Source organism: Conger conger, chromosome 3 (genome assembly GCF_963514075.1).
Source record: "Conger conger chromosome 3, fConCon1.1, whole genome shotgun sequence".
Lineage (NCBI taxonomy): Eukaryota > Metazoa > Chordata > Actinopteri > Anguilliformes > Congridae > Conger > Conger conger.
Window position 1 is genome coordinate 57,488,529 of NC_083762.1, and position 144,179 is coordinate 57,632,707.

At 39.8% G+C, this 144,179-nt stretch overlaps 1 protein-coding gene across 5 annotated transcripts; it reads left to right on the forward strand.

Moving 5' to 3' along the window:
• The first annotated feature begins 28,090 nt into the window (after window positions 1-28,090).
• Window positions 28,091-114,817, forward strand: LOC133123279 (ephrin type-A receptor 3-like). 5 transcript variants are annotated; one of them, XM_061233624.1, is made up of 18 exons: window positions 28,091-28,254; window positions 38,001-38,065; window positions 42,770-43,430; window positions 72,570-72,725; window positions 74,362-74,697; window positions 79,185-79,309; window positions 86,440-86,602; window positions 87,470-87,572; window positions 88,291-88,358; window positions 88,620-88,745; window positions 89,955-90,140; window positions 95,645-95,706; window positions 96,723-96,932; window positions 99,942-100,091; window positions 100,396-100,586; window positions 103,420-103,578; window positions 109,671-109,755; window positions 111,356-111,489. In XM_061233624.1, the coding sequence occupies exons 1-17, from the start codon at window positions 28,170-28,172 to the stop codon at window positions 109,744-109,746; spliced, it is 2,922 nt and encodes a 973-aa protein (XP_061089608.1). In that variant the 5' UTR covers window positions 28,091-28,169; the 3' UTR covers window positions 109,747-109,755; window positions 111,356-111,489. The 5 variants fall into 5 exon arrangements, with proteins under 5 accessions (XP_061089608.1, XP_061089603.1, XP_061089606.1 ...); XM_061233619.1 differs by lacking the exon at window positions 109,671-109,755 and having other exon boundaries at window positions 111,356-114,817; XM_061233622.1 differs by lacking the exon at window positions 109,671-109,755 and having other exon boundaries at window positions 88,291-88,346; window positions 111,356-114,817.
• Window positions 114,818-144,179: the final 29,362 nt, after the last annotated feature.

Sequence of the window (144,179 nt, forward strand, 5' to 3'; positions counted from 1 at the left end):
TAGGAATTGACAATAATACAAAACAATTTCCTAGACCTTTTCGTACAGGTAACTGTGCTCTGTTCAATTGTGCGGCCATCACACACACATCTTTCTGTCCAGTGTGTTTCCCAAGACAGCTTTTAACAATGGAGTTATTTTGTGGAGGTATACACTTGGTGGCATCACTGTGGAGATCTTCCTTTTCTATGAAGAGTAATGTCAGTGTACTTTTAAGTCTAAAACAGTACATTTGATCCCTAGTAGACTACTACAGTTGATTTAACATTGAGAAGTTAGTTCTGTACTGTGTTCCTATATATCTAGTGCTTGTGTATTTTCAGCTTTTATTTGTGTTCCTTATCAGTTATTTTAAATATTGTGAATAAGGCACTGTATTTGATTCTTACCAGTTTATGAAGCACATGCTGATTTCAATATTATCACAATATATTTATGATTAAAAAACTCCTTGGAACTGTGATCATTGAAAATGCTTTGTCTTAGATAGGTTTGAAAATGTTCACATGTAAATTTCCCTGTCATGTTTGTACACTGTAGTATGGATACCTGCATCCAAAGCAAGGTGCAATCCAAATACTTTGATTCTCTTTTGAGAACATCACTGCCTGTCAGAGACCTTGGTTGAGACCTGTGCATTCTAGAAATCAGAATATATTCAACAAAACAAACTGTGAGCCCAAAACTCTAAATCTACCATAGTGTTGTACAAAGAACAATTTTAACTGCAGGGCCATTTTGAAAGATGCTGAAGCTAATAAGATAGAGATGCCTGTTCAAATAAATGTTATGCAGCTGTCTGACTCCAACAATGTTTTTTGGGGGGATATTGCTGCCATGTTAATTCACAAAGGAACATTACCATATTACAAATTTCTGATAGAAATGACTCCTATTCATCTATGAATAATGACCTTTTGAAGAATAACAAATACATGAAATGAAATTACAGAAACCCTCTGATGCATGCTCCCTTCACACGGAGAGAGTTGTATATTCGTAAGGACTACAAGGGGGATAGACACGCTTGGGAAGTCGTATGCTCACACTATCTCTATCTAATATATCTCCCTTTCTCTTTGACTGCACTTTTAATGTTAATACAGTTCAGTCTTCAAGCAAATTGTTATCAGTGTAAGTGCTCCTGTTGAATTCTGAATTTGTTCTCTATGCACAATGTTGTTTTTTCCTCAGTATGTCAGATATTCCAGGCTAATGAGGATCAAAAAGTGTAATGGAAGGCTTTTATTACTCTCAAAGGACAATTAATTTTGTCAGGGTTCGGGACAGAAGAACCAAACGCAGACCCAGGGATAACGTAATCAGGCAGGCTTAATGACAAAGGGGCAGATCCAAAACATAGTCCAAAAACAGGCAATGGTCAAAATCCAAGCAGACAGTACATGAAGAGCAGGCAGAGCGAAGTCAGAAAACAGGCAGAGTTCTAAAACCAGGGAGTCCAAACAACGAAAGTACAAGAACAAAAACCAGGCAGAGATCAGAACCAGAAAATCCAAAAGCGGAACAGACAGATGATCATAGGGCACAGGTACGGGGAAGCTAGAACCAGGGTAGGGAACAGAATAACGGAAAGATGAACTAGCAACAAGAAACTGAAAAGGACAGGTTTAAATACACTACTAACAAGCACACAACAAGAAACAGGTGAATGACAAGAGGTACATATAAGGAGTGAGGAGGTGGAGACACAAAATGAGACATAGGTAGACTCAATGAATGAGGGAATGAAACTGAAAGCAGACTATGGTAACCACACATCATATGACGGGTGGTTATCTACTGCCATCCCACCGCTCTCGGACGGTCTGGGTGTCTCCCAGAATTTGTCACCTGCTCCAAGTAGAAGCCTTGGGTGCACGTTGTGACGACTAGAGTTAAGACTTAAATGGGCACATGGTGCAACATGTACTCAATGAAGAGATTTACCTGCAACAGATGAATAGTGAAGATGAATAGTGTTTATAGTTTTTATTTTCTTTGGGAACTGATATAATGGCTTGGGATGTTTTGCTTATAGAACCAGTTTTAGTGTGTAAGTGTTATACGACAGTGCATTCAGTCATGATATAATTATGGTCTGGGCGCACTGTACTGTATATACATTCTGCATGCAGCTATGCATCCATATATAAATGTGCAATGTGCATACATGGTTTGTATGAACTGTTCATTGTTAAAATTCTATGTCAAGAAAATTCACTTCTAATTTCGAGATGGACAATAACGTAATTCCATGCAAATCCATTCAGTTCATTATTTTCAATCCTACAAACAATCCAGGTCCTCGTTAGGAAAAACTGGTCTTTGGACCCCAGCTTGGACGGTATTCCCACAAATCTGCTTGGTTATGCAGGGACTATGTCACCCACTGGAATAATTGTCTGTCATTTTTCATTACCTAACACCATTATAGCCCCCCTTCCCCACTCATTGCAGGAAGCAGAAACAAAATCATTGTGACAGCGTTTATTAACCCACAGCATCTCTCTCTCTCCAGGGGACCCTAGATTAAGACATGGGAGGCCGGCCTAATCAATGTTATGCAACCTTTACTAATATTGCGAAGCCCCACAGAAACCAACAGGTAAATGGAATGTTGTGCTTACTTCTCTCCTATTAGAATGAATCAAAATCAAATTTTCTCTTGTCCTAACTTTAATCCATGCTTCATACCTCCATTTTGTAAAGAAAGACCAAGTAATTTCATCGTTGAAAGAGACTTGAAAACGTTCTCTTACAGTGCCCAACATTTTCTGTGAATCTTTTCAGGGTTGACAATGAATTTTAAGGTTAATTACACTAAATTCAACGACAGAACGACTTCTCTTAGAGTCACTTTACTTGTTTGCAGGTGGCCTCCATTTTCCCTGAAGAGGCGACATTTTGAGCCCTTTCAGTTCCTGTGGAAATGAATAAACTCGGCCTGGTCAGGAACTTTAGTGTTCTTCCGTTTAATTCGTTAAAGTGTTTTTTATTCAACAACATGCTATTTTGAAAATGTAGTGCCTTCTGACCATGTACCCATAAAAAGAAAGAATAAGAATGAAATGTGGAAGAAGAAGGTGAACACAGAACTAGTGTCTGTCCGATAGATTAGATTCGATATATTTATTTCATATGGACATTACAATAACATTGGAACTGTAACATACAATTATGCACATTCACCAGTTGCACTGTGTTTAATGTTTATTGCGAAACGCTCATTTACAACACCTGTCCACAGCAGGCTTTCAAAACAAACAAGCAAAAATACAAACAAACAAAAAACGTCAGAATAGAAACAAGAAAAGAAAGGAGGAATACTTATTTTAAATACTTATTTTTCCTTTTGAAGTATTAGGAGAATAATGCCTTTCTTTATTGTTTTGAGAAATCAGGTTGCTCTTTTGGAAATGTAGTAACTTATGGTCAAGGACAGTAGCTATTCATTTCACTATTAATTTAGTTCAATTAATTTAATTGCCCTGGTCCGCTACTGCAACACCCTACCAACTATCTTTTAACGGTGAGGTCCCTTATTTGTCTCACGAAAGCTGTCGATTGTTTGTTGCCATTTCAGCAGGAAAGTTACATGTTAAACTCAACTTGAAGTTGAAGGCAGTTGAAGTGTTTACTACAAGGTCATTTTTTTTCTTGAAAAAAATAACATTTAAAGCCAGCTGTTTTGATTTCCTTTGTGAAATTTTATTTTGGACTTGGCTGTTCAGGTAACTTGCTCCTGGGACCATCGTCTTGTGATGTTTTTCCCCCCCATGCACATCACTTAATTGGTTGAGCTTGCTCAGGCTCATTTAATTCTCGAAGAGTTGAAGGTTTTCGCACATTAATCTGATCTTGGATTAGCGGTGAAATTGGTGTTGAAAAACAAATATGAGTAAAGGGGTGACAATTGCCATTCCCATTGGAAACCCAAATTATGCCCCTGCACACACGCATGCAAGCAGGCAGGCACACACATGCACACACACACATTGAATTTATATAATAAGTATAGATAAATAGAAATTAGGAGATTCCCAGTAATAAAGAGCTGATTTATTTTGGTGTCTCTTCAACAAAATCAGCCTCCATTATTCAGGGAAAGTGTTGGATATGTGCAACCCTGCATAGCATGGCATAAACAGACAGTTTTTATCTTAAATTTGCATAATGCTTTGCATTGCACTCTGGGAATGCATAATGTATTATTTTGTTGCCAGCCATGAATAAGATGCTGGGTTAGGTTGATGACTCACCTCAACATCCAGTACTATTATTGTGAGTAAAGGTTTATTCTACAGAGCTTGTGTGGGTGTACTAGCAGTGCAAGATGTATATTACACAGAAGGTTTCTGTGTCTTTGTTCATTCTAATATTTGTAAAGTTCAAACCGCAATAGTCTGTTGCCTAATTAGGGCCCTATTTTTACTGCTGAAAAACCTATATCTGATTCGTGAAAGTCTCAACACCTGACATTAAAGCATCTGGAAAGGAATATTCTCATTTCTGAAAAAAAGTCAGATTGGTTTTGCCAAATTTTAAACTGCATTCGATTGGTTGGCATGTGGTTGGTATGTCGCCCCTGGAGTATGAGCAGACTTAAAGGATTTTAGGGTTACAGGCTTCAAAAGTGACATCATTCATGACACAAGATATAGGGAGACTTCTTTGGGAAGTTTGCAGTGTGGGTGTACCATAGTGTTTTGCACTCATCTTACTGATATCATTCACAGTAACTCCCTTACGACCATTCTGTGTGAAGATAATACTTTGATTAGTTTTTGGCACTTGTGTAATCAAGATTACGCATGTCTTCACATCTCTCAAAGATATCCCACATGCAGTTTAGAACATCCTCCCTGGAAATAGTCATACTTACTAAAAAGCCTTCTGAAGATCTTCTTTTCACAGTCTTTTCTCTGTGAATTCTGGTCAATAGTATTGCATATGCATTCAGAATTGCCCTACTGGCCTAGTGGATAAGGTACATGACTGGGGCCCAGAAGGTTGGTGGTTCAAGCCCCAGTGTAGCCATAAGATCCGCACAGCTGTTGGGTCCTTGAGCAAGGCCCTTCACCCCTGCATTGTTACTGGGGGAATTGTCCCCGGATTAGTCTAATCAACTCTAAGTGGCTTTGGATAAAAGCACTTTGTCCCTCCCACCCTTTCTCTCATGGGCAGACTTCCTTTCCCTGGCTCTTAACGGGTCGATAGAGGCATCACCTGCATTACAGGTGGAAGAGTCCCTTCCCTGCAGCAGACTGTGGATTCTTCAGGTCAGGGCTGCGGATCTGACACTCTCTCTTCTGTGACCTCTTCTATCATTAAGGCGACTGGAAGGGCTGACATTTTGTGAAGTAAAGGGGAAGGTTATGTACAGGGCATATGTCAAGACTCTGAGTAATGCAGTGCTGGCCAGTCAAGGTAGATACACCCTGGAGGAACAGACTGGACCTCAAGGATGAGGACAAGCCTGTGTGGACAGCATTCAAACCACCATTGGGTAAAATGGCGAGATATCAGTCCTGGATGGTCTGTCATGGGATCTTTGAAGTCAGTGTATAACCATTCAGCATATGTACCAGATCAATAAAATAACACTGTGAATGTAATTGAAATACATTGCTGTGATGTCAGTCCGAACAAAAAATGTCTATCCAAAGCTATCCAGTAATTCATACTAAAAGCAAGCCAAACTGTGCATACGTTGGTAATTTCGCGCAGTGATTGTGTGCAAGCCCTAACAGGTGTGAAACATACCTCCAACTGACTGAGGTCACAGAATAGTTCACCATAACACCCCCATATGAGCACATGAGCCGTGTTCCTGTTTTTGTTCCTGCTGCCTCCTCTGGATGGCCTTTTTGTAACACAGAGGTATTGAGGAGCTAAGAAAAGATGGGAGCAAAATGAGATGTAAATCCTTACAATTATCTGGCAGTGTGTGCTCCGCAGGTCTAATTCCTCCAGCTCGGTGCAGTCTGTGGCAGCGCCACTCTGATATAGGGCACAATGGCGGTAACAAAGTTGTTCATATGAAGGCATTGTGAAGTGTTGGCAGGGAGAGAAATCAACAAGGGCACCGGGACAATGGCGGCAATTTAAACAGGCAGCAGAAATTTGCACAAAGGGAACCTGTGAGCTAAGAAGGGAGGTGGGGGTGGCATTGGAGTTTGGTGATTTAGGACGGAGGGAGAGGAGAAACTGAGGAGGCGGGGGGGTGGGCAGGGTTGTAGGACTACACAGGTTTCCTTGGCTCCATTATGCTCTTGAAACAATCCTCACTTAGAGCTTGGATTTGCATCCGTAATGGAGTTCAGAGTCTTGTTTGTGAAAGGTTTTCGCGAGGTCTGACCTCTTGTCTGAGCCCGCCTGGGTCCCGTCCCACCAGCGACCGCAGCGGTATCATGGGAAAATTCATCGACTTAAAGGAGCTTTTGGGAGGCGAGCGGTGGAAACGAAAACCCCCCTGGCAGCCTCAGAGGTATTTAGTGGGGGGAAATTACTTGGGCAAACAATGGAGCCCGACGGCGTTAATTACAGCTAACAAGACTCTGAAAAAGCCCAGTGTTACTGGGGTGGGCTGGTGTGAAGGAAGAAAAGTTTGCGAGAATGCAGAGCTCGAAACTTATCCTCCGTGCTCTTCACGAGCTCAGCTATGCCGTGTCACGCTCATGGGTGTTCTAGTTCATCGTCCTGTTTTCAGATTTCCTTTCTTTTTTTTTTTAAACTGCGACCATTATACATAGAAACTGACTTGCCCGCAGGGTGTACTATGTTCTATTCTAAAAATAATGGGGTACTTGAAAGACAAAGTGAAACATTTTTTCTTCATAATCACCATTTTCTGTAAATGTACCATCTGTGAAAATATGAAAGCAGTTGGATAACAGTTGGGCTGTAAAATTGATTTATCAAGTTTATTTATAAAGTTGATTTATCCATTTGGAATTATAATCAAAATATCAAAACTTTCATTTAATTAATTAGGATTCTCCTTTTGTTGACAGTTTGAGGAATCTCGCACAATACTGTCATTTTAAGGTACCTACATTTGTAGCGCTGTTGCCTCACAGCAAGAAGGTTCTGGGTTCGAATCCCAGCCTAAGCCTTTTTGTGTGGAGTTCTCCCCATGTCTGTGTGGGGTTCCTCCGGGTACTCTGGTTTCCTCCCACAGAACAAAGAAATGCATGTTAGGCTACTTGGGGGGGCATTAACTGGGCGTTGCTGCAAAAGAGTATGTGTGCTCAGTCAACTTACCCTGTATAAATAAAGGTTAATAATAATAAGACTTAATATTCAACAAGCTGTAAAACAGTGGTATTGAGCTCCAGCCTCATAGTGTTTTTAATCAGCAGCCATTTTAGGCCCGACAACCTAGCTGTGTAGACTCTTTAGCCAATCATTACAATTGAGTACCAATGCTAAAACAGGTCTCCAGCACTGAAGTTTGAGATCTTTGGTGTAAAGGGGTTTTAACTCTTGCATTAATGACAAAATGAAACTGAGCCCGTTATCAGTAGCAATTTAGAAATTTAGTTGACGCTGTGAATATGAGGGGAATATCCCCTCCGAAGCTATGGAGATCAAAGGAGGGGGACTCTGGATACGCGCAGCAGGTGGTCGGAGATGGGAGAGACGGGCAGCAGCTGGCCACAGCAGACGGCAGAGGGCAGAGGCACTGTCCAGACGGGGAGAGAACATCAGCTCTGACAACAAAGTGCCCCAGATACGTGGAGCTCGTTCCCAAACTCCGGCAAGCTGGATTCAGGGCCGGGCTTGTAACTGAGAGGTTGCAATAATGTATTTTGAATACTTATGTTATGCTGAATTGCTTCAGAAAATACCTATAAGAAGTGTATAGTACGTTCCCAAACAGACACTGACTATGTCTGTTATGCTATGAATAAATCAGAGACAATATATTAAATGATGCAACATTCATCACTTAAAGAGAATGCAGATCCTATGACTTGTCAATCATACTGTACTTGCACACTATTTAATTGCAGGTTATACCAAAGAGGGTTCTTCCTATTCTCTCATTATGACAGATTGGCAATCTGACTGGTGTTTGCGAAACTGTTTCAGTTTCCTCCATTTAAATTAAATGATCCTTTACCTACGCACAATTTTCCCACTTTGTGTTTGTGGCTTTCGGCTCTACTATTTTGAAGTTACATACAGTATCTGTGGTCCACTATGTGCCCTTTTGCCATACCATGAGCATATCGTCTGGTCTAATTGGGATTGCAAAGGAGCTACTAGCTCTCAGAGGAAAACATTACTGACCACCAGCTTCGTTGTTATAAAAAGAAACAGTCAATGAGAGAGCTTGTACCAGTCTAAAACACTCATTCACATTACTTACATGGTCACAGGTCAAACATGACTGGAATACTAAAGAGCATCAGGCACAACTGCTGAAACGGGGCCAAAGTACCCTGCATATTGAACTTTAAAGTCAGAACACTGTGTCATTTTATACATGATTTATTTATTTACTGGCCAGTCTCACTCATGGATTTACAACGTGCTGGAGCATAGAAATTAATGTAGCTTTGGTGAAGGAAACTCGTGGTAGCCTTCTTTTATACGTAATATCTGCATTATGCTTACATTGATTGTTACATTATATGTGCTTTAATGTATCAATTTGGTTAGTGTGAAATCAGCCATTCCTTCATTTGTTGTTATTAACTTTACTACTAGTTGGTGTATTAGTAACTGGGAGTAGCTAAAGTGTGTGGCTTTCACTTAAGCTTTGAAATAAGGGCTACAACTTGTTTTGTTAAATGGAAGCAAAATAATACCACATTGCACTGAAATGTTGAATCACGTTGATATCAATTTCTGAATTTATGAAGCAATACCCTGTTAAAGAACATGACTAAACACATTTCTAACACTAGGCTAGTACAGTTCACCAATTAAAATTTGACACCATTAGGTAAGATAGACATTCCTGCTTATTTCATTGCTGTAAAATGAGACTCACCAACTCCCTCTACAATGCCACCCTCCTCCCAGTGAAAGTCCAGGGAAGACAGATGATTTTTGACATGATTTTTGATGCATGACACACACATCTGCTTGATGTACTGTATTCATAGCTCGCCTCGATATAGACACCTGCTCAAAGAAATGCTTTCAGCACACTTATGTCCCCGCAAACCCACCTAAGCTGGAAGATGTGAATTATTCCACGGCATTTCCAGCCAGCATGGAATGAGCAAATAGGTCCAAGGTGGAAGAGGTTCCCACTTAAGTACAAAAGAGCAGGAAAGACCCTCAAACTATTATTCCAGAGACTGACTCAAGCTGACATTTCTCAGTGGGCCCGATTCCCTCCGAATGAAAGACTGATTTGTGCTGTCCGCTCTCAGTCGGACATGTGTTTCCCATTCACCGACTTGTTTAGCCAGCCAGGGTCCAGCTTGACATAAAAGAGTGTGGAAGGCCCAGTTTTACATTCAGTCCAGGGTCCTAAGGTTGAGGAGAAAAAAGGTTCTGCTCTTGGATTACCTAATTTATTATTATTTAAATGCTGTTTGCTTTCCTAAGTGTGCATCACAATGAGGTGTTTTTGTAGGAGCTCTGGGGTCCCCCTTAATCGCACGTAGGGTTGTGTAAACCTCGGGTCAGGGGGAATAGAGCAGGGCTTTACCCTCAGTGGGACTTCTGCCTGGAGACAGGCTTGACTCACTATATTTTACCCAGAAAACTTTGGTTCCCACCCCGCTTCAACCGAACAATAATTCTTGAAAATATCATGGAAATCCTTGAAAATATCTGCATCCTGGGAGTGGGATGTCATGGTAAAGCCATGGGAATGGATCAAATATCGAGTGTCTTTGTAAAGTTAGGCAAAATAAACAAAATAACACCTCTGTTTTTCTTGTTTGCCCACTAGCTCACTATCAAGTCTTGTAATAGTAAGTGCACTCACTTGATAAAGTAGATACATATTTTGAATGTAATGTGCTTAAAGTAGCTTTCATAATATCAGCACAAATAAATCCTACAATTTATGTATATTTCACCTGCTACTGAAATGTAATGTAAAATATGAATTTGGTATGAATGTAGCGGGAATCTTAGCGTTCAAGCTGTTTTGGCTTGTTAACCACCATGGCCCTAAATGGTTGCTGTTGTAAAGAGGGGTGACTTTGTTGTCCTCACAGCAGGCTAGATATTTGCATGTGTCTGGAAACTGTTGAAGCTTGTAAACATGAGAAGACAGCGTACTTTGGAAGTCCTGTCACACTTTATTTACTGTTTATTAAGAAGACCTTGTAAGAATTGACCTTTGTTATGAACAATTGCAGCTAAATTGAACCTGTTTTCCTCATTTTGTAATCATCACTAGCACTAGCAAGGCCCAAGAATCCAAGTTTCAAGAGTGGTGAAACCATAGAAGTCATACAGTGGATGGCATTAATGGTCTGTATCAGACCATGGTCAAATGGTGTATTTTCAATTCTGTGACTCTTTAGATACTGATAAAATGTGAAAATATTTAAATGATGATTCTGTAAGGAAGATATCTTTCAGGAGATATCTAAAACTGAAGAGGAATTTCGTTCTGAATATTGGTCAGAAGGTATCTAAAGTTAAACAATGTCTTATTACTTACTTATTTGACCCAGGTTATTAATATTGTATTAGAGTAAAATCATACTCTCGCATACAAATATACATTTTTATTTTCATTTTCTTGCAATTGCCCAAGTACTCTTTCTGTTTTCTTATTGTCCTGCGTCAACCAAGCTTGTTATGTCATCAGTGCTGTCCACAGAAAACTCTGATCATACAGGGTGACTACAGAACTGAAAGGCACAGCTGAATGACGTCATTCGGGCAAAGATTTGTTTTTTGTAAATTTGCCCAGGTGGCAAGACCTGAATGTTTGCTTCGAACTTATGGGGCATGGAGCGGGCTCCACTTTCTGCCAACCAGTGCCCCCTCCTGGACTGCCCATCCGGTACGCGCCTTGAGCGATTTGATCCCGCCATGGGTGTCCAGATACCCAGCTGCTTCAGTATAAACATTGCTAACTCTGTTTGAAAGCTGCAAGTTAAGAAGTCTTTTCCCCTGAGAATTCACCCAGATCCATTTAATCGGAACAAAAATTTCGAATGGCATACTGTATTTTGACTATCAGAAATTAACGGATTTATTTGGTTGTGCAGCTGGAGCACCTTTCTCAGTCCGATTGTAGTGAATTATCGCTTGTTATACTGTTTAGGAAAAATGGTTAGATACTATGTACTAAAGACACATAATGTACTTCTCATGTCAGTGGATTTTCCATTTTGCACAATGAATCATTGTTTTGTTCAAGCTACCTTTATTATTGTTTGAAGAGGGTGATACATTTGTTTATATTGAAATATAGTCAGTCGAATACAAAAAACTGTTACATTTAATAATAAATCTACTACTAATACTATTACTACTACTAATATAAAATAATAATAATAATAACTATGTCTTTTACTTATGTACCTTTCTGAATACACAAGGTCTCCTTCACGGTATTAAAGCCGGGTACAGAAAAGACAAAACAAAAATAGGTATGCATACAGTACAATCAGAGAGACATAGCATCGCTCGTTAGTTACAAATAAAACATACTGTAGTTAGAAAAATCTGGTAAAATCTGGTAAATCTCCTATTTATTAAAATTGTAGTCTAAAGAGATGATTTTTTAGATGTTTCTTTAAACTGGAGAGAGCGTAATCAGCAAAATTCAAATGGAGTGCGTTGTACAGTACATTGGCAGGAGGCTTTCGGATTGTATCTGGTATTTTACTGGCAGCCAATGTAGTATTGTACAGAATTCAACAGATTAATACAACTGAAAAATTTGAATCGCTCAAATTTCCACACAGCTGTTTTTGTAATGAATGTATTACTTTTAATTTATAGCAAAGCCAGCCACATGTTTCATCATAATGTGTGTAAGAATTGGCTCTTGAAAAATGTTCTGTACATTACAGTGCATTAAAATAAATATACCAGCATGTTGCTAGACTTATGTCTGATTTTACAAAAACCATTCAGATAACAGAGTCAGATTTGAACGCAAGCTCTATCAAATTCATTTTATTATTTTATTTATTGTCTCTCCCATCCTCCCTTCATATTTTAATTGTTATGATATATGTACAAATGCATTAAACATGTGAGCTGGATACTTAGCATTTGACCATTATTATTTGAGAGCTATTATTTCAAAATTCATAAGAATCTTTGAGCACCTATTAGGTCAAAAGGAGTTGTTTGGACGCTATCCCAGCACCAGAACAGAGAAAGAGTCTGAAACAAATTAGCTTTTTGTCAGAGAGTAATGTAACTTGGCTTGATAATTAATTATAGCCTCCAGATACCATTGTTTTTCTTTGCTAATTGCTGATTTTTTTTTTTTATTAGAATTTTTATTTTGTTTCTTTTACTTTCCAGATGGGACAGGCATGACAGTTTTTCTGGTACAGAATGATGTAATGTGTAGCAATATAATATAATTTATAGTTTTGTGAAGAGGTAATGCATATAATAGTATGATAATGAAACCAATGCATAAATTATTCATAATAATGGATAATTAATATTATATTTACATCAATGTATTTAGAAACTATGGGTCAGGTGCTTCAGTTAATGTTCACTTCAACCATCAGAATGGGGGAAAAATGTGATCTAAGTGGGATCTCCTGGGATTTTCACACACACTAGTCTCTAGAGTTTGCACAGAATGGTGCAAAAAACTCAACAAAAAATCCAGTGAGCAGTAGTTCTGCAGACAGAAACACCTTGTTAGTGAGAGAGGTCAGAGGAGAATGGCCAGAAAAGCTGACAGGAAGGTGACAGTAACGCAAATAACCACACATTACAAAAGTGGTATGCAGAAGAGCATCAAGATACACAACACATCATAAGTGTATATGCTACAGCAGTGGAAGTAAAATAAATTAGTCTAATAAATACCTCAGTGCTCACTGTGTGTAGTGTATATCTCTCTTTTGATACATAACTTACAACCAGTTTAAGAACATTTTCTAAGCATCACAAAATGGTCTCGTGGATGTAGATCTTAGTTCTTAGTCAGGTTCCAGTTTCAGTTTTAGGAATTTGAACTCCTCTAAACATGTAGACAGATAGTTCTTTTTGTTTCAGTTTCAGTTGGGAACTCTGGAGTTATGGCCATCTGAGTCTCTGTCCTTTAGCACTGGAGCAGAGAAACACCTAGCAACCGGGCTGTTGATGCGTTTGCAGTTCACTCACGTCCAGCACTTCCACATCGCAGGGTGGTCTCCAGAGATGCCTCTCTCTCTTTCTCTCTCTCTTTCTCTCTCTCACATACACACACGTGAAAGCACAGACACACTCGCACACACGTGAATGCGCACAAGCACAGGCACACACACACACACACACCACCTGCTGTTTCTTTGGCAACAGAGCAGGTGCTCCCTAGCAGTGGCCAGGTCCATTCCCCAGACAGAAGGCCTTCTCCCTCCAAACCAGGAACAAAAACAACAACAAACCAACACCAGCTGCAGTAACAACACCAGCCAACAATACCTGCAAAAAATGGATGAGACACAAACACCCACCCTAGTTATATAATAGTTATAAAGAAGTACTGTACTGTCGTTTGGTCAAAGTTATTTCAGATCTATTTTTGAGAAAAATAATGATTTAATTATGTGTAATTTTTATGTGTTGGAAGTGGATATTATTTAAGTGCATAGGTTCTTGGACCAGGATTCACCTTTTTATCAGCAATATTCTATATATAGCTATAAGTTAGCTAAGCAGTAATGTTTTATTGTTGTTTTATGTAGTGCCTATGAGATACTTTGACATATGCCTTGTCCTTTGCGATTCAAAGTACAAGGCAACAACCCACAAATCAATTGACAACAAATTTCAAACTGGTGTGAGAGCAGCTGCTTTCTTTGTTCACTACCTCTACTTTTTTTGTCTTTTCCACCATTGGACAAGGGCCCAGATATTACTTCCACTTCAACTAGTGTAGTAACAAGAGTTTGATGGAAGGATATACCATCTTTATGAGACTTCTTCTGCTGCTATAGTCTATCCTTAGAGGTTTGAAACGTGTGTTCAGACATGCTCTTCTGCATACCACTGTTGTAATGCGTGGTTATCTGTGCTCTTGTAACCTTCCTGTCAGCTTCTGGCCCTTCTCCTCTGACCTGTCTCATTAACAATGTATTTTTACCCACAGAACGTTTTGTTTTTTAGCACCATTCCATGAAAACTGTAGAGACTGTTGAGCGTGAAAATACCAGGAGATCAGCAGTTTCTGAGATACTCAAACCACCCAGTGATCTTTCACGGTCAAAGATCCCATTTCTTCCCCATTCTGACCTTTGGTCTGAAAAACAGCTGAACCTCCTTGACCAGGTCTGCATGTTTTTATGCATCTAGTTGCTGCCACATGATTAAATAATATACAGGTTTCCCTAATAAAATGATCACTGAGTGTATGTTTGCAGTTTTCCTTTCTCTCCTCAACTTTACTGCTATTTTTCATCACTTGCTCCAGCCAGAACATTACAGTACATACAAATCTAGTGTGCAATATAATATGCCACTTTTTATTTCCTGAAAAAAATAGTGTAGTTAATAGGGACAATAACTTCATATAATGCCAACCCCTTTATCCTTAAATGCTAATAATTTAAAAAATGCATTGGGAAGTAATACAGATTTAAGGTTTTTTTCTGTATGAAGGTGCATGGTACTGCATTATGATAATTTGCCAGTGTGCTCCTGCAATGTTGCAGACCTATTTATGGACATTTATAGATAATTTATGTCCCTCTTTTGTAAAGTAAATGTATAAACAGGTGTAAGGTGGGCTTTTTCAAAGCATGCAGACAGAGCAGGCAGCACATTCCTTCTGTCTAGAGCTTAATTAGGACCCTGCTGAAAATTCCATCTTAAACCAGCCAAAACTGGTCAAGCTGTTTTTGACTCTTTTAGCTGGTCGACCAGCTGACCAACCTATTAGTCAGTTAGTCCACTAGCTTGACCACCAGCTTAACCAGCTTTGATCAGCTTTGTCCAGCTAGAAACCACCTTTGACCAGCCATAAACCAGCTATAACCAGCTTGAAGTGTTGAAAATAACAGCTAACTGTCCTTTTGGTCTCCTAAAATGTGGGGACTATGTATAAAAAGGGATGCAATTTGGTTTGGTGTCCATACATCAGCATTGCTGAATTATGAGCTCACTTCATGTTTAGGGACTTAGCTGCCAATTTCAATTGGTTGTGACGGAAGAACACTTTCAAAAAACAAAAATCCATCGGACTTTTGTGAGGCTTGGTCTGAAAATCATCTTTCCCATATTCGGTGAAGATTGGACACTGGGGGGCCGCGGTGGCGCAACAGGCAAGGCGCAGCAGACTTGCAGTTGCAGTTCACTGCAGTTCACTGCAGTTGCACACTGGGGACTGGGGTTCGATTCCCGGTCCTGCCAAAAACCAAGTTTGGCTGGCTCACGTGGAGCAGCATAATTTGCTTGCTGCTCCAGAGGGAGGGACTGGGCAGGGTTAGTAGATCGCCGTACAACAAAAAGCACCACGGGCACCTCCTTCGGGCCGCCGAGGGACAGGGTGTGGGCGGTGTATCTGATATTAGCTCTAATTGAATCAGACGGGGTACAATTGGCTACCAAATTGAAAAAAAAAAAAAAGAATGGACACAAATTGTGGCTTGTGAAGCTGTGAAACTTTATCAGAAAATAGAAATAAAAATTTGTTTTTTAGAAATGTGGATTGTACATCTGGGCCACCGTTGGTGAGTTCACACCTGAACTTCTGTCACAGTTTTGCAATACAGAAATAGATTTATGCTAAATCACTACTCAGTGGTGGACAAAGTACCAAATCCTGTACTTGAGTGGAAGTAGAGATACCCTTGGTAAAATGTATCTATTTAAATTTCCCCTTTAAAGTACAAAATTACTTGCTATTAAATGTACTTATTTTGTTGTAATTATTTTGATAAAACATGTTCTGTTAGGGAGACCCGAGAAGCTGCAGATATGAAAAATGACGCAAGTACTTTGGTACTTGGTACAGCTTCAGCTACTCTTGCATGCTGGCGGAGACCAGTTTTCCTGTTAAAGACAAGCTGAAATGGAAGTTGGAGCAGCATTAGCTTTCGCAATACGACGTATACACCAGCGAAACCAATCTTTTGTCGGAATTTCTGAAGAGCGGGGAGTCGATTTGACTGACGTCAAATGAGGCGGTGGGTGTAAAATGAGGATGTCTGCCATGGTGTGAAAAGGATATTGATTGAAGGGGAATGGAAAATACAGACACTTGATCGGCATTCTGTTACACGATGATGTAAAACGTTGTTTTCCAGGAAGTGGTTGGGTGGGGGGTGAGGCTGCATCTGCTCCGTTTCCTCCAATTTCCATATTATTGTACAGCTATACAATCTTTTGGTACGGTATCAGTACGTCAACTGCGTATTTTGAAACCCGAATTTAAGGACTATAAACACAGGCAGAGGGTCAACATGTCAGTGAGTCCTTTTCAGTGATAGGAAGGGGTTTACAATGGTCTTGTAAAAATCTTACCTATTGTACCTTTAATGTACTTGTTGTGCACCTCTGTCACTATCTTACACATCCATGTTACACATGTAAACACAGAGGAATAATCAGTGTCTCTTGTTCACTTTGATTTTCTCTCACTGATCACTGTTGCTCATCCCAGTCAATGCAGCTGGAAAGAGCCAGAATGATTTGCTCCCTGGTATAGACGATTCCACAGCTGTATACTGTACAGGTATGTAGTGATTGCATTGGGTAGACAAGAGTATGATAAGGAATTTCAATGGGGCTGTATCTGCTATGTGACTTGTGCCACAGTCAGAAATGGGAAACATTTAAGGCTTGTCCTGCCAACTGCTCTGCTCCCCTCATGCCTTCCTGTTTCCTCTGCTACGCTTCCCCCTTGAGACGTCATCCTGTAGTCTGACTCTTTCTCCTGGTCTGTTTCTGCTCTTCTTCCTACTGCCCATACTCCCTCTCATATTCATATACAGATTGAAATACAGAACTGTGTGTGTGTGTGTGTGTGTGTGTGTGAGAGAGACAGAGAGATACTTGTATGTTTTATGTTTGCTTTGGCAATATGTACAGCTGTATTTCCTGCTAATAAAGCACATTGAATTTAATTTAAGTGAGAGGGAGAGTGAGAGAGATATTTGTCTCGTAGTTTTTGGTTGCACAATGACAATGAGAATCACTTTTCTCATATGTATACCCATATAAAGCAAAGTCCATAAATTACCGTCCTGGATAAGCAAGGAGAACAAAACAGTGCATGCGTTACCATACATGCACATTATTCATTCTGCTTCTTATGCTTACATATCCTGAAAATAATCAATAGTTCTATATCCAATTATGTGCAAAACACTACATTGTCTGAGAGTACAAATGTTATGAAAAATATATTTTCTGTCCTCTACTAGAATCAATATAAACAATTGAAACAAACACAGCCCCAGAAAATGAAAATGATGTATAGTTTGAGAAGTGTCAGGGATATGTGCATGCAGTCTCAGAGTGAAAAATGTCAGCTTTAGAATTGGGAAATTAATTATTTCCAACCTAGATACATAAAATGACAGACCAGACATTTTTGAGCAATAGTATTGTTGCCCTGCCAAATGGCAGTATAAACAAATGAAATGTTGCATCAAAGACAAAGAGACTTTTATAGATAACTCTGGTATTGCTTGTTATGATGATAGACCAAACACCTTTGAATCAGAAAAGGCCCTGCCAGAAGGAAGAGCTCATAGTTTGGTCTTCATTTTACAGCAGTCGCTGGAAATGAGAATTTCCGATTTCTGATCAGGAAAACAATGGAATTTCACCAGTGTATGCTCACAGACACAAAGAACAAAACCACTTACACAAAAAGAGACATAATTTAAATATAAACAGAGCTATAAGTATTACCATAAGGTTTACTTCATGGCACCCAAAAGGCTTTTCCCTCAAGGTACCTGATTCTTTCTTTCCACTTGCCGTATCATGTTTATTTTGGTTGTCACAATATGTATCTGAGCACGGATCAAATAAGTCAATGTGGACTTGCCACAGTTCTGTAAGTTCAATATTTCCTGCCGTTGTTCAGTAAATATTTTTGTATGACCATGTCTTTGGATATTACATCTTTCATCCTCCCCAACTCTCCCTGCTTCCTGTAGTTCTATGTGAAATCGCTCAGAGAAAACAGCTGCTTCTAGTTGTCACATTATATTACTTTGTTGTTTTTTCTTTTTTTTCTTTGGCTGTTGGCAGTTCCTTAAAGCTCATGAGGTCCAACATGGAATGCTGTAATTTTCACTGCAGTTACAAATTTACTCAGAGCATTTAGGTGCAAAAAAAAGCAATTATCAATGCTTATAATCACCTTTGGCTATATGACATAAGCTGTAAAATTGATGTCCTGTGGTAGTTCAACATGCACAAGGGGCGTTTTTAACAAGACTTTAACAACACTTGCGGCTGACTGCTCACAAAGTAATGATGGCTTTAAGTATGGCTCTAAGCTAAACTGGTGATAAAATCACACTTTTACACATCGCATATGAACATTCACAGTAATGCACAAACATTGTTCTCATATCGTATCTCTGAGCATTCTTTTGCATGGGGGTAACAGAAAATGGCTAAAATTGTTGCCTATTCCATTCTCGAGACTTGAACGATTTAAGTTTAGGTTTTTTTCCTTTTTTCCGTTTACCACACACACTGTTCCCCTAATTCTGATAATTGCAGTTGTATAAGTTAATTGCTTGTGTTGAAACACTGAGCGGACTATGTGTTCAATGTTTTCTCAACATTCATTGGTAATTTAGTAGCAAGTGGCCCCCCATAGTCCAATGGCTAATGAAAATGTAGGCCAGCACGTTAACGACTCTGGCTAATGACCCTGACTTCACGCTTCAGTAGATTCACTCTTAGTTGCTTCAAGTTCAATTTACCACTCAGCTAGTTCAAATATGCCTGCCACATTCATTTCAATTAGCTTTGTTTGCAACATTATTGATTGTGTTGTTAAAAAGAAAAAGGTTTCTTTTTAAGACAAAATGTTTACATGCATATCGGGGAAAAAGTCATGCTTTTTTGTGTCCCATAAACAATGTGGGGTGATCCTAGACATGTATGATAAAGTTTTAGCATTTTAGTAATAAAAAATAATAATGAATTATTCTTTTTTTTAAAGTATATAATTGTAATATACTAATAATTTAGTAAGTATTTTTTTATGTTCATATTGATTGTAAATAAAATGCGGATCTGTCAGCCTGCATCAACCAAGCAGTAGTTAAGCCTTTGTCTCCCAGTGAGGGGGCTTGGAAGAAATCCAATCCTATTTCTTTGGGTTTTTTTGTGTGGCTGCAGAATATGTTGTTTTGAAATACGCCAAGTCACCGTTCTATTTCACAGAAAAACTAAACAGACCAAACAGGTGTCAGGCATTGGTGCGATTTATAGCACATTATTTATCATTTCTGTACCAAGAGGCCCTCTGAACCCAACATTTTGAGATATGTTAGCACCATCAACCTCTCGCCAACAAACATAATGACTTATGGCGGGATGCTGTTAGGCGGTTTGTAGCGGCAGTGAGTAGAGTCCATTTCCAGAGGACTGTTTGATATGTAAACAGCTGCGTTCGGACAAATAGTAGCCTGCATGAATAACAAGACCGCAGAGATGTTATGCAACACCTCTTTATAAAGGACAGCTATGGGCCGTGGCATCTGTTGAAAATGTGTTTACAACTCAGCTACGACAGCCTGGTTTGAGCTATTTTTGATATTTGTGGAAGAGGACATCAAAGACATCGGCTGGGAAGTAGGCGACAGGGAAACCCTTGTGTCTCATTCTGCCTCTGGCCCACCCAGTTCTCTTTGAACAACAGGCTTAACTCTAACCCGTCGACTTTCCCCCCATTCCGCCGGTAATCACATACTGTATGGAGCTTACTGTACAACCAAAGGGTTTCATTATCCGTCAGGTAAAACAATAGGTCTCATTTAGAAATGTAAATGTCAAAAAGCATACTGTAAGTTGCTGTCGTTTTATAATATACTATTATTTAAGATATATCCACATATGCATCAATTCCATTGATGCTATGTATTATACGATTGATTTTGTAGTTCATACATTACACAACTATGTAATTATTTAAAATATAATTCCAAATATAGGAGATAAATGACATGGGATGCAATGGTGAAATAATCTATCCTGATTTGTCCTCTTCAAACTGCATGAATAAAAATGACTTCCTGTGCAATGTTTTACTATCTTTGTCAATTCCCAAATACAGGCAGCAGATGCATTCACACATGAGGTGTCAGTCTTGGCACAGGCATGGTGTGAGCTTCATTAACAGATTTTAGAGGAGGTGGAGGAATGCCATATTAATTTGCTGCGAACAGAAACTGCCTTGTTGTACTGGTAATAGTGTTGTGCACTACAAATACAACATGACTGTGACTGCGTCCGATATTATTCACTGTAATGCTTCCATTTGGTCCCTCTCACATAAAATGCCACAACAAGACACAACAGCATGGCATATACTGTACAATGTACCCTAACAGTTTATTAAGTTAAAAAAATATGGAAAATAATCTTTAGAGAAATAAATAATTATAAAATATTATAATCATAAAAATATCATAAATATCTCCCATAATATCGCAGAGAAAATACTTTCGGTATTGGTCGTGCCTGGATGTGATGGTGAAATCAGAGTTTGCATTCATGGAAGCATATTCCAAATGCTGTACACCTCTCTCCGCCTGCGCTAGGGCAAATGCATCAGGCGTGAGGTAACCCACACTGGCACATCCACATCTCCAGGGGTGGTGGGGAATGTCCCGGAAGATAGGGCTGGCTCCACTGCCTGGGCCGGCGCTCATAGGGACGGGTAGCTGTGCGAGGAGAGGAGTGTGTTCGCACGGATCGCCCAGCCACATTTTTCGTTTCATCCAGTGAGGTTCAACTGCCTGGCCTGCGGACGTCAGCCGAGCCTCATTTCCTCACCCCGCATTCGCCCCGAGGACGACGCCAAAGTCACGCAGGCCGAGAGGTTTCCAAATCCCCCTCGACCGACAGGCGAGCACTTAACGCGGCACTTTCGTTTTGTTTTTTGTAGTGCCACTCCGCTTTCGTTTGGCACTTATTGTATTTACACTTTTTCCTCTTGTTTTGCTTCTGTGGGAAACAGGGCTCGGCTGCCAATCACTGGCCTACCTCCAATAGCCTTCGTCGACTATCAGCCTGTAGCTTTATGATGTTCTTGTGGATTCATTTTATTTCTAGATAGCAAATGAAAATAGTATATTTTTGCTACATTCATGCAATAATAATTTATTTTTCTGAGCTTTAAAATAATAAGATCCTAAATCAAAGATGTGAATAGATCAAGAAAATGGAAATGGAAATGGAAAATGATAAAATAGCTTCATACAGAACTATGCTGAAGTCAAAATTTGATGCAGATATACATGACCTCTATATCACCTAACTTTGTCCTATTTTCCTCCAAAATGTTACCTAATTAAATGGGCTACATGTTGTGCTGCCTAATCCCCAGGTTGCCACTTTAATTAGACTTCTCTTTTTAGAAGTGGAGTTACTGACCTAAATGAGAAACAGAAAACAACATTGCTGCTTAGTTTTTTTCTTTCTTATAAATTTAGAAGCATTATATTTTTGGGATCTGTATTTACATTTTTGTGTTTTCATACAGTCACAGTTTATGCAAGCAAGCACTAATAAGCCTCCTTTTATCACTTGTTTTTGAGCTAAGTCAAAGTCCATATGAAATAGCACAAATAAAGTAGGCTTTATAAACAACATATTATCAGCCAGACAAAAACAATGTTTAAGTGGCCAGAGTTGAGAAAGCTTAAAAGCATGGCAATTCAAGTATGAAAGCCACCATGCGGGTTAATTGTTGTATGATATTGTACATTTTGTACATTATATCAAAGGCGCATTTGTGTTATATGAAAGACGAAGACAGACCATATAAACTACACAGTAGCCAACCCATGTGTATTCATGTTAACCTGCTTTATTTACGTTCTCTGTCCATGTCAATGAAAGTAAAATAATAATACAAAATAATAAAGTACACTCATATAGGTACATTTGAGAACTTTCCTAATGCAATTGCAGCCTGAAATATGTGCACATTAAATCACTACATGAGGCTGGAACTGAAGGTAAATGCTAGTCATGGCACATGGAATATTATCTAGTCTCTGGAGCATGATTATGGTACCACATGCACTTAGACAACTTAGAAGCACAGAAGCCATTAACTAATTAACTGACTGACTAGCTAACTAAAGTGAGTGAGTCAGCCAGTCAATCAAGTAGTCTAAGTAAAGAAATAGATAAATGAGTAAATAAGATAAGTAAATAAGTAAGTAAATAAATAAATAGCATTATATATTTTATGCAGAGTATAATGTGATTTTCCTCAATTCAGGGTACAAAAGCTGTTGAAAAGATGACCTTTTCAACACAGTTTTAGCATGGCTTTGTACTGAATTGCTTTGTCCAGAACTGTATGTTCATCAAATTATGTTGATGATAAATCTGTAATTGAATTTAATTGCAATTATTATTATTATTCCGTTAAAGCTCAAACCGTTTGATTGGATGAGAATGGATGCGAGCCTTAGACAGTGCGTCTTGTCACCAGGGTTGGAACGAGCCGTAAAGACGGTCACAGCAGGACACCCCAGTCTAAGGAACAAAGGAAGACAGCTGCAATTATGCCGTGTTCCATTAATTACCCCCTCAAACTCACATTTTCAGCCGAGGCTCTGTTCAGCAATGCAGATACTTCTCTCCTCTAATCACTTTATTCTCAATTTGTTAGCATTAAATATTACTTCACACACTACTATCTGAATGCCGAGAGACCGAGGAACTACATTTTGTTCATTCCACGGGAGTGAAACTTGGTCATTAACAGGTTTTTTCATTTTCTACAAAGGGCAAGGTTTGCGGCCATTGTGGCTCTCTGAGCGTGTAAATTCCCCGCATAGCCACACTCCAGTCGGAGGCATTAAGATGGCAGCAACATCACCGCTTCGGCAGCCTGTAATCACATACCTGACAGCCCCTTATTATTCGCTCATAAGATCATTTCCAAATGAGCTCAAATGCTTCCCTTCCCAACATGTGTCACTGTGCGGCGGAGAGGCAAAGAGGTCAGTTCTAATGAAAGGTAAAAGTGTTTTTTATTTATTTATTACTATTTTGTGCCTACTCCCTTCCTCTACAGCTGAATTTGAAACAAATTCATATTCTGCCATGGTATCTGCAAATCACTCTTTTAAAAAAACAGTGCCTGAAAAATATAATATTTCCAATTAAAATGTAATTCAATTGTGTGATGTAATGTGATGGTAAATATGTAATTACAACTTTAGTAGTAGTCTTTTCTTTGCATTATAACTCAATACTCACCACTAAAAAACTTCCTGGAATGCTGGTGTACATGCTGATTTTTGTTCGCACCAATTATTTTGCTTAATTTCCGAGGCATATGTACTGTTACATACCACCAACCTGGTCCACTCCTATATTAAACCACAGTAAAACATTTTCATCAAGGATACATGTGCAGTCTGCAGCTGTAGCTCGTGACATTATCCATCATTCTGGGGTAATTAAATTATTAAGAGCAATGGTTAGTATTAAATCCCAAAATGGATGGTCCCTTGTTGTGCACTTCTGCTCTAGTTAAACGTTGAGCATTACAAAAGTTTATACAAAACAAATTAGGATTAATTGTGTGCTATCAGAGAAAAATATTTTATCAGAGTTGATTTAATATTGAGCATTTTTACATTTTGCTTTTCCAGTTGCAATATCCCACATTAATAACAGAAGCATTCCATGTAGCAACGTGGGAGGCCTGATAAACTGAAAAGCCACGCCTCATTCCTGAGGGATGGATGGAATTATTAATTGGTCCAGTGAGGTTCATGTATTCTTAAACATTTGCCTACTGACTCATGGTGCAATAACATGCTGTAGTCTATTTGAATCTAGTCCATTTGAAAGTGTTCCTGTGTGCTGTGTGCTCATTTACCATGCTCATTATCAATCATTTTAAAATGAGAATACGCGATAAGTAGCTTGGACATTCAGTGATATGTAGAATTCAATTTAATGATCGTAGAAATGTATTTGAATTACAACAATTACGTATTTGACCCAGGTAAGAGGGTGAAAGTGGGGAGGGGAAAAGGTGGAGCTGCAAAGAAGAAAAGCCTCGTGAAGATGTTCAAAAGTGGCTATTATACAGCTAACCAAGGTATGAGTACAATCACCTTATTCATGGCAGATACAGTGCCCTCCAAATTGTTTCGGGACAAACCTATCATTTATTTATTTGCCTCTGTCCTCCAGAGTTTCAAATTTGTAATAAAAAATCACATGTGGTACATTGTCAGATTTTAATAAAGGGTATTTTTATACATTTTTGGTTTCCCCATGTAGAAATTACAGTGGTGTTTATACATAGTCAATTCATTTCAGGGCACCATAATGTTTTGGACACAGCAATGTTATGTAAATGAAAGTAGTCATGTTTAGTATATTGCTGTATATCTTTGCATACCATGACTTCCTAATGTCTGTAACCTATCAACATCATCAGAGTATGGGTATCTTACTTTCTGGTTATCCTACAAGCGATTCTAAGACTCTTTGCATTTGAACGGATCTCTATGGGAATTGGAGGGTGGGTCTAGATTCAGCTGTAAATTATACTGATACAGTATAGAACACATTTGTTGGTGGTTTGAGGTGTATTTCATACCTTGGACACTTAATAACATAAAGCAGAGTTAAATAAATAAGTTACTGTCCCAAACATTATGAAGGGGACTGTATACACTCAGTGATCAGTTTATTAGGTATATCTGTACACCAGCTTGTTAATGGAAATAATCAGCCAATCATGTGACACTAACTCAATGCATAAAAGCATGCAGATATGGTCAAGTGGTTCAGTTATGTTCAGACCAAACATTAGAATGACCTAAGTGACTTTGACCGTCAAATGATTGTTGGTTGGATTGAGTATCTCAGAAACAGCTGACCTGCTGGGATTTTCATGCATAACAGTCTACAGAGTTTACAGAGAATGGTCAAAAAAACAACAAGTGAATGGTAGTTCTGTGGGCGAAAACTCCTTGTGAATGAGAGAGGTCAGAGGAGAATGGCCAGACTGGTTCAAACCGATAGTAACTCAAATAACCACGCGTTACAACAAAGGTATGTTGGCATCTCTGCACACATTACACGTTGAACCTTGAATGGGATGGGCTACAGCAGTGAAAGAGCATTCTAATAAATGCCTAATAAAGTGTATTAACATATATATCCTGTGTTGCCATGGAGCAAAAGCAAGACCAGTAGAATAGCAACTACAATGATCTTGGTGATACACTTCATCCAGTTTTTATAGAAGGTGTACGGTGAAATAATAGTCTAGTAAAGTAGAATCAGTGGTGTTGCCGAGGTGACAATGAACCAATGGGAATTTTCAAAAGCACCTTCTCCCCAAGAGGGAGTCAATGGAAACACATTCCCCTGTGAAGAGACACAAGCGCTACTGACCTAAATCGCCTAATTGTATCTATAAGTGTGACTTTCTTTCAAGAAACACATTTTCTCTATTGGATTCATTTTAACACAAATTTAACACGAGGAATTTTGCTGTGTACTTTCCTTTAGGATAAATGGTATGGCGAAACTTTAATATCTTTTAAGTCAGACTGAGCACCATGTGCATTGCAGTACTTTCCCTGGAAGTGGCAGTTTGTCCCTAAAATTTGCTTGTTGAGATCATAAATCTGATGTGAAATGGTATAGGCCGGGGCCACACCTGCAAAGAGAGCTTTCGCTTGCATTTCAACATCCCCCTGGGGCTTCTGGGATCATCCCCAGGTCTGGTGAAAAATATTTCATATCACAACAGGGAATGGAAACTAATTTCAGCATCGATCATATGCCAGCACTCCATTTCATCCAGGAAGCTCCTATCATAAGCAATCTCTCCCATCTCTGCATGGTACAAGGGAGCCGTTACATTGATTTAGCTGGAGATGCAATCGTTGGGTCACATTTATAAACATTTATTGCCGTAGGCAGTATAAAAATGTGGCGTTAGATCCTTTTTACATGGTGCCGTAATTTAAGGTTGAAAAGCATCCGAATGTGCAAACACAACCAATGTCTGAACTGAGAAAGTTTTGTGTGGCTAATCCCAAGAGGGAGATGCCAGTTAACATATGTTGCAAACTGCACACTGCATACACAAACCTTGAGGATTTGGATGAGAGCTAAAAACATATGTTTTGTCCATATGGAACAGAATGTGGTGCCACATAAGCCCTTTTTGCATGTTTATTTATTCATCAATATTCCCTTCCAAGGACACACAGAATGTGAACATTACATTATATTACTGGCAATTAGCAGACACTCATCCAGAAAGACCTACACATTACTTACTCATGTTTGACCTTAGAATTAGAAGGTTCTGACATTTGTGTCATACATATGTTGTTTAAAGGGCACTACATATTCATATATATTTATTTAAATATTTGTGTGAAGTTTTACACAGAAATAATGTTAGGAAGTATGAAAAAAATCTAAATGGGCGTATCTGCTTGGAGCCCATTCACTTTGAATCTTTGGAGTTCCATTCCCAGGTTGGAACATTTAGATTACAATGGTAGTCCCCCTGTTACACCATACTGCCATGACACCACACTGCCACATATTGCCAAATGCTGAATGTTGAATGGACCATTTCAAATGGGGAGTTACTGGACTTACATGACAATGAAAGTAATGCAGTTCAGTGCAAAATGTTGTCACAGTATTGGAATAGAATCAGCTAATGATATTATTTTTAAAAGAGGTCACAGTGTGAGAATGCTGGACTGGATTGTGCCTCATTCTTATTGTTACTGAATTGCAATTGTGCACAGTAACACTGAATATGTATTTAAATTAATACAAGGTAATAAAGCTTAACTACATATGTTTTTTCTGTTGCTGCCAGACATATAGCTAAAACTTCAAAAGTTTCATTCATTGTGCAGAATCACAGCTAAATTACATGTAAGGTTCACACGACATATATGTTTCATTTAATGAATGGTGCCCTGACATAACAATTTTTGTACATTCGGTAAATGTGTAGGCTATTTATTTACACTTGTATTTATACCCTGTCATTTGTAAATTAGACTGTATAAAACAAGTGTAAATAAATATTAAAAGAAATGTTAAAGTCAACTATAAATGAATAGAGGAAACACATAAGAAAGGATCATTCATTTGCCAGACTTAGTCATCTCCTTCGCAGCCTGTATTTATTTGATTTATTTTTATATTTTAAGATCAACCAATCATTTGAGGACCAGGAGCCAAACTATGATCGGTAGTTATATTTGTCAACTGTTCATATCAGGCGTGTACAGCTTTGTATGGAAGATTGATCTTGCCCAAACGCACGTCATGTGAATTGAGCCAAAGGGAGGATGCATTTTACTGAATTTGACGATAATGACATTAACCATTAAAAATGCAATTATCAACAAATAAATACTGCTTATCTGATGCATTTCGTATGTCCCCTACTCTAGCATACATAGCCTACAAGCATGGTGATGTAAGTATTAAAATGCTGACTTCGGTGCGTTTTTACATGTTCTTAAAATAATTTTAAAAATATTGTCACCGCACCATCCCAGGTGAAAATAAAGGTGACCTCTCGTGAACTTGAGAACGTCTGAAAATTAACAGTCTGGCCGGTAGGACCCAGCGGAAAATGGAATCCGTTCGCCGGAGCCAGTCTCTGTGAAGGAGAGAGGGAGAGGGAATGCGCGCAGACTCCTCCTCATCTCCGGTGTCAAACTTGACATCAGTCTCCGAGCCGAGAATGGTAACTTGTGTCGCAATCGGCGATCCCGCATCAGTGGCATGCTTTATGGAGTTATATACTTCTCTCTGTCCTCTGAACCACCGTCATGGATTGCAAACCCTCTGTCCTTTTACTCTTTCTCTTCTCGCCTGTTTGCCAAGGACATCTGACTAGCCATCACTCCAATGAAGGTATGATAACGTTTGGAATGAAACGAGCGAGAGTCCTGTGCTACTTTTTAGTCGCTGCTCAGTGTTGCTTAAGGTGGTCCACGGAGCGCTGATGCTGTGGTTGAGGTGTAGGCTACAGAGGGAATGTAAAGTGATGTTAGTTTGTCTCTCTTCAATACTTGTGTTAGCATGCAAAACCCATGTGTCTGTTTCGTGCTCTTAAAACAGCGTGGAACCAATTACGCTTTATGGGGCGCCTTTACTAAACTGTTCCATAGATTGATTAATTCGCAGACTCGCTTTAGTGTTTAGATCGCTCATACAGCGCGAGGGGTAGGATTGTTTAATCAGGTCAAACTGTAAGAGGAGTGCGTTTCAGCAAATAAAATAATCAATTTTATATAGGCTAATAAATAGTAAAGGGGAGCCACTGCCTTTTGTGAAATGTTTTATGATTATCGTCGAATTAAATTTATTAGGTAGGTTACTTACCTAGGTCACACTTATGAGCAATTGTTGTCGATGTAGCCATTCTTAAATTTATGGTTAAACTATTGGGGGATAATGCTATAGGCCTAACGAAGAGACAGTGTAGCCCATGGTTAGCGACGCAAACGATGATACCGAAGTATGCTCTAACCCTTTTCATCTTAATTTAGCCTAAATTGACACAATACGCGTTTCTATTTTATTTTGTGACGAATTTGAGTTCTATTTTTAGAGCATCTTTGTAATATATGTCACATTTATATCGCTGTGTTTCATTGTTTCTTTTATAAGTTTGGGGGCTATGTAACTTATCCGTCATTTTCAGCGGTGAGATGCGCTGGTTGTTCGCGGTATGCGAATACACAATGGACTGGATGTCAGCCGTTATCTTCTCTATTCATCTTTATTGTGGGTAGCCTACAAGTTATCATTCCGTTCAAACAGTTATGGGGTTGATAACCCGAATGCAGACAGACTATTCTCAATGCGCATTGTTTTCAACTTTGAATGACAAATGTAAACACTTTTTCAGCTTGTTTTATTTAATCCCAAAACTTACCTAACAGTTCCGACGAGTGTTAACGTCGTAGGCCAACTTGTCACTCAAGGATTGCGGTTGTATTGAACACAGGCTCTAGGTAGCCAACTGATGATTGGTACCATCCAAGGCATATCCCATGCTTTCTTGTGCAGATATATTCGCAGTTACTACCCTGATTGCTTTATGCATATCCTCCCCAACAGACTGAAGATTTTGTAGCCTCGTGGTAATACCATAGACGCAATTTAGTTTAGAACATTTTTTCTTCTTCTTCTTATTGTTATTGTTATTAAATCCACCGCTGTTGTTTATGAAATTGGCCTGTGGAATCGTATTGTTTAGCAGTTTCTCTGGATATTGCCACATTTAGGTATACATTTTTCATTTTTATGCAATTTGCGCAATGTCCAGTTGTTGAAAGTCCAATAAAATTCCATTCCATTTGTTAATTCAGAACAACGGTAGCCTATAGCATATTGTAATTTAGACTGACGTCACCAAAAAAAGAGCATTGGATAAAGTTAAAAACTAGCCTGATGCGCTAAGGGTGCTTTGTCATGGGCGTTGACAAAGGGGACAAAATACAGTATTACAATTATGGAAATTGTAAAATGCATACGTAGGCTACAGGACGTTAACTATTATAGTGCTCATTAAAAGTAGAATCGTGTACATAAGTTAATGTAGCGATTCCGCCCTCACAAGCATTGAATCTAAATTTAAGCTTTAATGCTTTGCAGGTGTAACTGGTCTTTTCACGTTTGTTGTCACATTCTTCATTCGTGGCTTTTGAAGCTTAGCCTAGTGTGTTTTGCAAGTTTAAATGTGTAAAGTCAGTAAAGTTCAGTCGATGTCAGGTAATAATATTAACGAATAAAACATTTGAAATAATTGTACTTCAATCTAGCTTTTTTTCAACCGAGTTTGCTTTGACGTTTAATGAAACATAGGCTACTGGAGGCCTAAATAAAATAAATCTCGTTATTCCTCAACTACTATATTGATTAGGTTATACGAAATGATTGTATACAGGCCTGGAGTTTATATAATTTTTTATAACAATGAAAAGCAAATAATATTTTTCACATTTGTTTCAAGATTTACGTAACTAGGCCTAATGGGCCTACATCTAAAGTAGACATGGTATCTGGATTTATGCGGGATTCATTATTTAGACGGATTCATTATATACACATACGCGCACATACCACACAGACTTATAATTTCATAGAGAAATTCTGAGCATGATTGCAAGGTCTAGGCCAATATGAAGGGCGTATTCTAAAGAGAATGCTTTATTATTTCCCATGTGGAAATTTAAATCCATTGAAAATAGGTATATATGATGCTCTGTCTATCTATCTGTCTGTTTATGTATTTATATATTTATTTAATGCCTTCTTATGAGTAATGAGGACAAGTCGATTCACCAGCAAGTGTCAGTGTGGAGCCACAGACATATAAATGAGAAATGAGAGCGATCCGGGCCTTGTTTTTGACATTCACAGCCAGCAAATACATTTGAGAAACCAAACCATGCAAAGTAGAATAACTTAATACATTTTATTAACATGGTAAATATAAAGTATGAAAAGTCACTGTCCATAATTTGTGATTTGGAGCTGCGATTCACTTGCTTTTTTAATGTAGACGATAAAATGACTCTGCATCATGATTCTTTGGCATCAGGGTAATTCTGTCCCTCTTTATTTTTGAAAGAAAGATTTACTGTATGGAAGACCTGGGTCTTATCAATTTGATGTTCTGTTAACAAAAAAAGCCATTGACTTTACCATTTTTATTGCGATTTTATACCTATTAAATAATTAACTCAACTGCAATATCCTGAGGTTATGCAAAACATTCAACATACCACCCTTAATGTTCCCAAATGATCGCACACATGGTTGCAGTTGCTGACACCTCAAGAAAAAATAGTTGTTTTAAGTAATGTACTTGTTTTTAAATTCAAGGGGGGTGGCTTCCCCTTTTGCAGTGCTTCATACAGTACAGATACACGCACACACAAACAGATATGCAGTAAAAAATGACACCCCTATTTACTCAATAAAATTAAGGTAAATTAATGGATTAAGTAATAATAAGTATTACGTTTTTGGGTAAATATGGTGTTTCATTTTTTTACAGTGCCCACAAAGCCCAATTCTCAGAATTGTACTTCCATATTTTATACATATTCAATAACCGTGACATTAATTAATATTTTCTGACATTACAGATTCAATCCTCCTCTACCAAAGAGTCCCAATGGCTGTTATCTGGCATTGAGAAAGTCACAGTGCTCTGCTCTGTGGAGTGCAGATGGGTAACTGCCTGCTGTTGATGGTAGAGGCCAGGCTGTGCATAGACTCTCTCAAGGGCCGGGGCAGCAGTATAAAAAGACCATTCTCAATGTCGTTCTGTGAATGGGCACAAGTCGGACTGAAGCGTCTGCCAAGCCCACAGGCAAGAGAGGCAGTTTAGAGTTACGCAGTGAAACACAACGCTTTTAAAAAGTAATAATATATATTTTATAATTTAATATAATTATATATTGATATAGTTATATAATTATACAACATATATAATTTGAGCCATTTACTAGTCTTGGGTTGAAACATAAAGGGTGGGATTGTGGGGGCACTTGGTTATTAAGGGGCAAAAGCAGCAAGATCTCAACTTCAATCCCCCCCTGCTCACATGCAAATACCGTGTGTTGAGATACACAGGCTGTCTGATGTCTGATGTATGCTGCAGTCTTCATTCCAGCTCTGAACCCACTGAATGTTCCTGCATTATGTTGATAAGTTGACAGTGTAGGAAACTGGGCTGTCGGATGCATGCCGTGGTCTCCATTCTGGCTCTCGCCCTAATTTTCTTGCTGCATTTTGATCTGAGGCATCGCGGCTTGTTCGAAGTCTCAAGGAGCACTGGGCCTGCACAAGGGAAGGGCAATATTTTGTGAGTGATGATCCCATTCAGCAGCCTAAGTGTATACTTACACATGCCTTGGCATTACAAATAGCCCTGTGTCAGCTAGCAGGCTCTCTGAGCCATCAGTCTTGCAGCACACAGCGCTTCTTGGTGGCAGTGCTGTAGCTGATGGACTGGGACTTCCTGTGTATTCAGGACAGCCGAGAAACTAGACGCATCAGACACTGTGGGACTGAGCTGAATAATGCATGCGATGTAGGCGCATACATCGTTGGCATCATAATGGGTCAAATACTGTAGTTAGGTGGTTTAGGATTTAGCCTTCTCTTTGTTTTTGTTCTTTAGTGCTGTAATGCTGGTTCATTTTATGCTTTCCTTTTGGAAATAACTTTTTATTTATAATTTGGAATGCTCAGTAGGCCTAATTGTCTGTCATTTTTAGGCCTGCCTCTTTGCTCTAATCATCACTGTGAAATCTACAGGGCACTTGCTCCAAAATGCTTCCAGCAGTTGTTGTTTCTATTCACTCTGCAGTCCACATTGGAGTAACACAATGTTGTGAACAGGGCTTGCATAACTAGCAAGCTAGCTTGTATTATATTTAATTTGTGATATGGGCAGGTCCCAAATTAATTATGTGTTATGTAGTCTGTGTATGATGAGAATGGAGAATATTGTAATTTTTATGATATTGATATTGTTAGGATATTGCAAATGCTTCTTGATTATGTATTATGCAATGTTTTTATGTAAAATGTGGAACCGTCTCAATGTCCTGTATGTGGCGTTTAACATTGAGGACACATAGAAATAATTATTTTTAATATTTTAATCTCAGGACAGACACTGTTTTACTGTAAAGTTATATTTTAACTTCTTTCCTCGATAAACTAATCTAAACCCAAGTAAACTGGAAGCATCATTCAGGTGTCAGTATTGCACCAAAAAGTGGAGAATATACTCCTTACTAAACCCTCTCGCCCTGGGTGATATGATGACTAATTATACCTGGATTTATTATGGGACTCAATGGTCACAGTTGGCACTGACTTTGCCAGGATTCGATCTGGACAACTGGATATGTCACTCCCCCTGATGTTCAGCACTACTGCTTTAGGATCCGAAAATATGCAATATGCAATTTTCTGCCCTTAACTTGGCAACATGGCAAGTTCGTTCTATGAAATAAATAGGAGTTCTAATAATATGAATAAAAGATGTAACAAGTGTGAAACAAATTGTTGTTTTTAATAAGTGATTTGTCCTAAATTTTAAAAACTATTTTGGAATTAATTACTCATATGTATTTGAAAACTTGTAAACATGAAACTGTATATTTTTATGATTCTTCATTTGATCTATTTAACCGGCTTTAATTTTCCAGATTTTACTGAGAAATATTTATTTTTGTCATACTTTAACATTTATTATCCATATATCAAGCCAGTCAGAAATAGAAAGTGAAGAAAAATGATAATTTCAAAGCAAATGTGTTAATATTAATCATATGTAATCAAGTTAAACTACTTAATTTCAAGCATTAATGAGAACTAATTGATTAGTATAGCAATTAATGACAGTTCTTAAGCTAAAATCTGGAATCATTTAAAAATATATATTTATAATCAGTTATGCCCGGTAAAGTGTTGCTTTAAATTACCTAAATAAATAAACAATGCACAAGATGTATTTGCATTAAATCTATTTCACATATATTTTGGAATTTTTCTAGTCCCATTTCATTATTTACTTACGTTAACAGAAATGCTTCTAAAATAACACAGTTTGTAATGTGGCAGTAGTGTACAGATACTCATTGTATAATGTTATCTCCCTTTGTAGTTACTGTACCATAGTAAAATAACATTAAATAATGGCATTTATTTATTAAAAATACAGCTCATTTGTATATACTTTTGATCAGATTCAGTTGTTTTCATAAATTCTTCCATTACAAATGGAATTGAATTTTGAATAGAATCAGAAATAGAATTTAATATTTGAAATAACAGTCACTTGGGACAGGTCCAGGTCTCAGTACCACCAGTAACACTTCTCTGACTAGAGACATCAGACGGGATGCTGTTTTTCTTTTTTTAAAGTCACTTTCTGTGGTTTTTATGAATTAAAAACTTCTCAGTATAAAGGAAGGGAAAGCTGGATGACCAAATCAGGCTTAATAATTTAAGTCCAATGGTATTCATGAAATGTTGTATAATACAGTAGGCCTATATTGTTGGGTCCACCATAGATATCATTATAGATTGAATCGGAGCCTTCGATTAAGGAGCCTCTCTGATTAAAAGAGAGGCTCCTTTGGCCTGGCTGTAATTTATCACAGAGACCGATGTCCGCAGGCTGCCCGTGGTAGCGGCTTTGCGCGATTGTTTCTCCTCAAATCGATTCACCTGCTCTTGCCTCACACTCCCTGGTCCCAGAGGCAGGCCGTCAGATTTCTATTAATAATTTTATTTGCCTTATAGTACAGCGTGTCGGGAGATCAACAAGATCTCCCAGATGCCATTCCCCTCTGCAGAGAAGTAAACACTCCACTGCTGTTGGGTAATTCACTTCCCTGATATAGCTGTCTTATTTTCTGCTCTCAAACTCTAGGTGGGCTGACTTGGTCTCTGCTCAGTCAGAAACTGAAATTGGAACCAATGGTGGAGGTGAATTGCTGTAATCTAAACGATAGCTTTAAAGTGAATGGAAATATTTCCACCGCACCCGGTTGACGTTTTTGACGAGTCTGAGAACCGCACTGGAATTATAGCCTTCTCATCTACCTCTAATGCATGCAGTATTTGTAGACAACGTGACATACAGTAGCGATTTGTTTCATTTTGACATGGTACCTGATTTTTAACTTGATATAACGTCTGCTTCCATGTATCAAAATCTTTATGTGCAATCATCTAAATTTAAAGCACCATTTTACGGTTCTGCTGCACTGACAGCAGTACCATTAAAAATTATTGGCTGTCACTAAATAATAACAATAGCCCCTTTACAACTGGCAGTTGATTTATCTGTGCATGTAGTATAGTTAAATAATTAAAATAGTGAAATTATGGCTGAAGGGGGTGCTGGGTGGCTCATGCATTCTGGCACAAAATGGCTGCCGTTGCAACACCCAGGTGGGTACTGCACATTGGTGGTGGTTGAGGCTAGTTACTCCCTCATCACTGTAAAGCGCTTTGGCGAATGGTAAATAGAAATGGAGTGCTTTGATCCAAAGTGCTTTACAATGAATGCCTCTCATTCACCCCTTCACACACACTCGGACTCGCATGCCAAAGGCGATAGGCTGCCATGCAAGGCAACGACCAGCTGGTCGACAGCAATTGGGGGCAAGGTGTCCTGCTCAGGGGGGGGATCGAACAAGCAACTTTCCGACTGTCTGACGAGCACTCTTACCTCCTTAGCTAATGTCGCTTTGAGTGTGAAAAACGCACTATTTAAATGTAACTAAGCACTTGTTTCAGTGTGTGGAAGGGCCCCGCAGACTGGTATCTAATCATGCCAGTGCTGACTGCGGCTGGCAGCCCCGCAATGATATTGGCTGTACAGTAGCACTGCCCAGCAACAAGAGGGTTTAAGTCTGCTGACATGACAGTGTTTCATCATGCACCAGTAACCCCCCCCCTGTTTGATTGGGCGCCCCCAAGTTTGTCTGACGAGCTGCACGTGAAGTGTCTTCCCCTGACACACGTCTGTGTGAGCCGGACTTGTGAACTGCGGTGTGATAAGCAGCAGCCGACATCACATGCTTCAAAGGAAGGCGCGTGCTCATCTCCGCTCTCCTGCGCCGATGATAGAGGCCGCGATGAGCTTTTGAGCCCGAGCGTGATGGGGAATTCCAAACTGGGGGGCGAAAAAGGGAAAAAGCTTAAAAGAAGTATGACTCTCATCTATTATTCATTTTATTCACATGTTTGGCTCTGTGTTGCTAGGAGGGGTTGGGAGTGTATAAACGGTTCCTCTCCCACTGTCCTTCCTTGTAACTTTACTTGTCAGGCTTATGGCCTCGCAGTACAAGCCTGACCAGACTGACACTTTGATGTGAGATAATTCTGCCCAGCTTTCAGGGCTGCGCTTTTCTGTTCCAGACCAATGGTCATGTACTTCTTCTGATGAATCATGATGTCATGTACACTCAGTGAACACTTTATTAGGTAGACCTGTACACTAGCTTGTCAATGCATATATTTAATCAGCCACTAATACTAATACAAGCATGCAGGCATGGTCAAGAGCTTCAGCAGTTTTTCAGACCAAATGTCAGAATGGGGAAAAAATGTGATCTAAGTGATTTTGCCTGTGGAATGATTGTTGAGTATCTCAGAAAATACTGATCTCCTGGGATTTTCACGCACAACAGTCCCTGGAGTTTGCAGAGAATGGTGCGAAAAACAAAAAAAACATTGAGTGAACAGCAGTTCTGTAGGCAAAAACCCCTTGTTAATAAGAGAGGTCAGAGGAGAAGGGCCAGACAGGTGACAGTAACGCAAATAACCACACATTACAACAGTGGTATACAGAAGAGCATCTCTGAACACGTCAAACCTCTAAGTGGATAGGCTACAGCAGCAGAAGACCAATAAGTCAAAAAAAGAAGTGTAATAAATACCTAATAAAGTGCTCAGTGAGTGTATGCGGTGCTCAAATTAGGAGCAGCTACTAAAAGCAGGCAAAAAATCTCAAGAACTTAGACTACTGACTTCAGAGCCAGTCACAGCGACTAAAACTTTCCTTTCCACATGCTCTGGAGATGGAGTGTCTGCAACTGAAACAACTGTTCCTGTTACCTCGCAAGGCCCAGGAGGCCTGTAGGACGGCGGACAGCGTCATCACCACGTACAGACATGCACACCTGAGGTTAATTAGCAGTCAGCTCAGCCGTCTCTGGTCTCATTCCTAAGGGCTACTATAAAAGTGCACCCAGCTACAGCCTTTTGGGAGGTAAAGGAACGGAGCTACTGCAAGTTAGGACGTAAGCACCAAGCCCTCAAGAGCCTGTCGGTTTATTTAAAAAGAAAATGGCTATGGAATAGTTTTTAAAGAATAGCAACAGTGGAATAATTATGATACAGAAATTACACAATCAACATAAAAGTTTATCTCTGAATGTTTTGGAGGATCAACACGGGACAATAAATTAATATCAATATACTCAATATCTCTCATGAAGATGTCTGGATAGTAAACAAACAGTGTAAATTCTGGATTTAGTCTGTCATTACAGAGAATTAATTTAGATTGGCTGTTTAAGATGTCACTTAAAAAAGGCAAGTGTACAGCAATTGTATATCAGAGAGGACAGTAATGGTTCAACCGTGCAACCTTGAGCTTGCTTTATTCATAATTTCATAATTCACATTACATACAGGCAAATATACATTTAAAAATGTCAACATTTGACATTTGAATCAGCCAAAATCTCGAATTCACACTGTATGTTTGTGTATGTCTGCCAGATTTGCACCTCTGGAAAGCCCATCTATACAGTAATAACTATCCCACTGATATCATTCAAGCCAGTAGAAAAAGGGTGAACCGCTAATAAAATAGCTTTGCTGTATATCCCTGTAGTCACTGCAATTTATTTTCTTTGATATTTTATTATTAATCTGTTGTAAAGAATCCGTCATTCCAGTTGAGAAAATAACCATCAACAGTTTGCTTGTTTGGAAGCAAATACAAATAAATAGGCAGCAGCTGGATAAACAAAAAGGTTTGGATGTGGAGCTGAGGCAACAGAGGCTAATGTGTCCAATTCTTTCTCTTCCCTCCTCCCGCACAGTTAACCTGCTTGACTCCAAAGCAAGTCAGGGGGAGCTGGGCTGGATCTCCTACCCGTCGCATGGGGTGAGTTTGGCAGGTGCAGTCAGACTGTTCCTGTCTGTCTGTCTTACACTCACACCGTTATGTACTCACAGCACACTAATCTCATTAACCTGACTGTTCCCTGAGCACGTTGGGCTGGGTACATATTTAAAACAAAAATCCGTAAGTGTTTTAATGCAAGTGTTAATGCAGCTACATTGAAATGAGCTTTAGTGTCACCTTTTTTCACCTTTTTAGGGACTGAAAAACAGGGTGTGTGTGTGTGAGAGAGAGAGGAGAGAGAGAGCGAGAGAGTGAGAGTTTTTTTTATCTATTATGATTCTGTTTGTAACAACGTAGTTATTACTACCTGCTTTGGCAATATTGTTATGAACACAGTCATGCCAATAACACATTCTTGAATTGAACTGAGAGAGCGAGAAAGCGAGCGATAGAGAGAGAAAGAGAGAGAGGGAGAGAGAAGGGGGTGCTGAGCGAGATTTTTTCCATTTCATGTGAGGTTTGAAATAATAAGAGGTAAAATGTAATATAATCTCCTGGAAGCGAAAGTGCCTGGAAATTCCCAAATCCCCTGTCTGGAATACCATAATGTAATGCTGTGACACAAAATAGGCAATTAGGTAGAGACCCACAACTCACATGCTATTTTTACAGGCTGTAATCAATAGGCACTATACACCAGTCTCATCAGAAAGGGAGAGCCACACATCTGAAAATGGTACTCAAAACCCCAACAGATGTGGCTCATAAATGGGGATTAGCACTATGCAAGACCAGAGTGGGGAATGTAAAATATCTTACAGTTTCTCTCTCATTAAAAAGGCTGTACAGTTGCTTGCTGTGAATGTGCTGGGCATTTGGTGCATGACCATTTTTGACATCAGTATTTTCATGTGTGTTTTACAAATTTTCCACAATTTTTTTGGGATTGTTTCTGGCACTACTGAGACAAAATATTAACATATTCTGTTAATTAGGCATAATTATAATTGGCTATTACAGGCTTGTTTTTTTGTTTATTAAATTTTTGTATTAGCCCTGGGAATGTAACGTAAACTCTCGATGTTCCGAGCACCAAGTTAGCTCACCATGTTCCGAACAGTGCATACTTCATGATGAATAAAATAAAAATTACTCCCAGATCAGCTGTGGTTTATGCCTGTGTGTAAATTATAAAGACTAGTCACATACATGTCACATACACAATCCATTTCAGCATATAGTGACATGGTAATAGTGCTCCACTGTGACATTGTGGTGAGGTGGCTGTTGCTAACAAGAGACTACGAACCGTGCAGGCTTATATGTTCGGACCATCGTGCGCTAATACGGACTTCTGAACACAGGGACGTTGTGCATTATTTGTTTTTGAATTATTGGTCCAATTCACATCTAATTTTTTTGGATAGTCAATAAGCAACCAAAATCATGAACCACATTCCTCAGGAGGAAAAACTACCATTGAACGGATGTTAACATCAGGTAGAAGTGGCCACTTCCCCGTGTTCTATTCTGGGATATGAACCATTTCATGTTTAAAGTAGCTGCCAAAAAAAAGAAAAAAAAGAAAAGAAAAAAGAAGCTGTGCACAGTCCAAGGCTGTTTCTTAGGCTTGCCAAATTATATGAAAGAAGAATATTGGTGAAAATAGAGCTTCCTTTTAATAATTTTAACATTTCAGTTATCAGTATATCAGTGATTTCAGAAATCTTTTGGGTTTTAGACACTTTCCCTGTGTGAAGTCTATGAATGAGAATAGGAAATGTACACATTCATGTTGAGTTCAAGAACTTATAATGGTAATGTGTGTGTACAGTATGTACAGTGTATGGTGCCCCATGAAGCTACAGCAAATGTCTTCAATATGATTGTATTTTTATTACATATCTTCCTGAAACCAAAACTCATCTCGAATCCTGCACTATTGCCAGGAAATGCATTATTTAAAATCATTTCCCAGCTGGCCTGTTTTCAGTGAGTGTACAAATGTGATGTTATTGGACCAGAGCATTTAACCAAATGTTGATTTTGTATAATTTCATCAATGTAGCCTTTTCTTGCCCTGGGGGGTTTAGTGTTCCTGTAAAGTGATAGCTCAAACAAAATTACAGTCACCCGCTGATGTGGATGTGAAGTATTCTGTTACTGGACTAGGAAGTGAAGTTTCGTCCTCAGACTTTGGGGTTTTGGGCTTTGCAGGCCAAAGAGACACATTGGCCTATATTATAACATGAAGAGGTCCCTGCATCCACCCACAAGCCTTGCTACACCCACTGTGTCTTTCTTTTTTGTTTTCTTTTCCCTTTCTAGATATTTCTTGATTACCTTTCCTTTTCAAAAGTGTAGTGGTCTTTGGCCAGGTCAAATTAACACAAATGTTTGACTTCCAAATTGTCTACCTTAAGTCGGATTGGCTATGTGATCCTTTGAGTACCTGACTCACTTTTCTTAATGCCACAAGAAATAGGTTCCTACTGATTTCATTACATTTACATGTACAGACACACTTATACAGAGCAACTTACAGTAGTGCAGAACATCGTGTTATTCTCAGGAGTATAGATTGATATCATACTGAGCAAAGATTTGGTCAAGTAAAGGTTAAAAATATGGCCGGATGATTTTATAATGTGGTCATTTGTTTTGGTACAATTCACCATTTCAGTTGGAAAATTGTGCATATTTACGATTGCATTAATGCCATTATATGCGATTGGTACAGTTAACTAGGTTCAAGACCTGCCTATTTTTCCTTATTCCTAATCCTATTTCCTTCGCCTAGTACGAATAACAATAGTGAATGACATTCATAAAGGTAAACTAAAGATAATTATTTAAGAATATCTCCAGGTGCCCAATAAGTGAAAAGCAATGTAAGTGTGTGACAGGTAGTAATTTCATATTTTTCCATAATAAGTGTTCTCCTGAGCAATATCTGTAATAAAGCCCATGCACAACACCTCATTTGTTTCAGCAAAAAAAGATTTATGTGCACACATTCTCGGTATGCTGATAAAGTACATTATCACCTGGGTTTAATTTGACTTCATCAACGATTTTGGTGTTATTAAGTTGCTGAAAGAAGAAGAAAAAAACACACACACACACATTCTATTTTCTCTGGATATTTTACAAGTTATCTATGTGATATTTAGTTTAACATACTGTATGTAAATTAATCATCATGTTAACATTTATGGGACATTTAATATTTACTTCATAATGCTTTTAAACAAACATTAGAGTTGATAATACTGAAAAAAGCTGTATTTTTCACCAAATTCAGGGGCTGTCAACCGGAATTTAAAAACGATCCCAAACATTAGCTGATTCAAATGTTTTAACTGTGAATTTGATGCATTTGAAATTATTCACTGGTGTAAATATATGGGTTTCAATTTAGATTTAAAAATTGTAGCTTTTACATTAACAGACTGTTAATGGCCAGTTCGCAGCACAATGCTTTCTGTGCTGTCTTATTAACGTAAGGGTAAAGATTAAACTAAAGTGGCCAAATTTACAGTCTGTGTGCACATTTTCTCCATCTGGAAACAAACAGCTTCTCTCAGAGGGACTGTTTGACTTAGCCAATGTGTTTCTTATCAGTACCAAAGAGACCATGCGTAACACACTTGTTCCTCTTTCGAACACATACTCGGTATTTCAGAAAACACATGGTGTATGTCAGATTTTGAAGGATCTCAAAGGTTTTAACACTTTACCCACATACACATCATGGGCTTTTTTGTATGGAGCAGAACATCTATAAGCTAATTGAAGAAACCAGTCACTGTCACAATGTAACAATCACTTTTAAAAGTTGGACCCTATTTGTTTGGTTTTTTTTAATGTTGAATTCTATTGTTATCTGCATTTTCATTAACCCTGATATTATGTTAAGACTGACCACTTTTATGTTCGGGGGGATCCCAGCAGTTTAAATAAATGCAAAATTATTGCAATAGAAAAACTTTGACAATTTGTGTGTCGCCTTCTTAATGTCTCCCAAATTACTAGCCTTTTATCCATAAATATGAAAAATATAGTAGAAACATTTCATTTTAAGCCAGGAAGTGAAAGTTTGGCACCTGTATACAGTTACAGAGGGTCAAAATAACTCTACACAACACATGCAAAGTTGGTACAGGACAGAACAGAAAACATAGCATTATGTTTATTGAAGCTGATTACGAATGCTGATCTGTAATCCAGGTAAAACTGATCCCACTCCTGTTGCTTTATAAATGTGCACAAAGATTAATGTTCAAGCTGAATATCTCTGCTCTTTATACACAAAAAGGGTTTCATTGACTTGTGTCCATACAGGAACCATTTTTCGAACCATCTCTCATAGGTGGGAATGCTCCCCAATAAATTACCATTTTGCCTGACAAAGGACCATTTAACTCAATAGAGTTATTCTACTGTATGTCACAAGGTTCCTTCTGGAACCATTTTTTGAGTGTACAGTAAATCTCGATAAATCATGAGCTGATAATTATAAGGTTCTAACTGACTTTTTTTTGTTGTGCTTAGGGTACTAAATACATACACTAAATACATTTTATACAAAAATACTGTATAATACATACTTTAAAAGTCGTATCTGCTTGGAGCCCATTCACATTGGAATCTTTGAAGCTCAATATCTCAAAACTAGGCAGATAGAACCTTAATTTTCAGCTGACGAAATATACCTGAATATTCCCTCTCTCCCGCTCCTAGTGGGAAGAGATCAGCGGCGTGGATGAGCACTACACACCTATCCGCACCTTCCAGGTGTGCAACGTCATGGAATACAGCCAGAACAACTGGCTGCGGACCAACTGGATCCCTCGGAACTCCGCCCAGAAGATTTACGTGGAGCTCAAGTTCACCCTGAGGGACTGCAACAGCATCCCCCTGGTCTTGGGGACCTGCAAGGAGACTTTCAACCTCTACTACATGGAGACGGAAGAGGACCAGGGTGACCAGTTCTGGGAGCACCAGTTTTCCAAGATCGACACCATTGCGGCCGATGAAAGCTTCACGCAGACGGACCTGGGCGACCGCATCCTCAAGCTGAACACGGAGGTGCGGGAGGTGGGGCCCGTAGCCCAGAAGGGCTTCTACCTGGCCTTCCAGGACGTGGGAGCCTGTGTGGCCCTGGTGACAGTGCGGGTGTACTTTAAAAAGTGCCCGTTCACCGTCAGGAACCTGGCCACGTTCCCTGACACGGTGCCCACGGACTCCCAGGCGCTGGTGGAGGTCCGGGGCTCCTGCGTCAATAACTCCAGGGAGGCGGAGCCTCCAAGGATGTACTGCAGCACGGAGGGGGAGTGGCTTGTGCCCATTGGAAAATGCCTCTGTGACGTCGCCCACGAGCCACGAGGAGTCACCTGCCAAGGTAATGCCCTTCTCTATATCTCTATTACCTTCTCTCCCTCCACATTTGTATATCTGATTAGTATTTTCAGTTTTATACATGTATAACAATTTCAGAATGTATCAGTTGCTTTAAAAACCCAATTGTCTTTTTCAAAGTGCATTTCAAAATGAATGTGAAACCACCATTTAAGCTAAGTAGAGTTAAATTAGTCCTGCGCCATTGTAGAGATGTGCGCCTTTTACATTTAGGCATTTAACAGATGATCGCATGCAGAGTGGCTTACTTTGTTGGCAAATTACCCAATTATTTGCTAACAAAGCCAGATATTTACTTAATTCATGTTACATTAAATTTTATTTCGCAGACGCTTTTATCCAAAGTGACGTACAAAAAAGTGCATATCAAGGTCATTAGAACAAACTACAGAACATTACATTACAGGCATTTGATTTGGCAGATGCTCTATTCAGAGCGACATACAACAAAGTGCATAATCATAACCAGGGCACTGAAAGGCCCTAGAGGGAAGTATAGTTCCAAGTGCTAGGAATTACCACTAAAATAAGAAGTTGGATCTAATCTGATGACAATAGAACAGGCCAGATAAGCTACAATTCACAAAGAATCTGTTCATGTTAAGGATGCAAGGCAGTGCTCAACCTGGGAATCAAACCTGAAAACAAGCCTAATTCCTTGTGCTACACTGCTGCTTAATTGCTTCAGGTTTCTTTGTCTTTTTCCAGTACCTTCCATCTCACAACTCCAGTTTATCCCTTACTGGGAAATATGCAGCAGCCTCCTGGTCATAGAAGTAACACTAAAGCTGATTTTCTGGAGCTGTTTGGTCTCTATCTGCCCTGTGCCAATATATTGTGTACAATTTAATGTATTCTGATAAAGCTTGGCGACACTGTTGCACAAACTGCCTGCCGTTTATGAGATATTAAAAGTATGGTTCACGATGTGAATCTAACCAAGAGCAGAAACAAAAACAGATCATCTCATCTTGTTTTTGTAGCTATTTGAGAATGTGCTACGGACAGAAAAATACTGTGTAGTGATGGCTGGCGTCAGCTAGGTCTAATAAAATTTGGCCTATGTGGACATCAAAAGTACTTCATAGACAGCCTGAAACAGTCAGCGGTTGTATTGCACTGTCCTACATCACCTCATCAGGACACTGGCATAATCACTTGATGTCAGATCAGAGGGAGGTACGCAGATTGCAGATTGGGTGAAAGCGAGGTGTGGATGCGGTCAGGAGCATCCTTTGGGATCACTCTGTGTGTTTGTGGAGTGAGAAAGAGGTTTCTACTGCATGATAAACAAGTAATGTCCAAAAGATTATGGGAGCTGTGTGCAGCGTGGTGTACAGATCTGGGGCAAACGCTTGTCTGAAATAGGTTAACCCTTTTAGGCACCACAAAAATTCTATTTAGAACAACATAATTCTTTCAGAAATTTAAGCAATTTATATTTTGCTGATTAACAATTTCTCAGCAATCTTCAGGGGTGGTTTCAAATGATTCCAGAGTTGAAATTGTTTTTATTAATTATTTGACCCACATGTTGTATTTAATTTTGGTTTAAAAAGCCAAATGCAACATATGTACATTAATTATACTCAAACCATTACTACTTTAGATAAAAATTAGTATTAAAATATGGAGCCTTTTGAATTTTTACTGTGGTCACTGTGGGTAGTAGTATTATAGTTATTTATGAATTTATTATAATTATTATAATAATAATTATTATTATTGTTATTGTTATTGTAGACATTTGTGAGAGCAGTTTGTAAAACTGTGCACATTTATAAAAAATGGAATGCCCTAATTGTCTTACTGGAAGTTTGATGGCTTTATTCTGAGGTCAAAAATGGACTAGCCTTACCATTAATAATGTTAACAAAAGTTGCATTTTGAACTATATGTGTTCATTTCTGGTTAGTAAAAATAAATATGAACTATTATATACTAAGAGAATATAAATGTATCGCTCAGCTTCAGCCTGGAAAATCATTATGGTGTACTTATTACAAATATATCAATTGTCTTCACAGACACAGTTGGGTGAGTTCAGAAGTCACCTTTATTAAGTTTAAGGACAAATACTAAACTAAAAAAAGCTAGAAATCTATATTTTTATTTGAGTTCATTTATTTTCAGTTTAAGGATGAATATTGATGGAAACTGGGCTGTAGTGTCCTTGGGAGTCTTTGACATACATATTGAAAAATATGTTTTTACAAAGCATGGAATGCACACAAAGTGGGTCATAGTTTCTATATTGCAGTCAGAGTGGCATTTGTTTTTACAAATTCTGTTTTAAATATAATTACCATGTATTATTATTATTATTATTATTATTATTATTATTATTATTATTATTATTTCATAGTAGTAGTAGAACTGGTAGTAGTGTTAAAATGTTACTGGTAACATTCCAATGTGAATGCAGACACAATTGTATATGTTAGTTGGTTGGTTTCTGTGTTAAGAATAATAATAACAATAAGAATAACAATAATAGTTGTTGGTAGTAGTAGTAGTAGTATTAGTAGTGCATCTCACAGATTTTTTTTTTTTTCAAATTGCATAGGGTTTAGATGAATAGATATGCTTTCATTTTATGTTCAAACTCTGGCATGCATTTATATTACTGTCTTCAGTCTAGCTGATGCATGAAATTAATATTTTTAAGTTTACATAAAATAGGTCATACATAAAAAGGTTTTTACCTTTAAATCTTTGAATTATTTGCACAAATCTGGAATTAAAGTGTCATTGTGCAAATACACTGGCATAAATCGGCACACTGTGGTGTTATAATCTGACCTCCTTATCAGTAGTTTTGGAAAGCAAACCAAACAAATGGGTCATTATTATTATAAAGTATATTATACAGTGTTATTATACAGTATGTTGCAATATGCCCTCATAAAATTAGAAACAAAAATGTAATGTTGCCTATGTGCATGTTTTGGCTCAGTCAAACTAAAATGATAACTAAAATGATCAAGTTTTCTGTGCATACTGTCATTTAAAGTAGTAATAAAATAATAAAATAATAAAATATTTATTTTCTGGATTTTCACCAGTCTCTTTAGATACAGCGGATACATAGATAACATATTGTAGTCATAGTCTGCCAAAAAATAACAGAATGTGTTTTTTGTTTCTCCTTCATGGGTTAATGTAGTTGTCAATCCATCATCTTCCACAAGATTTATATTGCATTGCCTTAATCTTAACAATAGTTGCACGCGATGTTTTGGCCCGAGGGACTTTCCAAAGTCCACTGTGCTGTTTCAGGGCGTGCAATTTACAGCAGTGCTTTTCCAGTTGCCTTTCCTCTTTCAGTGTTTGGTGCTTTGTCTTTGCTGGAGTGGACAGAGTTATTGCTGCTAGTATTGGTCTTTTTAGTTACACCCACAGTAAAAACTGTTATTCCAAAAAATATTTTTTTTCAGCCACAGTGTTGTTTACTGTTATATTCTTTTCTATGTATGTGTTGCCGGAGGTGCCCATCACTTTATTAGTGTTGTTTGCGCTCAATCTGAAGTATTTGCTGACTGGACTTTCCATCTCACAATTGCAGCAAGTGATAGGCAATATTTTTCCAGACCAGAAAATGAATGCTTGTTTTAGTAACCGACAACTTTGCATCTTTCATGGCACAATTCAGAAGCAGAGGTTGCTGAAATACTCTCAAAGGCAGAAATATTTGGGGGAATCCCCCTGCTGTTGCCACTCCTACAGCTGAGATCAGGAGTTGTATTGGCGCTCAGAATTACTCCTAAGAATGGTCTCAAACTTTGACTTAGGAGCTGGTATGTATGGGCCGGTGTTCATAAAGCCACTCAGAGTAAAACTTTGGTCTCAAATGCGTCAGAATTCTGAGAATTACGCAATTTTGGTCATTAATTGTAGGAGTAAGTATAAGTGCATTGTATAAAAAAATCTTATGTGTCAAGAATGGTCTTAGTTCCTAGATTATTTAAGAGAGCCCGAGAGGTTAAGAGTTGGCAGCAGAAAGGATGTATTGGAAATGTCTGATGAGACATAATTGTTGAAAAAGTATTGTCTTGATCATCGGGATTGTATGTTCTTCACAGATCTTGTAAGAGATTTTGTATATTCCCCTACTGCAATAATGCAAAGTAATAATAAATCAATTAGTTGGTAGAGCCATACGTGCCATTATCAAGGCTCAGACAGTTTTAAATTAATTGATTTCCCTAAGCATCTGGGAACCATCCACCAGAAACGTTTGTGCTGTGCAAAGTAAGCTACGTTGTATAATCTCTCCTCACATTGGTCTGGAGTTCGTTTAGTGGAAGGGAATGAGGAATTAATAGATTGCAAGATTCTTGGCAAGCATTTTTTTGTCTTTGCTAATTCATGTGGGGCTGAATTTACCCCTTATGACATTCTTCTTTTTTAATACTTGCTCCACTTGAAGCGTGAATTTCTCTCTGCTTTCAATTTGATTTTCACCTTGTTGAATCTATTATCTTAAGATAACATTATATTATCATCTATATGCTACAGCTCTTAACAATTAGGGGTGATATGATTAGTAGACATTAATTTAAAAACAAGAATTTTAACAAGGGAAAAAATCAATTTTGTGTCTACATTTTTAATATAAACTGAGACAGGATGGCATTGCTAATTGTTCCAGTTTATGCAATGGGCAGTTCCATCAATTTTTGTTATTGGCTGATTCCTGGGTGCAGTTACTGTAGTTCCTCCTTATGGCACCTGAGTATGCTGTAAATGAAACTGATATCAGCACCTAAGAATGCCGCTTACTCTTTGCTAAAAAAAAAAAAGTCTTAGCTCTGTTATACATAGCACTTAGGTCCTACTTTTTGGTGAGAATTTTTTAGCTCCTAAGTCACAGTTTGAAACCATTCTCAGGAGTAATTCTGAGCAGCTTTATACAGTACGTATAGCCCCTGTTCTGTTGCATTCTGAGAGTGAAAAATACTGAACAAATGATATGGACATCTGGTAGCTTTCCATTAAGATCAGCGATCAACATTAGATATTTCTTTATGTTTTTTCATGTGGCCGAATTGATGTTCGGGTGTTTTTGACAACTGTGCAGTTTTTTGCCGAGATGGATAATTGATGCTAATAATGACTGACTGCCAAGGTGTGACGGCTGGACCTTAGCCTACACATGCAGGGAAATTGCACGACTCAGAGATCACAATGCAGGCCTGCAGTGCTAATGGGTTGATCTCTCAGGAAGAAGCTAGAACAAGCCTGTAAAAGAGATTGCATGGGGTGCAGAGGCCCACTTCTGTCCATCTGAAACTCTGGGCTCGGTAATGTGTTCAGTTTGGGGATGGCTGCATTTTGAGTGTGCCTTAGTTAAATATTTCATAGGTTGTTGTTGTGGACAAGAAATGATGCAGCGTGTTCTGTTTCCTCTGGCTGTGTGTGTGTGTGTGTGTGTGCGCGTGCATTTACGTGTGTGTGTGTGTGTGTGTGCACGTGCGCATGTATGCTTGCACGCATGTGTGCGTGTCTGTTTGCATGATTCTGTTGCAATGGGTTTGTTTAATTTAGATTATGGGATTTTGGTCCTAGTGGAGTTGCCATGTTTTCTCCGTTGTAATATAGCTGTGCATGCTCACCTGGTTAATCTAAGAGACAAGACAAGCTGGTATGAATGTATAGGAAGACTATGCATCATTGCTTCTGTTTGTTTCTTTGGGGGTAAGGTAATCCTATCAATGAAATTAAATGTTAGTGATAAGAAAATGACCCTCTTCAGCACTGGGATTCAATTGATGCTTTTTAAAAACATCACACAAAACTGAAATTGTAAAAAACATTTTTGATTATTATGCTCCATGGTCCTGGAATGTGCTACTAAACAAATCGAATCTTGCCTGTCTCATTCCCTGTAAATGAATTCAAAAGCCCTGCACTATAGTAACTGAGCAGTGTTTTTTTAATCTTTCTGTCCAGTTGTTACCATTGATTTTATACTGTGATACTTTAATGCTGTTTGTTTCTATACAGGAATATATGTGCAACTTTAGCTACTCTCTCTTGCAAAAGACATTTAAATTTCAGTGACAAAACCTGTATAGATAAAGGTTAAATAAATAAAGTTAATTCATTAAATTGTATCCCCTCCCCAACACACACACACACACACACACTCACACAGGCACACATGGGCACATATGGACAAATGTACAAACAAACACCTCCACAAGATCATAGTGCATCATGTTTGTCTGCAAGTGGACAGGAATCATTTCCTCATTGATTATATGAATTATACAAACTTTCAGAGTAGATGACATTTCTACCGTCTCTGTGGAATTCTATAATTTGATATAAAACAAAACAAACATTACATTACTCTGCATTACATTACAAGGCATTTAGCAGACGCTCTTATCCAGAGTGACGTACAACGAAGTGCAGATTGAACACAAACACATTGAAAACCAGATTGTGGTTGGTTGGCTCAGTGTCTCACACTTACGATTGCCCTAGTGGTTAATATTATAGGGTGATTTACCCAGATAAGCAATGCCCACACTGGCTAATCCTTTAGTCATAGGATCCTACTGTAACAATAGTGCTGTAGAAAGTGTGAAAGGCTGTTTTAACAAGGTGGAATACTCTCAGTTTAAAACAATCCTGTGGATTATATCTACGATGGTATTGGACACTGCTCCCCAATATGCATAATATTTCAGTAATTAGTTCTCATGATAATCTATCTTAGTTTCACAGGCATGGTGTGTAATCCACTCTAACTGTGTGCAGTTGTCTTCACTGGAGTCACCTATTTTCTGTGCATTCCAAAGGCTCTAAACATTCATCAGCTAACACAAAGCTAACTTTCAAAAATATTTTCTCAAATTTTTCTCTTCTGATTATGGTGACATGACCAATTAATTTCTAATGTGCCAATATCAGTGACACTTGGTGTTGTGTAAGGCAAAGCAGTTGTTATTTATATATTAAATCCTAATGTACAATATATAATATTGTGTAGGAATTACATCCCATTTTATACATAGTCCCCCCATTTCAGGAGACCAAAAGTAATTGGACAGTTGGCTTCTCTGCTGTCTTCTCTGCTATATTCGTTACATTCATATTCAATTACTTCATTTGTATAGGTATAATAAAGATTTCAGCAATATGTCTTGATTCTAGGCTTTTGATTGCCTCTGGAGTCTGTTATTGGTATTTGTCAGCTTGAGGATCAGAGTTGTGGCAGTAAAGGAAGCCATTATGAAGCTGAGAACAGTCAGAGACATACAATAGGCCAAACAATCGGCTTACCAAAATAAACTGTTTGGAACATCATTTAGGTCGAGACAAAGATTTGAATTTCCAAAGGATCATACACTTTGGTTTGTTAGGCATCTTCTCTTCAGGACTGAGGTAAATTCCCATTCAGATTAATTCAGAGAACAGTGTGTGTATTTATTTTTTTTTAATTGAGGAAATTAATCAAAAAAGTCATTTATTCAATTGGAAGATATCTATACCAACATCACAAGCATGTTTAATTAAGCAAATTAATTGAAATTCAAATAATTGGAAAATTGGCATAGAACATAAAGTAATTTTATTTTTTCAAATCGTCAATTGATTTCCACTTAATTTCCTGGATTGACTGAGTTGAAATGGGAATTGACCGGAGTGCTACTTCTCATAAATCTGGACTAATCTCTCAGTCCTGCAGATTTGTTTTGGCTGACATTCACTCCCAAACAGTGCCAAACCTGAGCTAACAAGAGTGAGGATCACCCTGCCATCAGGTTTTGAACTCCTGAGCAACTGTCATCTTAATTTGACCCAGGGTTGAGTGGCCTTGGGTTTGGTAGGTAGTTGTGCGTGACATCACCTGAGATTCGTGACACCTCGGCGGGACGCAGCTGGCTCTCGCGCGCTCGCCACATGCCTTTGTTCTCCAGGCAAATTTAATTTCCATGTTTGCTCAAAGGCTTTCATCCAGGCATTATCCAACATTAACTTTGGGGTCAGGTCCCAGATGGAAGCCATTACCGGAACTCAGAATTTCTGACATTTTGGTTTTCTGTCCTTTCTCAGCGAGGAGACCGCTCGTCCCTTCAGCACTTTCTTTGATGTTTTCCTTAAAGATTCTCCACCCCGTTTTCTTCACAAAATTTCAGAGCTAGCCATTTTCCATTGGCCGATTTAGTCACATTTGTGAATCTTCTCCAATTATACAATTTACTTCAATTATTTCTCTGTGTGCATTTTTCACTTACATTTCAAATATTAGCTCAGGCTGGAATCAAAAGGTTCAAGTGTTTATGTCACCTCTAGATGCAATGTTGGAAACCTCTTCTGAAAATGGCAAGATGCAGGAGTGTCAGTGATAAGATATCAAAAAGAGTAATGCTTCTGTGATGTGAGTTTTCCAAACAGACCCAGTTTTGTTCGTAACTGCTACAGACCTATTCAATTCTGTTAGTTGGCTATATGTAAATATATGCATAAAGACAATCTGACTTCATAACTACTGCAAATGTTTGGAAATAACACCGCCAATTAAATCAAATAAACCCTGACACAGTAATTGTGTTGAACTGTGAACATTCCTGTGGGAATGTGCCTTCAAAATAACAGTGTGTGTCTACAAATGCTGAGTGTTATTGAAGATGGCATTCTGGACCGATTGACTAGGAAATTAATTACTTTGATGAAAACTAAGCAGGGGAAATAAAACTAAGCCAAGGAAAATGTCTCCGATCCCAGAGAGGCTGTCATCCAAGAACATTTCAAGGGTTCCTACACACCCCATTGCCTATTTGATTTTCCAACCACAGTATTATTGTCTCACCTTCTAGTATGTGGGAAAGGACAACGGAGGCCTCTCTCTCTCTCTCTCTCTCTCTCTCTCGCTCTCTTCTCTCTCTCTCTCTCTCTCTCTCTCTCTCTCTCTCTCTCTCTCTCTCTCTCTCTCTCTCTCAGTGTTCCTCACTTCAAAGATTGTAACCACATGCCTCAGCATGCAACTCTTGTTTTCCTTTGCCCACACTTCTGATGCTCGAACTGAAGGCCCCCTAGTGGTGGGATAGGAGCAGTGCAGTTTATGGAAGTGACAACGAAAAAGGAATGGTTATTCACCATAAGTGAATTTTGTTGGCTGTTTTTTAATTATCATATTGACTAAACTTGAGTTTCCCTCAAGCATATTTCAAGATGTTATGTTTAATCATTCAAACACAAGTTCGTGTGTGCATGTTTGTGGTTCAATTAAATCACACTGATTTTCATCCCTTGATATAGTTAAATTCAAATCACCCTATAAATCATTTTTCCTCACATTAACTGCCCGCCATCATCAATGTGCACTGTGCTTAAAGTAGCAGCGGTCTGTGACAACATAATATGTCAATAGTAAATGCAAGCATTAATATAGCGCCTTTATCCAAAGCGCTGTACAATGAATGCTTCTCATTCACCAATTCATACACACATTCACACACCAACAGCAATTGTGTGTCTTGCTCCAGGACACTTCCAACATACCCAAGGCAGGATCGATAGGCAACCCTCCGACTGCCAGACAAGTGCTCTGACCTCCTGAGCCAATGTCTTCCCTTTCGTTATTATGTGGCAGCAACTAAATGCATAAAAGCATGCAGACGTGGTCAGGCGGTTCAGCTGTTCACCAAATGTCAACAATGGGGAAGAAATGTGAACTAAGTGACTTTGACCGTGGAATGATTGTTGGTGCCAGACAGGGTGGTTTGAGTACCTCAGAAACTACTGATCTCGTGGAATTTTCACTGACAATAATTGCTAGAGTTGGCAGAGAATGGTCATCCAGTGAGCAGCAGTTCTGTGGGCAAAAAACCTCGAAGTGGATAGGCTACAGCAGCAAAATAATATGTCTAAAAAATAAGTCATAAATACCTAATAAAGTGCTCGCTGAGTGTATGTAGTCTCTGTAGTGTTTTATTTTGGAAACAGCCTGAATCTATTGAAATAAAGGCTCTAGAAGGTACTATGTCTGTAGCTACACCTCCACCCTTCAGATGGGGTCATTCAGTTGGCCTTTGAGCTTGGCCTTTTAGCTTTGTAGCTTGTGCCTTTCATCTTCATTAATGCTTATCACATCTTAATTAGGATTGGTGTTCCTGGAGGGTTATGCCAGTGCAGCCATATTGCTATCACAGACCGGAGAGGGAGCCAGGTTACGTTTTTTACTGCTGCTACTCAGGTTCACTTCTTAGCATTGTTTGGATGTTGTTTCCAATGTTTTTTCCAGTTGACACTCACAGCCTTCCAATGTTTCCAGTCAGAAACTATCAGATGAAATATTGCAGTTTACTTTCTGAATAGTGCTGTAAAAAATATTCCTGGTTTCCTCTACTAATTGTCACACTGAATGGTTTCAGATCTTTAGACGAAATGTAATATTAGGCAAAGGAACCTTGAGTAAACACAAACAAATTAGCTTACTAATTCATTTTGTAATGAAAAAGGTTATCATACACCCAAATCACCCCCTGTTATGATATCAGAATATGTCTAACTGACATGTATTTAATGTGCAATAAATGAAGATACAGTATAACAAAAGTTTTATCCAATCCAAAAAGTATATCAAATGAAGTCATCCTGTAGCTTAATTTTTGGGTTGGCTGCAGGCTAAATGTTCTGCCATTGTTTTTTCTGACTGATTTTGACATTTAATGAAAATGTGCCCGGCCGGCGTCAGCCCTTCAAAACATATGACAACCTCTTTGGAAATGAGAAAGAAACATGTTACCTGTCACAAAGGTATCATGTAAACTGACATAAAGAGAAGGGAGAGCCAAACTCCAGAGGACAACTATGACACTCCGGAGAGGACGTGTCTCTGTACGACGCGGTGAGGTTCGTCTGACATCTTCCACTGTCAGAAAAAGGGAAGGCTTTCAGAGCACAGTGAAAAATGTCAGCCGCCAGAGGAGTCCAGGCAGGATCGGGCTCAGAAGTGATGGAGACTATTAGTCTCCACCAGCTGGATAAACAGCAGGATCAGAGATTGCTTGTTGTGCACAAATGTTCTACAAATCAGTCTCATGAGGGCTTTTCTCTATTTTGTGTGCTTGGTACATACAGCTAAATACCTCCCCTGGAGTTAATTGTCAGTTACGTTTTGTTCCTTCCCGAAAACACGCGAGTCGTGGTATGCTCGTGTAATACATCCAAGCAAAAATCTTGGAACATTTCAATCCCATTTTAATACTTATTATTCTGCCATTTCAGGAATATGGGTGATTTTCAATTAATGCAGTGCATTTTCATTGAAATGAATGGTGTTATGTTACAGAATTAATTCCACCAGTTAATTTTCCGGGCCAAAAGCACATTGAGGCCAACACTGTAACAGACAAGATGTGTTCACACATTACTGGTTACATTACATTGGATGTAGACTGTGTGTATTGGACCCTGCTCTCGATGAGGGAGTTCCTTGTGGTTGTTCTGGAGGTGAGGTAGCAGGACAGTGCCATAGCATGTCCTTGTTTGTAACTCTTGATGAAAAATCAGAGCATCAGATTCTCAAGCATGTTTGGACAAAACCAACACACGTGCATGGCAGGGCTGAGATTCAAGTGGCACTCAAAGGGGAAAATACAGTCTGTCTTTGAAGGTCAGGAAAGTCTGTTGAGAAAGCAAAGTGACCTTTTCGAAAGATACACTCTGGGGTAAGTGTCTTTACAACTGTGCATACCAGGGCTGGAAAGGTGACTCGTTCAGTTTACCAAAATGTCATATGGGGAATTCCCCAACAATCAAGGTGACACAATTGAAACATGATACAAATTTTCTCCTTATTGCATTTTTAAAATGCCAGGAAATGTCAAACAATTATCTATTTTGCTCAGGCAAGATAAATTCAATTTAAATACAAGGTTTATTTCAGGATGAATCATGCTCTTGATAGGTGAAACTTTGTTAGATCTCCCCAATTATAAATATTTTACATTTGAAGTTATGTTATATTATATCTGTATTCTACTGTATATTCTGTATTCTAGGATATACCATAGGCCTACATTTTGAAAAGATCTCTCAGTTACAATAATGGGTAATGTGTGGGTGACTAGTGAGCAGCCGCTGGGCGCTAAAGAGGGGGAGCCTTGCCTTGCTGAACCTCCTTTTACAAAATACATGAAAGAGTACTTTGTTTTCCCCACATTTTTCTCCTATTTTGAAATCATCATTTTTTATGGTTGTAGGATGTTCTTCCTTCCTGACCACAGCACAAATAAAACAGAGCCTCTATTCTTTAAAAATGTACAAAGCTGCCCACTAACCTGGCTAAGCAACAATGTGTTCTCTCTGCATTTTCTTCAGCTGTTTCATTTCCTCTCTTCCATACTTTCAAACCAAAATTGAAGCTGCTACAAACCACCCACGTAATATACTTTATACTTTCTCCTACAACGCCAGCACTTCCCCATAGCCACACAATCACTGCTCTGGCTGGGAATCTCCCTAGCCCTTCAGAATTGTCAACATTGACAATCTCCTGCACCACTTACTATGGCCTTTCTTGTGTCTGTCACCCCCCCGCCCCCCTCTGTTGAACCCCATCCACATTCTGCTTCTGCCGTCCTCTGGTCCAGGACATTTTGCCATTCATCTTTGCCATTCAGCTCCTATAAGGTGATCTGACTTGGCTCTATCTCAAAGGTCAACTGCCTTACCACAGGAGTCCCCCAGGGATCCATGCTTGGACCTCTCCTGTTTTCCCGCACAAAATACCTTTGTATCCTCCCATGGCATGCTATGCTGACAGCACACAGCTGTTTATTTCCTTTCCACCCACAGAGAAACATATTGCCACAGGCATCAAAGCTTCTCTCAATGACATTTCAAGTTGGATGATCAGTCTACATTTCGAATGCAATCCTGCCAAAACTGAGTTCTGCCCACCAGCTGCATCCTCCCCCCTCGAGGATCTTTCGGTCACTCTTGGAAACGCAACAGTGACCACATCCCAAACTGCCAAGTGTCTTTGTGTAGTTCTGGATAACAAGATAACTTCTCCTGAGGATATTGCAACATTCCAGTTTTTTTGGGGGTAACGTCTGCAAAATCAGGAATTCCATAGCTACCCAGCTGACCCTTATACTATCCCTATTGGACTCCTTGCTGGTCTCCCTATAGCTCATCCAGAACGGTATTGCCCATCATACCTATAATCATGTCACGCCTCTCCTCATCTCCCTCCACTGGCTACCATAACAATAATTATAATAACTACAATACATTGCGTGATATGCTGCACAATTATTACAAATGTTGCCATTGGAGATGCCAATGTTTCAGTTTTCAGTTTGTCCATTTCACATTGTTGACATTCAAGTTATTACAAATTAAAAAAACATAGTTACAAAAAATACATTGACCAGTATTTAAATAATACCATTAATGAATGGAATGTTAATTAATTACCCTGTATGTACACAGTGAGATCAACCAACTGTGACACTTATATGTCGGATAATATTTGTAAGGACATGCTGTATTGTCCGAATTCTTCAAAATTTGAATATGGATTCTTTTGGCACAATCAGGTATTATTGCTACTGATCTGGGATTTGATTTGCTTCTTGTTTCAATAGAACAAAATGGCACCTTTGTTCCATAACATTTTAATTGAAAGGATTGCTACAGACTGCTTCCCAAGCTTAAAGAGAAAACAGAAATGGATGTACTGATTAACATTTAAATCGAAAGAACAAGGCCAGGGAAGCACCATTTGCATCTACTTACTGTTCAGATAACTGTAAGACTTGATAGACCTGATAACTGTGTATAATTATAGGCATAATGACAGGTCTGGGGTTATTAAAGCAAGAAGAAAATGTAAATTACAATTTCAGAACATTAAATATGGTTTTGCAATGATGGCTGTGCCTATTTGGATATGCATTTGTTCTAATTCCATGAAAATTATAGATCATTTCAATATTCAGCTCTGTCACATTCACTGTCCTTTCTCTTTTCGTTCATCTGTTTTAGATGAAAGAGACAAAAGGTCTTGCCTTTTGGGAGAGAATTACCTCTGGGTTAACATATACGAATAAATGAATGCATAATCCCAAACCTCTTTTGTGCCTTTATGTTTTGAGATGATAAAGTCATCTCCAGGTGTAAGAATCTTAATTGTAATTGAGGTAAAAATGATTTTACTGTGCAGTTCTATTTATGATTAATTGGTGGCATGACATAATTAACAGCCAAGATTAATCAGAGACCCCAAAGGTTTTCTCAGAACGCTGTCCTTGAGAATGTGTGTCTTATTTCAAAATGGCAGATTCAAATGTGACTACCAATGATGCTTCCCAATCCCCATCCCAATGTCCATGTAGTGGGATTCAGAGACACAAGAACAGCACAATTACTTCCCTTTGGTGTCCTTTTTATCTTTTCATTTACATTTTATTTAACTAGGAGGTCCCATTGAGATAATTCATCTTTTTTCCAAGGAAGACCTGGCCAAGAGGCAGCTGAGTAAATACAAAAATAAATAAATAAATACAATAAAAATGCAATAACAGACAATGAATCGGTGATACACAATAAAACCCCGCAGGTTACGCCACCACAACCATACGCATCCGGTATTGCTTCCAGAATTATTCATTTAAATTCTTTCAGTGAAATTAAACTCTCTTGATAGACCTTGTTTAGCTCAACATGCTGATCGTACAGTATCTCTCAGCATGCAGAGAGGCACGCCAGGCACACAGCTTGAAGCTCACAGCAGAACTACCTCAGTTACTTCAGCTCAGCTGTTGTGAGAGGATTACTTTGTCAGCCCCGAGGGAGTTAGGGCCTGCAGACTGTCAAAGTTTTCTGGAACTTCTGAGATTCTCCCAGATTTAACCCTCCATTCCTGCACTCCCACAAACCAGGCACAGTCTCCTGCAAAGGGTTTGTTGACATGGAACATGTCTGTTTCATTGAAATCCTGTAAAGATTGATATCTGTGGCTTCTGAAAAATCTCCCCCGCTCAGATAGTACTTGTAAACCCGGCCCTTCGATCAAAAGGTTATCTCCCAGACGTCCCTGAAACACACCTCTAAATCTCAATTTATCCATGTTGAACTTTCTGCACCTGGTTTTGAGTGATCACCAGGTTCCGAGGTCAGCGACCACATTGGCCTCACTGGCCGGTCTGCAGTTTGTACAGTAGGGTTGCTGAGGAGCAGTGGGGGCATAGAGCGGAATGAAGAAGATATACTTTATTGAACCCCGTGGGGTAATTTGTCCTCTGCATTTGGCCCATCCTCGTTACAGTGCAGTACCTAGGGAGCAATGTGGGATTAAGGGCCTTACGCAGATGGCTTACAATGGTGCTTGCACCACCAACCATCCCGGTCCCAGTCATGTACCTTAGCCACAATGCTACAGGCTGCCCCATGCCATGTGATGACACAGCAGGCGGAAATTCCTCCAGTCCTGTGATTTCCACACTGCATTCATCATCCAGATAGACCCACTGTTTGTACCTCAATCTCTTAATGTGTACTCCATCAACAGTATGGCAATTCAGTGGGGGCATTTTATGTCCTTCAATCAGAAACCCCTCTTTGAGGATAGGTCTACTGGATTGTTTTTGAGCTTTGCTCAACTTCTGTCTTCTGGTTTCATGTTGGTTGGAATCATGGAAGATAGGAAGATTGGGTTCTGTGCATTCAATATGTTCACATTTTGTAATGCACTTGTGTATCTTTAAGGATTGTTGTTTTTTGTTGTGTTTGTTGTTAAAATGGTGGCATGTTGTAGGTGCCAGTTAACATTGGCCTTTGTAGGATTGAGCACGGACCTCTGTAATCTGGCATCAGCAGTGTGTCAGAGGCTGGGTTTATATGTTTGTGCTTCTAAATTAACGCATCATTCATTCTATTTATCCACAGAGATTGAGGTCACGCACCTTGCACTGTACGACAGCATTGTCCCACCAAGGGTGCAAAGCCATTACCCTTAGGTCCACAGTCTCACATTGAGTGTGTGTGTGTGTGTGTGTGTGTGTGTGTGTGTGCCTGCCTGTGTGCGTGTTTGTGTGTACTTTTGTTTGTGTGTGTGTGTAAATGCATGTGTGTGTGCGCTTTAGATTAAGAGTGGGTAAGGATTTGTGTTCCTGTGACAGGCTATGATGACATGCAGGGACATTGGGGACTTTCAGAAGTTTGTGGTGACTGGTATAGGGGCTGCTGTCAGATTTTCTGCTGGCTGGACAGCAGCATATTCTCTGACAGGCCTTGTTTCCGTGCAAATCCATCACAGCCCTGAGAAAAGGGGCTACTTTGTGTGGGGGGAAGGGGTATTTTTCACTGTCTGTTGTGCTCTAAATCTCATCTCAGATGTTTTTAAGAGATCCATCAATACAATTAACAGTGAATGTCAACAGGGAGGGAGGATTGGAATAACAGGAGAAATACTTCATGAATTCACTAATGAATCAGGCTTCTTTTTTGCCTTCCTCCCTTCGAAAGAAAGGTCAATTTTTGTTTAGTTAAAATCCCACACGGGAAGGATACAGGACAGTATTGACGGAGGCAGTATTGATGCACTTGGTCATTAGTGCACAGCCAATGTTCCTGTTAATTTCTTCTACTAAGTCATTGGTTAATTAATCATCTCAATGTAATATTGAGCAGGACTAAATGTAAATGACTCTACAAGCTGGCATGCAAGGTGAGTTCAAATGGAGAATGGTTTAACATAACACAGGAAATGGCTGGGGTTAAAAGCCTCTCAGCAGTGTGTATATACTGTATGTAGCATACAGTTGTGCTGTGTGTGGAGTTGTGTGAGTGGTCATGTCATCAGCACAGAGACACCAGGAAGTGGACTTTAGCCAATGAGCTTTTAAGAGCCAATGCTTTCTGTGAAATGGTAAATGGACTGCAAAGCGCTTTACAAATGATGCCTCTCATTTCGCCCTTGCTTGCTTGCTTGCTTGTGGCTGTCCATCGTTGCTGAAGATGATGTAACTACCTTAGAGTGATTTGTGGGGGTTGAGGCTGACTGCTGATGGTGGTGCCATTGGAGGTCCTGCTGCAGCCGGGGCATGTGAGCACTGAGTCGGGTAGTGGCTGTTGTGGGGCTACCGTTGAGCCAATCTTTGGGATGAGTGATTGGATTCAAACTGGTCAACCCTAGAGTTGAACATTTATCTCAATTCTTGATGGTCCATGGCACTTGTTTCAAGGTCCTCGGGACCACATTTCTTAAGGGGCTCCTTCAGATGGTCCTTCTACCTTAGCTTTTGACCTCCAGGATTCCTGCTAGCTCCCAGGATTTGACCATATAGAATATAGACGGTGTTTGGGCATTCTTATAACATGCCCAACCCAACAAAGTTGCCGCCTGAGCAGAATTGCTTCCACACTAATTGTCTGAGTACATTGGAGGATGATTGTATGTGGTATTCGGTCCTTCCAGGTGACCCCTAGGATGCGCTGGAGGCACCTGATTTTGAAGGATCCCATTCAATGTATGTGGTGTCAGTAGGGGGTCGATGCCTCGGTGCCGTATAGTTGGGTGGAGATGCTTGGTAGACTTCTAACTTTAAACTGTTGGTTTCAAAGACATGTGAGCACAGTCTACCATAGTAAGACGAGGCACAATTTATCTGGGCTTGGATTTTGTCGTTGATTTGACAGTTTCGAGTTATAACACCGCCAAGGTACCTGAACTGCTGAACCACTTGTAATGGTGTGCCATGAATACTGGACACTGAGGAAGTACTTGTGGGTCTGAACAGTGCTTTCTGTTTTCAGAGTGTTTATTTGAAGGCTGACCACTCAGTAGTCTTCAAATACAATATCCAATGCATGTTGCATTGCAGTAGGATTATTTGCTAGAAGTGCAATTGAATGTAAACAACCCCCTCACCTGACACCTCCCCCCAGCCAGCCAACCATTTTTCATCCCACAGTCATGATTGTGCACAGAATCGGTCAAAATGCAGACCCATCAAACAGCTTTGTACCACATATGAAAGGTATTTCCACATTCTAAAACAGCACCAATGCACTAAAATAGTAATAAACACACATTATCAACCAGTGGTAGCGACATTTGTCAACCATGCCATTCAATCTTTCAGCAGAGCTTTCCTCTGGAGTGGGATTATTTAACTTATCACCAAACAGGATCATAAAATACATAAATTGTAAAACTACACTGACCTACATTGCAGCCTACCGGTACTCTTGATCTTTGCTCATACTGCATACTGTATGCATGGTTCATATTACGAACTGCCACTTACCACAATAACAATTAGGCTAGTACAGTATACAGTATATTTTGATTAAATATTCCATATGTCAATGCACCACTGGAGGGTTCTTGTGGGTGCACCTCCTGGCACGGGCCCTTGACAACTTACCTTGCCCCCCCCCCCCCCCCCCCTTAATAGCGGCCCTCAGCAGATCTTGTAATGATAGGATCAATGGAAATGCAATCAGTTGAACAAGAGTTGTCACTACTCAGGATTCAGCACTACAGGCAAATTCAGACCTGGTCTGGAATGATTAGAACCTTAGACTGTAATGCCATGTATATTACGATAGGCTACATTTTTAGGCAGGTTTTTATGATTTACTTTTCATCACCATCCGGTTTAGGCTTTCAAAGCAAGATGTGTGGACTCTAATCACTGACATACAGTAAGTGAAGCACTTAAGTACAGAAAAGCACCAAAAATTGCAGGAAACCACAGCCATTCAGGTGTTTGGGAGGGAGAGGATCACGCCAGGAAGGCTCTGAAAGATATTCCACCATTGTATGTCTTCCATTGACTGGTATTTCCCAGATCTGATAACTGTTCTTGGTGATGGAACGGAGAATTGAAAGCATTTTTTCTGCGGCAGTCTTTACAACCCTGTCAGAGGACCATAGGCGGAGATTCCATCTTCCCAAATACACAAAATATTTTCATCCTGTAATCATCAGTATTATTTTGTTTTGCAAGCCACATCAAACGACTTGCTGTTTTCATATACGAGATACCTGCAAAAGACATTCCACAGAATTGCAGTAGTATCTAAAATGCTTAATTTTGGTTGTCTCATACAATGTGGCCGCAATAAAATATATACATAAATACATAATAAGTAACATAATAAATAAAGTCTCCCTTGAGAAAGGCGATAGCAGACATGTTGAGATGAGGACAGTTGGACAGGTGGGAGGGTTGGAGCAGCTGTATGTGAGAGAGTAAGTGGAGACCTCAAATGTATGAGCAATGGGCATTCTTGTCCTGGTGTCTGGGGCTGCACCTGCAATCGCCTGTCTTCTCTAGCTTCAGGTACTTTACTTGACATACTTTAACCCCTAGACACCAGTAAAATTCCTGCACATCACTGCCCATTTAAAAAGAAACATCTACCATGTACCTTCATGCAGTAAATATTCTGAAACAAAATCCTTCTTTCATTATACATCTTGATTATTAAAGGTGTTTTCTGAGGGGTCATCAGAATTGTTTCTGGTATATGAAGTTTTTTAGGGGGTGGGGTGGATTGGCTGCCTGGCTCTGAATATCTGTGGACCCCAACCCCCTGAGTTATGGGTGCGTGTGACTCCAGGGAGCCGGGCGTCAGACAGCCTGATTGAGATGGTGTCAGAGCTGCCCTCTACCCTGCCCCTGTGGCCCCGCAGATGAGATTAATGTGGCCGGCCGGCAGCCAAACTTCACAAATATGTGGGCACCCCGTAGAGCCATGTGTCAATAGGGAGACCTATTTGTGGACCCAGTGACTATCCGAGGAGAAGGCATTGTTTCAGCTGTGGACTGGAACACCACACATTCGAATGTCAACTTTGTTCAACGAACACCAAACTCTGAGCATTTAGTCTAGGTTGAATAGCCTTACGTGTACAATTGCCTTATTTAACACCATACCCTAAAATCCATTTGTTACTTAAAAGTGTGTATTCCCTCTTCCATGTTACGCTGTACTGTTTATGGTAGGTTTATGTAATGAGTCCTATCCATTGTGACATTGGAAACCTTGATTCATCTCTGCTTTATGGCTAGCCTTTCTGGACTAGTAACTGGACTAGAGTGCTTTAAAGGGCTAAATGTAAATGAGTTCAGGTTTGTAAATAGATAACCTCTGTGGTAAAAGTGATCCTAGATTTTTGATCAAGTCGTCAATCACACAGTTCAGTGGATGAGGGAAAATGGATAATAATGATATGAAATACATGTAACACCTTTCATCTCATGATCTCAAAGCAGTAAATTGGGGGTAGCTCCTCTTAACCAAAATCAATGTGGAGCACTGACCTAGCCAATGCGTGTCAGCCATTTTACCAGAATTCTCATCATACATTCGCTCTTTGGGCTCTTTAATGGATGCATTGAGTCAGAACCCGGTTTAGCGATTCAAAGAATGGTGGGATCAAGAGCTGGATGATGTGAGCCATTTTCCCGCTTGCTGTCAGCAAGGCCTCTAGTTCGATTCACTCCAGTTAAACCGCGACTGTCCCAAGAGATCGTACAATGCGTGTTTCCTGGATGAGGGCATCTGCTAAACAAATTTATAATGTCATGTCATTAAAACTAGGACTTCACAAAGCGATCTGTTCAAAAAAGAGCACTGTTTCTGTACTATTTCTGTAACGGACACATGCCGATGTGTTGTTCCGTGATGTGAATATTAAACCGGCTGATGAGGCGCGGAGGACTCCCTGGTGAGTCAGTGGAGCCAAGGACTCATGATGGGAAGTGGGACATTGCCCTTCCAAGGCTGTTGTCTCAGCGGATTCGTCTGTTTGACCTATTTCGGCGCGTTGGAACACGTGATCTGCCATTTTGTGGTCAGCGAAGCTGCCGAGGGGCATGGGCGGCGCGGCCGTCCGTGGCCGAGAGCCGGGAATAAACGCTCTCTCACACGCACTGCAAAACCAGCACTGTCTCGTGCTTGTACACGTACATCACGGGACTGTGCACTTTCTGGAGTGTTTGTAAAGTATTTCCATTTTAGTGTATGTTTTTGGTTACCCCAGAAAGTTTTTATGTAAAGAAGGATATTTTAGATCCTTATCGAAACTTCAGGTGACCTGACCTAGCTTTATAAGAGCTGGTATAGGGTATTCTGCAAGTTTGTGCTTTAAAGCTAGAAAATAAGTTTCCAATAACTCCAAAGAAGCCTGTACAGTGTCATTATATTTACAGAGGCTGTATATATGAACACATTAATTATATAGGATATATTCACAATTGAAAACAAAAATCTGTTTGTATATATGTGTCCCTTCTTTCTTTGTGTACAGCAGCCTCATGTTGCATGTGCTACCTAAATAGCTGCAGTCCAATATAATTTTTATATTGTAATGTATTATTACAATAATTATTATTAATAATATTTATATTATTATCATCATTACCCTAATTATTATTATTGTTATTGTTATTATAATCATCATCACCCTCATCATCATAATCATTATTATTATTATTATTATTATTATTATTATTATTATTATTTTAAACATCTACCTTACCATCTTCATCATAGTAGTCATCTTCATCAGCACAACCATCCTCATTGTTCTCATCATCATGGTCATCATTGTGGTCCTTTAAAGCAATGCCATGGGAAATATCCACACTGCCACCACTGGCTGCTTTCCCCACATGACCGTATAGAAAGAAACAGTAATTAAATCACATGAGGATGCCTCTCTTTGTTGCATGCTGGGTAGAGTTATCACAGCTGAGCTCTTTCCTTCAGTACAATAGTCAGTACCGGGTGTTATGGATTAGAATGGGTTTATTTCTGGTGTCCCTTTGTGAAAATAATACCCCTGTTATCAGCACTGCTCACGGCTGCCGATCAGCGTACATTACAGCTGCAAGCACAATCGCTGAAACCCTGGCTGACCCCAGCCCCCTCCTCCTTTTGTCTGGGGGGTGGTAGAGGGGGCAGATTTATCATTGGCACAGGACTCTGTGTGGTCTATCAGTTCCCCCCGGAACAGAGAGATGTTGCCAGGAGAGAAAAAAGGGGGCTATAAACCCACCACAATAGGGAATTAAGTGGTGGCCAGTGCCACGGACTCATTGTGCAAATTCTGTGCGGAAACCAGAACATTCCGCACAATGGCACCAGCGAGGAGGAACGGCCCGGGAAAAGCCGACCGCATTCCAAGAGGCTGTGAAAAATTCCGCTAATAGGCTTAAAGCGCTTGCAGGGCTACGGTTCGGTTTCAGTTTCACTTATTTATTTCTTTGTCATTTGTTAGATTTTTTTTGCACTATTATGGGTGGTTATTGAGACATTCTGTGGACTTCGGAGCTCCTCCGCTTCCCCAAAAATGAAGAAAATAAATAAATAAATAAATAAATAACCTCCATCAAGGAAGGAGAAAGCATCCAGAGTGGCAATCTTGGCCTTGAGATTACGGGGTCGCAGAGTGTCCGCTGAAAGCGCTGCTGATAGCGCCAAGCGTAGCTGCCTGCCAATACGGCTCCCCAACTGCCCCTCTGGCCTAGTTTCTGGCCAATCTGCATACAGACAGCTACGGGATGATAGGCAACAGCCGTGCACTGCAGAGCCCACAGCCCGACTGCATGCCCGACACTATGTCACTGTCACAAACATGGAAATTACTCATTTAGAAGCGGTACTTCTAACTGTAAAGCAATCAGACGTTGTGTGACCCCTGTGCTCTTTGAAATTTACTGAAAACATTGGCAGGCTGCAGTATAATGATTTATTATCATTGTATAATTTCTGTAATTTTGAGATTTTTACTATTATAATTTATTATAATTTATAATTAGCATAATATGTTCTCTCTCTGCACTTTTTATATATAGCCCTCTATTTCAGGGAGTCATAATGTTTGGGACAAATTACTTTGCAGAGGTTTCTAATTAATCAGGTGTATTCAATTGCTATAAGAACATGCATTTGATTGCCTTTGGGTTCGCTTTTTTCAACATAAGGACCTGTGAAAGTCAAAGTAGCCATTATAAGGTTGAGAAAACCTTAGATTATCTAAAAGCAACTATTCGGAATACATTTAAGAGCACTAGTGAGCTCATTAATCATAAAGGGCCTGGTAGTACGCTAAAGAAGATCTCTATAGTTGATGCCCAAATCATTCTCACCATAATGAAGATTAAATACGAAACAGCTGTCCGACAGATAATAAATACTCTTCAATGTGTTGCTGACTACTGTCTGCAGAAGACTTTACAAAAAGAAATAGAGAGGCTACACTGCATTATGCAAACCAAAAGTTAGCTGCAAAAAGAAGATGGCGAGGTAACATTATATTACAGTTATTTAGCTGATGTTTTTTGTTGATTCACTAAGCAGGGGACAATCCCCCCCGGAGCTATTTGGTGTTAAGGGCCTTGCTCAGGGGCCCAACAGCTGCACGGATCTTATCATAACCAGAACACATTTTTTCCAGAGCTCTGCAGGCCCTTTAAGGTACTGCACTTTACCCGCATGTGAGTAAAAAATTGTTGAGTACAGAACCAAATCAAGAAAAAATATGTCTTTGCCCCAAGACTGATGGAGGTCATCATATATATATATATATATATATATATATATATATATATATATACACACACACACAATGAGCATTTTATTAGGTATTTGTTAGACTTATTTTTTAGACTTATACTGCTGTAGCCTATCCACTGAGAGTTATAATGTGTTGCGTGTTCAGAGATGCTCTTCTGCATACCACTGTTGTAATGTGTGGTTATTTGCGCTAATGTCACCTTCCTGTCAGCTTTGACCAGTCTGGCCATTCTCCTCTGACGTCTCATTAACGTTTCTGTCTGCAGAATTGCTGCTCACTGTTTTTTGCACCATTCTTTGCAAACTATTGTGTGTGAAAGACTATTGTGCGTGAAACATCATTCCACGGTCGCTTAGATCACATTTTTTACTCATTCTGATGGTTGATGTGAACATTAACTGAAGCTCCTGACCCGTACCTACATGATTGTATGCATTGCACTCTTGCCACACAACTGGCTGATTAGATAATTGCATTAATAAGTAGGTGTAATGAAGTAAAAATGTTCCTAATAAAGTGCTCGGTGAGTGTATATGTACACACAATTCAGCATATCCCAGCTTTCATAAAACATCATAAACTTGATTCAGAATCTTTAGCAGCTGCAACCCTCACTCATATCACCTTCGGTGATGTTGGTGTTTGTGCAGACAAGTAGGGGGTACAAGAAGGGTATTTTATTCATTACAAAAGCCTTAACGAGATCCCTCAGGTTTGGGACAGAGCTTTGGAGAATTGGCGCGTGAGTGCTGCAGTCCAATTAAGCGATCTAAGTCTCTTTGAATAGCAAAAGCACTGTTGTGAGAGTGGGGAAGATGCAAGGGTGTGAATACAGAAGTGACAATGGAAAAAGTGAGGGGAGGGGGCATGGTAGGAGCCATAGACTATCACGGGAGAGTTCATCCCGTAGCAGTGCAAGTGTACGGTAGCAAGGCCAACTTTGTAAACCATTTCTAATGCAGGAAAATGTCTCTTCCACTGGAAAGCAGATTAAGTTTAATTTCAGTCTGAGCCCAGATTGGGGAACAACAGTACAGTATAACAGTACTTCTGTACTTACTAGTGACCGCATTGTGCAGTTTCCCTTAGTACCAACCCAATACAATTTTCTGACCTGTCTGGGGTTTCTTATTAGCAGGAGGATCAGTGTTTGTACATATACATTCCCTTGATATCATGTGTTCATGCTGAGAATGCAGGAGCACCATTAAGCATCACAGAGGGAATATGTTATTAGCCTTGTTTACAAGGTCTTCACTTGACAAACACAAGTCCTAATAATAGTAATCACAATTATTAGCTCTGTGCAGATACAGTCATAACTTCTGAGGTGTTAGGCTACAGATTTTCCAAAATCTTGTACAATCATGAGTACATGTTTAACAGCATGCAAAAAAAAAATCACTTTTTCAAGAGGCTGAATGTGTGCTCACGTTGATCACATTGTTGTTGCGACTTTTTGATGTGCAGTACTCTTTAAACAATACTAGTAGTGGCAAAACAATGTTAATGTTTATTGAGTGAAGATATTTGTTGTCCATTGGATGTGAAATTTTGTATTGTTTCATTTCAATTGATTAATCAAAATTCCCTCTTGAGTGGTAATTGTGCAGTGATACATATGAAAGTGAAACAACGATAAGTGCCCTTCAAATATTAAAAACATTATTCTGCCAAGAGACATGTTCCAGGTTTACTAAGGCATGCTAATTTCATTTCAGAAACATGGAAAAAATAAGGCAGTTTTTAACTTTCAGTGCATGCAGAGCAATTTATTCATGCATTTATTTATTCTAAACAGGACAACTGCTTTGTGTTCAGGTCTAATTCCTCAGGTTTTATATCAAGACCGAGTTGCCAAAGATCAGCGGCAAGCCTGAGAAGTCACTCAAATTATAAGGTGTAGATTTTCCAACCTTCATTTGTCAGCTTTAAAACAAAAATAATGCCAAGTTTTACACCTATTTGAAAATAAAAAATGTGAAAATATCTTATTTTATTATGTTATTTTGATGTCTAATTATATATAATTATATATAATTGTACCAATATATACACATTAACTATTCATTTTAGCTTATTAGTTATTTTTTGTTAAGTGTTTTGAGCATGCTGTATGAAAAATATATTATTATTATTATTATTATTATTATTATTATTATTATCTGTGTATTAATAATCTGTGATAATAAATCATTGTTTTTATAGGTGAAACTGTAGAAACAGAAACCTCTATTCTGAGAACAGTAAAAGGCAGGTTTAATAAGGCAGACTTTCAGGTCTGGAAGCTCTGCAGAAATGGAGCAAACTGAATTATCACCATATGTTCCTATCGTGTTGTAAATCAGGAAAACACAAACTGTTGACACTTTCATTACAGATTAGGACCCTTTTGTGACCACGGGTCACCGCCTGAGCAGACAAACATCCTACGTAAATACCTTCCAAACCGGTGCATTTAGCGTCAGTGGGAGCGATTGTGTTTCACACCTCTCTTATCATTTTTATCAGACTGAAACATACATTTGCTAACTGGCTTATTGGCTGTTGTCAAGGCAGGCCTTAGCGCTTAGCTCCCCAGAGAACCCACCACTGCATTAACAATGGCGGTCTCTGCGGAAAAGGGTATAATTCTGTTTCACAAGCCATTAATCTGAACAGGGTCTGTTGAATGAGTGCGTCTGTCTCTTACAGCCCCCCAGTTATTGAATAATGGGTACAATGCGCCACACTAATCAAAGCACTGCTGGCTGCCTGTTGTGACTTAACAGGCTATAATGACTGATCATAGGCTGTTGAACAAGACTCTGTAGGGATTATGGGTTTTGACAGATTTGCAATTCGCTGGTTTTGTGCAATAAGGTGTGTTTTTCTTGTTTTTTTTTACTTTGTAGATCATTCCTGCCCATGATGATGGAGGTGTTTTGAGTAAGATGTCTAGTCACAGATAGAAAATAAAATTTAGTTTTTTTTCCAGTCAGAGGAGCATGCTTAGACCGGCTGTCATCACAACAAGCCAGCAGTTGATATTAGAACTGAAAAACTACATCACTTAAAAACCAGTGAGCCTGTGAAAGTGTGATTAATTCACATTGAAGAAAACATCTTATGGGAGCACAGGCTCCCCTCTCCCAGCAACCGAACCACTGCACCCCACACAAACACACCCACAACCCTGTCAACGTGGGAGTCGGTATCTCCCACACACCACTTGTGCAATTAATAACCTCACACTCTATCTGCGGAGGATAGGGTTTGCCTCTCCTCACAAGCAGGCTATTTAAGAAATACACTTAGCTATTTATCATATAATACTGTAGAGATCTAATTTGAGAAATATGAACAACTGACAGACTTAAGCCCTTCAGACCTGAAGTATGTTCCAGGGATGGGAACAATACAACTATGCATCCCAGATGCATGCAGAAATTAGATTAAATCAAAAAAGCTTTTTTATTGCAAATCGTTAATTCAAATCTTTTTTGTACATTCCAGTGGACGCAAGGTCCGAACAGTTCAATGGATTCAATGGACTGTTTTTTTAAATAGATTAACGTGGTGAAAAATGTCATTTTAAAAACAAGTGATGTGCATTGTAATGTACACAGGGTCTGAAAGGGTTAAGGTTGCCTGATGTAGTCCTGGAAGGTGCAAGTGTCTGTTGAGGTTTTGTGCTTCTGTTGCCCGAAAAACAAGAGACACTGGCTCCCCGGCCCTGTTTGACATATCTGAAATAGGGGGACAGCTAAGCTTACGGTTTGCGTCAGCATTTAATGACAGCAGTCGATATTGGCAATAAATGAGCTATCATTGATTATGACAATTTATTTAATTGAGGTGTTATTGCTTTGTCTGCTATGGCCTTGGTGAACATAAATTTGGTCATATGACTTAATCTAGAGCAGGGCTACCCAACCCTGTTCTTGGAGATCTACCATCGTAGGTTTTCACTCCAACCCAAACAAAGCACGCTTCATTCAATAGCTAGATATCTCATTGAGCTGCTAATTAGAATTAGGAGCAGGGCTGGGCAGCACCGATCTGGAGTGTAAAGCCTGTTAATTTAGACCTCTGGCCTCTTTATACACATACACATATACAAATATAGGTAGTTATTGCTTTCCAGAAGCACTTTCCTTGTAAGCAAAATTTTTGCCCCTGAAATAATGACTCATTATGAATATTGTTTGCCAATTGGTGGAAGAAATGATGCATCAGATATGATTTCCGGACACATGCTGTTATGTGAGCAGCTGCTTTCATTTCAGTGGATAGACCTCTTGGTAAATTTAAACCTGACTTCCATTAAGTCTGATAGAATATTGTAGATTCACTTTCTGTCACGTGACTGTGTGTCACTCTTTCATCAACCTTAGATATAGGACCTGCAAATACATGAAAAAACCTAAAAGTAAAGTGGCTTCAGGAAGTATTCAGACCCCTTTACTTTTTTCACACTTTATTACGTTGTAGATTTAATTTGAATGATTTATAATTACGACAATGTTAAAACATGTTTTTCAACATTTTTGTAAATGTATTAAAAATCTAAAATTATTTCTAGTTTAATTTCAGTTTTTGAATTTGAATACTTTTGCAAAAATGTCTAAAAACATGTTTTCACTTGGCAATTTAAAATTAAAAAGATTTTTTTTTTTTTTTTTTTTAAACAAGCCTTTTCTGATCATTCATGTTCCTTGACAAAAAGATATGCATATTTGGAGAGATTTGGGGACACTTGAGGACATCTGGGTGCAATTTTGGGAAAACTGGAATTTGAATGCTTTTCAACATCTTTACCATATTTTGTGCACAAGTTGACATCAAGTTTGTGGACAAATATAAATGAGTTCTGGATTGGTCCTTTATCTTAGAAATCGAGATACTCAGTGCTAAACTATAAGCGTTGTATCATTATTTTTTATTTTATAGACACTTTTGTGTACACTGTATGTACAATTTGGTCTGTCTCATATTTCTGAATGGTACGAGCCTCTTTAATTTAAGTCTTCAATTATGTGTGTGCAGTCAGTAGTTTTTTGAGATATTGATACTTTTGTAGGACTAGTACAACATTGGTGGATATTGGCTTCTTGGGGCGCAAAATGGGAAGGGTTAAAGCCATTCTTACATTTATTTTCAGTATTTATTTCTGGTAGTTCAATATTAACATGTACTGCATTATTCATGCAACTTCATAGAAAAGACAGGTTCGGTACATTCTTGAGTTGTTTTGTGAGTTGAGATAATACTCGCTGTGGACATGAATTTATTATGTGGACAGGGGCTGCCATCGGTACATTAGACTGTATGGAAATGTTACACTCTTGCCTTCTGGCACCAGTAGTACTGCTTCTGCTGCAATAGGACATAGTAATTTCATTATCAGGTGCCAAAATCAGTGCATTCATATTTTAATTAAAATAAATAAACAACTGATAAGTATAGTCTCAACCCATAGCTTCACTATCCTGATTCCTGATCTCTTATTTCAGATGTAACCATTATTATTATTATTATTAATGTTAATATATTTTATCTGTTTCTCCCGCCTCACAGTCTGCAGGCCTGGCTTCTATAAGTCTTCTCCTGGGAACCTGCGGTGCTCAAAATGTCCTCCCCACAGCCATGCCCACCAGGAGGGGTCGGCCCACTGCAGCTGTGAGAAGAACTACTTCCGCTCCGAGGCAGACCCCAGCTCTATGGCTTGCACCCGTACGTAAGACCGTTTTTCCATTGCACAGACAATACAGGAAAATCCCAGTCAGGAACTGTCACATTCAGCTGCCTACAGCATTGTTAGTCCCATCAGTTCCTGTTTGGTCTATGTTACGGTATTGTATGATGCAGTATACCAGTGGAATATCTTTCTAAATCTCTTTCAGCTCAGTAAAAGGAGATGAAAGGAGATTTGATCAAGGTTTATACGTTCATAAAAATGATTAACATGGTGAACCGCAAATATTCATTATTTACCTAATATAAATATAAATATTTATGAATGTGTATCGGAGGACTGAATTGCTTCTTGTTTGGGCTTCTTGGAGACTTTCATTTTGAGAAAATCTGTGGCACATCAGATATAGCCTACTGAACACAAGGGCAAACAGAGTAAGAGATATTTTATCTTCTGTCAAAATAAGGACTTTTACTATTCCCATCCCTACCAACAAAATTTTCTCTGACTTCTCTTCAAATATATTTCTACAAAGGGAATCTCTAGTGATGAAAAAACATCCCTTGTAAACTGAACTCACGCCTTGTCTCTATTGCACCATATTATGTTTTTAGCAGACATCTTACTCTGCTGCATCATCTGTGTATGTCTCATTTTATTTGAACAACAGAGAAATGAACACTTTTCTGCTGCGATGACCTGAGGTATCAAAGTGGGCTATGGAATGGCAGGGGTTGTGTAGCCATCTGGATGATGTTTCGGTGGCTAGATGTACATATAGAAACATCTTTGTAGGAATTTGACCAGGGCACTGGAGCTGACACCCCAACTCTTTTTATAAGTGTTCTGGGATCTTCAATGTTTGTGTATGCTCCTGTGCTGATATACTGAACATGAAATTGCTTTGGAGTTGTTTAATCTGTGAGGAAATTAGTGGATCCACACAGGCCTGTTGTTACCTCGGTAATGTTGGGTATGGGCACACTGCCAACCCTGAGTAGTACCATAGCAATACTTCTGCCAACTGTTAACAATGACAGACAACAATACTTCTAGTTTTTGTATTGTATTGATAAGCTATCGAATTAACCTCCTGACACAAGGAGAAAAAATTGACAAAAACATGTTGCAGTGCCTGCATCCTTGAACTAGGATGTTTAAGGTCCTTGTTAGAGAATGCAGGGTCTCAGGAGGTTAAAACAGTTGTATTTGACAGCACAGGAGTGATACATTTATAACATCATGTTTAACACAAGGAAAAACGACAGCGAAGATTAGCATTAAGCATAGTGCGTTTTCTTTAACCCACTGTTGTGAATCGTTGTTGCTCCCCCCCATTCTGCGATCACAAGCTTGTTCACTAGCAGCTGGGGGGAACACTGCATTATATTCTGTTGAGCTGCATGGTGTTGTTGGTTTTGTTAGTTCAGTGATCATAAAATGTTTGGGTCAGCCCTCTACATGCTTCTCTTCTTGTTTACACTTTTTCTATTTTTTCCTCCCAATTTGGAATGTCCGATTTTATTTTTCACGCCACATTTCATGTTGGCACAAGTCCAGATTCGATGCAGTACCTCAAAATGGTGAGCCACCTAGCAGCCCTCTTTGCCTCGGAATCTTCTGCATGTGCGCACAGTAATGTCTACAATTTGTGTCTCAAATTTGTCTCAACAGGGCCACCGTCCTCCCCCCGAAATGTTATCTCAGTCATCAACGAGACCTCGGTCATCCTGGACTGGAGCTGGCCGGCTGACTCTGGGGGAAGGAAGGACGTGACCTTTAACGTGGTGTGCAAACGCTGCTCAGCGGGCCAGCGGAAGTGCGAGGCGTGCAGGGGGGCCGTGCGTTTCCTGCCCCGCCCCGCGGGCCTTAGCAACACCACGGTGACCGTCGCCGACCTGCTGGCCCACACAAACTACACCTTCGAGATCGAGGCGCTGAACGGAGTCTCCGCCCTGTCGTCCGAGCCACGTCAGTTCGCCACTGTCACCATAACAACAAACCAAGCAGGTGAGACCCACTGCGTCCTCACAAAAATCGTCTTCTCTGCCTTTCACCGTGACTGCTTCTGTGTGCTCTAATGGGACGTCCTCGGCAATTCTCATAGTCTCTACGTGTACTTTGGTACGGATTCTGCCAGACCAGGCTATCAATGCTTCTGTGAATACTATCTGAGAATTATGTTCCATAATGTGCAGTCATGTAAATGAAGAATAGTTCTGAATATTGGTCAAAATCAATGTTTCTTTTGAAACTGTTAGTACAGGAATTTGTCAAATAATGCTTTTGGCCCTGGTCTGATTGCCACTAAATCAGAATTTTGAAATGGCATTTCCTTTCCGATAAGTCTACTATCAAGGGATATGTCTGGAAAGATTTTCAGATGGTGGAATCTATTATCACATGGCTGAGGACCTTCCAAGCTACAGTAAAACCAAAAAGTAATGTAAGATCTAGGCCCATCTGTACCACATTGGGGTTGTGTTTCAGTTTGCATCATGACCTGGAGACTTTATACTTCAACTAGGTGAAAGAACTGTGTCGGACAGGTTTTTAAACATTATGGTTTGAGGGAGAAGAGGGTAATTTCGTGCTGGGATTTTAGAGCGATGTAAAAGGATAAAGTAAGGAATAGATCACAAATATAGTGAGTCATTGTTCTGCCTTTCTCCTCTCAGATATCAGTACACTTAAAATCCTTGTGGATTAAACAGGCAGACGGAATCTTACAGTGTGAGAACATTTTGAAACTTATTTTCCCACCTTTATGGTTTCTCATAAGAAATATCACAAGTATTGGTTATCTAAAATATAAAAAGATAAAAATGAGTGCAGTGTCATCACAGTCTAATTCAATCTTCATGCTACAGTAATATCCGGCTGCATGCCAGGCAGCATATTTATAGAATATCTTCTCCTCCAAACGTTGTGTGGTACCCCATATAGCCCATCTAGACTTGCATAGTCTAGAGTCGACTCTGGGAGGTGCTACATCTAACTTGGCATGCTTCCGTAGATCACTCAATAGCAGGGGCTGGAGCACATCTGTGTGTTATCACAGCTGTGCCTTATTACAGCCCACATTTAAAAAGACACGCTCACTTTGAAATGACAGAGTTATAAGCCTCCGAAAAGACGGTCAGTAAATACAGATTAAGCACTCAACCCTCGCTTCTTGATTTGTATCTATTTTTCCATGGTAGAGAATTAGTAGGGAGGCAGAATCTGTCGCACATCCAAAGCGGCCTACTTTCAGACTTCCTTGCTGGGGAATTCAGTCATATTTTCACATGCTAGTTCCTGTAAATTGGTACTGTTAATTGATGTATTATTCGTTTTTTTAATACTTATTTTTCAGGACTCATTTTTATATACTTGCCAAGGATATTAACCTGAGATTTAGGGGACTTCCCTACAGAAGAGTGTTCTTGAATAAGTGCGGTGCTTTGTTGTCTGTTGGCCCATTAAGAGGATACAGTTTGTTTCTGACTTTGTAGAATGAACCTTTGATGTATAACAACGCTCGCACCATTTTAATGCCATGAAAATGCCAGACCTAAATGGGTACAATCACCGCAGCAGGGCCCTCCAGAATACCTGCGAATGTGAACCACTGTGGATCCTCCCTTGTGTTTGGACAGATATTTGAACAAATGTTATGACCTTGTGGGGGTGGCCTGTAGCATAGTGGTTAAGGTAAATGACTGGGACACACAAGGTCAGTGGTTCTAATCCCGGTGTAGCCACAATAAGATCCGCACAGCCGTTGGGCCCTTGAGCAAGGCCCTTAACCCTGCATTGCTCCAGGGGAGGATTGTCTCCTGCTTAGTCTAACCAACTGTACGTCGATCTGGATAAGAGCGTCTGCCAAATGCCAATAATGTAATGTAATGTAATGTTGTGAAATGCAATTGAGACCAGGAGTCTGTGATCCCCGTGTCAGCCCTGTGTGGCCGATTACATATCTCCTGAAACACAGCGAGGGTGTGGATATTTTACTTACGGAAGTGATGCCCTGATCAACCAATCCTTCAGTACTGGGACTGATTTTATGCCTTTGAGGGTTCCCACGGTCATTGAGAAGCCTTAAAAGACCAGTACGTATTTGAATCTATTTTAATCTTGGAACGGAAAAAAGGAAAAGTCCTGGGAAGTGGCCACGATTGGCTTTATGCCATTTAATCTCTATTCTTACTGTATCAGTGTACAATCTAATTGCAGCTCACTGGTTTTTACATGACTTGCAAAAGTCCTCAGTCACTGCACAGTGAAATGTGTGACTTTGTAATAACGTAAGAACTTTAAGTAATTTGTTTCAGTATGTCGGTCCATCTCACCAAAGCATTTAGCATGTACATATTTTTCGTCATTTTGCCATTGTAACAGTTCTGAGGTATACGTCTTTTTACTCCTGTCTTAAAGTGATTACCTGCAGTGATGAAGGGAGAAGGTGTGGAAGACGGTGGGCAGAGGATTAAAAGAAGGATGGTTCTTTTTCTCCCTTTGTCTGTTCTACTTGCACTGCAGAGATGTGACTAATTAAGAAAATAACATAACTACCTTCCTTGTTGACTATAATTATAGCTAGCACGGCTATAAGCAGGGATCTCAAAGGTGAATGTTTGGGCATGTTTGGCAAGAGCTTTAGTGACCAAAACAGCACAATTTGTTGATGTGTCACGTGCAACCGTTTCTGAGGGGATGCCAGCATGGGACTCTGGGGGAAGGACATCTTCAGGAAAGGGCAACATTAGGAAGCGTATACTCCAGAATCGTGATGCCCATGCATTATTAGGGCAGCCTGTATTGTAGTGGTTAAGGTGCATGACTAGGACCCGCAAGGTTGGCAGTTTGATCCCCGGTGTAGCCACAATGAGATCCGCACAGCTGTTGGGCCCTTGAGCAAGGCCATTAACCCTGCATTGCTCCAGGGGAGGATTTTCACCTGCTTAGTGTAATCAACTGTACGTCGCTCTGGATAAGAGCGTCTGCCAAATGCCATTAATGTAATGTAATGTAATGATCTGCTGTCAAATCCAACTATGCCAGTCATAAGGTGGTCTAGCTGGGTATGAGCTGGTCAAGCAGCATGGCCAAGCTGGTAGCTTGTCTGAGCTGGTTGGTGGTCAACCAGCTGCCTCCTGTTTCAAAACATTGCTTGAGCTGGTCAAACCATGTCAAGCTGGGAGCTAGTTTGAACTGATCAACCAGAAAAACCATGTTGAGCTGGGAGCTAGTCTGAACTGGTCAACTAGTTGTTTCAAAACCAGGCTTCAGCTGTTTTTTCAGCAGGGTTCATTTCAATTGCAAAGCGAACAACCTGGATCAAGAGCAGCCAGCTTAAAAAAGCTTTTTATGTTACATTTTTTGGTATTTTTCAAAAGGTACAGTATTGATAACAGGAATGAGTTAGAGGATTGGCAAGCTGGGTCATCTGAACAACATACCAAAGGCATACAGTACTCTTTCAGATATGAGACTCATAGGATCTGTTATTCAGGCAGATAACACATTTTACATTGTATATGTCATAGAGAAAGTGCATGCAGATAAGGAGATTCAAAAGAACTTGCCGTCCCAGCAGCGTAAATCATGGATATGACCATGGAGACTCCCTATCGGAAAAGGGAGGTAGAGTGGAAACAGACTCTGGATTCAGGCCCATCTGGATTCATTAAATGGGAGACTGAACGGTGTAATCACAATCAAAGAAAAAGTCTGAATGTTTAAAAAGAACATTTTTCCTGTGTTCAAATAAACTGAAAAATGTGGTGCAGTCAGATTCCTTTACTGCCTCAATGCTGCTTGGCTATTACTGAGCCATAAAATATAAAGATAAACAGGATGGAAAGTAGAAGAAGGAGGATAGGTTCGGAGAAGAGGAGATGGACATAATGGAGTTCTAACTTTCAATTGTGACAGCTGACTGGGGCCAAGCGGAGTCCAACAGTGGTGCAACATTTTTCACAGAGAATGGCGAAGGGCCTTCAGACACATGCTCCCTTGTGGCTCTACTGCTTGGGGATGTGGTAAGGTTTTGCCTTGCAGGTTTCTAAGCAGTGACTGAAGGTCCTTGGTCATGATCTCTCAAATTGAAAATGAAATGTGCTTTTTTTCGCGCAGCATACACACACACGCACACACACACACACACTAATACACAGTCACACGCACGCACGCATGCACACACACTCACTTCCAAAGGAAAAAATAAGTAGGCTATGCCTTAAAAAGAAGCCCAGTTTCCCAGAATCCCTGGGATAATGTGCATCTATTCCCGCAAGACAAAATGTTTTATTTTCAGGAAAAATATTCATCCCTAACACACATACACACACACGCACACATGAACATATAGTACTTTCCTATGTAAGGTTAACTGTTTGCTAGATACATACTGGAATGAAAAAACCTGAAGTTCCTGCAAACTTTAAACCTTAGCCAAAGAAACACAGTTACTGTAAGAGGACTCAAACTATGTCTCTCTCTCTCTAAAGCTCCGTCCCCAGTGGCAGTGATCAGGAAGGATCGGACATCACGAAATAGCATCTCCTTGTCCTGGCTGGAGCCTGAGAGGCCGAATGGCATCATCCTGGACTATGAGGTCAAGTTCTATGAGAAGGTGAGAGCTGTTAGAGTATCTGTTTTCACTGCAGGTTAAAATGTAACGTACAGTGGTTGGGAGATCTAGCGGGCAGTGGCAAATTGTTGTTCGCACAACCACCACCAGGTGGCAAATGTGAGCACTCTAATCCAGAGCTGTCTGAAATATTTACAATGTTCCAACATTAGGTGCGAGCAGAGGGTCGTATTTCCAATATAGGCCTATGTTTCAAGAACAGTCCACAGCTCTGGAGTAGAGTGCTCACATTTGCCACCTGGTGGTGGTTGTGCAAAAAAGAACCCAATAATTATGGGTAATCTGGCTACAAATGACTGCACAGTCTGTTACCGTGCAAAAAAGGGAATACAAGTCAACTGGGAATTTCATTAAAGGCGCTACTTAAATTGCAATTACAATCATTCTAAATCAAGAGGAATGACAACTAATATTTCCCCAGCTGAAAAAGAACAAAGGTTTTTTTTCCCCAAATATAAATGATATCTCCAAACCAGAGCTAAGCAATGCTTTATACTTGGCGAGTCACCCCAAAATGCAATGTGGCTGGCCCCTACTGTCGGAATCTCACTAGTATTTTTTCCCAGCCGGTGGCATTCTTACGCAGAAGCAGAATGCCAAATGAAACACGAAACCTCTGTAGGTTAAGAAAAAGAGGCCTTGGACACTGTTTAACTGTATCGACAAATGTAGCAATTTATCAACCTGGAAATGTCTTTGACAGGTATACTCAGTACAGTATAGGTCAGGTATACAGTATACATGTAAGCTATCTCTAACAAAGACTTTTCCAGGTAAAATCTTATGACTATTACTTTAGTGCTGAACCATTAAACTTGGTTCAGGAGCATTGAATGAAATGTGAACGTCTATCTCCAGCACCTGTGAAATGGTCTCATGTTTCAAGTAATCACAGAAATCTATTTTTTCAATGCCTTTTAATACTGTTTTGTATGAGTCCCTGTCTCTAAATTCTATTACATAAACATTTGAGTATGATAAGCAATGTATAAAGAAATACATCAATGGCACTGATGTAATTAACACACCCATGGGTTTTATGGGTCTTATTTTTCTTTATTGTGGGGGGGGGGTGGTTATGCTTGCACAGTAGGCTACAAATACTTTACATAGAAAAAATCTGCAGTAAATTAATCCGAACATTTCTTTATTGTGTGTATCATTGCTGTATATAATACAGTAAATGCAGATACTGTTGTATCTTTAGACTGTTATGATATTAGATATTAGATGTTGCTTCTCGTTATTATGAAGAAGCACATTTTTCCATCTCATTTGCTGCCTTATAAAGAGCCATCATCCAACTTTATGGTGCACATTGAAATTGAAGAAGACCGTCTTCCATGGTGGGGGTGGGCAGTTGCAGAGATGCTTTCAAGACAAGGATAAAAGGCCAGCTTTAATGGAGCAAAGGTTTATTAGTAGCAATAAATGTGTCTTCAAGGGGTCAGTGTGAAAATTAGTGAGCAGCAAATTACTGGCCTCCTGTGGCCAAAGTGATGAATTATTGGTCTGAAATCAACAATGTGGATATTTTTAATCAGTACAAGAAAGACGGCCCTTTTGAGCGGAACTGTTCTTTTTCTTCTGTTTTATGAGCTTGTTCTGGGAGGAGATGCTTGCCTATTCTTTGTGGAATACCTTAGTGAAGCCAGGTTAAGGCAAATGGCATATTTACCAACTGCTCAGACTATTAGCATTTCTTTAAAAATAGTTATTGGCAAGGACCCTGGAACCCGAGTCTTCTCTATGTTATCTTTAAGAATGGTTAGTCAGACTCCCACACTGTGCAAATGTCATGGCTCTGCCATGAACTGCCTAGTAGTGCCAGGAAAATCCTTTTTTATATTATTTCCATCCTATTGCAGGCAGTCTGTGCAGCCTATGTCTCTGGGTGGTACTGTAGTACACTTCAGTTTGAAATCTTTCATTAATTCATCCTATTTTTCTTGAGTCAACAGAAACAGCCCAAGCAAAAACAACAAAAATAACAAATCAAACATAAAATTAAAACCTAAGTAACGACATCAGTGCAACAGAACAATAATACAAATAATATATTGCTTTTTAAAGAACAACAGAGACTGGATAAAGAGAAACAAAAGCACACAGTTCAATTGTAAAGCAACATTTCCACCCAGAAAGTTATTTTTCAGGTATAGCCAGGTATAGTTTAGGTATATAGTATATTAATCACAAAAAACTGCTGAAAACCTCAAAATAGAGCAAAATAAATTGATCAGCCCTAACGCTAACATCAGCCTGCTTTCCATCAAGGTATCAGCATAGGTCTCTGACAACATGCTACAGCCCTTTTCTAAAGCTTTATGTCCAATGTGTCCTATTTGGGACCACATATTTCAACATGACTTGCCCACAAACTGTTACTATGCAGCATTCACCATTCTGCTGCTATTGGATAATGTCAATGTCAATGTCCAAAATATATAAATTACAGGTAACGTCACAAGGGGAAAAATCTAACTCCAAGGTGAAACCTAATGACTCCAGCTACTGGATGTTGCACTGTAATTATTGACTATTTTGAGACATGGTTTGAAAAACCATAGACCAACTAGAAACTCATTTTGACATGGCCCAAAGAACAATAACAGACTCCATAGTCAATCAAAAGCCTAAAATCAAGACTAGCTACTAATGACACAATTGAATACACCTAATTGATCAGAAACACCTGCAAGGACATTTGTCCCAAACATTATGGGTCCCTGAAATTGGGGTGGGGGGGGGATACACTATATGTACATATAAAAAGTGCTGTCATTTATACCTGGTGAAACCACAATGCATAAAACAGTTTTCATAAATAAAAGCTATAAGCACATGTGCATTGTTTGATTACGGATACATTTTTGTACCAAGCAGGCCAGAGCAATTTCAGAAGCTTGGTACAAAAATTGCTTGGGTCCAGTGTTGGGAAGAATCTTATTAAGTATTATTTCTCAATATTACAGGTCATGCAGATTTGGATTTCCCTCAAATTACAGTGTCTCAAACCTGTAGAACATTCATGGCGATGTCTTATTGTTTTAACAAACTGTAGTGAAACTGCTGACAAACAAAAATTTGGTTGCTCTGTTTATTATGTTATCTCAGATATAAAATAAACCGAAAATGAACAGAAAAATAGAGTGGCAGATCTCAGAGAGTGTTTGTTTACTCTTTAACTTGGTGCAGGGAATGCTTGCTGTGGCAATGCCTTTTATTTACATAATATGTTCTACTTTAGCGAGAGAAGTCAGATGTCTAGATTGCAACCTTTATATTGTCAAAGCAGCGCATAAAATGTTTATTAAATTCCTTTGGTACTGTGCACTTGTAAGAGTAACAATTGCATGCCTTGTCGAACCTCATAGCGAAGTAGACAAGCTTTAGGAAACATGGTTAGGAAACCTTTGGCAGGAAGATTTAGACACATGTTTCGTTTTTATGCCGTCACATGAAGTTTTGAGGAGGAATCTCTGATCTGTGAAAAGATCTGCTGATTAAATGCAGGAGCATGCCACCAAGTGCAGACATGTTATTTGAATGTGTCGAGACATCGAGAACAAAGATCATTCCCTTAAAAGTGAGCCCTTTCTTGTATGTACTTGTATGTGCACAAAGTGCTCAATCTCAATTCAAGACTGCAGCCACTGTAGTGTGGCAAGACAAAGACATGATTCAGTTGGTCAGGCCAGGTTGCCTGTTTTCTCTGGGGATCACATGTCGTCTGACAGAGGTGATTTAACACAGAACATTTTACTATGTATAAACAAACATAGTCTATATCAATCCGCCTAAATCCATCAAACCAATAATCTATTTTGATCAGAATGTAATTTAGCTTACTGTGATCATAGGCAAAGGGCTTATGGTCTAGAAGCCACTTGTTCAGATCTCAGTTATATCATCAGCTGAGAATGAGACATTGGTGAGACATTAACTGTATTTTCTTAGAAAAAAAGTATATACAGTGGCTTCATAAAGTATTCAGACCATTTTTATGATTTAATATTTTATTTTCTCTGTAATCAAACAATTCATACATGGTCAAAGAGTAGGGTATTTGTATTAAAAGATTTTCACCAAGTAGTAATTACAGCACTTTTTATATTTAGTCCCCCATTTCAATGTTTGAGACAAATGTCAAATAAAATAGTTATGTTTTGTATTTGGTTCCATGCTCTTTGAATGCCATGACTTCCTGATGTCTGTGACCTATCAACATCATATCAGAGTCCGGATATCTTATTTTCAGGTTGTCCTACAAGCGATACTAAGACTCTTTGCATTTTAATGGATTTCTATGGGAATTGGGGGCGTGGGTCTAGATTCAGCTGTAAATTATGCTGATACAGTATGGAACACTTTTGTTGGCTAAATGGCTTTAAGTCATCAAGGGTCGGAGGTATCAAACAAGCCTCAAACAACTAGATACAGTAGATAAATCAATAGTTGCTTCCCTGAGTAATTCCTACATTGAGTTAAACAGGAATATTAGTCAGGAGAAATGTCCCATATAGTATCTACTGCATTTCTGACAGCAGTACAGTGGTTTGTGGCTCATTTGATACCTTGGACCCAGATACAAAGAGGTCCTTGAAGAAAACCTGCATGTGACAGACTGGGCCGACAGTTCACCTTTCAGCACGACAATGACCCAAAGCATGCAGCCAAGACAACGCTGGAGTGGCCTCGGGACAAGTCTCTGACTGTCCTTAAGTGGCCCAGCCAAAGCCCAGACTTAAACCCCATAGAACATCTGTGGAGAGACCTGAAGATGGCAGTTCACAGATGCTTCCCATCCAAATTGACGTAGCCTGACAGGATCTGCCAGAAAGAATGGGATAAACTGCCCAAATCCAGGTGTGCAAAGCTTGTAGAGACTTATCCAAGAATACTCAAAGCTGTCAAAGGGGCTTCCACAATGTACTGAAGTAAGGGTCTGAATACTTATGTAAATTACAGATTTCAGTTCTTAATTTTTTTGAAATTAACATAACAATAAACATGTTTTCACATTGTCATTATGGGTTATTGAGTTTAGATTGATAGGCAAAAGTGTGCAAAAAATGAAGGGTTCTACTTTCTGAAGCCACTGTATATACAGTACATATGTTACTCAGATTTCAAAAAAAATTTAGAGAAGCACATGAATCTATGAGCAATATAATCACATAAACCTCATATTTGCTGTTTGAAAATGTGTGGAGGATATGCAGAATATTACAGTAGTATATATCATAGCACAGAAATGTTTTATTAAATTTGGGGTAATTATGTTGTATTATGTGTTGCATGATTAGTTCATTATTTATATGTATTAAATATCCTATATTTCCTCAGGATGTATTAAATAATTTCACAATACCTTTCCTGAAACTAAATATAAATCTTTATCCTTTCAATAAATATTTAGGATCATACATTGTAACTGTAATGCATTTGGTATGTGTGTCTGCTAACCTCATGTTGGTAGATTTCTGTGCTTTGATACTTTCTCTGTAGTACTGTGAGGTCTGCCAACTGGAGTGTTCAAGGTTTTCACTTATATTTGTGTTTGAGTATGTAGCAGAATATCAGCTGAATAGCTCCTTGTGCAGACAAGGTTGGCATGGCTGTGTTGAAAGAGTAGAGCAGGGCTAGGTCACCCTGGTTCAGAGATGGTCCTGGTTTTTTCTCCATCCAAACCTGTAACTACAGTATCGGCATTTTCATGAATGAATGCAGGTGGCCATGTACTGGAGGGACCTGCCATTCAGTATATTCTGACTCAGGCTATTAATCATCCATCAAACATCTACTCTTGTGATCACACTCAGATGAAACATTTATTTATCTATAATTGTCATTGCTTTCTAAGGCAAAGAAATGCGTCTGCAATTGACCTATCCAAATTATTTTGAAGCAGTGGGCAGCCATAGTACGACACTTTGGGACCAACTCCAGTTCTGAGGCGAGTGTTTTGGTCAAGGGCAATGGCAGGAGCACACCGAGGGGGAATTTAGACTCTCCAATTAACCTGCCTAACCTGCATGTCTTTGGACAATGGGAGGAAACTGGAGGAAACGCATGCAGACATAGGGAGAACATACAAATTCCACACAGAAAGGCTCATGCTGGGCTCGAACAGATGAACTTCTTGCCGTGCAACCCTGTCCCTGGCACTCTGGGCCAGGGTTGCCTACTCCTGGAATGTAGTACATATTGTGATACAGAAGGTGTCCTCGAACTATGTGGGCATAGGGATTGCAACTCGGAGGTTCCGGCCTTGATTCCCAGGTGGCACACTGCTGTGCGTATGTAAATATCCAGGTGCGTACATGGATATTATATTAAAAAAGAATAGAAACAAAAAAAGTAAGCTGGGTAAAGTGTGGGTAAGGCTTACTTTTTTGTTGAATGTACTTTTTTTGTCAAAATATGAATCTATTTTCTTCCCCATGAAGACTGACGCACTGATTAATTTAAAAAGAAGAGGTCAAGAAGAGGTGAATGTTTTTGTCTTGCTCAGTTGTTCGAAATAAGAGGACGTTCGCGGCCGCCTCTGATGTCTTGTCAAACGCACAAGATAATTATTGGATACAGTATGTGAAAGAAAGCCTACAATGTGATATTACGCAGATTACTGTGTTTTTCATGGATTCTGCGTTATTGCAAGCTATGCTGCTTCCTTATTTCCCCTCCTGATTTCTCACAGTCAGAAGCACATCTGGAAACAATGCCATAGATGTAAAGATTTCCAGTAAATCTTCTGCTGTTTCACTGCTGGAGAGGTTCAGCACAGTGCGGGACTTAACAAAAAGCCATAAAAATAGAGGCGGCAATTTATCATGAAGAGCTGGCACCATCTCCAGGACTCAAGGGTGCACTTGATTATAAACGCACATTTCTTTCGTTATTTTTATTTATTTATTTATTTATTTATTTATTTATTTATGTATTTCGCACGGTGGACTGACCTGACACTTTTGAGTGAGCCATTGGCAGGTAGCATCTGTAATCCTGAATATGTGCATCACATCAGCTTGTTTACTTTGCTCTTTTGTGTGTGTGTATGGTGTGTGTGTGTGTGTGTGTGTGTGCTTGTGTGTTTGCATATTTTGAAGCAGGAACAAGAGACAAGTTATACTATCCTGAGGGCGAAAGGCACCAACGTTACGCTAAACGGGCTAAAACCGGACACCATCTACCTGCTGCAGATACGCGCTCGCACTGCAGCCGGGTACGGAGGCAGCAGCCGCAAGTTCGAGTTTGAGACCAGTCCCGACTGTAAGCACCTCCTTTTTTCCTATTTCTAACCGGAGGTCACCTGAGAACGGAGGACGATATGCAGTGATGACCTTGTCAAAGTTGTTAGGAAAAGGCAAGGGATTGTGTTGGCAATGTAGATGTAGTCCAGCACGAAGAGGTGGCCAAATTTAGAGTGCCAGTTTTTTTGTTGGAATGTGACAGGGGCATTGTGGTGAAAGGCATACGGGATATTATTTCAGTTTTAGTGTATGGTTTCAATTGACCCGGGCCATTTTTGTGTGTGATGATGGATTTTTTAGATATTTGCAGAGGTTTCTGATGACCTGCCAGTTTTACAATGGCTGGTGTAGAGGCATTAGGGGGTTTGTGGTCTCAGGCAAGAAAATGAACTTCAAGCAACTCTAAAAAAGCTTGTACAGCAACATTGTATTTCCAGAGGCTGTACGTACGTACACGTTAAAACACGTTAAAACATGTTATAGCGTTTATTGTGTTTTTGTATCCACAATTCTAAACAAACTTTTGTTTGTTTTTGCGTTTTTCAGTTTCTTCTTACTTTGAGCATACTTTGGTTGCATATGCAATATAAATGGTTCCAACTAAAAATAAGATTTAAGTGAAGAAAATGTAATAATATTTAAATCAAAAAATTACAAGGTACAAATGCAACTTCTGGAGGCATGGCATAACATCGCTATGCAAGCTGTTTGGAGTTACTTTAAGTGTAATGTTATTATTTTATTTTTCTATATATTTTGTATATAAGAGGGACCAGTCAGCCAGGGTTATTCCCTTTGCCGGTGGGGCATGTTTGTAGGCGGGGGGTGAGGATTTGGCTATTATCTGGTATGGAGTAAGTTGAGCCTCTGTCCTCTTTCGCCCTAGCCTTCTCCATCTCAAGCGAGAACAGCCAGGTGGTACTGGTTGCCATCTCCTCGGCTGTAGCCATTATCCTCCTGTCGGTGGTGGTGTACCTACTTCTGGGCAGGTCAGTGCTGAACCTAACCACAGGTGCTACAAAACACCATTTATATGGATAACCCCCTTCTATAGCACTACTGTTCTTTTAGATGCTATACATGGGATCTCAAACACCTAGAGGGACATATTTTTTGGCTAGTTCTTGGTCAGCTTCAGCACTTAAATGATAAATATAGCTCATTGATTGGGTAAGGAGTCCACATACCTTGTTTACAAGGCCTACATTGGCTGCCAACTGAAAGGAAATTACAAAAATCTGCAGACATTCCAGCTCTCCAGGACTGGTGTTTATCCAATGCTGATGTACTTTGGTTTGTAATTCACTCTAGTTTAGAGCATCTGTCAAATTAAACACAATGGATTCCTGGTTGGCTATTCCACAACTAGTTTGCATATTTGGATATTCTGCATGGAACAGCATTCCTCGTCCTATACTCGACTTGGCACAGTATGTATTTTCCTTTGTCTTTATTGCCATGCTTAGTAAAGTTAGTTGAAAGACATACAGCATAAACAGCCCTTAAATTTACAATTATTTTAAGATACACATACATTTACAGAGTATTTCATAGCATGTGAAATAGCCGTGATAAACCCATTCTCTACCCGCACCTGCTTTTTTATTACCATTAAAGTTGCGATTTGAGATGTCTAATAATGTAGCTCCAAATCAACTTTATAGGGTTTCTGAACTATGTGTAATTGACTTTGAGCATTTTAACCAGCAGGTTTTGTGGATACAGTAAATCAAAGCACCCAGATGAAAAAAGACTTCCATTTGGTAATGGCCACTGTAAGTGTATGCATGTCTGTCTGTCTGTCTGTCTGCATGTCTTTCTTCCTGAGTCTGTCTGTACATCTGTACTCTATATGTCCCTGCCTTAAATCAGTGTTGATGTAATATTTGTGTTTTTCACAGTGAAATCAGTTCAGTGTTGTGGTCATATTAATCTCTTTTGATGTTGCCACATTACTGAGCCACTTACAAAGCTGAGTGTGAAAGATAATCATGAAAAGCATTAACATAACATGGAATCAACTATTACTCTTACAGTGAGACTTCCAGGGATCCGGACCTATGTTGACCCGCACACTTACGAGGACCCGACTCAGGCCATCCATGAATTTGCCAGAGAACTGGATGCCTCCTGCATAGCCATCGACAAGGTGGTCGGGGCAGGTATGACTATGAGCATAGAACCGTTCTGTTTAATGTAGAGGCATCTGCAGCGGATTGCTAACTTGTGACATTTATCTGGAACATCTATCATAAGTGGTGTGCCAGTCGGTGCAAAGGAAAATAAGTTAACACTTCACTGGGAGGTGTGTTCCAATTATCCTAACTCCTGCAGTGTTGTATAGTTCTTCACAGCACCCGTCCTCACCGCCTGACTGCATTTAATGGAGTGTGTGCCGTTGTAGCAGGGGAGGCTGGGTAACAATCTCCTGGGATATCGAATGTAACCCCCCGCAGTTCCCTCTAAATCAAGCACAATGAGTCCCCGAAGTCTGATGCTGGGGTAGATAATGCCACGCAATTCAAACCTCCAGAATAAACAAAGAGAACCATTTTCCAGACTTACCTTTAAATGAACCGTTGGGCTATTATCTTAGCCAGTACATAAAAACAAAAAACAACAACTTCAAGTATAAAGTTTATCATTATCACATAACATGCATAACTAACTGCACTATGGATCCATATTTTAAATAGTTCATTCATAAAATGAATATTCATTAATGACTGATGGATTTTCTATGGAAACTTGCTTTTCGAATCGGAAAACTTGCATTCCAAAGGGAAAGTTGATGGAATTAGCTCAGGAGACCGGGACTTGAGTGGGGCTTGACGTAGATGTCCACTTAAAATAAAGTGTGAAATACATTTCAAAGATTACAAAAATTATGGATTATGATTGGGGCCTCAAAATAAAGGTCTACAGGCCACCTATTGAGTACCTAGGCATTTTAAGGTATTATTGTAATACTATCCAAACAAGTTACTCTTTTGCTACAAGACTTTCTAATGCTTTATTTTTCAGCTTGTTAATTACCAAGTATTTACCAGGTAGTTATGAAGTAACTATTAGATTAGATTTCAGAGGTAAGTAGTATGAAACAGGCTGTAAAATGTATTTTTACATATGGCACTTACCACTGAAATCAAAGTAGTTACCTAATAATTACAGAAGTAGCTACAGTATGTATTTACCCAGTAAATACTAGGTAATTAACCGGCTGTTAAATAAAGCATTATTATTAAATAATAAAAAAAAAAAACAAGAAGTAATTATCAATCAATAAATTAACCAAGGTTGAGAGTATGTAAATACTTGTATTGCCCCTTATTTTGCTTTTGCTAATCCTCCATTTTGTCTTTCTCTCACAGGTGAGTTTGGGGAGGTGTGCAGTGGCCGTCTGAAGCAGCCCTCAAAGAAAGAGACCTGTGTGGCAATCAAAACTCTCAAGTCAGGATACACTGAAACACAGAGGCGGGACTTCCTGAGCGAGGCGAGCATCATGGGACAGTTTGACCACCCCAATATCATCAGGTTGGAGGGCGTGGTCACTCGCAGTAAGTGAGGTTTCCAGCCACTGTACATCACTATTTTGATATGTAAATTGATGCAAATGCGTAACAGTGTATTTTCTTCCCTGCTGTATCTCAACTGAGTTGAGATTAAATGTCTGTTTACAGTGGCTTCAGAAAGTATTCAGACACCTTCACTTTTTGCACACTTTATTTTGTTTTATCGATTTTTCACATCAATCTACACTTAACCCATAATGGCAAAGTGAAAAAAAGAATGTTTGCTAAAATACACAAAATCTAAAGCTGAAATGGGATAAATTGCCCAAATTGTTGAGACTTAACCAAAGCTGTAATTTCTGCAAAAAGGGGCCTTTACAAAGTACTGATTTTAGGGTATGAATATATATGAGAGTTTTTGTTTTATAAATGATAGATTATAGATTCTACAAACATGTTTTCACTTCACTTTATAACCCATTATGGGTTATTGTGCATAGACTGATGGGCAAAAATGGCTATTTTATCCTTTTAGAATTAAATCTACATAAAAAGTGAAGGGGTCTGAAAACGTTCTGAAACCACTGTATATGGGAGAATTTAATGTGTATGTTTTTAATTATATCACTTGTCTACACAATGTCTGAGGCATTAAGTTTATGGAATGACTTCTATCATCCATCATCTCAGAATGCTTTGCAGAGACTTAAAAAAATAAATCTCTTTTGCTATTTTAGTGTGGTACTGCTGTGGTACTGAAATGGCTCAGTAAAGTTCATACTTTGATCAGCCTCATCATTTCACCATTCACATAATTACTTCAAAGGATGTTCAAAGTTCTCATGATGCATGCAGTACATAGTTTATTTTTTGTGCTTAAATAGAATTGCATCTTATGAAAAGCTGATCATTTTAGGTCACAGTCTTATTACTTTTGGATCATTTCAAACATTTGTTCGATGAAACTTGTCATTCATCAAAAGTTTAAAACTTTTAATGGATGCATAAAAGTAAAAAAATAACAGTTGTCTCACAGGATAAATCCCTTGCATTCTGCTTCATCAAAGACTACTGTATATCTGTATGTCTAGTTTTCATCATTTGATTTTTTGAGACGGTGAGCTCTAGTTACAGATAATTGTCCTGAACACTAATCTTCAAACCTCACCTTAAACCTAAAAGTTAGCTCCTCAAATTATTTGCAGTGTCAATTTTAAGATCCTTTACCCAGAAAATAGTAAAATGAATGGGTTTCCTACAAATATGACCTGGTTTACCAAGGTAAAAAAACAAAAAAAAGGTTAACTTCCCAACATGGGAAGTGATGAATTGTTCAACATGGGTCTGAAAATGTCCAAATCCCACACTCGTACACATTCATACATGGTTCAAACTGCTGATTCTCCAAAACACAGGCTGTTGCCAGCCTGCTTCAGCCCACAGACAAGCTCACACGGAGTGGAGTTGGAGGGAGACATTTCATATGCGCCTTTGGCATACCGTCCACAGTCGCCAGTTCGACCAGCGGGAGAGGTCAATGAAACACGAACCCCTAACAGAATAAACCCTCCCCTACCCTCGATACCTGCCATTAGTTGATGATGGCACAGTCTGAATTCAGTACGTGGGGCTCATCCATGCACCACAGCATGGTGCCTTAACTGGATGAGCCACCCTGTTTACACTGAGATTGAGAATTTCTTCATACCTTACACCTCAGCATCATACTTTTAAAGATACTTTCTTTTACAAGAGGAATTTCAATCTTTAAATCTTGATCTGGGAATTCAAGAATGAGAATTAAATGATGGGATGTCATCTGGAAAGATGTTACCTTAAACTTGTTACTGTCGCACTCATGGAAACCTTTTATCCAAGCCAATAGTTTTGATCACCTCAGTTAGTATCAAGCCTCTGAATAACTCCAAGTTGATTCTCTCTTTCTTCAATCTTTTTTTTTTTTTGTATTTAAAAATAGTTCTGCTCCAAACAACATCCTTGAGGGAGGAAGGAGGAAATATTGGAATGAGGGTTTGCAATACATACGTAAATCTTGTTTGCAATGGAAGCATTATGCAGATTTTGCCTGATTTTAACACATAGAAGAGGCAAGGTAAGCACTGCTTTGATTAGATGGAGGGCTCACTCACTCATGAGCCGTTTGCCTCACTTTAATACTGACTCTTTAATACTGGGTGATTTATTGTCTGATTACTTTGTCCCCAAGTAAATATGATGAATATGTTTTTGTCGCCTTCCTGTCAGCTTACCAGTCTGGACATTCTCCTCTGACCTCTCTCTATAACAAAGCATTTTCACCCGCAGAACTGCCACTCATTGGATGTTTGTTTATTGTACCATTCTTTGTAAACACTAGAGTACTGTAAATGTAAATGTGAATGTTTTTTGTTTTTTTTAGATACTCAAATCACGTTGATCAAGCCATTATTCCATGTTCCAAGCAGCTTAGATCCTTGACCTTGTCTGCTTGCTTTTATGCATTAAGTTGCTGCCACATGATAATATACTCTATATATGCACTTTATTAGGTAGACTTCTACATCAGCTTGTTAAAGCAAATATTTAATCTGCTAATCTTTCGGCAGCAACTAAATGCATGAAAGCATGCAGACATGGTCAAGAGGTTCAGCTATTTTTCAGACCAAATGTTAGAATGGAGAAGAAATGCAATCTAAGTGACTTTGACCATGGGATAATTATAGAGATAAGTCTCTAGAGTTTGCAGAGAATGGTGTGAAAAACAAAAAACATCCAGTGAGTAGCAGTTCTGCGTTGTTAATTACAGAGGTCAGAGGAGAAGGGCCAGACTGGTCAATGCTGACAGGAAGGTGACAGTAAAGCAAATAACAACACATTACAACAGTGGCATGCAGAAGTGCAACTCTGAGCACACAATGTGTCAAACCTCTAACTGCAAGTACAGCAGTAGAAGACCAATAAGTCAAAAAAGAAAAGTCTAAAAAATACCTAATAAAGTGCTCAGTGAGTGTATATGAACTTTTTTTTGGTTATTTCATTTATATGAATGTACCCGTATGCCTATTTATGTAAATATATTTATTTTATGCTATTTGAGAAGGTGGCACACAGGGACCCCAAAGAAAGAGAAAGAGAGAGAGAAACATATACGCCTGGTGAAACAGGGAGTAGGACAAATATCAGTGCTTTTAAGGAGTGGTCATGTTGAACCAAGTGCATGACCGTTTGGATCAAGAGCTGTTATGATGGAGAGTAAATGATAAAATGGTTTGACAAAGTGCAGGCTACATTGTAAGTCAACTCACACTCCAAGTCATGAACTCCTAAACCAGCCGTGACTGTATGGCTCTGATATACAATATCCATGGGATGCGTTTCTGAGGCCATTACTTTCATTACATGATATCCCAAATATGTTTTCAATGTACATTTCACATCGTCCGTCAATATAAATCTGGCTGTCATGTAAAATAAATACATATATTTATAAATGTTTTTTTCATTAAATATATAGAAAATGAAAGCTTCTTTAAAATTAGTTACAATAATGTGGTGTTTTAGGGTAAACTTGAGAGATAAAAATCTTTTTTTTATTATTGGTGTGTCAAATTGATTTATATCACTGTGCAGGACAGCTGAGAAAGTGAAACCATTTGTCAGGAAAACATTTCCTGACAATGTGAGCATTCATTGTTGTTATTTAAACAAAGACAGGCCATCAGTGGGGATCGAAATAAGATAGTGATGATAAAACCGGTAATTTATGTTTTTCTGCTATTGAGGGGAAAGTGAAATTTGACCTTGAGAGTTGTCTGAATGACTTTTTCTCCCTCACCTCATCCTTGAAGAAGTTCTCATGAAATGGTGTCCGTTGTAAAGTACTGTTACGACCATGAGTCTGCCTACATGTTGTCATGGGTGTCGCATGAGAACCATGACGTGAAGAAACAATTGACAATGTTGGAGGTGGTTGGCGAGGATCAAATGATAGCCCAGATTTGTCAAAACCGTGAAGAATATCCCTGTTCGCAACAGCCTGGACTTGTTTAAAACGGGCAATATCAGTTTTACCATCCTGAAATACACAATGTTTGTTCCACCGCCCGTTAAAATACAGCTGGTTAACCCAGGTCCATTTGTAGAAGGACTGTGCACTGAGGCGAACTCTATAAATTGTCAATGAAAGTAAAACATTGTCATTTAAAGTAGGGGTGTTTTACACAGGGAAGACAGATAATGCACAATAAAAATAGTCTTATTTACTGCATATTTATTCAGCTGTTTCAAAGATTTGTAATCATGAAATTCCTTTTATGATTTGTGTGTTAGCTAAAATAATAGTTTTTACAGACTCTGCAAACAGTTTAGAAGACAGAATATGAATCAACATGCCATAGAATAGATACTTTTTCCCCCACCAGAGAGTTCATTCATTCAGTTCGTACTACCAACATGTGTTCAGCATATGAATGTAATAATGTCTTCAGACTGATGTTCTATACTTGTCTGGTTACAAATACTGTAGTTATTCAGTCATTCACACTGTGTTACACCAAATACACCCAAAAACCAGAAGATATACCATGTGTGAAGGGGAAACTCAATTGAATGATGTACAAGAGACATTTTTCAGAAGAAAGCTCACCACGAACTATCTGCTGTGAAAAGGGAGGAATTATTAAGTTAAATAAAAATTCAAGAATGAGGCACCCAAGCTGTTATTCAGAAATTGACCTTTCTGTGTCCAGACCAAGGGTGTAACTTTAGTTGGAATATTGGGTGGGAGGGGTAGCAACATTTTAGGGGTGTCCAGGGGGATGCCCCCCAGAATACAAAAGCACAGCTGTGAAATAATATTTTCTGGTGAATTTTAAGGGGAAAATACTTGGATACTTGGAGTGTAATGCTGGGTGTTTGTCACGGAAAATATTTTCTGAATTGGCAGAGCAGCCACAGAGCTGTTGAAAACCATGGCAAACTGAAGACATAGCATGTACAACTGTAGTAGGCCAACAATTGCTTGAAGTTTAAAATAAATAAGTTTTCAGGTAACTTATTCCTGGTTAAATTCAAGGTCAAATTAAAAAAAGAAAAGAAAAGAAAAAGGAAATTCCTGTCTGCTCTTGGAACAAACTACAAGTGACATAGCCTACATTAATGCATTAATCGCTTAATTCGGTCCATCGTGGAAAAAAGAGCATGCTCAAATTGCCTTACTAAAATAAAACTTTAAAGCATATGTATTTCCATTTTGATATTAAAGTTTGTTTTGGTAGGCCAATATGTATGTACATTGCAAGGATTGAGTCTTTTATGTCATGGTAACTGGGGAAGCTTAATGGAAGCTGTTTTGTCCAATTTAGCTGATGCTACAATAATGAATAAATAAAACGCATAACACAATTAAACTTCACAGTTTTGGGGGAATTTGACAAATCTTTTCATCTATGATTATACACACATTCAGTGATGAAATACATACATTCAAAATAATATGTCTGATAATAAGTCTCAAGATTGTAAATTTGTCAAATGCTTTCTCTCCCCAGATAAACCAGTCATGATTGTGACAGAATACATGGAGAATGGATCCTTGGATTGCTTCTTGCGAGTGAGTAAAATCTGTTGTTGGCTTAGCCAGTCACTGCCTCAGCCAGTAGCTGATGCCTCCACTACTGTGGATTCAGGGGGCTTCAGCTTTCTCTCTTATTTTCAATACAACAGAACCTCAGACAACCAAACACAACGGGGCTGTTCGGAACCCTGATTTTCGGAAAGCGACATTGAAATACACCAATTGTAGGAAATAAACATGAAATGAAACAAACATTTACAGTTTGAGTCATAATATACAAATAACATCAATGGCATTTGCCCAAACAGTAACAGTCATAAAAAGTGCAATCAAATACCCAACAATCGGATAAACTTGTAAAATAGTCAAATCAGAAATAAATCTGTATAGTGACAGCAATAAGGTTTCACACACTTATGGATGAACATCAATGCTAAGTGAAAGTTGCTGCTTGTATTGGCCGTAGTCATTAGTGTGACACGATCTTTGCTTTCTTCTCACTTCCATCCAACAGCGATTCTTTGTCTTGGTTCTTTCGTTTGATATCCCTGTCTGTTAATCAATGTCATACTTCCGATTCCACACCCTGTTCGGTTGACCGGACTATCGGGCTTTCTGTATTTAGGATCAGTGGGTAGCACTGCCGCCTCACAGCAAGGAGGTCCTGGGTTCGAATCCCCGTCGGCCGGGGCCTCTCTGTGTGGAGTTTGCATGTTCTCCCCGTGTCTGCGTGGGTTTCCTCCGGGTACTCTGGTTTCCTCCCACAGTCCAAAGACATGCAGGTTAGGCCGATTGGAGAGTCTAAATTGCCTGTAGGCATGAGTGTGTGAGTGAATGGTGCGTGTGCCCTGCGATGGACTGGCGACCTGTCCAGGGTGTATTCCTGCCTTTCACCCAATGTATGCTGGGATAGGCTCCAGCCCCCCTGCGACCCTGATCAGGATAAGCGGGTTCAGATAATGGATGGATGGATGGATGGATGGATGGATGCTCATGATCATGCTTGTCTTGCTTTGTTGGACTGTTTCTGATCACTTTCCCCCGTGTGACAGAGGCATGACGCTCAGTTCACGGTGATCCAGCTGGTGGGCATGCTACGCGGCATCGCCTCAGGCATGAAGTACCTCTCAGACATGGGCTACGTCCACCGCGACCTGGCCGCCCGCAACATCCTGGTCAACAGCAACCTGGTGTGCAAGGTGTCCGATTTTGGCCTGTCCCGGGTGCTGGAAGACGACCCCGAGGCAGCCTACACAACACGGGTACGTATACCACAACCCACGTGGCTAAGCTAAAGCAAACACTTTATAAAGACAGTTAGGTAAAGACAGATGGGTATGAAACAGTCCGTTGCATAGTCAATTACACCTTATCACTGATGCGAAATGAAATTAAATGAAACTTGAAATGAAAATCCGAAAATGTGATCTTTTAAAACATAATAATAATTATATTATTACTAATATGAATCATATTAAAATATAAATATTATTTAATAAATAATGGATTCAAATTCTTAAAATTTCAGAAAAAAAAAACTTGTACACATGTTACACAAATGTGAGTTGATGTGACAACCTCCATATATTTAAGAGGAAAAAAATTTGAATATGTTACCAATATTTGCAATGCTCTGAAACCCAGCAGAGAAGGGAAATTTAAATACCATATAAACACTGGTGATTGGCTGACAGTTGGTTACGTCTCTGTGATTGAACTTTTGTTAAACTTCCATTACCATAGTTAAACTACCTCTACGTCGATCTGGATATCCTTGATTGCAATGCAATATGAAAGTATTTTGAATAGAGCTTATAACAGAATTGCCCTTCGCTATTTAAATAATGTGAAACTGGAGTTCTATATGGGCCCTATTCAGAATAGGAAGAATATGAGAATAGCATACATGCTTTCCATTTTTGGATGAGTCTAATGTGTTTTCAAATCAGGTACAGTATTCAGTATGCATACCTGCTTATTTCCAAAACTAGGAGGCTCTTCCTTGCATATAATGGAAAGTGTTATTTTAGTCAGGTTAAGCACAGGGGCAAATAGAATAGAAATAGAAATAGAAATACTGCACTAGAATACCACTTACTGTACACTAGTATCTCTTTCTTAATTATGGTAAACTATTCAATTGAAGCACTCATGAAATGAAGTGGTTTCTGTGCATTTACAAAAGAACATAACTGTAAAACAAAATGTAGAACCTGCTATGTTTAAAAACTAGGGGAATTAGGGGAAAATTGATCCTGTAAAAAATGAATGAGCCACTTCAGAAAATGGACACATTTTGAATACACACGTGTGAAATAGACTTTAAATTAGACTGAGCATCCACTTTGTTGAACCACTATGCAACAAAGTAGGCTGTGACACTTCTCAATTTAACCGCAGCAAGTCCATATATAAATGCACCTTCTGAATACTATCCTATCTAACCAGGAAGGCCAATACCACAAAAAACATCAGGTCACCATATGGGGAAAAAATTGATATTAAACAATGAAAACAGTGAATAAAAACCATAATTACACAAAATTACAGACGCACTCTTTTGTAAACAACCAATTTTTTTTTTACAAACCTTTTTAGAAACAATTGTTCAACAGAGTCCTGTCAGTGCTCCAGTCATCAGATCCTTGGTGTCCCAGTTGTGTTTGAGCAGATATCGGGAGTTTGCCTCTGGCCTTGCTTTGACTTGACTGTGAACTCATAGAACACTGAGCAACTCTGTGATGGCAACCACAGGCCCACGTCCACACACTATACCTCCATTGTCCTGTCGCTCTCCTGGACTGTGTTAATGACCTCATCTGCTGCTTTATACACTTAGTTTACTGTACTGCATTTCAACGATGTAGCAGGCCCTAAATAAGTAAATAAATATGACCAATTCCGGAAATGCCCATATGTGCAGAACTGACTTCACTCTTCTGAGCAAAAGTTTAGCAGAAGGTCATGTTTAAGTCAGGCAGGACATGTCCCAGCTGTTGATTCTTCTTAGGGCTCTAAACTTTGAAGACATTGTTCAACTTAGACTTTTTGTGGTGTTTTCTTTTCTAAAACCCACCACATACGTATACAATTAAGACTTCATAAGTAAAGAGTTATTAGACTCATTGGCTGTTTTATGATGATACCAGACACTGTCTAGACACTGGATTAATTTTAAAAATTGTCTTATTTTAAATGGTGGTTTTCTGGTTAGCAACGTATCACAAGGTTCTCCACAGCAACTTTAAGAGTTCAGTCTCACAGTTATGACATCATCAAACCTGTCAGCTTGCTACCCACTTCAATGAACGACCAGCAGAGGGTTATCAGGTTGATCCTTGGTGTAAAAGCTGAATTTTACACAAATTTGGAGTAATCTCTCTACCCGCAGACCTCAGACTGGTTTTCTGGTCCCACGGGGAATGGCTACACACTAGTTTATTTTTTGAGGCCTGAGTGTTTAGAGAAAGTGGGGCAGGAGTTGTGTGACTTGGCTGTGGTCATGGTTAGCTTTGGCTCTCTACTAAGAACTGGGGTTGGAGGACAGAGAAACTCCAGCAGCCTGATACAGACACTGTGAATAGACATGTATACTGGCTCTATCCTGCAAGAAAACACAAGTATGAAACACAGCACCGGAGACTGGTTCCAGTTTTATTGTGGTTTAACATTACATTACATTACATTAACGGCATTTGGCAGACGCTCTTATCCAGAGCGACGTACAGTTGATTAGACTAAGCAGGAGACAGTCCTCCCCTGGAACAATGCCGGGTTAAGGGCCTTGCTCAAGGGCCCAACAACTGTGCGGATCTTATTGTGGCTACACCGGGGATCGAACCACCAACTTTGCGGCTCCCAGTCATGTACCTTAATCACTACTCTACAGGCCACCCTAACTAACTCTTTAACTCTTTACACTATGAATTTGCACATTTTGCAATTGGGAGATTCATTCAGTGTTGTGCCAAATAGCAAATTATACACTCTTTCTGCTGTTCTTTTTTGGATCATTTGATGTCATACTGTATACTCCATTTTTTCACAAAGGTACAGTACCTGAAGTGGTTGGTAGGCAAATGTAAATGTACGCTTCATGACAACATTCAAATAGATTACTCAATATACAGGTACTGTGCGATAAAAACAAACAATCAAACGTGCTTCATGGTGGAATAAAAAAATCCATGAGAGAATGGGTAAAATACATTCAAAATTTAATTGAACAACATCACACTCTAATAATGTACTTGACTTTTTTATGATTCCAGGGAGGTAAAATTCCAATCAGGTGGACAGCCCCGGAGGCCATTGCCTACCGGAAGTTCACTTCAGCCAGTGATGCCTGGAGCTACGGCATCGTGGTGTGGGAGGTGATGTCCTATGGAGAGAGGCCTTACTGGGAGATGTCCAATCAGGATGTAAGTGTTCGGGACGTCCATTCAGAATTTGTGTGGACCGGTGTCAATGACATGGGCTGTGTTGTGATTTAATGCTACCTCCATATGCTTTGGCAGCAGATGCTTTGATAAAATGGACCCTTCTGATCAATCTACAGGAACTGAACAGCAGATGGCACACATATAGCATTGTAAACATATTTTTAGAAATCTATTTATTTTTATGTGTGCACCTTAACACCTACAATAATTTGGAACTATAAAAATGTTACATTTAAAAGACAGACTGACTCATAATCCCCATACAACGTTTCTGCTTGTGCAGGTGATCAAGGCGGTGGATGAGGGCTACCGCTTGCCCCCTCCTATGGACTGCCCTGCAGCCCTGTATCAGCTGATGCTTGACTGCTGGCAGAAAGACCGAAACAACCGTCCCAAGTTCGACCAGATAGTAAGCCTCCTGGACAAGCTGATCCGGAACCCCAGTAGCTTGAAGATCATCGCCAACGCCCCCAGGTAAGCTACCATCCATAAACCAGAGGGGGAACACATACGGACCCCCAAATCATACTCCAACTTTCCTGCTTTCAGTTCCTGGCACATTCTGCTTACTGGCGTCCATCTTTTTCCACTGACCTGTAATAAGAGAAACTGGCCTGGTGCTTCCCCAAGACTCATCTAATCAGCATTATGGCTTTTTTGCCACGTTGTCATTCTACAAACAGCTGGACTCCTTTAATTGTGCTCTGCAGTGACAATGATCAATATAAAGAGTATGATATTTGAACTGGATCATTTATTATGAATTAACAGAATAACAGGATTATCCTCAGACAGACGGTGATTTGTCAGAAACAATTAGTCATAATGTCTTCCTGCTTTCTAAATGCGTGGTTCTGGTATAGTGAGGTATGTCTTATCCTTCTTCTCTGTCTGCCATCTAGAACTCACCTAGAACTTTCCTTCTGTCTTGTGCTTTTATTCCCCTTGCTTTAATAAAACTGGAATCCAGGAAATTGCAAACAAAGTTCTTTTCACTTTTGTGTGGGTTGTGTAACAGAGAGCCTTCACTGTGAAGACACAAAGGTGCATTAATGGTGACTAATGATTTCTTACGAACGTGAAAATGAGTCCCTGGGAGTTTGCTTGTAGTTTTCCTGATAGGCTTTTAACAGGAAAGGCCTGGGAGCCAGTGTCTTGATTTATAGCCTGCATTAACCGGTGCGGACAGGCTCTCAGCAGGACCTCAGCTGCAACTGCACTTGGCCCTTTGGACCCTCTGTGTCCTGTATGGTAGGGAAGCAGAACTCAGGCCTGGGTCGCCCCCCTGGGTTGTCCAATCTGGTGGAGAACGTGGGCACTTTCTGTCACCAAAGACACATAGATACTGTATATTCATGTCCATGACAAAGCAGCCCAGATGTCTTTAAGGAACAGGGCCAACTTCTCCCCCACCGTCATCTTGGACTTCCCTGGAAGACTAAAGAACATGATGCAACACAGCTCAATGTTACTCAGAGGTCATCCACTGGAAATAAAGAACAAAGGGAGAAAAATAACACAAAAAATAACGTGCAACCTAGATCCAAACATCCCACTTGTCTCAAGACGAACTCCGCAAGCTGCCTCCATTCAGTTCTACCCCTAGAACTAGAGAGAGACATAGTCCTGGGGATTTGAAATCCTACAGCTCAGTTGCACCTTAGAGTACAAAGATAGATTCTTTTCTCTTGTTCTCAGTGTCTTTTTTTATAAATATCAGCCATACAGTTAGATTTCACCGCTGCTTCTGAAAACAGAGCAAAAATGAAAACAAGAGTGGAGCGATACCAAAGAAACAGGGTCATCCACAGTTCACCTCAAGGGTGTACTGCTTAAGAAAGTTATTTTGATTGTAGGTGTTCAATCATTATGCCTTGTAAAACAACCTGGAGCTTTGCTTCTTTGTTGTTTGAATAGCCAAGAATAAAAATTGTGTTGCTCCTCGGACAAATCCCTAAGCATCCTGAAGGGTTGCTTTATATTCCTTTATTATATCTTCACCTTATTCACTCTTTGATGTAATGAAGATTTTCACCTTGTTCTTTGGAAATTGTGGTCTATATGTAATAATGAACAGAGCACAGTGGCCTACAACCACATTGGATTAATATTGATTTCAGTTTTCTTCTGATATTCGAAAATGGTTCTCTGACATTCCTTTTATTATATTTTTTCTGCTGAAGGAAACATATTGCTTTATTTCTCCCAGGACCTGTATCATCTGCAGTGTTCCTGATGGGTACTTGGACTCAGCTCTCTGCTCCACTGAATCGTGTGTGTCAGCAATAACCATAGATGCAGTGCTTACTGGTCAGCATTGCTGTAGCACCTGCAAAACGGTGTTGCCTGGATTCCCACCAAATCAAAAACAAAGTGAAATTGTATTACTCCCATCCTTTTCTGTCATTACAGATGCCTGGCTAAATTTAAAATCAGTTCTAAATTAGATTCCATGTCTTGTATAGTCACCTTAATCCTTATCAAGGCAGGATCTGGAACACATACTGTATAGATTATATAGGAGCGCAAATCCTCCATAACTGTTTAGAAGTTATTCTAAATTTGTCGTCATTTCAAAATTCATAAACGTATCTCCACTCTGTGATTTTCCATTATGATGTGGCTCAATTTTAATATTTCAGTAGACTGCTTTAAGTAAGCAAGTGACAAAATGTTAACAGCAAACAGATGGCAGAAATCTGTTGTTGTCTTGACACACAGTGTGTTTATTCTGTGTATTTCATTGATGTTCACCAGGAATTTGGTAGGCTGTTTCACCTCATAACTGACTAATGAGGATAAATACTCATTAATGGAACAGTCATGTCTGCATGTCAGCTGTCAGTGGTCAAACATTAAAAGTGATGCAAATAGCAGTTATTTCTTTTGGAATGCATGGGCTACTGCCGATTTATGGCATGAAGCCCTTTCCGTCAGCAGCTTGTGAATCTCTCAGTAAAAACATTTTCACATCTGACATGAATCACAATCTTCAGAGCTCAATTTTTGTGGTCAGACACAATGTGAGAACTTGTGGTCAGCACAGTCACTCAGTAAAACAGCAGGCCTATCGACTAAAGGTCGCTCCAGATCAAAGAAGCATTGGTTTACAAGATGGTTTTATGATGTTACAGTTATTTATCATAACTTGCTATGGAAACCTTAGCTTAATTTACTGACTGCTGTTTTGACATGAGCGTCTTCACTCAAGTAACATTCCAAAGATGTCATTCTCATCTTATCTGTTATCAGTTTTAATACAGTTTAACACAATCCATGATTTTCAACACTTCTTTTTCCTCCCTAGCAGCCCAGAAAACATGCTGCTGGACAGGACAGGTGCAGATATCGCCACTTTTTGCTCCATGGGTGACTGGCTAGAGAGCATGCATACATTGTCCTGCAAGGATATCTTCAATGGGGCCAGCTATAGCTCCTGCAACACCCTGGCAAAGACCTCTACAGAGTAAGACATCCTTTATACAAACATTTTGCATTAACTCATTGTTCTCTAATGGCTGTTAGCACAAAGAGCAAAAAGAGTGCAGTGAAATGCTAGAATAGCGAACGAAAGATGTGCATGAACTCGACTGGCCATTGTGAGTTCAGCCCCCTTTTGGTTTGAAAAATGGTTTGAGATGTCCTGATAACGTATTCCTCAAAAGTCAGTGTCATTTTTAGTTAAAATAAAAGAGCATACTTCTCATTGTGAGATATGTCCATGGACTGCTGTAATGTGTTTTTATGTAGAAGTTTTATTAATTTCAGCCGTTAGTCTAAATACTCTTGCTTATTGTTTGAATCTCTCTCCTGACTTTATTTACCCTGTAAATGTAGATATGGACTGAGTGTACTCTATGTGAGCAAAACATTGTTTCTTCAGTTTATTCACGGTTTACTCAAGCTGTCATTGTGTGAGAGATCTGTTCTCCAGACACCGACAGACACCATGTCTTTTTACATATTCTGCAGCAAGGCATTTTGAACTGATTTGAGATCAGACGAAGCACAAATAAGTGGTTACTCTTGGTATGCTTGAGTTCTGCCTCCTGCAGTCAGATTTACTACCCATAGATTTTACATGAAGGATGTTTGCAAATATCCCTCCATGAAACCTCACAAGCACAGATTCTGTTAAATTCAGAATGTGGCAGCTGTGTTTTGATTTTAACCGGTAATGACTGTGTCTTTGCCAATATATAGACAGGAATGGGGGAGTGGGTGGAGTGGTAGACATCACACAAATGAAACAGCAGTCATGACAGACTGTACCAACTGGGAGCAGGTTTTTAGTACATTGAAGCTGGCAGGTTATATGGTCATGGAACATATTCCCTTCAAATAAGCCACTAATAATAAGCATGTTTAGCATGAATAGGATATGCTGTATCGCAGCATGCCATCTTTCCCTGGAGACAATCTTTTCCATTTAATTAAGAAGGGATTGAATAGCACAAGTAATTAGACAGTCCGAATCAAGAAGATTAAAGCTCTGGACTTTGAGCAGAAGCTCTGTTTCAGACGAACGTCTGGTCAAAGGAACCGTGTGTAGGGCAACAAACGTTTAAAAAAGGCCTCAGCATTACCATTTTTGGTAACACTTTATAATAATGATCAGTTATAAGTCATTTAAAAGTTATTAGTTTATGAACTAAAATCATTTATATACATTAATTTGTTATATTATTAGTGTTGTACAGTGTTGCATTTGGCACTGCTGCCTCGGAAGATCTTGTGGGTGGCGGCAAACTTGCATACATTACATTACATTACATTACATTACGAGCATTTAGTAGACGTTCTTATCTAGAGCGACGTACAATGAAGTGCAAATCGAACACAGGGACAAGTGCGATGAGGACCCTAGAGGAAAGTAAGGTTCCAAGTCCTAGCGTGACCACATAGATACAATTTGAACCCTTGAAGAATACATCAGCTAGCATACCACGGTTGGCAGCTAGAATACCCCGAGTAAAACAATGACATCAACTAATTTGAAGAATACAGCAACTGCCATACCACACTTGGCAGCTAGAATAACCTTGAGTACAACAATAACTATATATAAGTGCTATTATAATTTATGGCATACACAAGGCTAATCATGGTGGTGATGTAGGGAGGAAAAGGTGCACTCTGAAGAGATGAGACTTCAGTCTGCGCTTGAAATTGGTCAAAGACTGCTGTTCTGACATCCATAGCAAGGTCATTCCACCACTGTGGGGCCAGAACAGACAGAAGTCGTGACCTAGAAGTGCAGGTGCAGCGAGGGGGAGGTGCCAGGTGTCCCGAAGTAGCGGAACGGAGGGGTCTGACTGGTGTATAGGTTCTGATAAATTGAATATATGCAGGGGCTGATCCCTTAACTGCGTGGTATGCGAGCACCAAAGTCTTAAATTTGATGGGAACAATAACAGGCAGCCAGTGGAGGTCGCTGAGCAGGGGGGTGTGAATGTCTGGGGTTGAGGATCAGTTGTAGGGGTCTGACAGTGGATGCTGGAAGGCCAGCCAGCAGAGAATTGCAGTAGTCCAGGCGGGACAGGACCATTGCTTGAACAAGGAGCTGAGTGGAGTAGGTGGTGAGGAAGGGACAGATTATCTGGATGTTGTACAGGAAGAACCTGCATGCCCGGGTCACCGCAGCGATGTTCTCGGAGAAGGACAGCCTGTTGTCCATCGTCACTCCGAGGTTTCTTGCACTGGCAGGTGAGGACCCTGTGGTATCCCCTAGTGAAATGGAAAAAACAGAGAAGGGAGAGCAGGGTTAGAGCAGGAATTAAGATTAGCTCCATTTTACCTGGGTTGAGCTTTAGAGGGTGGTTGTCCATCGACCTCTGGATGTCTCTCAGGAATAGTGGCGATATAGGTAGAGACCTGTGTGTTGGATGGGGGGAAGGAGAGAAAGAGTTGGGTGTCATCGGCATAACAATGATATGACATGCCATGAGCAGAGATAACAGGGCCAAGGGATCTGGTGTAAATGCAGAAGAGGAGGGGACCGAGGACTGAGCCCTGGGGAACTCCTGTAACAAGGGGATGAGGGGTTGATACTTTACCAGGCCAGGTCACCTGGGAGGACCGGTCAGGGAGATAGGATTTAATCCAGACTGTGTCAAAGGCTGCAGAGAGGCAAGGAGGATCAGGATAGAGGAGAAGGGAGGCTGCTTGTGCAGCCTGAAGGGATTCATTGACGGAGGAGTGCAGTCTCCGTTGAGTGGCTAGGTCTGAAGCTGAACTGGTGGGGGTCCAGCAAGTGATTATGTGAGAAGAAGGAAGAGAGTTGGTTAGAGGCAGCTCATTCAATTGATGTGGATAGGAAAGGAAGGTGAGATACGAGATGGTAGTTTTGTATACAGGAGGGGTCCAGAGTGGGCTTCTTCAGGAATGGGGTGATGTAGGTCCTCTTGAATGATGAGGGAAAGCATCCAGAAGACAGGGAGGAGTTTACAAGGGAGGATGTCAGGTGTGATTGCCTGAAGGAGGTTTGAGGGGATAAGGTCGAGGCCACAAGTAGTAGGGTGGTGGGAGAGCAGGAGGTGAGACACATCAGCATCTGTGAGGGGAGAGAAAGCGGAGAAACGGGGGGCAGGCATGGTGGTGGTCGTGAAGGTGCTGTGAACATTTTTTGTTTTTTCCACAGTAACTACTTGTTGATCACACAACCACCACCAGGTGGCAAATGTGAGCACTCTAATCCATTGCTGTCTGAAATACTTGAAATGGTCTGAAAGTAGGGGGCAGTAGAGTGTCACATTTCTAATATAGGCCTAAATTTCAAGAACAGTCTGAACTCCTCCAATTAATTCATGTCCGTGTTCACTGGTTCAGGTGAGCAGCTTTTTGTAAAGTTTGTTGAGTTTGCTGGCTAAATTGGCGGATTAAGTGCATTAATCGGGCAATTGCCTGATTGGGACAGTCAGCTCTTGAGTTTTGGACCGCCTATTATTTAACACTGTAGTTCTAATTAGGAAAGAAAATACACCATAGTGACAGGCTTTAAATATAGACATGCTATTCTTATCCATGCCCTTTACCCATAATGTATACTAAACCTTACTTAGTGACCGGGAGCATCCTCCTAAGCCTTGCTATTTCGGAGATGCTTGGACCCAAGGTTTTAATGATAGGTAATTAAACAACAAAAACAAAAGGGCACATACTGTGTGGAGTAGAGTACTCACATTTGCCACCTGGTGGTGGTTGTGTGAAAACAAACCCTAAAGCACTGTGGATTTTGGATAACCTTACTACAAGTTTCAGGCCAAAATGCAACACAGCTGGCCCCTACTGCCAGAACCTCACAAGTATTATTTCCCAGCCAGTGGAATTCTTGCCACAGAGGTAAAATGTCAAATTACGTTTTGAAGTCATGTATAAACATGAACTAATCATTAACAACTCATCTGAAAATGATTCCTTATTTTGGAAATTAAACCTAGAATTTTACACATCATAATCTACAGATAATTTTTGAAAGTTTAACTAGTATGACTTTTGTCATTTTTTGTTACTCCTGTTTGTTGATGAAAAGTGAAAATGTATAAATGGATCATAATATAGTTGACTTTTCAAAGTTAACAAATATTTTTCTGTATATGGACATGCATTAATGTTGTACAAATGTACAAATAATGGTAAGGTCAGCTACACATCATATGCAAATGTTGAATTTACATAACTAATTGTTTACTTTTTATTTACAATAGTCGCCACTTTTTATTTATTCTTAATTTATTTTAATCTAAATGAACTTTCATTCGGTAATGCTGTAAAAATCATTAGTATTACAAATACTAGTAAAAGCAACTACACATTTTTAAAAGTTTAATTTACATAATAACTAATTGTTTACTAATCGTCAACATATAAAATGTTAATGATTAATTAATGTTTAGACATGTCTTACAACATATCTATAAAACAACAAATGATGTATGAATACTATGAATACAAATTATGCAGATTACCTGTTAATGATTTGTTCATCACAGCTAATAGCCTATAAATTACTTATAACTGATCATTATTATAAAGTGTTTGCTCTGTTTTTGCTCTGAAGTAATTAATTACATAAAAATGGTAGATTACCTTTGAAAGTGAACCATATAAGGTTATATTCACACCAATATCTTGTCCGACCAGATGCAAGAAATATTGGTTTATCACGGATAACCTATCCAAAATAAATATAACAAAATAAAAATCCAAGTACAGTGGTGCCTCTGACTATTCCATCATGTTCATTAACATGGAAATACACTGTATATGATATGTATAATCAGCCCTGTGAATGGCAGTCCAATCAAGTACCCTTCAATAAAACTTGTATTCACAATGAACGTTCAGCGTTTGCAGAGCCAGCAGTAAACGCTCCAGTATACATGTGGAACAATCTGTTTGACCTCAGCAAGTATTTCTGTTATGTCTTTTTTTTAATTCTCTAAACACAGTACATCATGACAACAGATGCTGGCAAGATAGAAAATTGTGTTAATTTTGATAAAGCCTGGTGGTCCAGATGTAGTCACCAGTATCTTTCCTCCTAACATCCTGTTTGTCAGTGGCTAGCAGCTCTGATGGTGTGACTGCAGCTGCAAAGCTTTACACTCAGGATGGAGAGAGGAGAGGACACTACCACAGTGTGCGCAGTTGTTTTGTTTTGTGTTAGTCCCGTAATTCCCTGACCACTCTCCTGTAAACAGGTGGGTTAGAGTACATGGAGCAGTTTGAGTTATTTTGCTGTGCCAATTTTATCTGTTTGAAAATTTGTGTTTGTTTCAATGGGCCTAATTCGCAAACCTTTTCTTAAATTCATCTTACTTTTGTTCTTAAGAAAAATTATGATAAGATACCAACACGGGATTCATGAAACTTGCAGGCCTTCCCTTTTTGCGTATCCCAGGTGTATCAGATCATGAATGCTGCTTGGGCCGACTTCAGGGTCGTGTGCAAGCATAGGCCACTGCAAGTGTTGGGTTTGACTGTACATTTGTGAGACTTTATATTATCATCATCAATAACTTTTTTTTCAGATAATTACTTTAATTACATGTGGTCCTAAACAAACTAAATTAAAAAAACATCAAAAACTGAAAAAAAATATATATATAAACTTAAAAATAGGAAACCCATCACATCTGATCATACACAAGTTTTTTGAATGAGGCCCATTGTGTCTGTCACCAGGGCGATGCAGGACTAAATTCCACTTCTAGTTGGTTTAGGAATGTACATTTGGGATGTACTGATTTTCAATGCTCTCATTGACGTGAGTCATTTGTGAATTCAATTAATTCGAAAATATGTATGCTGTGTAGTAGACACATATTGAAAGAGTAGAAGGAGATTTCAAGAGAACCATGTTATTTGCATTTGCATTCACTTTTTGTTAGTATGTTATCTGGCAGTTTTTTTTATTCCGTGACATCATTCTCTGCAAGATGTGTAAAATAGTTCCATGCTATGATGCTGTCGGTGTGCATAGGCCACTGATGAGGTACAATAACAGAGAAAATGAGCCTGTATCACTGTCATTCTAAAGGTTTACTTTGTCCTTAGAATCTACCTGGCCGAGGTAAGGCCTGCCGCCACTTGCCCTGAATGGGAGCCGGCCATGGGAATCACAACACTTTAACTCCAGAGGGTGGGTTTGACCACTGCTTACCACGTGCTGGCTGCCTTACAATCTCCTTACACCCAGGCGCTCCAAACAGTTGCTAGGGGAAACCTCAGCACTGCAAGTCACAGCAGTTGAGATTGTCCAAACTCTGCTTATTCTAATCTAGATTTGCTTACACTAATACGCTTTGAAAATGTCAATTGCCTCCAACGATAAAGCTCTGATAGATTTTTCCAAGTAATGCCTAATTTCACAGTATGTGGCAATGTGGTTCATATTATATACTAACACTCATCTCATGCACAAATCTGGAGTCTGAATCTAAAGTGACTCAGGGAAAAAGTGTCGTGGCCCTGGTTTCTAATTGAAGTGCATGGGATAAATGTCTCCATGTGGTAGGGTTGGAGGGCTTTTTTTGTGCATAAATAAATGCTTCTGTCACTGTTTGCATGGAACTAATTTAACAAATGTTCGTTATTTTGTACTATCTTTTTTCCATTTTAGGAGAATAACATGTGCCAGTACTGTTCCACTCTTATTAAAGAAGTCTTTGTCAAGCTACCATTAGAATCATTGTATATGGAATAACTTTGAAGCCATTCCAAGCTGATGGCATAATTGACATTGTGGAACAATGCATTACCCAGACCCAAATAAGATTTGAAGTGTGCTTCAACAATGCATAAGAGGATATATTGCAACCCCTTGACCCCAAAAACCAAAGCTACAAACAATATGTTTTTTGTGTTGGAATTAGAAATTAGGAAAAAATAAGAATGTTCATTGGAGCCATGTTAATATAATTTTCCTTTTGGTCATATAAAGCTCAACAGTATAGATTACATGTTTTCATAACTTTTTATAATTTGTATAACTTTATTATTATATGTACTGTTTCCAGTTTCACTGACCTACTTGTTAAACATAAAATCAGACAGCTTCTCCTCTGTGTCTGTGCAAAGATTCTGGATAAGACATTTGGCATTAATTAATTTCCTGGAGAAACATTTGAGGAAGAATAATCCAAGCACAATACTTTTTATTGGCAATAAGTTTGATGGAACAAAGCAAACCCACACTTTTCCCTACATTAATCTAACTTATAAATGGGGGTGAATTATACTTAAATTCAATTATATTTTTACAATTGTTTCTGAGTAATCAGAGTTGGTACTTCAAATGTTGTGTGTCAATCACCACTCATAGTAATGTACCATTTGGTACATTTCACTCCTTACACTGTCCTTTTGGCCCAGAGTAGGAATTTGAATCAGTTTAGGCTAATTCATATTCCAAGTTGTGTCCCAGCCTGATACAAGAGTGAACAGGTTTTTCCAGCTCTCTTATTTTATGTTTGGTTCAAAATTGACCCATTATAAAGATTTTCATATCCTTGACTCAAGGCTGAGTCATTGGAAGACTGCCACAAAGTAGTATCTACCATAGATGCATCAATGCTAAATAATCCTCGTATCTCCTTTCAACATTTTCATGAATGGACATCTTTAGCCTAGCAGTCTAACAGTGTAATTTTTCAATGCTATAGAATAGTAGCAGCACTATCATGTTATCATGTTACATAGATTCCTTCCTCTCACATCGACTGTCTTGCTCTGCTTTCCAGGGACTTCAAACAGGTGGGCGTGACCATCCTAGGTCCACAGAAGAAAATTGTGAGCAGTATAACGGCACTTGAAACACATGCAAAGAATGGCCCCGTTCCTGTGTGAGTGTACGTATGGGGAAACCGTCGCCTCTGCCGCATCAAACAGACGGTAACTGAACACAGGCAAAGGGACGGGTGGGGTGGGGGGGGGAGGATGGTACAAATTTGAAATGTTGAGATGAAATGACTGTCGGAGGTAACCTCCCGGGATAGCAGAGGACAGAGGACTCTCTAGGCCCTCCGCAGGGCTGGCGGTGTACGGGGAGAAAACAGTTTTCTGCCGATGACGAGTTGCCTTATGAAGGATTACAGACAGCAAGACATTACTATGAGGATCAGAAAGCCCCTGTCAGCCCATGGGCTGAGAGTGGGATATTTATACGGTTCCTGCAAGTGCCCAAGAAGCAAAGGACTCGCCGTGTGTATGGGCATTAGCGGCTTGCAGAAACATCAAGTGAAAATCCAGCTTCATTCAGGTGTTTACCACGGACCACTTCCGACTTGCGAGGGAGGAGATTTTGTAACACCTCAGCATCGCATAGCAATAAACTGCTGCCTTGGTGGAAACAGAAACAGGTAAATGAACAGCAGGAAGCGGGGTGAGTCATGCGCTTCCTCAGATCTGGAAGACTTCAGTGGAGGTCTGCCTTTACAGCTCACTCAACGCAATGAACTTAGTCCATGTGTACAGGGAGTGAACTCGAAATTTGAGAAAACCTGTGTTTTATGACTCAATTGATTCATGTATCACAAGTCAAGGTTTTTCTGAGTCATAGCTCAAGTGTCTCTGCAAAAAAAGTGTGAGGCTCTTGCCTTATATTAATAAATACACAGGGAATAAATGACACCAGAGATTACCATTTTATGTGTCGAAAAACAGAAGTAGTTTATTTTGTACAACTGCCAATTCTAGCTAACTAGCTATAATAACATGTATAACTATTGACAGCTGATAAATGAGACAGTACAACTTCCCGTTAAAATCATGCAAAGGCAATGTAAAGTGCTGCTTATGCACCACTAGCGAAAAAGCTACAAAAAGCAGTGTCAGCAATAGCTTCCCAAGGCAGAGAACTAAAGGTGTGGGATCTTGAATTTTGAAAAATATCTGTGGAAATCCAGCTACTGACTAAGCATTATGCGCCTTTGTTTCTTTGACTGATAGTGTTGTTCCTAAAAAAGGGGGAAACAATATTTTTATTTTTCCACATATTTTTATCTCCTCAATAAATCATCAAAAAATGTTGTAAACAAAAGTTTGTTCCCGTACTTAATATTCATAATAAAATATGCAGTATACATGTCCTAAATATCTCTGAAATTATTATTGTATGTGCAATGAGCTGGTGTGCTTTCATGGACCAGATATTAATGCAACTCATTCTCAAAATAATTAATTACAGGAAAAAATGTTAAAGGAGGTGTTCCAAAACATTGTATTCCTCATCTTTAGATTGAAGGGACATCTCTTGCTTCTTGCTGCATCAGACAGTTTAAGCCTTAGAAACCCTTTGAGAAATTCCAAAACCTCAAGGATGGAAATCTCTATTTTCATCTCTGAGAACATGAATCAGTTCTTTTGTAACAAAGAACAAATATATTTCCAATAAAAGTCAAATGAATGACAAGACTCGACCATGTCTATAAAGCTCTTATTAAATCACACGCAAACACACAAACATGCATGTGAACAGGCACATACACACATGCACAAATGCAATGCACATATACCTGCTTTTCCATACTCACATTTTTTATATAAATGTCATAAATTACAGATATTTCTTCACAGTTACCCAACAGTGGACCCTTTGGCTTGACATGGAACCATCACGTTTGTTATCCAAGTCTTTTCTCCCTCTGAGTTTCTTAAAATCATTATTAGCAATGGATGGGGAACAGGCATCGCAGTAATGCTTCAATAACACACCTTTCCTCTTCAAGTTCTTAACTTCATGTCTGTTCAACTTGATCTCACAAGTCAGGCCTGCTCATGGAAAATGTATAGTGTCAGTGAAAATTCTCACAGATGTCAACAGATGGCCCATAGTGCTACTCTTTAATTCAACTGGCCCATTTTCCAAACCCTTCCCTTTCCATCTTAGTCCACAATGCCAAGAAACCAGATGTAAAAAAATTAAAAATAAACATTCTGAAAGGAACAAAATGTTACACAGGACATTTTCATTTTTGGAGTTGACTTTGTACCTAAATTAAGACTGTGGACATTTGCAGTTTCAAACTTCTAGGTTGCCTATAAATTACAGGATCATGTGAGGAGCAGGTATGATCTCTGAGAACAGCTTTTACTGGAAGGCCACATTACCATGCTGTCCAGTGGTGTTAAACTCATCATGGAAAGATATCCATTTTGGATTATGATCAGCCAAAAGATTATGATAAGTAATCATTGGCTTTAGGATTTAATCTAAATTGTGCAAAGAAACATTTCAGTTAATTAATAAAATCATATAAGAAAACACAAGCAGATATTATACCGAAAAGGAGACTTGACTTCAAAATTCATAAGGATGCCAAGGCAATTTTGATTGCAATCATAAACAATCAATCCCTGAAACTAGTGTTTTACAGCTATAAAAAAGCAATAGATGTGAGCTGTTGAATAAATACCCAATCCACCATAAAAAAAATCTTTCCTTTGCAATCCACCAAAAAATGTCTCAAGATTCACAAGAAGACTCATATGGTTTAGCAGTGGTTCCCCTGTGTATGCTGGTTTTAGTTCCAACCACAATTGCAATCCCAGAATTTTAACAAGATAATTTGTCTTAATTACACTTTGCAAATTCAGGGATTATTTACCCTCTTAAGGCACATTATGTCAGAAATTGCCGTATAAATAGTACAAGCCCACTGGTATATACTGTAGAATGAGCACATCTCTGTTTCCCTGTTTCCTTCCTTCTTCCTGTGTAAATAATGACATTAATAACTAGCCTGTACATATGTAAACAGGATATTGTAATAATGGTAAATCTCAACAAGAGACTACTGCTATTTACATGGCCATACATTTGTACAAATGTTTGTAAATAAAAAATAATGAACATGAATATTTGTGCAAAAAAACCCTTTGTATTATATTTTTGTTATTTTGTATTGTACTTTTTACATAAAAACACGATTATTATTTACTTATTTATTTGTTAAGGGATACAGTGCAGATGTGAATGTTTTGTAGCATACAGTAAGTTATGACATTGTTATGTGACAATTTTACCTGTGCATTTACATTATAATCTTGTATTTTCAAAGAACAATACTGTCATGTGCCCTCTTCCCGTCTGCTTTATAGATTTATGTGTCGGTGTGTATGCAAGTGTTAATGGCTGTCTACTAATGAAAAATTTGTAGTAGAAACATATTTTTATAATAAACATAATGGAAGTATTTTTAAAAGATTGAATGCACATGAATTATCCTTGTTTGGTTTTGTTTTACAATCCCCTCTATACGCAGTACAACATAAGAAAAGACACAGTAATATAATGCAATCAGCATTTATGGTAATTTTCATATCATGCTTTTCATTTGCATTATATTTGCATAATGCCCCCCCTCCCCCTTCCTGGCTTCCTGGTCATGAAAAAATGCTGAATATTTACAGCATTTGTGTACAACTCAATATATTCCTATGTTACATATCTTTCTGTATTTTATTAATGATTACTATTCCTTTGGAGGAAAATAATATCGCTGCTACAAATCTTGATAGAGAACCTACAGCAATACAACTTCTTCATCAACTTCTTAAAAATTATCAAAACATAAATTGAGAACAGTTAACAATAGAAAAACCGAATTAAAGTGTGTGCACAGTTGTGAAGACATACATTTCATTTTGATAGAAACCGGCTGTGTAATCTTAATCTTAATCTGGCAATGTTTACGGGCACAAGAGAAAAGCAGCAATGATCTTCCTTGCCTTTGGAAGAAAAAGTTCTTCAATCTTACAATGCTCAAGAAAAAGAAACAGATGAACAAAGCACACCCAGAGAAACAATTTCTGAGAATGAAACAGCCTTGTTAAAGGTCTAGCGTCTATTTCCTCCATATTGTATTACTTTATATGAAGGTTCGATATTGGACAGTGATGAGAAGCTGAAATATGGCACAAAGACCATACAATCTTTGTTCTGTCATCACACATCACCTCCAAGACTCAATAATACATTTCATACAGTAAGGAAATCTGTGTTTGTTAGAAGGTACATTTGAAGGTAGCTATGGGTGGATATCCAAGAATAAATTACTGTATCTCAGGGTGCAAATGGCCACACAAGGCCATTGAGTAACAATTGCCATTGGCCCTGCAGTATATGAGTATGAATACACCAAAACCATACCAGGACAATGAACCTATTACAGAACCGGCAGAACCCTGCACTTTTGGAATGCTGTTGAGTTTCCGTTTATTTATTCTCCAGCAGTTGAAGAGCAAGCGAGAAAAGGCTGTTAGCTGTGGGGGCAGTTGGGGAAACGGTGTAGCAGATTCCTCTTCATTGTGATGTACTCCATCACACGGACCATCTGCTGCTTCAAGTCCTGTGACGATAGGTCACACGTGAGATACAACACAAAGCTGTAGGACAGGTGTGGTTACGTGGACTCCAGAGTGTGTCAACGCTGCGTAAATATGAACCCTGGAATCCAGCATATGTTGACACAGCCGAACAGAGGGAGGGGTTAACTGGCTCCATTTGTCACCAGTCCGGAGTCGCTGTCTTAACATGTTCCCACTGCAACACGGCTAGAGAGAGAAGAGTACCTCCAGGGGAATGGTGATGATGAGGAAAGGCAACCCCGGACACAGCGGCCACTTCCAGAATGACATAATGCAAATGACGAAGCTGTGTGCTCTTTCCCCCCCGTGATATCCTGTGTGCTGTCACGGGTTCGCTTGTTATCCCTGTCAGTGGTTGTGTTTTGGCTCCCAGCAGGGCTGTATGCCTGTTTCTCACCGCACTTCCATATTTTATCATCTCCCCAAGTCAGCAGCCCCAGCTTTAACACAACTCTGAACACAATAGATACAGTGAAAAAATAAAAATAAAAGTCAAAATTTCCAGGGAGGCCTGGCAAACACCGGTTCCTTCAAAAACGGTGCCCTGAAGGGCTCCCAAGCCTCTGAAAGATATGTTCAGCTGCTTGCAGCTGCTTCGCAGTGTATGACACTGCTCTCCAAAGATGTAAGCAAAGTGAGTCCCAAGATTATGACAGCCATGAGGAAGTCATCTAAAAAAGCTGCTTCCACTCTGTGTCAACAATCCTCAATAAAAAAATAAGGAGGTCATGCACTTTTTTTGGCTGCGGTAGCTTGTTTTAATCAGTCCTCACATTTATAGTTTCATAAAATCTCTTATTACCCTACTCTAGAGCGATTCTAAGTGAAACAAGGGGCCTCATTCATGACTAATGAAAAGTACTCACTGTTATGGTTTCTTATTCAGTTGCATTATACAACAAAACTGATAAAAACTTGCAAAACAGAACACTGCACAGAACCAGTTAAAAATGTCAAGGCTAACCCTGAGAAAGCCAAAGTATTTTCCTGCAGTGTTTACAAAAATACTCATGGCATTGTAGCAGAATCAAAATATGATGAAATTACCATCAATTAATGGTTTGAATCGAGTGCTATTCAATATGATCTGGCTCTTTTAAATATGTCCTGGGTCTGGGGCATTTAAAAAGGATATCTAAGTGACTGCACAAAGGCTTCAGGGGCTGTGTGGGAACACAATCCCCTGGACCCACTCACTGTTGAATAACTGGTCTGCCTCAAGTATATGCTTTCATCCGCAATTGAATTTCTTCTCCCCTTAGATCTGTGCTGTCATACCTCAAAAGTAGCTGAACCGAATTGAAGATTCATTATCCACTGACAGCTGTCTTTTTCTTTTGAGTTTTATGGTGTGGACTGTATGCCAGTGGTGGGGAAAAAGTCTGAGCTGTTGACTAATGTTGCTTGGGGGGGATATCCCATAACTTTAGTATTGTACAGAGTTCATATGGACATGGTAAGTTCTTACACTCAGCTTGAATGTTGTGTACATGGACCATCACACTACTGTATGGGATATATGCAGTGATGCCAAACCTGACAATGCCCGGTTCACTGCATATACGTATAATTGTTGAGTGGTGCTTAACAGAGCATGCCAACCATTTTTCTAGTTGCTTCTGAATGTTCTGTCTGAAATAGCAGTTCAAGTACATCATTGATTTGCATGTCCTTAAAGTTCTGAATAAAAGGACGTTGCTCAATACTACCCTAGTACTACAATTAAAATACATGTCCTGGTTATTATTGGTCTTGTGCACTTGTATAGTAAAGTGTAGAATCATAATTACACCAATATTCTCAGGGTTAGATCCTCTAAGAAAAATGACTGCACAGTTTGTGCTGCTTATTACGGCCTTGAAAATGATCCGTGCCATGTTATGAACAAACTAAAGAGAGATCTTGGCAATTTGGGTCAATGCTAACTTTCCAAGACTAAATTCAAGAAGTGCAATTACAAACAAATATAGAAATATCTCAGACAATCTAAACTTAATCATGCATAATCACAGTAATGTAGTTTATCGCAGACACCCATTTTTTGGTGCTGGGTAGTAGTTCCTTTAGGGAGTAATTTTCGTTTTTCTCTTATTTTTTTCCTCGATTTCGGTTTGGCACAGAGCAAACTTCCACTGGGTTGATTGGAGGGTGATTTGATTCACCTGCAGCTCACAGTGTGGGAACTGGCTCTTAATTGGTAATTGAGATCAGCCTGGTGCATTCATGTCTTAGCCAATCATGGTGTGATGACGCCCTTTCTTTTGGGCTTAAAAGAGTCAGGAAACAGGCATGCCTGGTTAGTATTCTGATCCTGTGTTCTTGCAGTTAGAGCTCATGGTAGAAAAACCATAAATGCTAGAAAAGCTGATCCTTTAGGGCCCTGTTTGCAAAGTCCTTGCTTCTTGTGCTCAATTTTCAGGCATATTTTGTGTGTTTTGCCTGTGTCAGGGCTTGAGGGCTTATTACAAAAAATATTGGCTAGTCTTAATGATGACCTTGCTCTGCAGGTTTTGGTTTATTTTATTTTTTTTTAAGTTGGTTTTACTGTTCCAGTACCAGAAACTCCATATGTGCATTCTTTGATTTATTTATTTTTAAATCAAAGTGAGTGCAGAATAGTTATTTATTGAAGAATCTATCTCTAGTTGTTCATTAGTATTAGAGGTATTTGTTAAATACTTCCTGCTTCCCTGTGTTTTGTGGTTATTTATCAAGCTTCTTCCTGATTAGCTGAACTTTAGTAATCTGTATCAAGTTGTTGCTGGTTAAAAGGCAGCTGTAAAAAGGCGTAAAGAAATGTACGCCAGTTCAAATGAGAAATGGCTTGAGGGTCCATTACGTTGGTCATTTGGCAGATGCTCTTATCCGCAGCGATGTACAATGAAGTACAACACCATAACCAGGGACAAATGCCCTAAAAACACAAGTGCATGCCACTTCAGACCTTGTATATTTATCTCCAATAAAGTATTCAACCAGAGAATGTGGTTGAAGGACATTGTACTGTCACTGATTGGCAGGTAATTGAGGGTAGGCCAATTAAAGTACACAATGCTACAAGCTGCTTTTGGTTTTGTTTTATGCATTTGATGGTTGATTCGCATAGCCTTGGTCAAATGATTGTAATGCCAGGAATGGTGCTTTTATGCAGCATATAGAGGTGCTTTCAAATGCACTGAATCTGATCCCTATCCAAAAAATTTTTTGGGGGGGGGGGGGGGGGAAGGGATTGTCTTCTGCTTGGTCTAATCCACGAAGTTGCTTTTGATAAAGCATCAGTAAATAACCTGTAATGTAACCATTTATGGAAATGTGCATATGAAAAGTCCATAAAGGTTGCAAATTTCAAAACTCATGGAAACCTAAAGCAATTGCAACACCGATGTGCTGCATGTTCAGAAATGATTCAGATGGGACAAACGCACTTCAAAAGAATGCACAGAAAGCTTCAGAAATGTGACAAGCACCTTGTGTGTACCACATATTACAATTTATTCAATATGGGGTCATATACATTTAAAGAAATTTATTATAAGAAGCAACCACCTAGCTTCTATTTCTTTCATAAAGGAAAATATACATTGAATTATTTCACAAGGCATAAATACTGCAAAATTGAAATTGCTGGTATCTGCATCAAGGCTGAAGTGGTAACAATGTAACTGATTTAGTTCCATTTCAAGGAAGTATTGTGGATTGACTCGCATGAATACGCAATTATGCTGTCGGTCATCACATGAGGTTTCCCAGGGAGAAGCACCATCACTTTTGGGTCTCCAACTGGAGAGCCCTGTTAAACAATGTCCTTCCACAGGGAGGAAGTCTGGGCAGTTTCCACTCTGGGCTCTTAATTCTGCCTCATCACAGTAAAGCCATTAATTATCCTGTTAATTTGGTCTGACATTTACAATTGCTACCCATTTGGTGTCTTGCAGGGACTTAAGTGCAGTTGATTGTCAAACATGATTAGTAGCCTTCAGATCTAGATTTGCTTTAAAGGATTGTGTATACTGTAGCCTGGCTGAATTTTCACAAGCATGTTTTCAGCATTTGGTCAATGAAACCTGTTTCCAAATATTAATTGGTGAAACACTGGAATAGTATCAAGAGTTAAAATGCATAACACAGCAGCATGTCTTCAGGCCAAGACTGGAAGGTCTTTGAAATATTCCTGTCACAGTTGCTTAGCTGTTAACTCTTTCACACTGAGAAGGGACTAAATCTGCAATATGAATCATACATTTCCAAAATATAGTATTCATGTGCCCATAAGCAACAAGTCCTTACTCTTTTCCCAGAGCATTTGATTCCAATGCATTCTTTGTTTAATGTTTCCATTTTTGTATAATAAACAGCAATAAAGATGTAATCCTGATTTGATTAAGTTTGCATGAATTATATTGGGTTACAAATTAAGCCTGGGGATTCCCCTGTACTTCTCAGCTCCCTAATTTGCCACTGTCAATTAGTGACAGTCTCCTCCAAGTAATTGGAACAGCAAGGCCAATTCCTTTGTTTTTGCAATACACTGAATACATTCAGGGTTGAGAGAAGGATGAACATGAGAAGTTCAGAATTTCAGCTTTTATTTCTTGGTATTTACACTTAGATACCAAAAGGTGCCATGTTGTAAGTAGTATCAGACCACCCATTTATTAGGTAATTGAAGACCTTTGTGTTGGCAGTGTGTTTTGGGTCATTGTCTTGCAGCAATTTGTTCCTCAATTTGTTTGGATGCATTTCTATAAGTTGGCTGAGAATGTTTTTGTAGCCTTCTGAATTCATCCTGCTGCTACCATCATGAGTTTAATCATCATTAAAGATTAGTGAGTACACTCCAGAAGCAGCCATGAAAGCCCAAGCCATGACACTTCCTCCACCGTACTTCACAGACAAGCTTGTATGTTTTGGATTATGCTTTGGCCATTCCATCAGTTTGTTAGAGGTTAAGCTTGGTCTCATCAGTCCATAAAACTGTTCCAGAACTAGTGGCTACTAATTATAATCTCTCCTTCCGATTCTTACTACTGATGACTGGTTTGCAACCTGTGGTATAGCCTTTATTGCTGCTCTCTAGGTCTTCGAATGGTTGATTTGAGAGACCTTCACCCCTGCACTGGAAATTGTTTGTTTGTCACTGACTGATTGCTTTGGGGTTTTTTTCAGCATGGTTCTGTCATCTACTGTTTCCCTTGGTCAACCTGTTCAATGTCTGCCAACAGTTTCAGTACAAGTTGTTATACAAGCTATTCCCAATGCTTGTGCAATGGATTTTCCCTCTTTTCTAAGCTTCAAAATGGCTTGCTTTTCTCCCAAAGATGGCTCTCTGGTCTTAATGTGTTCTTCACAGGCAAAACCCAAGGCTAAAACCAATAGTTTATATTCAGAACTATTTGTTTAACTAATCAATTTAACAGGATCCATTTCCATTTGTCATTTAGCAGTCACTTAATGCAAATCAATTTACAAGAGCTTAAGTTCTTCAAGCCCTGCGATGGACTGGTGACCTGTCCAGGGTGTATTCCTGCCTTTCGCCCAATGTATGCTGGGATAAGCTCCAGCTCCCCTGTGACCCTGTTCAGGATAAGCGGGTTAGGATAATGAATGAGTTCTTCAAGATAAAAACATCAAATCCATAAATGGCAAAACATGCATGAAGAGCAGTTCTAACAAAAAACCAATAGTCATCGTAAATGCAGTTCAGGTATTTTTATAATATTGGGTGCACGAGCAATTTCGGAAGGGGGGTGGGCAAGTAAATCAGGAGGGAGAACTATGGTATAGTCTGAAGGTGTGTTTTCGGTCTGTTTCGAAATATGGGGAAGGGGTACTGCTGTTCTGACAGCGGTAGTCATTCCACCACTGAAACTACTCCAAGTGTGGTCTAACTAATAACTTTAGTTAATAACTTCCTTGGACTTCTACTCAATACTCCTGACGATGTATGGCCTTTTACTGCTACTACACATTGAGAACCTGAGAGGCTTTGGTCCGCTATTACCCCCAGTTGACCAAAGTTGCAGCTCGACCACCTAGTGCTTGTAATGATGGGACCACAAAGCGAGCAGAGCTGGCAGACTGGAGTGGTCTTGCTGAGGTGTAGGGAGCAATTAAAATTTGGATGTAGAGTGGGGCAGTCCCCATAGCAGCCTGCAGTGCTAACACTAGCATCTTGAAGGGGATGTGTGCAGCAATAGGTAGCCAGCTGGTGGGCAATGAGGAGTGGGGTGACGTGCTGACCTGGGCTGACTGGTGATCAGGTATGCAGCATTCTGGACCAGTTGGAGGCGCTTGATGGCACGAGCTGGGAGACCAGCCAGGAGGGAGTTGCGGTAATCCAGACAATAGAGGAGCACCTGGACTAGGAACTGGTTTTCTGCAGTAAATAGCTACATGCACTGTGCATGGATTCTGGCTACAGTCTCCCAGATTACTTGGTTTCCCCTGCTTATGAGCAGAAACCAGGCCTTTGATCTCCATCTTAAAAAATGGTCCAAATCCAAATTCTCAATTTAGATTTCGAAACAAAGCTCTCCAGGTGGTGGGTGCTGGTCAAGTGATAGACAGACGGGTGGCTTCACAGGGGCAGTTTTCCTTAGGTTTCTGGATGGTTACCAAGTCCTAGATATAGAGAAGCTCTCTCGTCAAGGTTAAGCTTCAGGTGGTGGGAGGTCATCCATGCGGAGATCAGCCAATATGCTTGGCAGATCTGCGTGTCGTGCATATTGGGAGGGAAGGAAAAGTTGTCTTCAGCATAAGGGTGGTAAGAAAAGTCATGGGAAGAGAACAGAACCAAGACAGTGTATAGAAGGGAGGACCAAGAAGGACTCCGAGAATGCGCCCCTCAGTCACCTGGTAGGAATGACCAAATATGATAGTGCCGTCTAGTAGTTGCGCAGTGGTGCGGTGCATTAACTTGGATGGAATGGTAACTAGCACAATTTGTTAGCAGCACAACGTTCAAGATTCAACCCAGCCAATTGAACCATTAACCTATTCCAGTTTTTGTAAGTTACATTCCTCAAGTAAGAGGGTGGCTGACTAGTCTGCTCGCCATCAGTGGCCTTCATAGTTTTAAGCACAGCAATTTAGTGGGCTTAGAGGACCTTTTCCGGATAGGGTAATGGTCACTATCGCTCTCTGTCCTGCTGAGGACTAATCCTCATCACTGCACTGATGCTGATGCCTAGTCAGAGTAGGATACGGGGTCCTGTTGGCTTCAGCACACAGGAGCTCATCATCGCTATCGCTCTGTGCACCAGGCTTAGTCGACTCAATGTTTGTCGTATTGCCACAATCGGAACACTTTCCAACTGACACGTAACTTTGGCTATAATGCAGTTTAGATTGCAGATCAGTAATCTGCTGGTTAACTGTTACCATTTGCTGAAAGCAACTGTTCATATGCAAAACCGTCTATTTGGATATTGCTCAGTTTGTGTATTTGATCAGAGCGGAGTTTTGCAATTTCACACATGCTGAATTCTCATTTTTGTTCTAGCATAATAATAATAATAATAATGAAGCAAGTAAGCCAAGGCAGATACTAGTTTATATTGTTTTTTTGCAACCAGTGGAGTTATACCACTGGAGAATGTCTTTGTTTAAATCGAGGCCTTTACTGCAAATAACATTTGTACGTTTGCTTGCCTTGCATCACTAGGTATCCCAAAATTTGGGGACGTGAGAAATCTCCCATTGGAAATAAATGGGGGTGATGTCATCGCTTCTTGTCACTGGATGTGTGGCTTCAGCCTCAGAGCAGTGGGTCTGCATAATCGGTTGTGCCTGGAGCTGCTAATTTATTAGTTTCCTTTGATGTGGAGTCACTTGGTCACAGGTAAAGGAAGCACAAGCTTGTTTTTACGTTTGTTTTTACACCCAAAACCAGCTCTGGATTAATATGCTGTAGTTGCAAAGGAATTAATCTTATTGTTACTTTAACGTTTTCTATGAAACTCCAAAAACTTGTCATTACTGGTTACTATAACTTAACCTATAGCTCTGGTGCAATAGTGATGATTAATAACAATAACAATGTATTTATACTACATCCTGATGTATGTTTTTAAATGAACCCTTCTCTCCCTTTACTTAACAGGTCTTGATGCATGCATCTTTACAGTATTTGATTGTAAATTTGCCCTGCCATGCTAAAATTAGTTTGTGAATGTACAAGTAAGGTCATTCTGTAATGCTATGGGAAACGTTGTATTATCCCAGTTGCCAAAATCAACTTGAACTGTAATAGGACTCTTGCTTGATAGTTTCCTCAGGCTATTCATTATACACTGTAATTTCTCCACCAACACATTAAATGCCCATTAGTCCATCCAAAGTTAGACAGAGGGACCATTGTTCAGTTTTCAGTTCAAGTAAAGCTTGAATACTGTACATTTATTTTATACCATCAAAGCACATGTGAAATCTGTTTGGGTAGAATTTTGTAGACAAAATATTGCTTTCTGGAACTTACTTTAAGCTTGCATTTAGCTGAAAGGGTCCATCATGGGTTTGATCCAAGTTCTGTACCAGAGTAAATGATCGGTCTTTCTATGGAAATGGTCTTTATACACAAGAGCTTTGTGTGACTATTTCTTGAGAAATTATTGCCAATTAAAAATGAATTGGGTAAACATTTGAAGCCACACTAAGCATTCCATTCAGTAATGGTTTGAATGGAATGGACAAAATTGGATTTTGGGTGGGTCAGGTTTCAAGTTTTGCAATCAAGTTCCGTATATTTTAAACATGTCTATAATATGGTCTCATCAGACAGATTTATGAATTGTATTGTAAGTGCATACACTTTCCACTTCCCTCATCTGTACACTTGTATCCTCTTGTATCTTGTTCCTGACCTCTTCTACTCTAAATTCTCTTGTTCATATATATATATATATATAATTTTTTTTTTCTCCAGTAAACTCTCTGATTGCTGCAATCTACAGTGTGCAATTTATTTTGATCTTATACTCCATGCCCCATTTGAACACAAGCTTCCGGAATCCACCACAACAACATCCCTACCTGTTTATGTATACCGTAACTCACCATTTCAGCCTGAATAAAACAGTCTGCCAACAGCATTTCGAGTTACTCGTTAACTGTGGTATGGTTTCCGTACACATTAGAATACCACACAGTCGTGGTAAACTTACAGCCACCTGTCAATCAGAAGTCCCCTTTCTGAGAGTGTGCAAATGTAATGGACATAGACAAAGCTGCTAACTGTTTTGAGACCTGCGCAGAGGTCCCTAGCCTGTTTTGAATGGAAAGCTGAAGATGTCAGAATGTCCCTTGGCATAGGCAGCGTGAGAGCCTTTCTCTTGGATTGATGTGTAGACTTTCCTGGCAGGGGGGAAGACATCTTGGAAGAGATGTGTGGGGAAAATAGGAATTCCCTGTCGGATCTCCGTGTTGGAATCATGGAAGAGACTGAGGCCAGGGAGCATGCAGTACTTGAACTGAAAGGACAGTAAAACTGAAGCCTGCTCTTTACTCACCGAATATATATTCTTGTTACTGTTTTTCTTATAAATCATTTCATGATGCCTGTCCATTGCATTTGCATGGTAGTATGAGAGCATTATGACATGGAGCTTTTTTCCTCTAAATGCAGTGTCCTTAAAATCCCCAGATACACATTTGCAGGTTTTGCTTCCATCCAGTGTTCTCACGGTCTACATTTGGAAGTGCAACACATACTAAAATAAATAGGTAGCACGTATTTTGAGGCCAGGCAATCATTTGGTTTTGGACTTATTTTGAAATGGCAGTTGGGCATCTGACATTAACCATCCTGCTGTATTCCAGTCAAATTTGACCAATTTGCTATTGTACACATGTGGTTTCTTTCATCCAATTGCCATAAGGTTTCATGAATTTTACCATAAGTCATCTGAACAAATAAACCTAATCACTACTCAAACGTTGGCCAACAACATTTGAATCTGTGGTGTTTCCAGTCAAATATGATTTAGCCATAGGGAATTAATGAGTCTAGCTTAAATTCATCCAACAGTTTGAAAACTGACACGCACAGACACGTATGCATACCCAATGTGACTGTTCATGTCATTCTATAATGATTGAATTTGTGTCCATACAAATGTGACCCATGTCTTGCCCATTTCACACTAGGCAAGTGTTGCAAAATCGCGCAAACCGATAAAGTATGATCTCCATCTCTAAGACCATATAAATTACAAATGTGCTAGAATGTGGGAATGTTTTGTTTGGGACTCAGCATTAGTCATTCTAATGCCTGGCACACAGTACAGGATAATTGGGCCTATGTTGGGCCAGATTCATACCTCCTGACAAATTGGAGTGCTCCCAATTTGACGCTCATCCAAATTGATTATCTTCCCAGATTTTTCAGTAGTGTGAGGCAAGGGTGCCATGAAAAGATCTCACATTGCACCCCACCACTCCAGAAAAAACAAATTCTCTTTTTTTTTTAGGGCCCTGTCAATAATCCAAACCCCATGGTATGAGTTCTAACCCTCCTAACTCAGGGTAACCCTGATTTCAAATAATAAATGTGAACAGTGACCTGTGAGAGCCAAGCTGAATGAGAAGCAGTGTTAATTTTACTGTAAATTCACATTGGATCCCGGAAGTTTCGGGGAGATGTTCGGACTACTGAATTGTGATCAGTATAAACGTTAAGTGTGTGAAGTTCTGTCAATCTTCTCCATGTGAAAATGTGTACGGTCTCCTACAGTATGCCTTCAATATTGGTTAGGATTTGAAAAAGTCCTGTTGCGTGCAAAAGGCATAAGATGTATTTTAGTACCTATCTGACATTGGAGGATCAAATGGCCCCAATATTTAAAAGGTCACATTCACGCAATTGCTGGCATTTAGAAATTTGGGTGACTGGTCTGTCAATTTTATTTTTTTTCCTTACTGAATAGTGATTTTGCAGTTTCACCTCATTTTAAATGGTTGACTGAGCATCTCAAGCCCACACTGGATCATAAATGTTCATTTTTATGACTATTCTCTCAATGAAATTGCATCATTACATTTTTCCAGAAGTGCAACAGATGTCATTGTGGCACCATCACAAAAATCTGAAGTGGTTTCAAATCAATTATCCTGGCTAAATGTTTGCACATACCAATCTGTAATCACTCAACTTTTCCACTGGTCTTCACTAAAACACAAAACTTTCACTTCATCTCACCTTTGAATATACTTTAAAAGCTTGGCTGGCTGTCTAATTAAAAAAAAAAAAACACCTTGCTGTTGGTCTGCATTTTTTTATTTGATATTTCCATGTGAGGATTTTCATGAACTACAATTGCTCTGAATGCTGCCTGTGTGCGTGCGTACTTGTGTGTTCTTTCCCACATTTTTGGCTGACAGGTCATTGGGTTTTCTGACAAATTACTTTAATAGGGTCAATGTCAACTTGTCATGCTGGGTCAAGATGGCTCTTGTTTTAGAGGTCAATATTGTGGGTAAACAAGAGAACTATTCTGGAGCAGGTCAGATTATTTTCCCCATTTAAAAAGGGCATTGTCCTCTTGTAGTTTGGATTCCTCTATAAATTCAGAGTGACACGGGCACGCAGCGTGTGTCCATTGCTGGATTATCTGGTCACTTACAGTATGTACGTAGTCATCTTCCTTAGCCTTCCACTGTGGTTACACACAGTGGGGACTCTGTACACAGCGTGTAAGGATTTGCATGCTAGAAATATTCAAGCTTGGCTCTTTGGTGAATGACACTGATTAGAGGCTGTCCTTGATCCTGTTCCAGAGCAGTGGCCTCAGTGCTCAGCAAGGAAAAGCAGGAAGTGGGTGAAATGTGTTCCACAGTAGACCTATACTTTGAGGCAGTGATGCATCTTGCTAGTCCTTCCACATCTGGTCGCAATAATTAAATACAAATTTCAAACAAAATACTTGAAGGAAAATAGTTATTGTTGCAAAGATCACACCTGTCACAACCTGTTATTGGATTTCTTATATTGGATTTCAACAAATTTGCATTTCTTGAAAAATGCTGAACATGCTTCTAGAAGAATTGATCAACTTGCATGAAGATTGGATACTGCCTCCTTAGATCATGCTTCTCCTGAAACAAACAGTGATTGGCACAGTTGCCTTTGAGTTTGAATCCAGCCAGGGTCATTTATGTGTGGCCTTTGCATATTCTGCAGGTGCCCTTGTGGGTTCCCTTCATTGCATTAGATGGACTTAAGATGGATCAACCATCTTGGAATTTGGTCCATGTGTACTAACTTGCAAAACTTGGTGAGAATTCGGCCAATACAGGGCACTACAGCAATTTATCAAACTTGCAGGAAGTTTGGTGTTATTGCCTCATGAAAACAAGCTTCTTCAAACCATTATTAAAATGATTTGTTACAATGTGGCTGATTAAATAGCCAATGAAAAGCGATATGGGCATGCCTTATCTCATGAATGCTAATGTCTGAAATGAAAATAAATCAGCATAGCCCTTAGACAAATTCCCAAACAACTTCAACATTTGCATGTTATGTCATGACCGAAAGTCCATAGTCTATTTATGAGCAAAAAACGGTTAGTGTCAGCAAGTAACCTGTTTCTCACAATCCTGACCCTTGTGGTTCGCACAATTCATAAATTGGCTGTCATTTTGAATGGTTAATTCTTCACTTTCTTTTGCCATTGACAGAACACCATGGTGATCCAGTGGTTATAACGGTTGCCTTCCAGCAAGGAGGTCCCAGGTTCAAACCCAGTCAGGGCACTTTCTGTGTGGACATTGTATGTTCTCTAGGTGCCTCTGGGTTCCCTTTGTCACATAAATTGACTTTAACCAAGATGATTGGACCTTGTGTACTATTGCTCCATAAGTCTCTGTGCTTGCTGACTGCTGCTAGGCTGCTTGGACCCCATCAATTGCAGCTGCACAATATACAGCATATATACAATGCATTGAGTTCTATAGTAGACTATGGAGTTGTTTCAATACTATAAAGTTGCCCATCTCTGCACACTTCATACTGATTGTGTGAGAGCACTCTGACATTTGCTCATTCAGTCGTTCACTCACCTGGGGTTTTTATTCCTATGACACCACAAGGTATTCATTCAGAGTGGAGGGAACATGTACCACACACCACACACACACAGTCTGTGTGTACATACTCTCAGACATGGTGATACCGCACCACACCGCAGAAATTCATTGGGTGTCTGCCAGACAGGCGTCTGTTGGGAACATGGTCTTTTCCATGTTTATCAGACCTTTAGGGCCCATAAGTGCATGTAGAACAAATAGCCTAATTACTTGCGCAAAAGAACTGAGCATGGAGGGATTACTGAGAGCTGCATGATGCTAATACAAGAGTGGTAGTGTAGTGCCAGGTTATAAATCATTACCATTGTTACACAGCACTGAATAAGTAGCCCTTGCTGAAGCAATGGGCGGGACCTCACATGTGGAGTTGTAAACTGTGCATTTTATCCTCTTAAGGCCACGTACTGTGACAAATGGATATGAATCCCATGAATAATGAATATCCCTCATACCCATCCCAGGACTTTTAATCAGCAAGATCAACTAGTGCTTTCATTTTCTGTAAATTCCAATAATATTATGACAAATTGGTTGTTTAGAAGAAGGTTGCATCTTTTATCAATAACATTATAGACTGGTGGGTGAAATCTGAGCCGTGCTAATTACTGAAAGTAACTCAAGCTGGGGGAAAAATAAATAAATAAATAAAAGAATAAAAAACTAATTTGTCCTTAAATCTGACAGACAATTAAGGGCATGGTTTTTTGTTTTTGTGTGTAATCACAAACTAACTTTCCAAAGTTTGGGGTTTCAAATTGTAATGATTACTAACCTGAAGGTCAAAGTTTTTAAAAGGTAATGTTTTTACATTATTAATATTCCTTTAACTTCCTTAAGTTTGATGGCAGTTTTAACCTAGCCTGTGAAGTCTTTAGTTGCCTGCAGTTTTCTTCTCGAGTGCATTAAGAAATTATTCTGTAACATTTCAGATTCAGCCTTTACCTTATTACCTCATCCTTGTTAACGGTATCAGGAGTGGCTGTCGTTTTCACTGAAGTGAAGGCTTGTTCATTTGCAAGCCTTCACTCATTTTATAAAATTAAAATGATCACACAGTGTAAATCAATCTTTACATAATGTTTAGAACATTACTACAACTTAAACAGAGAGGAGGGGGGTGGTTGCAAAGGATCTGCAGATGTCTGACCTTCTCATAGAAAAAAAAGTGGAGGTTACGGCGGGCTGAGGAAGTGTGGGTGGGAGGAGGGGGGAGGATGAATGGTGATCAGATGTATGCAGAGGGGCAACTGTGAAATTGGAGCATGAGCAGTTCCTCACAAAGACTAGGTCTAAGACACTGCCCGCCTTGTGGTTTGGAGGAGTGTGTTGCAGGGAGAGGTTGAAGGAGTGGAGTAGTGGTAGGAAGGCAGCAGCCTTGGGAGCCTTCAAGGTGGATGTTGAAGTCTCCAAGGAGAATTAGTGGGGTGCCATCCTCAGGGAAGAAGCTGAGACAAACCAGTACCACCGCCATGGCCGGATGGCTGGGGAGTGTGAGAGAAGGAGGATGAGACGGCAGTGAGAGTGGCGGTGTGATCCAGGTCTGTTAGGGCAAGGAATTGTAGGGACTGAAGGGTGGTATGTGCAGCGATGAAGTCGCAGGAGGTGTTTTCTGCGAGGGAAAGCGCAGACTGGGATGGGTTGAAACATAACATAACAAATTGGGACAGAGCGACACCTATTTCTATTGGCTAAAATTGCTTAAAAGGAATAACAAATCAAGACTAATCTAGTGACAAATTCCAGTGCGATTAAAACAAATGTTCAATCACTTAACTGGAAGCCAACCAGTTTCAGTGACTAACACGACGATAAAGCTAACTAGCTCAAGCCCTAACCTCCGCTGTTCAAAATGGCAGTTTAAAATTCTACTTTACCATCTCTAGTGGAAGGGCCCACAGCAATACCAATGCACGTGGTTAAAATTATGCACTCACTAATAGCTTTGAATACACGTTTAAGGAATGCTCTCTGATTAGCAACTTCTAAAGGTATGCCTTCAGTGTCTTTCTTGATGTTGTGCAGTTGGTACCAGATTCCTTTTTATTTGACAAACACTTCATAACCAACTGATACAGCTTTCAGCTTCTAGCAAGCCTTACAGCTGCTAAAAAAAAAAAAAGACAATTCCACTCCTCATGGTATTAAACAAATATTGTCTAAGTCAATTTAAAACAAACTAGGAAAGACCGATTGGTCCGACCCTCCACAGCACAGGAATTGGTAGGGATCTACAGCTATGAGCCATATGTAAATGGCATGTACTGTAGTTTATTCAGTTAACTTGCATTAATGGAGAAGATGACACATTTCTAACCATATTACTCAACTGAGATTCAGCACTGATATTACACATCTGTCACCGGTCAAATCAGGTGTTATGTTGCGCAGTTATGTTCAGATCAAAGCAGCAGTCAAGAATCAGTGTTGAATGACACCACTAATGCACCAACAGGCCTAAATGTAACATGTTAATGTAACGCAATAACTGAAGGCTCAGCTTTTGAAAGGCATCTTTCAATTTTGTGTCCGGTCTTTCCGCTGGAAGACTTGAGCTGATAAAAATGTGTAGACTTCAATTCCAATTCCTTTCATGATATGTATAAAGTGTAATTGCATTTTTATTTTTATTTCTCTGCTCTGGCTTTTCTGTTCCTCAAGTCAATTATGCTCAGATATCAAACTTCAGTCTTCATTAACTGTGTTCACGGATTCCTGTGGATTTCTTCATTGATTCCCTGTGGAATTCATAATTACATTTCAGTTGCATGAATAGCTGTGTCAAAGAACAATTAAACAAACAACCAGCACATTGGGTTTGAAATGAACAAATGAATATGAGGATCTAGTGCATACTGTTAGCTCTGATTTGAAGATATTTACATCCGTATTGGGTGATCCAGGTAGGAATGAGAGTTTTTCAGGCTATACGTAAAATAAACGCATGTCAGCGATTGTTTGGGAATAATAGACTTGTTGACATTGTAACTGGCTCCCAGTTGCCAAATTTTTTATGGGATTGTCATTTTCATTCATGTCCAATATGCATTTCATCATGCTTTTTGAACATTCCTTATTTGCTTGTTTATTTAGGAAAGTTGTAAATTCAAGGGGATTTCAACAATAAAAAAAGATCTGGAAGTGTGCTTACCAAAATACAGTAAATTGGGTTGGCCTGAAGTATAAAAAGGGCCAGTAGAGGGCTGACCTCATAAACCTCTGAACAAAAGGATTATGGATCTACAATCTGCTGCCAAAGTGTGGAAAAATAATCCACAAATCCCAAGGGATGCACAGGTTTGACACATTAATTTGGCATTTGGCAGAGAAGATAACATAAAAAAAACAATGAGTGCAGAGGATTTCTGCAGCTCAGTTGTCATACATATATATTACACCTCGCAGGGAGATATACAAGAGGGCACAGGGCCTGTCATTTAGACAACAGAAGACCGCTGAGTAAGTATTGGGGAAGATGTGATTGCAATGATTTGTTCTGCAAGCCATATTTTTACCGGGACTTCTCATTCAATGGTTTGCAAAGTGAGTTATGCTTTGCATTTGAGAAAATCACTATATATATATATAGACAAATTAAATCATATAATTGAATTGCATTGTATTTAACTGGAAGACTATACCGTGGGGTCTAGAAGTCTGAGACCACCAGTGAAAATGTTTCTTTTTTGCATTCCCTTTTATATTTATGAGTTAAATCTGAGATGTACATGAATTTCTGAATTTCTTGGCATTTTGTATGTCCGCCTTTTGCTTTTATGGCAGTATGCTCTCGAGCTGGCATGGACTCCATAAATCTGTGAAAAACCTGATCCGTGTTATTCCAGCATTATTTGACAATGCTCCGCAGAGAATCTTGTGGTGTTACTGAATGCTTGGCTTTTGTCCTGAAGTGTCTCCATAAATATTCAATGGGGTTGAGGTCAGGTGATTGTGCAGCACTCCTTGCTTTTCTTTGGTCTGAGTAGTTCTTGCAAAACTAATTCATTTTTACATTTCTCCAATTCCTGAAACTCAGTTTATTTTCATGATTACATGCAAATAAACTGAATCTGGAGCGCAAACTGCTGAGATGGCTCTCACCCCTTGTCCTCAGACAGTGAAGATCTGTGAGCAGTATATCCTCCTCCCAGAATTAGTTTCCCAGGCCTAATGACTGAACGCTCATGGAGATGTTCGTTCTGCAAGGGCTTGACTGATGAAGGTTTGTTTCTGCCAGGGAGACGCCAGTCTGCTGTATGAATAGAGTACTGAGGTGACATTGGTTCCAGAAGTAAAAAACCCATTCATATTCGCCATAGATCAGATTTGTATAGGAGTTTATTTTATTATAAAACCATGGTTTAATACTGGTTAAGTACTGGTGGAAAAACTACCATACTCAGTCCCAAACTGCTGCTACCACAGATGTCCACCACTCATATTTTTGTGGGTGAACTATGAACTCTCTCGTAGTTAATTTCTATCGGTTAGCAACCTATTCCACTGCACCATGGACCAACCCTGCGATATATACACAAGAAGGAACTAAATATGAAATGTAATTTTTAAAAGATGCTTGCAATTACTATCAATTTAAAAGGCAAAAGTGGAAAATGGAAAGCCATTTGACTTTGTTTGCCATGCTTGATGGGATGTGTAGCTCATTCCCATTAACCCTCTGGGGTCTGATGGCAAAATGAGAAACTGGTGACTGTGCCATGCTCTGACAATTGTCATTTTAATCAACTTTATATACAGTGATTCCAAAGTGTTTAATTTAATTGTTTTCAGCACAAACTCCGCTACAATAATATGGCAACAGTAAGTAGGTTAGAGTCATGTTGGTTGCAAATTGCTCTAGAATCACACAAATTGTAAACGGTAGTTTTGAACACGCATAGAACTTCAGTAAAAACACACACTAAACAATTGTAACGGAATTTTTGGTTCACTGAAATGTGTTCATCTAGGTCTTGGGTATCAAAAGATGACAATTTTGTAGGAAATCCTACATCCTAATATAAAATAAATTACAAAACCTTAGTGTTGTCACTACTATTTTTCAGCAACAGTTGACAATGGGAGGGCTAATGGCCTTTCTTGAATTAATATTTGAGGTATGTGCTCCTGCCAGGTAAGTAGGCTTTTCACACCTGGCCTGACTTCTCCCTAACCCCAAAGACAAAGCAATACTCAGTGAGCCATTTAGAAGACCGAAAAAAAAAAAATGTGTATATATATACATTTTTTGATTCAGGAAATTGAATTGAAATCACCACACAAACTAGATTAGATTCAACTTTATTGTCACTGCCCAAGTCCTATCACAATGAAATGGTTTGCATCTAACCAGAAGTGCAAAATAGTGCAATGAAGATGCCATTCAAAGACAAAGTTTTGCATGCCATTTTTCAAAACAGTTCCTGTTTAGCTGGAAGCACAGGGGGACATCACAGCTTTTACACTTCCAAGGAGTGCTCAGTTTCAGTTTTTTTTTTTTTTTTTTTTCCCAGTGTCCATCCTGTAAAGCGTGCACATCTTGCGACCATACGACGCCATCTTGCTGGCATCCAGAATCTGCGTGGCTGTAGGCACAGGCACATGATCATAATCGGCCGGTTGAGGTTTCTTTGGTACATTCTGTGAGACCCCAAACAGCTGTGCAGTGAGCTCCTCCACAAAAGCCTGTGTGTCATTGCTTCCTGTTGTCCCAATGATGACAGTTCTCTGTGCAGAATGTATGCATTTGTTGCAGCAATGTCCAAAAAATGAAAAAATTATTTCCGATACCATCTCATGGTTTTGTGCTGTGCTGTGTAATACTGTATCAGTTGATCGGCCAGATCAACACCCCCCATGTGTGCATTGTAATCGATGATAGGCGAGGGGCATGGAAAGTTCTTGGTAATCCAGAACCCGTCTTGCTTCACCCTCCATTCAATTGTGTCCCCAGTGTAGAACCTGCACAGCTAGACCAATGAGGGAATAGCTGGAGGTGAAGGGACGACGAGTTTTTCCCCGGCTGTTTTGAAGTGAATGAGAGATTAATTATCATCCTCCACACACGGACAGAGCACAATTATGTTCAGGAATATACTGGGTCCGTTGCCACGGGTCGGATATGGATTGACCTGCCCCATATCCCGCTTGCAGCTGGCCTGAAACGGATCTGTAAAATTCCTAATATTCTCCGTTCGTAAACGGGGCCGTATTAAAGCTTAGTGGTTACTATCGTTCCACTCGTTTATCTGACTCCATTTAAGATGTATAATTTAGAAATTTGGGTTTGAAATTTAGGGTGGCACGGATGGTGCAGTGGGTAGCACTGCCGCCTCACAGCAAGGAGGTCCTGGGTTCGAATCCCCGTCGGCCGGGGCCTCTCTGTGCAGAGTTTATGTTCTCCCCGTGTCTGCGTGGGTTTCCTCCGGGTACTCCGGTTTCCTCCCACAGTCCAAAGACATGCAGGTTAGGCTGATTGGAGAGTCTAAAATTGCCCGTAGGTATGAGTGTGAGTGAATGGTGTGTGTGCCCTGTGATGGACTGGCGACCTGTCCAGGGTGTATTCCTGCCTTTCGCCCAATGTATGCTGGGATAGGCTCCAGCCCCCCTGCGACCCTGTTCCGGATAAGCGGGTTCAGATAATGGATGGATGGATGGATGGGTTTAAAATTTACACGAACCTCGGGAGTGATTACACTCGACTCGTACCTGCGCCACTATTACTCAATATATGTTCTTGCGATTAACATTATTGCTGAATATCTCAGTTCAGTGTAGAACTCAGAGGCTGAGGGTCCAGTCAACACAATACATGCAAAACTGCCATGATAGTTGCGAGCCCAGGTCGGCATAGCATTAACTGGGCTCCTTAGAGCTAATGTGACAGGAACCAGCGCCGTAACGCCCAGGGGTTCCCTTCGCGTCAAACCACAAGAGCCGTGCCTAACCGACCCTTTACGTTGGCAGAAATTTGCTGGCCTCACAGCTTAGAACTATCACACCTGTACCAAGCTGCCGATTGGTCAGTCTTTGGTCCCCATTGTCCCCCTCAACATTCAGTTGTAATTTAGGCTGAAAAGGTACAAGATGAATTAGAGTCATGGAGATCACGCAAGTTACAAACAAAATAATTTATTTGCAGACGGGTAGGCAGTTAGCGTAGAATAACAGTCAATTACGAATAGACATATTTAAAATAAAAATAATAGAGTGAAATAGTCTTACCCAGCCTGCTTTCGCTACACACATATACAGAATATGCACAGTGTGGGAAGTCGAGTGCGATCTTCCCTGATAGGCTTGTCTCCCTGGCGTTTATGCCAAATCTTGTGTTTGATCCAGGTGGCAGTGCCATAAATTAGCCTGGTGGGGTTGTCAAATCTGGAATTTAGACCCCCACCGTTGGGGGTTGTTGCGTAGGGAAAATGAGATGATTACCAAGAGAGGACGTGTAGGTTTTCCCTTGAGTTATTGAAACTATGGTTTATTAAAATCCATTTGGTATGAAATGTATCATCTGATTCCTTGATTTTACTGGATCACATCCATACCAAACAGATTATCCTAATGTTTTGTTAAGGATGCAGATATCATGAAACCTCCCTCCTGTGTATCCATTTTACATGTAATTCCTGTTATTACAACAATGGGCATAATGCAATACAACCAGGATCACATGGGCAATGTTTACAATATTTTAAAACAGTTTTGAGGTTTTCCTCCAAGAAAGTAGTCCCTGGGGTAATGACAGCAGTGCCCAAAGGAGGGCACTGTGGTACTGCCCGGAGTCTTTCCCCCTGGAAGTGACCAGGTGTGGGGTCATAAGATAAATGTTTTGGGCACATTCTTTTCCCAGGAGTTTTAATGGCCCTCATGGCCTAACTGCCCGGGAACCGCTCATCCACCCACCATACATCTATCCCTTATCTTCTTGGCGTCACTCATCTGGAACTCCTCAAAAGGTACTACAAACAGCATTGTCCTTTGTCCCTTTTGACACATACCAGAACCCCCAGCTCACAGGCTCCTCACAAATGGCAGTCACACTTCGCCTCCCTCCTACACCCAGTGAAGGCTGCATGGATTGTGGAACAGACAGATACCTCTCGTGTGTCCATCCACTTCACAAACGCCAGAGGACTTCTTAGTCGGAGCATTACAGGCAGTGCGTGGACAGTCCTTTCTGTTGTCCCTATATGTCCCACAAGCACCAACATTTTGTTTGTGCAAGTCCCTGAAGAGCTTTGGGCTTGTATAGAAATTGTCCATGTACACATTATACCCAGAACCCAAGTATTCACGATTCACAAGTGACATTAGTGTTTTATGAAAGTCCTTGTCCTGTCTGAAAGCTGTTCTTTCCTGTGTACACTGCAAAATCCACAGTATATCCATTGCTTGAGTCGCAAAAGCACAAACAACTTGAAACCCCGCTTTGTTGGCTTTTCTTTCATATATTGTCGCATACCTGTATTTGCTTTAGTTGCTACCATGCTTTCATCCACTGCAAGGTTCCTGTGAGGATGATAGAAAGCTTGGCAGGCTTGCTGAATTGTCTCCCTGAGAGGTCTGACCCGGAAGAGCTTGTCCTGCTGTGGTGTTCCCCGCTTCCTGTCATTTTCTTGGTCCTTGTCTGGATCACTCAATCACATAACAATCCTCGTTATGTGTACGTCTCAAGAACTGACTAGCTATCTGTAGTCATTACAGAGGAATAGTTACTCTCGGGTATATCTGTTTACAGCCTAGGGTCCCAAGCAGACCAACATAGCTACGGCTGTGCTCGACATGAATGAACTACCACGCGGAGGCGAGGGATTTACCATCATAGGTCTACGGGTGCTATATGCCGTGATACATTAAGCGTAAATATTCAACCTCCCTAGACTGGTTCGAGGGGGTAAACCAAGCATTCCCTGTATAACATTGAGTGTCAGTAAGCGAAACCACACGGATCAAATTTTAACAATTTATTTTACCAGGCAGGTTACATACGTAATTACACACTAGTTCCAAATCAAAAAAGCATTACAATGGAAACCAAATTACGTCTTAAGTCATACCTGGTAATAAAAGCTACATATGGGAGTCTGACTACAGACACCCTGTGCTTAGACGTGACGTGCACGGGAGAGACTGATTGCATCCTCCCCGATTGCTTAGTTTACTGTCCTTAAATCCAAAATCTGGCCTTTGATATTAACCCTAAAAATGGGTCACCCATCTGGAATTTGGAGCCACGCCTCCCCAGGAAACGCAGGGGGGTTGAGGCACATGGCTTTCACTGGGGCAGAGCTCCACACAGTTTCTCCCTGGTTCCTGGTTGGTTATGATGTCCAGGGTTTGCTGTTGCAGAAATGAAACCATTGCACCAGTCGCACTGAAACAATCAGAATAATACCAAACATGAAGGGTAGTAGTAAGCCCAACAAGCAATCAGGATCTGGTCTTGCTGTGGCTTATCATAACTGGCTTTGCCTTTCAGCCAGTCCTTGATGACATCTGTTGGGTCACTCATGTGCAGCAATACACCAATGGCCTCATACCTGTAGCCTAACACCACTGAGGAGGGAATGGGGTGCTGGTGAAGCCGGCCCTTCCCCCACATGTTTTGGGTGGCAGAGGGCTTTACACGACCCAGGTACAGGATGGCAGACAGAAATTTCAGCATGTCTTCAGCCTGAAACACCTCCAAGGAGCTGCTCTCCTGCTGAAGGTCGAGTTGGGTCCGCCAGAGACGGAAGGAGAACTGATGAGGCTCCTAGTCCTCATCCACTCTGCTGTGCCACCCTTCCTGAGAATCTGGCTTGCATGTTTTTTTTTTCTTTTCTTTTTTTCTTCTTTTTCTTTTTTTTCTTTTTCTTTTTTTTTAATGGCAGCAAAATCTGGTGAATGAGACCCTGCCTTCCTTGTCCTTGTCACAGTCCTGTGGGGACGAGCAGCAGTCGCAGCAGAAACGGGGGCCGTAGCAGCGATGGAGGGTCCAGGACTATCCGGGGTGGAAGCATCTTCAACCCTGAATTATTCAAGGGAAATTGAAAAGTGTGATTGAATTGTAACAGAAAAATAATTTCCCATTTTTATGTTTTTTTTTTTTTAAATTATTATTAATAATACTAATAATAATACTAATAATAATATTATTTTTAGTAGGAATTTGGTCCTTTTTGTGAAGTAAAACTTGTCCAAAATTCAGGTTAATAATGTTGGTAACACAAAGTTTTACCAAATAATTAAAGAGACCGTTTTCTCAGGAAGCAGCAAATCCGATGTTTGTGTCTTGAGTCAGGAAAGTATTTATTGCAGGAAGCCAGCATGAAGGATTCACACAAGTATCCATCGAACCATTGGAGTTCGGGGACTTTATACAAGTACATTTGCATGTACTCAAATTTGGGTGCTAAATACAGTGTGACCTCTGATTGGTCATTCGTTATACAGGGTTGCCCTATAGGCTGCAATTTCTACCGCTGTGTTTTATTGGTTGTCTGTAAAACAATAGAAGCTTCCTGCGGACATTAACATGCATATGTGAAGTTTTTGTAATACACAAATCTGTCTGTCTCCTAACAGTCCCTCCTTTTTGACACAACATGAATCTCATGGTTAAGTCAATTTTACAGTTACATTTTATTTTAATCATTGTTCAAGGTGAGGGCAAAACCTGTCAACTTGTGTTAAGAATACTTCAGGCGAAATTCCCTCACGTCCCCCTTACGGGCGAACAAGATATACTCCAAGAACATGACTTGGACGAAAGAAAGTCCTTCTGTGGCTGGCTAGATGAATAGTGACATTGGTTTGGTGAGGTTTCTTGCAATCACTCCTGGTTTGTAGCAGCTTGGAGAGTGGTGTCCTCGGTGCCGGTATGGTGTCGTAGAGGTGTCCTCTCCGGCATATGAGGAAGAGAACAGAAAACCATGTGAGGGTATTATCAAGTTATTACAACTTGGTTCTATATTATGTATGCTGTTGGAGTCTTCTTATAGCGCACAACTTGTGTGGTATAAAATAAATTAATTTCACACCTCTAATTATTAATGCCAGTACAGTTAATCCCAGTATAATCAGAAAAATGTATTCAACTACAGTTTTGCCTAGGTCACCCAAATAGTTGGATAACCAACCAAGAAAACCAGGTCTTGTCGGTGATATTTCATGTGCGGACCGGGAAACATTGATTTTAGAGATCACATTTCAGGTCATCCTGATTATCAGGAATATAAGAACAGCATTCTATGCCAATGATTTTACATGTTCCACCCTGAGCTGAGAGGATATAGTCTAATGCAGCTCTGTTCTGTAGAGCCATCATTCTGACAGCTGTTAATTCCTCTGAAATTTTGCTTAGGCCTAATGCCGTGCTATTGGCCAAAAGCTCCACCTCTTTGGAGAGGTCACCAATTTGATCTAAAGCTGACATAACCCCATATGTAGGAATGAGGGCAACAAGTGCACTGTTCCACACAGACTGATTCCAAAAATGTCAGTTGATCTTTCATATCTGACTCGGTCAGGTAAAGTAGATGCAATTCTCATGGCCGGGACTAGATGTCCTAAGGCGCAGATGCCAGACCATGAATTAGGTAATTGAGAATAGGCATTGTTCCCACAAACCCAATTGTGGTTTTGTACAGGTTGATCATGATGGTAAATTACCTTGTTGCAGTCCAAGGTCTCCAACATAAACCGAGCCATTTTGTTTGAAGCACCACAGATATAGGCCAAGAGACAGAGCAATGTTAATGGGTTCAGGATCAAGTGTTTGTTTAGGTCTGATAATGAGCCCACTTTTGCTATTGGTATCTACAGTATTATACTTGGAAGTGATAGGTACAGACATCATTGGAACATCAAGTGACAGAACGTGGTATTAATCCACAGACATAACAGCCAGTCTTATTAGCATGTTTGGCTGTCGTGTATTAGTTGCATGTAAATGTTATTGTTGTCCACAGCACCGATTCTGCCATGGCTCAAAACAGTGATTATTATTAGAAATGAATTTAGCATATTGGATGGTAGCATAATACACTCTGGTGAACTCAAATGCTCAATTTGGTTGTGTCTGTGAAAAAATAAGAACGTTTGCACCTGATTCGTGAAGGCTGCAGCCGTCCGTGGTAGTGAGGTCTTCAGGCTTTTTGATGTCTTCAGGTGATGGGCATGGTTTGGTCTGGGAGTGGTGGATCCAGACCGGGATGCCTGTAACTCGAAGAGCAGTCTCAGAGGTTAGTAAGACCTGATGGGGTCCTTGCCATCGAGGTTGGAAAGATTTAGGATGAGGGACTCTTATCATAACCCATTGTCCAGGTTCATATATATCTGTGCTTCTTGCCCCCCCCCCCTCCTTTTGTTTATCTTTCAGAGTCTGTAATGACAAAGCCTGGGTGGTTAGGTTTTTCACTGTTTCGTTCAAGTTTTGGCAGTACTTCAGCAATGCATCTCCCACTATAAGAGAGTCCTCTGACCCCTTACAAAGGCCAGGGGCTAGTGACATGGCTCTGCCAGTCACTAGTTCGTAGGGAGACAGTTCAGTTACCGCATTAGGGGTTGCTCTCATTGCCATGAGTGCAGCTGGGAGGCCTTGGACCCAGCTTCCCCCTTTTGACAACAACACCTTCGTCAGCTTTTCTTTTAGTGTTCGATTTGTCCTTTCGACCAGGCCTGAACTTTGAGGATGGTAAGGGCAGTGGAATTTTTGTTTGATTCCCAAGTACGAACATACCCGTTTCATTACCTTACCGGTGAAGTGGGTCCCTTGGTCTGAGTCTATGTAGCAAGGAAGGCCCCAGTGTGGGCAGAATTCAGAAGCTATTGTTTTTGCAGTGGTTGCGGCATTTGCACAGGCTACAGGGCAAGCTTCTACCCGCGTGAAGTGGTCTATGAGGATGAGGCAGTATTGTTTTCCAAAGCTCTTTGGAAGAGGGCCGATGAAATCCATCTGGATTCGCTGAAAGGGGCCAGTGGGCCGTGGTTTGTTTTATCATGACTTTTATTTTTGGGCCTTGGTTACATCGTGCACAGATGATACAACGTCTGAATCTTTCATGACCTTTGTCATTTTGGGAGCCCACCAATAGTTGTTGTGCCGCATTTGTTTATTTGTTCTCAAAAAAAAAAAAAAACAAACGGAGCAAAAGTGACCAAAGTGAACTATCCAAACACTGCTTACCAAGCCAACTAAAAATACCGATACACAAAGCACATCAGAGACAACAATTAAGGTTCACAGGGAGGTAGGGAGGGACGGGGAGAGGTGCTGCTTGAAGAGGTGTGTCTTCAGCTTGCGCTTGAAGGTGGGGAGAGATTCTACAGTTCTGACCTCAATGGGGAGTTTGTTCCACCACCGTGGAGCCAGAACAGACAGTAGTCGTGAGCGTGAGGTGGAGGTTCGGAGAGGGGGAGGTGCCAAGCGGCCTGTGGAGGCTGAACGAAGAGGTCTGGCAGGGGTGTAGGGTCTGATGATTTTTTGTAGGTAAGCTGGGGAAGACCCTTTAACTGCTTGGAAGGCTAGCACCAATGTTTTGAATTTGATGCGAGCCATGACAGGCAGCCAGTGGAGGGAAGTAAGCAGGGGGGTGACGTGCGAGTATTTGGGAAGGTTGTAGACCAGACGCGCTGCTGCATTCTGGATGAGTTGGAGGGGTCTGATGGCGGACGCTGGGAGGCCAGCCAAGAGAGAATTGCAGTAGTCCAGGCGGGACAGAACCATCGCTTGGACCAGGAGCTGGGTCGAGTAGGGGGTGAGAGGGGCGGATTCTTCGTATGTTGTATAGGAAGAACCTGCAAGACCGGGTCACCGCTGCAATGTTCTCGGAAAGGGACAGTCTGCTGTCCATCACCACACCGAGGTTCCTTGCACTGGGTGACGGCGTGAGTGTGGTATCCCCGAGGGAAATGGAGAGATCCAGATGGGGAGAGGTTTTAGCAGGGATGAATATCATTTCAGTCTTGCCTGGGTTGAGCTTTAGATGGTGGTTGTCCATCCAGCTCTGGATGTCCCTCAGGCAAGCAGAGATACGGGCTGAAACCTGCGTATCAGACGGCGGGAACGAGACGAAGTGTTGGGTATCGTCCGCGTAGCAGTGGTAGGATAGCCCATGTGCAGTGATCACAGGGCCAAGGGAGCGAGTGTAAAGAGAAAAAAGAAGCGGGCCTAGGACTGAGCCTTGGGGAACTCCTGTGGCGAGGGGCCGAGGTGTCGATACCGAACCAGCCCAGGCAACCTGGAAGGAGCGACCAGAGAGGTAGGACTCAATCCAGTCCAGGGCTGTGCCACAGATGCCCGTTGCTGACAGGGCAGACAGGAGGATGGAGTGGTCCACAGTGTCGAAGGCAGCAGAGAGATCTAGGAGAATGAGGACAGAGGCGAGGGAGGCTGCTCGTGCAGCATGGAGTGACTCACTGACGGAGAGGAGCACAGTCTCTGTCGAGTGGCCCGATCTGAAGCCAGACTGATGGGGGTCTAGCAGGTTGTTAGAAAAAAAAGAAGAAAGTTGAGTAGAAGCAGCTCGTTCTATAGTTTTAGAAAGGAAAGGAAGAAGAGATACCGGGTGGTAGTTCTGGATGATGGAGGGATCCAGAGTAGGCTTTTTTAGCAGCAGAGTGATGTGGGCCCTCTTGGAGGATGCCGGAAAACAGCCGGAAGACAGGGAGCAGTTGACAAGGGTGGTGACAAATGGGAGAATGTCAGGTGTGATAGTTTGGAGAAGAGAAGAGGGGATAGGGTCAAGGGCACAGGTTGTAGGGCGGTGGCAGAGCAGGAGTTGAGAAACATCAGAGTCTGTAAGGGGGGAGAAAGTGGAGAAGGAAGGGATGGGCCTAGAGGGGGGGGGAAGGGCACAGTGAGGGGGGCGGTGGTTGTAAAGGATCTGCGGATGACTGTGACCTTCTCATCGAAGAAATCAGCAAAGTCATCAGCAGCGAAGGAGGACTGAGGAGGAGGAGGCGGTGCGTTGAGGAGAGAGGAGAAAATAGAGAAAAGTTTCCGGGGGTTAGAACCGGAGTTCTGAATTTGTGTTTGATAGTATTTTGCTTTGGCGGCAGTGACAGCGGAAGAGAATGCCGCCAGGAGAGACTGGTAAGTCGTGAGGTCTGAAGCGTCTCTGGATTTCC

Coding starts and splice junctions, on each gene's coding strand:
- LOC133123279 (XM_061233619.1), top strand. CDS start 28,170: ATGGATTGCAAACCCTCTGTCCTTTTACTCTTTCTCTTCTCGCCTGTT. Junction 88,746..89,954: donor CGACAAGGTGGTCGGGGCAG/GTATGACTATGA, acceptor TTTCTCTCACAG/GTGAGTTTGGGGAGGTGTGC. Junction 100,092..100,395: donor GGGAGATGTCCAATCAGGAT/GTAAGTGTTCGG, acceptor CTGCTTGTGCAG/GTGATCAAGGCGGTGGATGA.